The 121,896-nt window shown below is 52.7% G+C and overlaps 5 protein-coding genes across 12 annotated transcripts; 1 reads left to right on the top strand and 4 right to left on the bottom strand.

The window, feature by feature from the left end:
• Positions 1 to 20,498: 20,498 nt before the first annotated feature.
• On the top strand, positions 20,499 to 25,854 carry DMBX1 (diencephalon/mesencephalon homeobox 1; the record flags this gene model as incomplete). Of its 2 annotated transcripts, none has more annotated exons than XM_079926457.1 (4): positions 20,499 to 20,652; positions 23,610 to 23,803; positions 24,085 to 24,433; positions 25,400 to 25,854. In XM_079926457.1, 4 exons carry the CDS (start codon positions 20,499 to 20,501, stop codon positions 25,852 to 25,854), a joined length of 1,152 nt encoding a protein of 383 aa, XP_079782583.1. The 2 variants fall into 2 exon arrangements, with proteins under 2 accessions (XP_079782583.1, XP_079782584.1); XM_079926458.1 differs by having other exon boundaries at positions 23,625 to 23,803.
• An 18,027-nt stretch (positions 25,855 to 43,881) lies between these two features.
• On the bottom strand, positions 43,882 to 44,415 carry TMEM275 (transmembrane protein 275; the record flags this gene model as incomplete). The annotated part of the gene is made up of 1 exon (XM_079900935.1): positions 43,882 to 44,415. One exon carries the CDS (start codon positions 44,413 to 44,415, stop codon positions 43,882 to 43,884), a length of 534 nt encoding a protein of 177 aa, XP_079757061.1.
• A 12,903-nt stretch (positions 44,416 to 57,318) lies between these two features.
• KNCN (kinocilin) lies at positions 57,319 to 60,224 on the bottom strand (the record flags this gene model as incomplete). Of its 2 annotated transcripts, none has more annotated exons than XM_079940436.1 (4): positions 57,319 to 57,398; positions 58,154 to 58,228; positions 58,920 to 58,988; positions 60,074 to 60,224. In XM_079940436.1, the coding sequence occupies 4 exons, from the start codon at positions 60,222 to 60,224 to the stop codon at positions 57,319 to 57,321; spliced, it is 375 nt and encodes a 124-aa protein (XP_079796562.1). The 2 variants fall into 2 exon arrangements, with proteins under 2 accessions (XP_079796562.1, XP_079796561.1); XM_079940435.1 differs by having other exon boundaries at positions 58,154 to 58,255.
• Positions 60,225 to 65,975: 5,751 nt separating this feature from the next.
• Positions 65,976 to 108,648, bottom strand: MKNK1 (MAPK interacting serine/threonine kinase 1). 5 transcript variants are annotated; one of them, XM_079921187.1, is made up of 15 exons: positions 108,514 to 108,601; positions 103,507 to 103,640; positions 98,976 to 99,157; positions 88,985 to 89,086; positions 86,346 to 86,443; positions 83,511 to 83,590; positions 81,878 to 81,951; positions 79,717 to 79,821; positions 76,563 to 76,618; positions 73,241 to 73,336; positions 70,920 to 71,114; positions 70,077 to 70,241; positions 68,593 to 68,636; positions 68,242 to 68,277; positions 65,976 to 67,263 (listed from the first exon to the last, which is right to left on the bottom strand). In XM_079921187.1, exons 4-15 carry the CDS (start codon positions 89,082 to 89,084, stop codon positions 66,987 to 66,989), a joined length of 1,326 nt encoding a protein of 441 aa, XP_079777313.1. In that variant the 5' UTR covers positions 89,085 to 89,086; positions 98,976 to 99,157; positions 103,507 to 103,640; positions 108,514 to 108,601; the 3' UTR covers positions 65,976 to 66,986. The 5 variants fall into 5 exon arrangements, with proteins under 5 accessions (XP_079777313.1, XP_079777314.1, XP_079777316.1 ...); XM_079921188.1 differs by lacking the exon at positions 103,507 to 103,640 and having other exon boundaries at positions 108,514 to 108,648; XM_079921190.1 differs by lacking the exon at positions 68,242 to 68,277.
• Positions 108,649 to 111,106: 2,458 nt separating this feature from the next.
• MOB3C (MOB kinase activator 3C) lies at positions 111,107 to 120,306 on the bottom strand. Of its 2 annotated transcripts, none has more exons than XM_079927531.1 (4): positions 120,028 to 120,306; positions 115,951 to 116,419; positions 113,719 to 113,880; positions 111,107 to 113,353 (listed from the first exon to the last, which is right to left on the bottom strand). In XM_079927531.1, the coding sequence occupies exons 2-4, from the start codon at positions 116,366 to 116,368 to the stop codon at positions 113,241 to 113,243; spliced, it is 693 nt and encodes a 230-aa protein (XP_079783657.1). In that variant the 5' UTR covers positions 116,369 to 116,419; positions 120,028 to 120,306; the 3' UTR covers positions 111,107 to 113,240. The 2 variants fall into 2 exon arrangements, with proteins under 2 accessions (XP_079783657.1, XP_079783658.1); XM_079927532.1 differs by having other exon boundaries at positions 113,678 to 113,880.
• Positions 120,307 to 121,896: the final 1,590 nt, after the last annotated feature.

Below are 121,896 nucleotides of genomic sequence, written 5' to 3' on the forward strand. Positions count from 1 at the left end.
AGCATCTTCCAACCCGTTTCAGAATCCCCACCCTTGGCTGGCCACTGGTCAGAAGTTAGCAGTGTGACTGTGCACATCTTAGTGTCATGGTATGTAGGTGTGAGTGTGTAAGGGCATGAGGTGGGAGACATTTGTGTGCAGAAGCATGTGCTGGTGGGAAGCATTCATCTGTGCACGTGTGCATTTGATTTGTGGGTATCTGGGTGGGAAGGAGTGTATATGCTGCCGTATTTTTGTGTGTACCTGCGAGAGTTTTTGTATACATCTATGAGAATCAGTGTATCTGCATGATGGCTTTATTGGAGTGGGGGCCTGTGCACCTCAGTCTGTGTGCCTGTCTTTGCTGCAGTTGGGATGCGTGTCTATGTGTCTGGCTTTCCACAGGCAGGTACCAGCGCTAGGAGAGCCTGGGCTGTGGTCCTTCAAGGGTTAAGAGAAACAGGCACCGCCATAACTCTTAATCATAGCTTTGCAAGCTTAGCCAGTGCCCCTGTTGAAAAATGTTTCAAAAAGCAAAATAAATGATCTTTTAGTTACAGAAGTATTGATTTTGCCCACATCTAGTAATAAAGAGCAAGTCACCTGTAGCTAAAACTCTTGTAAAATATATTTTATACTCTAATAGTCTGCAGATAGAGTCACCCGCTGAGCACAGATGACAAATCTCCCCAGCGCGGCCTGCGCCCCCCATATTTCACGTCAGGTACGCAGTGGTGGTGCAGGCAGTGACGGAGCTGGGCCTCCCTGCGGGTGAAGACACAGCGGCCTGGCTGGCCAGAGGAAAAGAAAAAGCCGGGTTCCCGGCACCAGGTCCATTCCCCAGGCCCCAACCTCCACGCTCAGCACCAACCTGGCTCACAGTGGAGGTTCCAGACCACCTGCGCTGCAGAAAGAGCTCCCCTCCTAGATCTGGATCCTGCAGAAGCAGCTCCCCCAGGCTCTCAGAGCAGGGCTCTGGCTCTCCTCACTGCCTAGCTGCAGAAGCTGACAGTTTGGGAGTGTTGAGGCTGGATCTAAGAGAAGAGTGAACAAGGGGGTGGGGACTCCTTCCTGGTTTGAAGCCTAGTTACCCTAGGTGTGCACACACACCTTCACACAGGTGCCACACGCTGCCCCTCCCAGGCCCCCATGTACACACAAAGGCACACACTTAGCCCCCAGTGTACACATACACAGAGAAACCCTCCATACGTTCAGAGGGACCCCACCCTGTGCAAGTACACACTTGCACACTTGGCTTTATCCATGTACCCAGACACACACCCAGGAGCTCATCCAGGGCATGTCCAGTTCCCCACACAGTCCTGCCGTGCATCTAAAGAACCAGCTGCGTCCACTCTACCCAGAGAATTCTTTCGAGAAATAGACTTGTCTGAAATGACCAAATAGTTACTTTGCTTTTGGGGATCGCTCCTTTCCTTCATTACCTATGTTATATCCAGATAAATCTGGTCCCGTACACACCCACATACAACTCTCCCCACCCCTCTCTGCAGGTGGGAGGGCAGTTGCTTAGTGAGGGCACCCTGGTCTCTTGGCCTCTTTTACTTCCCAGAGTGGTGCAGCCAGGGATGAAGCCCAGGCCTCAGAGGTCACACACCTGGTTCCAGTCCCTCTTGTGCCCTGATCTGCTGTGTGGCCCTCAGCAAGTTTCTGCATCTCTCCGAGCCTCTGTTTGGATGGTGCCCAACATTTCCCCCCAGCCCTCATGGCCTCCCTCAGAGAAAGTCCACCGGACTCACCATGTCCCTGGTCAGGGTACTCTGGGAGAAGTCACAGTGTCCTCTCACCTCCATAGCCATCCAGCCGGCCTTGGGCCACCTCACCCCCGACAGTAAGATCACCTGGAGCGAGAGCGGTCAGAGGAAACTCAAAGACACGGCAGGGTAACCCCTCCCCACAAAGCTGGGAACAAACAGCCTTTTCCAATCCCTGATGGCAATGGGGTGGGGAGAGGAAGTGAGGAGGGTGGAGAGTAGAGGGAACCTCTGGGAGTGAGAAGGTGAGGGGCTAAGTCAGCACTGAGGCAAGGCTGAGAGATGGTGGGAAGGGGCCAGGAGCTTGTGGGGGATTTGGGGAGAAGGTAGTGCTAGCACAGGTAGTGCTACCCCAGCGAGGGGAGAAGGAACTCGCGCGGGGCAACTAAGAGGGTGTGTGTGGGGGTGGACGCTTTGGGGTGGTCGGAGAGGGCCAGGAATCCCCAGGGGTATCTTTGAGCGGTGAGGGCCAGCAGCCGGGTGGAGGGAGGGGACAGAGCAGGTAGCTGCCCCGCGCTGGGCTGGGGGCGGGGGGAGGGCTCTTTAAGCGGCGGCCGCGCTAATAACCTGTCCAGGAGATGGCTCGTGGCAAATTGCTTTGTTAGTCTTGTCAGCGCGGCCGGGGCCGCCGTCAGCGCGCGCCATGGATCACGATGATGAATCGCCGCGGATCGCGCAGATGCGGGCGGCCCGCGGCCCTGCCCGGGGCTGGGGGTGGGGGTGGGGGTGGGGTGGGGTGGGGTGGGGTGGGGTGTGGGGGCGGGGCCGCGGGGGGCCGGGCCGCCGCCGCCATTAGCTCTCGAATTAGCTCTAAGCCGCCCACCCGCCAGCCACTGCCCGGGGGAGCGCCAGCCGTGGGGGCGGGAGCGGGCCAGGATGGGGAGTGGCACCGGGGCCCTCACCCCGCCAACCCCCGAGCCCGGATGAGGCCTCCGAATCCCGGCAGATCCGGACGCAGAGAGTGGGCCTCCGGGAAGGAGCGCAGGGCGGCACAGTCTCCAGGCTCCCCGGCGAGCCTCCGACATCGCAGCCGGGTGTTCCCGCAATTCGAGGGTATCCCCTGCCCGTCTGGGGCGCCTAGAGAGTGGCCGCATCCTGGCATCCGCCCCTCCCCTCTGGTGCTGAGTGGGCCTCTCTTTCAGAGTGTGTCTACGTGCGGGGGATTGGGGGGGGGGGTTGGCATTGCTGCTCTAAACCGAGTCCAGAAATGGCAGGGCTGGGGTCTGCCCTGGGACTTTCGGAGAACCTCGGATTCTCACTCAGTTCCCAGATCTTTTTGCACAGACGTCTGGCATGTGGGAGTCTCAGTTTCCAGGCTGCCCGAAGCCCTGTGAGCGCCCGCTTTTCCAAAGTTCCTAAGTTAACCCCTCCCTTGCCTACCCACCACCTTGGTCCAATTTAGAAACATCTCCCCACACACACACCCATGCGCGCAGCCCACAGAGGCACAGTCTGCATCCATATGTTACATATTTAAACCTGTACACACATATGTTACATACAAATATAGGAATATATACCTGCAGCTACAACGTACGCATAACTCAGGGATAATGAATACACACAACACCTCCCAAAATGCACAGCCGCCTCCACTCCCAGCTCCAGTAGCCCCCAGAAAGTCTATTGGAGGCGGGTCCCCAACCAGTCTGGGATGCCTTCCTTTTAAGCCCTTTGAAGGTGTCAGCCACAGCCCTGGGGCGGTGGGTGGGGAGGCTCCAGGAACAGGCTAGGGAGGGAGGCCCTGAATCATTTCCATTTCTTAGCTCCTGTCTAGACGGTGGCACCTGCGGAATCATTTTGGTAAATCAGTAAAACCCACCCACATTGTGGCATGCCAAGCTCTCCACCGCCCCAGACCTCCCCAAAGACACCTTCCCCTTAGCCCTCCTACCCTGTTTTCCTCTCTGACTTTCTGTCCCAGCACATGCCAGGGATTTTGTGTACCCTCCCCATAAGAATCCACAATCAACTCAGAGCCCAGCACTTTGCCACCATGTCTCTGGAAGTGCACGGGGTGGGAGTGTGAATGAGCAGTCCATGGTGTCCCCTTGTGTGGAGGACCAGTGTGTACCATGAGGCTCTAGGCATACTGGCCCCCCAGCCACTACCTCCAGACCTCTAGGACTGGGACAGCTGGCACTGGCCAGGGCCTGGGTAGGAGGCAAGCAAGGGTTTCCCCAGCTGGGCCCAGAGTCTGTGTGGCAGACACGTCCCTTCAAAGAGCAGGTGCCTAGCTGAGCCCCATGACCCACCGCCTGGAGCCCTCAGTAGCCCTCAGCTCACCAGCAGAACCTGTGCTCTCCCTAACAGTCTGCTTCCCAGGTCAGACCTAGGCGGGGTTGGAGTCCTCACCCCCCAAGTCTGCCCAGCAGCCCCTGTCCTGTCTGAGGAGGGTACTAGGGAGGGATAGGTTGGAGTTGGGTCCCTGGGCAAAGAAAGATGATGTTCCCTCCTGCTGGAAGGGGAGACCCATCTGCAGCCAGGATTCCTCTTGTGGGGAGTGCACTCAGCACCCCCCCCCCCACTACCAAGTAGGGATGGCTAGGGGCAGGGAGGGACTCCACATCTGTGCTACCATGGGAGGGATTTTGGTGACCACCCCCCGTTCATCTGTGTGTGTCTAAATGTGACCCTCTGCACATGCACCTGTATCCAGGTCTGTGTGTGTGACTGAGTGACTAGTGTGCATAGGGGGTGATAATTTTCTCGAGGATGATCTGTGTGCGTGTGTTAGTGTGTGGAGGGCAGCCAGCTGGGGGCGCAGCGTCCCACCATTTCTCCAGCGTGTGGAGTGAGCACCTGGCCTCTGTCCCGATTACCTAGGCCAAAAAGCCTGGGCTCCCCTTCCTTTCCCTTCCCTTCCCTATTCTCCTCTCCCCTCCCTCGCAGGGCCAGATCCCTGAAGGGAAATTAAAAGGTTATTTAAAGCCCCCGCCTCCACCTTTCTTGTCCCTTTAAATGGAGCCTAAACGGTTTTGCTTTGGCAGAAGAAATCTTTTCTGGAGCTTGGGGGTGGGGGATCCTGGTGGGAGGGAAGGGTCTAAACGGCCTAATCCTCTTACCGCCCCCTCCTCTCCCCTCCCTTCTGAGGTCCACCGCTCCCCGCCCCCCTCTGAGGCACTCAGTCCCTAACTCTGCCTGGGGATCGACCCTCAAATCTGTCTGTGGCCCCTTCTGGCCTGCCCAGGCCAAAATTCCTGACCTTCTCCACCCAGGCCAGGACTCTAAAATTCACTGGCAGCATGGGCCAGTCAGTACCTCCTGCCTCTCCATGCCTTTGCCCCTAAGGAAACAGCCAGCTTCCAGGAGCTAGACACAGAAGCATCACAGACCAGAGGGAATGCCAGAGCCAGGGTCCAGCTGCCCAACCCCGAGCGTAAAACCACGTGCCTGCCCTGTGTTCGTCCTGCACTCAGCCACCTGGATTCACAACCACGCTGAACTCACAGTTGCACAAGGATTGGTTATACACACTAAAAGGACTTATGGCCATACGAGGCTCTGCAGTTACATGTGGACTTGTGGTCACGGGAGCATGGGTCACAAGGACACCCTCCACATGTGACTCACAGTCGCTACCACTGTGCCTAAAGGCAGGCCACACAGAATCCCACTAAACAGGGACACACACCATATGCACCCCACACCCTACCCACCCTTGGCCAAGCACCTCTACATAGAGCAGCCACACACGGAGCTTCAGTACAGCCCTTTGCCACTCCAGCCCCACCAGCAGTGTGGGCGTTAACCTGCCCCTCTGGCACACAAACACCTTTCAGGAGGCCAGCCTTCATCATTGCCAGGGCCCAGAGCCAGCTGGAGAACACATCTTCCTGTGAACAGGTCCTCCTTGGAGGGAGTGGGGCACTGGTAGGACAGGAGAGGATCCCAGGCCCGAGGTTTTCCCCACGTAGGCCAGGCAGCAGGTGTCTGTCCCCCTTGAGACAGGTGCGTGCGCTTCGTGTGAAGCTGAGTCCCAGGCCAGCAGCCTCTCCAAGAGGCCTCCAACTGCCAGACAGGTGACCGGCTGCTAGGAGCACCCTCCTGTGTATGGGCTGAGTGTGTGTGGGGTGAGCTCTGACGGCTGGTGATGGGACGGTGTGGTGGCACTGGGCTGACAGGGCTGCGGGTGGTGTGGGACTGATAGGGAGTGTGTGTGTGTGTGTGTGTGTGTGTGTGTGTGTGTGTCTGTAGCCCTGGACCGATCTCAAAGAGGGACGGTGGGCGTGGGAGTCAGTCAGGGCGCTCCCACGCCATCGCTTGCTGACCCTGGTGCTAAGCGCCCAGCTGCGGTTGAGGCTTTGGGAGGGGACGGTTTCTCAATACCCCCTCGCCCTAGGGATTGGCCTATGGCTTCTGCAGACCCGAGAGAGGCAGAGATCCGGGGACCGGGAGGCCGAGACACGGAGATTCGGAGGAAGTGACGGGCGCTTATCGGGCCCACAGACCCACGGACTGTCGAACCCGGGCAGCCTAGGCCGAGAGCCGCTCTGCCTCACCGGCAGGGCGGGGCGGGGGCGGGAGAGGCGCGTGATTGGCAGCCACCCGGGCCATTAGGGAGCGCGTGGGCCCGCGCGGGGCGCCCGGGAAACGCCGTTTAAAACTCCAGCCCCCGCCAAGGCGCGCGTAGATGGCAGCGGCGGCGGCGGCGGCGGCGGTGGCGCGGGCCGGGGAGACCAGGTGCGAGCGGGCGGGGCCGGCAGGACCGAGACGGGACGGGGAGGACGCAGGCCGAGAGCTCTGGGGACCGCCACCCCTCTAGTGGTCCTGCAATCCCGGACCCGCTAGGAGGACCGGAAAGTTTGCTTGGGGCCAGGGACTTGGAGACAGACAGACTGCGTAGGGACAGAGGAAGGAGGAAAAGGCCAGGGAGACAAGAGTCTGGGAGAGACCGGTAGACAAGCAGGGTGAGACGGAGGGAGGGATACCCAGGGCTGACAACGGAGTTAGAGAGAGGGAGCAGCCCAAGGAGCCAGAAAGAGCGCAGAACTCGAAATTCCGAGGCAGAAAGAGAGGAGAGCCTTGGGCAGAAACGCGCCGAGGCAGAGACGGAAGCCTCGGCCCGCGGAGACGCAGGCACCCGCAGAGAAAGCTTCGGATCCGTCACGGTTTTGCCTCATTTGGAAGATATTACTTCGCCCCTGAAAAAAAAAATACAAAAAAGGTTTGGATATTAAGCGGAGACAAATCTTTCTCAGTTTGGAGGGGGCGGGGAGGAGGTGGCCGGGGGTAATGCGGAACAGATGCGGCCCCGGGCTCCGCGGAGCCCGGGGCCGGGGCTGGGGAGGGGGTGCGGCCCGCAGCCCAGGACCCCGCCCTGGGAGGGCAGGGGCCGCCCGCGCCTCCTCAGCGTCCGCATTCACGCCGCCCGGCGAACCCCACGGTGACCCGGGCATTACCCGGGGTCTCGCATTGGTCCGGCCCGCGCAGCTCCGGCTCAAACTCCACCGGCTGCGAGTGAGCCTTTTCTATCGGGATTGCGATTCTGCACGAATTCTCCGGTCGGGGGTGGTTCAGCGCTCAGCCAGCTTCTGTCCTCGTAAATGCAGCCTCGGGCTGGAGTTCCCCAGGTGGGTGTTTGCGGCGCAACGGGCCTAGACCCCTGGAATTCGTTTTGCCTCCCGCGGCCTCGGCTGGCGTGGGTCGGGTGAGCTGCGTGTGGAACCGCAGGCTGGGGCCAGCCCCTGGAGCCTCTTCATGGTGCTTCGGGTGGAGCGGTCAAGGGGCTGGGGGCACTGCCAGGGACTCTCCTCTCTGGGCTCCTAAACCGGGTAGCTGTGACCCAGTTCTGGACGGGGACAAGCGGTGTCCCGGACTCTGCCGGCTGAACTTTCTCGTCCATCACAAGTTTCCGGGCTCTGAGCCGCGGCAGCCCTGGTGGTGCGCGTAGGGGGCCCGAGCGGAACCTCTCCTCTTCCAAATTCGCCCCGGATCTGGGGCCCGAACTTTCCCTGATTCCGGTGTGGGGTGTGTGTGTGTGTGTGTGTGTGTGTGTGTGTGTGTGTGTGTGTTCCTCATGCTCGTGATTTGTCCGATGAGGGAGTCCGGGATTGGGGGGTGGGAGGAGGCCGGGATCCGCGCCCTTTCCGCCCTTTTTCCGTGTTTCGAATCCCCCAAGCAGGGAGCCCGCGAAGCCTCTTGCGCAGCCTCAGGGCCAGTCCGCCCAGGGCGCGGGACGATCTTTTTCCTTTTAGAAAAGTATGCAGAGGCAAGGGGTCGATCGGGCTAGTGCTGGTTTTCTAAGGCGGCTCTGGGTTAAGGACGTCGGGGAGAGAGGAGGGCTTTACTGCCTCGATCGGCCTTGCGTGTTGGGGGGTGGGGGGGTACTGCTGGCCTCGCGGCGGCTGTTTGCGCCGCAGCCGCGAAATTGTGCTGTTCCCAGTTGGCAGCCGCGACGGCCGGGTGGCCGGGTCTTTCTCACTCGAGCTCGGGATCCTGTGCGCTGCAGGCGGGTTGGCCGGGCCCGGCCTCTTACTCGGAGGTCCTGTCGCCTATTAGTTTTAGGTGGGGTGGAGTGAGAGTTGTTTTCAATTTTGCAGGGATTCGTATTTCACTTCTCTTCATCCTCAGTCTTTCCCCAAAAGAGAAGGCAGCCTGACCAAAGGGTCGGTGAATTTAGTCCCTACCTCCCCTCTCTGCAAACCAGCTGTGCTAATGTTTGTGTAGGCGGTCAGAAAAAAATCGAATTTGCTGCCCAGTGAGAGCAAATTATCCGGACAACTGGCTCAAATCTCTCTCCTCCGTGGCCCGGGGAGTTACAGTCTTTGGACAAGAGACAGAATCGCTACTCAGGATGGGGGTAAACACCTTCCCCCACCCCCTCGGACCTTACGGGCGCCGACTCCTGCTGCGACGCGGGAACCTGTGTCGCCAGCAGCACAGACCCCACGTAGAAAGTGGAACAGAAGGGCAAAGGTGCAGAGGAGCGGAAACCCGCCCTGAGCGAAGGCAACCTCGAAGGTGAGCACGCAGGCCTCCGATGGGCTCCACCCGCCCTCGGGCTGGCGAGTCAACTTCAAGGGTGATGGGTGAGTTTTTGGAGGACCCCTGCACTGGTCCCCACCACTTTCACACGCAGAGTCCTGTGTATCTCGAAATTGGAGCCGTTTCTCTGCTCCGATGCAAACATAACTTGCTCTGGAGACCCAGCCCCGCAAAGCCCCTCACACACAGCTTAGTGGATCTTTAGGAAACAGAAGTTTTCAGAGTATCCCGAGCTGACAGCACTCTGGCCCTCTCAGGCCTGGAATGGGGGATCAGCCCACTGCCCTCCTCTCCGAGCCCGCTGCCCTGAAACCTGGGTTCTGAGGGAACGCCCGATTGAGTTTGGCGATTAGAGCACTTGGACTTGCCCGTAGGTTGCAGAACCTGACCTCGGGGCAGAGACCCCTCCCTCCCCAATCTCTGAGCTAGTCCTGTACACGCACACATTTTGGGGCCATCCAGATGGACAGACACATAGGGATACACACACATACACACGCTGACTGCCACAGAGAGGCAGAGGCATGGGTTAGAGTTACCTGGGCTATGGGTGGCTCACTCAGACACATACAGGTGAGAAGTCACACAGGTAGAGGAACACACACATAGGGACACACAGGCAGATCTGCTGGACACATAGAACTCCTTAGACAGACACCAAATACACAGGTTAAACGCACACGGACACTCACGCATATCACACAAGATGCCCCCAGGGCACCCATCAGAGTCCCAACAGCGCCACTTCTCCCCCTCACCCGGTTCAGCCCAAGGGTCCCCCGGCCCACAGCTCCCGCCCCGCCTCTGCTCGCCTGATTCCCCACTAGCCCGGGGCCTCAATGCTCACTCCGCTGCTTACTCCCCCTGTCAGGTCTCTGGTCCTTGAGGAGCTAACCCCCACTTCCCCCTCGTTCCCAGTCCCCCACCCCCACCCCCCAGTCCCGCTCGGCCGCCCCGCGGTGCCCATGTAAATGACAGCAATAAATATCTAATCAAGGCCCCGGGCGACGATGCCCGTCGCCCGCCAAAGCCCATTACCGAGCAGGCGGGCGGGTTAGGGAGGGGTGCTGGCGGGACGGTGAGTGGCAAGCCGAGCATGTGGTCCGTTCTGGACCTTCGTTCTGCACTGAGTACCCATCGTCTCTGACCTTGGGCGAGTCATTGCTCCTCTCTGCACCTCAGTTTCCCCTTGGGTAAGACGGGTGCTGAGCTGGGCTCTCCATTATCCTGGCCTGCCCTCCCACCATCCAGCGATCTTTCTTTCCACTTAGTCGCCTCTCTGTTCTTCGGACAACTTATTTGACTCGGCCCAGTGCTGCCAGATGGGCGGACATCCCAGCTCGCAAAGACCGAGGATCTCAGCTCTGGCCCCGCCTGTTCTTCCAACTTTAGCTGGGTTTCCGGCAGCGGCAGGGAAGAGTCCCCTGGATCTGCGGTCACCAGGCCGGAGTGCATTTCCCAGACGGGGTTACTTCTTGAGACCAGTCTACTGCCACTGCAGGCGCTGCTTCAGTGTGTCCCCAGGTCACTGGAGCCCACTGGGTCTCGCGGCCCCTTCCAGCCCCCACGGCTCTGTGCACCAGGGTTGTTTGCTTCCCCATGGCCGCGTGTCCCTGTATCCGTACTTCTGTCCGAGCACGGGGGCATCCGGGGTCTCCGAGTCGGCACGACACACCCCTCCAGCAGCCCAAGGCCCACACCTGGGCCAGGAGCAGGGACTTGCTGTCCCTGTTTACGACCTGGCCAGGCCTGGGTCTGGATGATCCTGGGGCGGCCCACCTGGTCCCTGCGGGACTCCGGGCCACCTCCTCCGTGTGGGTGTGAGGCAGGAATGCTGGTGGCCTACCCTGCCCTGCTCCACTCCAGCTCGGTCCAGGTCCAGGTCTCCTCTGGCTCTCTAGCTGCATCTCTGCTGGAAAGGAAGAGGAGAATCAAGCAATTATCCTGACAGTTCGATTCCCAGGGCCTGCGGTCAGACCTCCCCCGAGCCAGCCTGTCCTCCAGAGCAAACGCTGGATGGGATTTGAGAAAAAAAACAACAAAAATTGGCCTGTTTCATTTTCTCATCCTTCCCCCGCCGCATTTCCCTGCCTTAAAAAAAAAAAAAAATTAACTCCAGCCGCCTGATTTCTTTGCACCCCCCCAACACTGAGCACCTCAGAAAAACTGAGAACAGTAGGGGGAAGGGCCTCCCTCAGTCTCGGCCCATTAGCCTGCGGGGGGGCTAATTACCCCAATTAGCGGCTGATTTATAATTAATGGCTCGGACTGAGGGATAATTGGATGTTAATGGATAACAGTTTGTGTAGGGAACTAAGCGCCTGGGCTCCTCCAGAGGGCCTCGGGGGCGGGGTGTGTCCTGAGACCCACCCGGAACTCTGGAGATCTCTGCACTGGCGCTCCTCTTCCACCCTCCTCTGTTCCCATCCCTAAGCCAAGAGGCTAGGTGAGAATCTCCTCTGAGAAGCTGATGAGTTCTAGGTGCCCGGAGACCAGCACCCCATCTGACCTGACCCTTGCAGAGCCACACACCCTGAAGCCCACCATCTGAGGTCCTTGGCTTCAACCCTAGGACCACTTTGGGGGCCCTCAGCTGAGCTGGAAGGGGGATGCTGGAGATTCTGGACCTCGACAGCCCATTACCTCACCACATGGATCAAGCAGTGTGGGGTTAATGGTAGCAATGTGCGAGTCACGGTGCCTGTATCAAGTGCCACTGGGGGGTGGGGCATGGCCAAGACGAGAGCGGTGGCCAGGGCTTGGTGTGGGACAGGGTCAGGGCTCAGTCTGTGGCAAAGTCAGGGCCGAAGGAAGCTATGGCCAGGAGGTGGCTTGGCTTCTGGTGGGGACATGGGGTCTTCCCTGCTGGGTAGGGCAGGGCAGGCAGGTGAGGAGACTCTGGGCCTTGGCTCCCTCAGTTCTGGGTTTTGCTTCCCTTCTCACATCTCCCAGAGCTTCACCCAGGGCATTTGACCATCTGACCATTCTGCTAGAATTTGAGCCCCTGGAGCTGGAACTCATTGCATTACCCCAGAGTTCATTGCCTGACAAACAGTGGCTCTATTTTTACCTATGGGATGAATGTCTCACGTCTCCTGTGCTGGGTAGTGAGTACTTGCTCTGGAGCCAGACCCTGCCTGGCAGGAGCCCCGGATTGGTGAGGTTAAGGGCTCTTGGTGAGCACTGAGTTCACGCTTTGGAGTTAGACTCCATGGATACCATCGTGGCTAAGTTGAGTAGCTGTGTGGCTTTGGGCAAGTGAGTTTCTGTCTCTGGGTTGCAGCTTGCTTACCAGTCAAATGGGATGAGATTGTTGTGAGGATTAAATGAGATGCTGCCTGTCTCGGGATGGCTGGTAAAAAATAGTTACTATGATATCTTGGGTGAAGGGCAGGCAAATGGGCAACTGCAGTTTGGTGAGGTAATGCTGTGATGGAGAGTTCAAGAAGTCACCTGAGCCAGCCTGGCCTATCAGGGGAGGCTTCCTGGAGAAGGGGGTGCGTAAGCCTAGTGTGAGGGATCAGGGGTTCTCCACGTAATGCTGGTGGAGGGACTGTATTCCCAGAGGAGGAGGCATGGCGACTGTGGGGAGCTGTGTCTCAGTGGGTGGGAGGGTGCTGGTGCAGAGAGTGAGGAGGGAGCAGGGTGGGGAAGTGGAAATGACAAATATGTGTGTCTCTAGAACGTGTCCTTGGCTGTTCTCTGTGGTTTTGCTGGCCATATCGAGTCACTGAATTGTTGGCGCCCTGGCTCACCCTCCTGGGAAGTGAGGCATGGCTGAGGGGAATCTGGTGCCTGGCAAGGGGAGAAAGAGGCTGGTTCCTGGGCTTTCTGCACACTTGCGTGCCTGACACTGACAGTGGAGATTCGGGGAGCTTGGAGGGTTCAGCAGTGACCTGAGAATTGATCTGGAAAATAAACAGCATCTGAGAGGGAGCGGCTGGGTGTATCCTCATCTTAGGTCTGCCCTTAGCCCTGGTGCCTGCAGGGTCCTTGGTCAGGGTACGGCCGTGGTTTCGGTGTCCTCTTATATCATATGCTCCCAGTGCTGATTTCTGGCGACTCAGAACAGATGTGGGAATAGGGGTGCTTATTGGGATGGCGGCTCAGGCTTTCCAGTTCCCAAACAGGTCAGCCAAGGGTGACTCACCTTCTTTGAGCCTCAATTCCTCATCTGTAAAGTGGGAATAATAATAGTACCTCCCTCAGAGAGTTGGGCTAAGAAATTAATGAGGTTACCATGGTTGAGTATCTGGCATGTTCCTGGCACAGGGCTTCTCTTAAAGTCCTGTAAACTAACACAACATTGTAAATCACCTATACTTTAATTAATTAATTAATTACTCTGGCTGGGGCGTAGCTTGCAGGATCATCTTAGTTGCCTGACCAGGGATTGAAACCAGGCCCCGGCAGTGAAAGCGCTGAGTCCTAACCACTGGATGGCCAGGGAATTCCCAACTATACTTTAATTTAAAAAAATGTTTTGAATAAAAAAAAAAAATCCTGTACCCACTGACTCAGAGCTGGAAGGCGTCTGGGTCACTTGGTCAGCTACCCCCTCCCCACTCACACACATTCACGTGCACACACGCACACACATGGACTCTCTCCTCCTCAGCTTCCTCAGGTGGCTGGCCGACGCTGGGTTACACACTTCCCCCGACCACCCAAGATTTCTCTCCCCTCTGGGGCAGCCGTGGGATCAGTGTTGTAACAGAAGAGGTTAGGGATGGTAGGGCCCTAGCCAGGGTCAATAGCAGCCTGGGGTTGGGGCAGGAGGCTTGGTCTGGAGCTCCCGGGTTCATGTGTTCATGTTCTTCTATCTGCCTAGCTAAAGTCTTTTGGTCTCCAAACTACTCGATAGGAGGAAAGGCAGCAGGGGCCTCTTCCCCCCAGAGGGTCACTGGGGAGCCTCCAGGGCTGAAGGGGTGGCAGCATTTCTCAGGGCAGGAAGTCCAGGGCAGCAGGCCCCCTACAGTCCCTCCCACTCCTGTTGGCACCCAGGGCTAGTCCTCACCAGGGCCTAGCTCTCGGTCACACTCTGGAAATAAATACCAGGTAGGTCCTCGGCAACCAGGGTTCTTGTTCTGCCTCTACCCCTTGGTAACTGTGGGGCCTCGGGCAGGTGACTTTACCTCTCTCAGCCTCAGTTTTCTCACTCCTATAGTGGGGGTAATAAGTCCTACCTGGTAGGGTTGTGTTGAAGCTTGTTAAGGTGAGCAGAAGAGGGTTTGGCTCATGGTAAATGTTCAGTAAAAGGTAACTGTCATTGGTAGTGAGATAATGTGTCTGACCATGCTTGGAACAGAGGAGGCAAATTGCTCAGAGAATTTTGGTTCCTCCCCTCCTGCATTTTTTGTTTTCCTTTAAACAAAGTTGTTCTGCATGGTTCTCCACCGTGCGTGGGAATGAGAAGAAATGGAGGGGGAATTAAAAGTTCAGAAAAGGAGAGGAAGAGGTGAAGAGAGATGGGGTAGGCCTGTGGGCGGCTGAGCTGGGTGTGGCCAAAGGAAGGGTCCACTTTCCTTTTAATCAAAGATGCCTTACATGTGGTTTCCTAGCTGTGCTGCCGTTAATTTATAAAAAATGCCGCCTAATAAAATTCTGCTTGATTCTTCGATTGGCTGGGCATTAGGCCGCAGCCAGCAGCGACGCGGGGACATAACGGATGCATTTGCAGATTTGGAAAATTAAAGCCATCTATATGGTGCCTGTGGTGGGACATCCGCCGATCTGCTTGCTTAATGAAATATAAAGATTCTTTTAACCAATGTAAGCACAATTCGACAGCTTGTGAAACACGGCCGCTCCATGATGGATGGCTCTCCTGGCTCGCCAGGAATTGCGGGGCGGCACCTTTTAAATATATAATTGATTCTGTTTGGAGTGTGCAGTGGGCTGAGCCCATGCACGGCCCGGCCTGGGGCCAGGCCTGCAGGGCCCTGTTTAGAGGCTCCGACTAGCCCTGCAGGACTCCAGCCTGGGCGGCTCTTGGCCTCCCCGTAGGACCCACAGCACTCAGAACTGGATGTGGATGGGGCTCTAGCTGCTGGGCCTGGCTGAGGACCCCGGGGGGCAGGTCTGGGCTGCCCCTTGGCTGGAAAAGTGCCTACTGGGCAGGGTTCCCCCCAGTCCCAGACTTACAGTCCTGCGGAGAGAGGAGCTGGTGGTACCAGGGCCCGAGGACCATACTGGGCTGTGCTGGCCCTGCCTCCCCTACCATCTCTTAGCTGGTGAGTCTTTCTGATGCATGCAAGATTTATTCTTTACTAAGCACTGGCTGTGTACCAGGCTCTGTGCTAGGTGGTACAGAAGCCCAAAATGGGTAAAACAAATCTATTTATTTTCTCTGTGTTGATCTGTCTTGCTCTCGGCATCAACTCCATCTCTTTGCTTTTTTTTTTTTTTCTTTCTTTCCTTGTGTTTCTCTCTCAGACCCTGTTCAGGGCCACATGACTTCTGAGGGTACCATTTAGCGTACGTTCCTCTGGTCATACACACACACACGTTCACACACAGCAGCCCACAGACGTATAGATAACCACAGACACCCACTTAAACACAGATGCATACACAGTCATGTTCCTGGTCACAGTCGGGCTGCGTACACACATGGCCCCACGTGATCACTGAAATGAGCTGCAGGCCTGTGGCTGTGTGGTTCCACATCTGTGCAGCTTGGACGGTAAGCAGCATCGTCAGTCAGGGGCCCCTCTGTGGCCTCAGAGGAGACCTGGGGCCCTGATGTCCGTCTGGAGAAGGAAGAGAGTGTGAGGCTGGGGAGAGAGGCGCTCAGCTGGGAGGATTCAGGCTTGCACAGCCTCAGCTCACAACATACACATGCTCACGTGTGCACACACGTGCATGTATGAGCACACGCACTGGGGGAAGGTGCTTTTTCTCTGCTGTTGCCCTATTGCCTTGGATCAAACCAGAGATGCTAGAAGTCAGGGAACAGAACATGCCGGAGTAAGAACCTGTGAGTGGGGTTAGGAAACACCAGCTGGTGGGAGGAATATCACCTCACCTGTGGAAACTTGTTCTACCACTTCCTAGCTGCGTGGCCTTTTACAAATTATCCAATCATTCTCACCTTCCGTTTCCGCATCTGTGAGATGGGGGTAATAACAGTCCCTACCTCCTAGGGCGTTGGGAGGATGGATGGGGATGTCTGATGTATCTGGGGCACTTAACAAATAGTTGTTATTATTAATTCATTCATCCGATCCTCATCTCCTGAGCGCTGCCTCTGTGCCAGACCCTGCGACTGGGCTGAGGTAGGGAATCCAGAAATGCATGAGACACACTTTCTGCCCCCAAGGAGCTCAGTCTGGTGGGGGAGATAGAAGTGTCATCACACTCCTCTGGTCCGGGGCTAGGATTGAGAGAAGCCACGTAAAGCGCTTTGTGTGGTGCCTCGCTCAGTGTGTTCAGTAAATGGTAGCTGTTGTTGTTACCATCATTTCTATGACCTGAGCTTAGTTACGTGCAGCCTGAAGAGGGGAGCGATGCCTTCTCAGGGGCGGGTGGGGAGAGCCCCACTTCTGAGGAGTAGGTGTCAGCTGAGTAGCCTTGTCAGGTCATGGGGAGGAAGGGCAATGATGTTTCAGGTGGAGGCCCAGCAGGAGCAAAGGCGTGGAAGTGACACGTGGGAGTGGCAGGTAATCTGGTATTGCTGGGTACCAGGGAAGGGGAGGGCATCAGGCTGGAGGGGAGGGGTGGACAGATGCCAGACTGTGAAGGTTCTGGAGGCCGTCAGAGGGCCAGTGGGCTGGGCCGGTTTTGGGGCCGAGAGAGGCACACCGCTCCTGGCGTCCGTTAATAAAGACTTGTCGTGCATCAAAAACTGTGAGGTCAGCAATAATTAAGTCAATTAAAATGTCCCTTACCACATTAACAACAGTGGAGTTTTAAGGCCACAAAGCCCCTGAGTTTGGTGGGGAGGGGCATTCCAGCCCAACCGGGGTGGGGGATGAATAAAATTACTTCTAAGCTCTGTTCCGTCTTCCCCACATGGCCCCTGTGACACGTTTTGGAGCCTGGCTCCATCCCCACATCCCTTGGAACACAAAGATAACCCTCCCCCCACCCCCACCCTCAAAAAGGAAAGAAAGAAGGAATATAAACGTGAAGATCACCTGTAATCCCATCTGCTATCTCCCAGAGATAACCTCTGTTAACATTTCAGGGTATAACCTTCCGGACTTTTTTCCTATGCATATTTATACATACATTACAGAAATGGGATCACATCATGCATACTGTTACCTATTTCTTCCACTCAACAGTATATTGTGAGCATCAGCACATACAGATACACATCATTGTTCTAAACTGTGGCACCGTCTTGCATTGCAGGCACGACTCTTCCCTCATTTACTGGACTAATCCTCTCTTGATGGGCAGTGAGGGTTCCAATTGTTTGCCATCATAAGCAAAGCTGTCATAAATATTCCTATATCCATATCTCTGCATACTTGAAGGATAAATTTCTAGAAATGGAATTGTTGAGTCCAATGATGCTCTCTCTAAAGGCTTTTGATGCAGGGAGTAAAGAGCTCTTTTGTCAGTGAGGTAGGAGAAGGACCATTTCCTATGCCCCTCAATAACCCTGGGTAATAATTTTTCTTCATATTTGCTGACCTGATTGGTGAAATTATTTTATTGTTTCTATTTTTATTTCTTTGGTGACAAGGAAGGCTGAGCATTTTTTGGTCATATGTCAGATGGCTATTTGTTTTTCTTCCTTAATAAGTTGTCTCCGGAATTCCCTAGTGGCCAGTGGTTAACACTCTACGCTCTCACCACCAAGGGCCCGGGTTCAGTCACTGGTCGGGGAATGAAGATCCCACCAGTGCCGTGCGGCCAAAACCAACCAAACAAACAAACAAAGTTGCCTCTTCATTTACTTAGCCCATCTTTTATTAAGGTGACCATCTTTCTGTTTCTATATAAGAGCTCTTTATATGTTATGGGTATTCTCTTTGTTTTTTATTTGTGCTACTTTTTAAGTCAATTTTGCTATGTTACGTATGGTAAATACTTTCCCAGGTTTTGTGTTTGCCTTTTAGGTTTGTTTATGGTACATTCTGTTATACAAATGCTTAAACACTTTATGTCGCCGTGTCCATCACTCTCTTCTCTTAGATCTCTGCCTTTGGGGTCACGCTTATGGTACACAGAGTGGGATTCTGTAAGTAAGTGTTGTTGGTAGGTGTCATGTGTGAGTGTCGACTCAGAAATCTGTAAATCCAGCCCTCAGTTTCCAACTTATATATCCAGCTACCAATTTAACATTCTTTTTTCTTTTTTTTTTTTTGGCCAGGCCATATGGCTTTCAGGATCTTAGTTCCCCGACCAGGGATCGAACCCGTGCCCCCTGCAATGGAAGCACGGAGTTTTAACCACTGGACTGCCAGGGAAGTCCCCCCAACTTAACATTCTTACTTGGAAGTCAGACCCATATTTCACACTTACCATGTCCCCAAAAAGCTGTGATTTCCATTCCCCACCTCCTACTTCCCAGAGCCGCTTCTCCCCTAGAGCTCTCGATTCAGGAAAAGACCCATCTTCACTCAGTGGCTCAGACCAAAAACTAGAGTATTCTTTTTTTTGCCCTCTTTTCCTCACATTTTATAACTGACCTATCAGCAGTCATGTCATTTCTACCTTCAAACTATGTCCTGATTCTGACCACTTCTCCCCCCTCCACCCGTACCACCCTAGTGGAAGGCACCTCGGTCGCTGGCCTGGGCTTATGCATTGGCCTGGTCTCTTCGCTTCTCTTCTTGACCCTCTGCAGTCTGTTCTCCACACAGCAGCTGAAGTGAGCTTTTAACAGCAAATCATCATGGTCCTCACCTATTCAAGACCATCCAGGAGCTTCCCATCACACTCAGGATAGAATTCAAACCCCTTACAATGGGCCATGAAGCCCCCTGGGATCGGGACCCCTCCTCTCCCTCCCACCTCCCCTCCCCCACAGGCCCCCTCCCACTCTGTGCTCAAGCTACTCTGGTTTCCTTGCGGTTTCACACACACACCAAACTTATTCATGCCTCAGGGCCTTTGTCCTTGCTGTTCCTCTGCCTGGAAAATCTACTCCCGCCCCGCCCGACCCCTGAGATTCACATGGCTTACTTCAAATATCACAGTGCCCTTTCCTGACCACACGTTCTAAAACAGCCTCACCTTTCCTCCCATCATGCTCTGCCTCTGCCTTGTTTTTCTTCAGAGCACTTATTCCTGTCTGACTTTACTACATAGGTTTATTTGTTGTTTTATAGCCTTCCTCCCTTGGAAGGTAAATTCCATGAAGGCAAGGACTTTGGTACTTAGTATGTGGGTGCTTAATGAATATTTGTTGAATGAATATGTGTAATACATGAATGTGTATGAGTGTCCCGTTTGTGTGTAGATACATCTGCTGCGTGGATGGCTATCTGTAAGAACATCTATGTGTGGAACTGTGGAGGTAATGACATTGTGTTTGTGAATGTTCACGAATTTGTGTGCAAATCTGACTGCTTATGTGAATGCTTTGCTGAGAATGTCTGCGTATGTGTATTTGTGCATGAACCGTGTGTATGCCCGTGTGTGCACGTATGTGCTGTGGATGTTTGGTGATGTGTCCACTTCAGTGAGGGTGGGGAGCTGAGACATCTGGACACGTCCTTCCTCTTATCAAATGGACCACTTTCCAAAAGTGACGTTTCAGGCCGATACATGGTGGGCACTCAGATGAGGACTGCAAGGGTCTGGAGGAGCCCTGGGGCTGGTGGGGCCCCGGCAGCCTCATGCTGATGCGAGCCACCTCAGCAGAAGGGATGTGCTCTCGGATGCGTTGGCCACCAAAGAATGAGGCTGAAGCAATGTGGGGCAGAGCAGGCACTGGACAGGCTGTGTGGCCTCAACACGTCACTGCTCTTGCTCCAAGCCTCAGTTGACTCGTCGGTAAATGGGATTCATTGCTCTTGGCCTGCTTGCTTCTTGGCAATACGGTGAGAATAGAGGGAGGCAATGGCAGTGTGTGTATGACAGTCACAGCAACAGTGTTCTTAAAGCTGTGCAGCATATGAGGGTTGTAATCCACGATATCATCAGAGCAAATGCCTCAGTGTTCCCAGGCCAGCTCTGGACCTGGCCCTGTGTGAGCCTCAGTGGCTGTTTGTTGAATAAATAATAGGTGTGTGAGCAAAACAATGATGTGCAAGTGAGTAAGTGCCTGGGTGATTAAATGAAGAGATGACTGCATGAAGCAGCAAACGGATTGATGAATCCCAATGACTAACATGTTTGAGCACACGCTACGTGCCAGACCCTATTGTAAAGGCTTCTCTTAATCCATGCAGCAACCACATGAGATAAGTACTATTACTAACCCCATTTTGCAGGTGGAGAAACTGAGGGTCAGAGAAGTTAAGTGACTTACTCAAAGCCACAAAGCTCCCAGGTGGCAGAGTGGAGATTCCAGCCCAGGCAGGCTGACTCCAGAGCCCAGAGCACTAAACCCTACACAAGTCCTGCTGCGTGAATCAATGAATGAGTGGGTGAATGAATAAATACATGCAGGAGCCCTCTTGCTCTTAGCTGTGGGCAAGGCAGGCCACTTTCCGATGGGGAAGCAGAATCTCTCAGGGGTGAGGTGGGCATCCAAGGTGCGGACCTTGGGTGGTGTCTCCGCCAGGGTAGAGTGTGACCGCATGGCCTCACTCACATCCCCTCCCTCTCCCTGGTCTGCAGGCACATGCCGCGATGCAGCACTACGGGGTGAACGGGTACTCGTTGCACGCCATGAACTCGCTCAGCGCCATGTACAACCTGCACCAGCAGGCGGCCCAGCAGGCCCAGCATGCCCCCGACTACCGGCCCTCGGTGCACGCGCTCACCCTGGCCGAGCGCCTGGCTGGTAAGGGCCGTTTGTGGGGACGGGGGCTGGGGGGCCTGGAGGAGAGACCTGGGGGAAGAGACTCTGGAAGGTGAAGACAGGAGGGAGTACTGGGAACGTTTACTCTGGGAGACTCAGGAAGACCCAGGTCACTTAGTAACACAGGGAGATGTCAATTCAAAATCTGTGTGCGAGTGTCCAGAGCACCCTTGTTTGCCAGCACTGTGCTGGGCCCTGGAGCTGCCTTATGCCTTCAGATTCCCTTAACCACCCTGTGAGGGAGGGATTCATTAGCCTCTCTCACAGGTGGAGAGACTGAGGTAGGAGGTAAGGGACTAGCCGAGAGCATTCCAGCTAGGAAGTGGCTGGAGTGCCCAGGGAGTCCCATCTGTAACAGCTCCCATGTTTTGATCACTGATTGTATGCCAGGCACTGTGTGAGGCGCGCTCTCTCTCTCTGTGCGTCTAACCATTCAACTCCAGTAAAGGGAGGCTATTATCTCCATTGTATGGACAAGGAAATGGAGGCTCAGAGAGGTTAACTCTAGGCAGGGCTGGGGTAGGAGATTAGAATGTGACATTATGGCTAAAAATCTGAGCTTTGAAGTTACAGACTTGCAGTCATTGTAGGGTCTGCCCACTCACCTCTCTTCTCTGAGCCTCAGCTTCCCCCTTTATAAAAGGGAACATGGTGGTGCCCATCCCATAGGATGGTTGGGATGTTATTTGAGATAACATAATCAAGGTATTCAGTAGGGACTGGTAGGTGCTCAGAGGAAATTATTACCCGGGTCCCAGGGGAAGTGCCCATGAGGGAGCTGCAGCCTGGTCCCTCCTCTCCCAGTTCAACTGATTGTTGCCCTGCCCTGGCAGCCCCTCAGTGAGCATGGGAAGGGTTTGATGGCATAGGTGGGGAACGTGATTTCCTGGGAGGTGAAGCCACCCGCCCCATCCTGTCCCAGGCCAAACCTCAAGCAGCTGGTGAATTGCTCTGGCCCTGGGCCAGGTGGTCCTCAGAGAGCTTTAGGACACTCCCAGGGAGGCCAGGTGCCCAGAGACTCATGAGAGGGCACGGCAGGAAGAATGTGGCCAGGATCAAATGGTGGGGCAGACCAGAGAAGCATGATCAGCTGATGCAGTCAGGGAGGGCTTCCTGGAGGCCACGGAGCAGGAGTCAGGCCTTAATAGGACAAGGAAGGGGGACTAGCGTGAGTAAAGGCACAGAAATGGGTTGGGATACGAGGCCTGGGTAGGGGTTCCGGCCTGGCAGGGAGGGTGAGGCGGCCGCTTCTACTCCTTTAGACGCTGCCAGGCTCTGGGAAGGGCTCAGTGGGCAAAATGGAGCCCCTGGTCTCCTTCTGTAGATCAGCATTGGGGTCATCAGTGTCCAGCATGGGGATGTGGGTGCAGTCCTGCCCGGGCTGTGGCTGCTTCTCTGGTTTGGAGTGAATTCCCTGTGCCCAAGCTGGTGGTGACATTTGATCCTTACCATGTTCCAGGGCTCAGAGAGGAAGAGTCAGGGACAGAGGCTCACCTCTGCTGGTGGGGACAGAGGAAGTGGAGTATTCAGTGCTCCCACCAATTCTCTAATCTTGAGAAGGAGGGATATGAGCTCCAGGCGGGCCTTTGTATGGAGGCCTTGCCTTCCAGCAGGAGGTTTTGCTGACGGTACAGAGAGCCTGGCGTCCCAGGCTGTGACTACCTCCCACCTTTGTAGTCCCTGAAGCCAGCAGCAGAAGGCTGAGCTGCTGCTCCCACACCCAGTGTTCTACTGAGAGGGGTCCTCACTCCTTCCCCTCCCGCAGCGTGACCAGCATGAGCTCAGGGCTCGGTCCAGGCTGGGATCAGTACCAGTTTGTAAGAGGTTCAGGGCTCCCTCTTCACACTGAAAAAGGAGCAGCCCAAAGTCTGAGGCTTCCTGGATACCCAGTTGCCTCCTACTTCCTCGTTTAGAGTGTGGCGTTGACTCCCCAGTCCCTGGAGTGCAGGGGAAGGACCTTGGCAGCCCTGTGCAGAGGCTGACACAGCTCGGGTTCCCTTCAGCATAGATAGTCCAGGGTCCACTTATGGGTGTTGGTAGGCGGGGAGAGAGAGGTTAACTGTCCATCCTCCAGGGACTGGTCAAGCAGAAGGGTTGGAGGCTAGACAGCAACCCCAGACAGACATCTATGCTGGGAGGTTCATGTTCCCAGCACGTGGGCAGGACTGTGGAATCTGTGGTCCACCAGGCCTGTCTCCCCTCCAAGCCTGTGGTGGTTAGTACCTGCTCTCTTTGTCCTTCCCTCCTGGAGGAAGCAGCTAGAAGGGTCAAGACCACACGCAACAAGGCTTTCCTGTGTTTTGAGGGCCCTGCCAGAGCCAGGCTTTCTGTTGAGGAGACATAAGAGCAGGAGCCTCAGGTCCTGCCATCAGAGATTCACAGGCCAACTGGGACGATGAGATTCATACCCAGAGGACATAGGATCAAGTGCCAGTGAATTCCATCTCCTCAGTCAGACCTCTCCTGAGTGTACCTTGCAGATAAGTCATGGCCTGGCTTCTCATGGTCGGGACAGTATTTTGTTGGTATCTAGAATCTAAGGGTCATAGGCTATTAGAAGCTTTGTGACATGGACTTCCAAATTATTAGCATCATGTACTCTCAGAATATTATACCCTTATTATTCTGGGACTTTAAGGATTTTAGGGCAATGCCCACCCACCTACCTACCCACCCATCCCAAACCAAATAAGGAAGATCCCCCTCAGTCATATTCCTGACAGCCATTCATAGAGATGAGTTAGACCTCAGTGGTCCTGATAGTGAATGATGGGGTGGAGCGATCTTGAAAATCCAGCCACGTGGAGAGGAGATGGGTGATTTCCAAGGGGGAAAGGACCAGGGTCTAGCTCTGGCAGGACCACAGTGGGTCAGAGCAGGGTAAGATTCAAAATCTATTTCCCATAATTAAATGGGCCCCCTCTCCTTGCCCTCCAACGGCTGTACATTTCAAGACATCATCTTGGAGGCCCGCTATGGCTCCCAGCACCGTAAACAGCGTCGCAGCCGCACGGCGTTCACGGCTCAGCAGCTCGAGGCCCTGGAAAAGACCTTCCAGAAGACTCACTACCCGGATGTGGTGATGCGTGAGAGGCTGGCCATGTGCACCAACCTACCTGAGGCCCGGGTACAGGTAGGACCCAGCTCCTCTAGCTAGACCTTGCAGGCAAGCACCAGCCCATCGATCTGGCTTCCTGCTGTCCAGGAGCCAGCACTTTAGCCCTCGGTGCCACACTGCAACTGGTGTCTCCACGAATGCCTTCAGCGACAGGGAGGGCGGGTTGGAAAGGATTGTGGGTGTGTGTTTGCTACAGGGCGGGGGCAACCTTGCCACTCACACTCCCTCCGGGAGCACCCTGCCCCTCAGCTCTGCTGCTTCCCCCCCCACTCCTGCTCTCCTCGCCCTGTTCCCAGGTGTGGTTCAAGAACCGCAGGGCCAAGTTCCGGAAGAAGCAGCGCAGCCTGCAGAAAGAGCAGCTCCAGAAGCAGAAGGAGGCTGAGGGCTCCCACGGGGAAGGAAAGACTGAGGCCCTGACTCCAGACACCCCGCTGGAGGCCGACCAGCCCCCCAGCCTGCCCAGCGGCGACCCCCCTGCTGAGCTTCACCTGAGCCTATCCGAGCAGTCGGCCAGCGAGTCAGCCCCCGAAGACCAGCCAGACCGGGAGGAAGACCCCCGGGCAGGGGCTGCGGATTCCAAAACTGAGAAGAGCCCTGGGGCTGAGAGCAAGGGGCTGGGCTGCAAGAGGGGCAGCCCCAAGGCAGGTGAGGCCCAGCAGCAGCTGTGGTGGGCCGGGGCCCAGCCGAGGGAGAACAAGCAGGTCTAGTCGCACGCGGGCCTGGCTGGCGAGGGGGGTCAGAGCAGTGATAGAGTTAGCCTTGGTGGCACTGGACCTGACCCAGAGAAAGGACTTGGCCATAGCAGGCCTGTTCCAGGTGGTCACCCTTTAGTTGCTGAATCCTGGAAGGGTCCAGGGAATTCAGGGGGTCGGGGGAGAGGCTGTGTGGCAGGGGAGGGGTACTTGGGGAGCTCAGGGCAAAAGCTATTTATCAACCATTATGGAAATTTTCCAGTATTTTAACAACCAGTACAGATGTACCAGTGCATACTGGGTGAGTACCATATGGGTACCAGAGAGTCCCACATGCAGCAGAGACTCAGAGCTGTGTTTTTGATGGAACAGAGCTCTGGCAGGAGGCATAGCTCAGACACAAACCCTGGGCTCAGGCAGGGAGTGGATGGGGCTGTGAGCTGAGAGCTGGAGGGGAAGGGGAGCCACAGACAGGAGAGGGGAAGGGGAGGTGACCGCCCTTGAGAAGAAAAGGAGTCTTTGGGTGGGACATTTCTGTACTGCCTGACTTGCTTATGGCTCAGCCATTCCCCGTGTCAATCTGTGATTCTGTTGTGACGATTTCAAGAGTAAATAAAACTCTTTTGTCCCACCAAAACCAAACAACAACCAAAAAAAAAAAAAAAAGGAAAAAAGAAAAGGAGTCTCCCTAAGAAGTCAGACTTGGGGGCCTTCCAGAGTCTGGTGCTCCTCCAGGAAGCTTGGGTCCCTCCCTCCCAGGATCCTGGGGGATGCTCAGCCCTGGCTGACGTGGGTGGATATGGTTTCAGCCAAAGCCTTGTCTTGTCTGCAGCTCCAAGGGGGTGGCAAGGCCGAGGGAGCCCTCCTGGCAGACTAGTGCCCTGTCCTGAGTCCTCGATTCTTGGTTCTCTGCTTGCAGATTCCCCGGGCAGCCTGGCCCTGGCCCCTGCAGCCCCCGGGGGCGGCCTCCTGGGCCCCTCCCACTCTTACTCCTCATCCCCGCTGAGCCTCTTCCGTCTGCAGGAGCAATTCCGCCAGCACATGGCCGCCACCAACAACCTGGTGCACTACTCTTCCTTCGAAGTGGGGGGCCCGGCCCCTGCTGCTGCTGCGGCTGCCGCCGCCGCCGTGCCCTACCTGGGCGTCAACATGGCCCCTCTGGGCTCACTGCACTGCCAGTCCTACTACCAGTCGCTGTCAGCGGCCGCTGCTGCCCACCAGGGCGTATGGGGGTCTCCACTGCTGCCCGCACCCCCCGCAGGCCTGGCACCTGCCTCGGCTGCCCTGAACAGTAAAACCACGAGCATCGAGAACCTGCGGCTTCGGGCCAAGCAGCACGCGGCCTCCCTGGGACTCGATACGCTGCCCAACTGACTGCTGGCCTCCCACCCGCCAGGGCTCTTGGGTGCCCCCAGCCCAGCCCCATGGTTAACCCAGTACGGCTCTCAGGGAGTTAACTCCAGGAGCCCAGGGATCCCGGAGCCTTGGAGTCCTGCTTCCTGCCCCTCTCCCCCTCCCCCCACCAAAGCTCCAGCCCACGGTGAAGCCCACACCTACGCCCTGCCCTCTGCATGGCCCTGCTTGGATCCCACGGAGGCTGAATGAGGAGGAGGTGAGAGGCTGGTGCCCCCAGCTTTCCTCGGGAAGTGAGAGGCTCTCGCTGGCTAGATCCCTGCCTCAGCGTCACCTCCTCCCATCCCTCCCTTCCTCCCCTTCTGTCCCTAGTAAGTTTGTGTGTGGAATGTGAGATATATAAAGCTATATTTTCAGGCACCTGCCTGCCCCAGGCCCCCTGCCCTGCTCCATCTCTTCTCCTCTGCTGCTCCCGCCTCCACCTGCAGCTTCCACATCTCCCTCTGGCCTTCCCTTCTCTCTGTCTCTCTGTCTCCCCTTTCCTTCTTCCCTGCCCGCTCTCTCCCTGTCTCTGTCCAGTTCCCCACCCCGTCTCTCCCCAGCCTCTGTTTTCCCCACTCTGGATCTTCCCCCATGTCTCTCCTCCCTGCCCCCGCTTTCTTTCTTTGGCGCTGGCTGTGTTGGTGTTGTCAATTCCCAAGCTATGCTTTGTTTGGGGTTGTGGCTTTTTAGTTTCAGTAATTTTGCTTCTTCCTGTTCCTCTCCTTTTGCTTCTTCCCTGCCTGTCTCCTCCCCGCCGGCACCCTCTTGAGGCAGCTGTTTTTTTGCATCCCCAGTAGAGGTGATACGGTCCTCGCTGGAGACCCTGGAACCACTGGAGCTTCAGGCAGTAGGGGGCACTAAATTACCCCCCCCCACCAGCCCAGATTCTAGAAGGGCATGTTCTCTTCTCTCTCTTTTCTAGCTTTGAGCCCCCCCCCATACCCCTGATTGAGGAGGAAGGGAGTGGAGGCAGGAGTCAGACTGGGGCAGGCAGCAAAACGGCAAGGCAGCATCTCCGGCTGCCACGGGCGTTCATCCAGGCCTGACCACAGGGCTCCAGACCTCTCTTCGGTGAGACTTCCCTGGGTGGAGGGAGGCAGCAGGGAATGGGTGCTCTCAGAGAAGTGTCTTCAGAGGAATGCGGTCCCACGCCCTGGGCCTCCAGGTTCTGCAGTTAGTGTGCAGGGCAGGGGTGTGGCTAAGCCAGGAGGGAAGGTCGGACTCCAGCTCCTGATCACGGTAAGCGCAAACCATGCAGCAGTGCGGAGTCTCAGGCTTCTGCTGGCATCCTGTCCCAGAGCCAACTGTCGAAGTAAGGGCTCTGTCCAGGTAGTCACTGGCTCAGAAAGGTATGCTCCTGCTTATGGCCAGGAACCCAGCCCAGCAGACTCCCTCTCCGGGTGGAGTGACCTTGAGTCAGCCCGTAGCCTCTCTGGGCCCGTTTCTCCACCTGGATTAGATGGCCTGTAATGTCCTGTCCGGCTCTAACATTCTGCACGTCTGTGCTTACAACCTTGCGGGGCAGAAGTTTTTAGTTAAATTAATAACAACCACGAAAAGGCTCTCAAAAACACAATGTATGAATTAGAAAATGACTGTTGCCTTGCTGTGGAGCAGTGGGTGTCACACGCACAACCTCTCCTCTCCAGTCTCTGCATCTCAGTTGCCCCAGTAAGTATAATGGGTCCTTTCAAGTTGAGACAATCTGGATTGGATCCTGTTGTTCTTGAGTTTTAGTCCAGCTTCTGTGGTCCCCCCATCTCTAAGCCTTCACATGGTCTCAGGGGCTCAGGGTAAGGGGAGGGAAATGGCTTGCACAGATTCTGGGTCATGATGCCCAACCCTGTGCAGCTCGCCACTGAAGCCTCCACACCCTGCTTAGGGAAGTTGGATCTGAAAACCAGGGTAAAGATTCCTAAGGCTTACCTCCTCTCCCAGTGGTAAGAGAGGGGGGTCTACTGGCAGGATTGCTTTGCAGAGTAGGTGATGCCCATGACCCTTGGGGAGTTCGTCTGGCCTAGGGCAGATGGAGAAGGCTTTGGATGGGAGCAAAGTGAGGGGGATGGTAGCTTGGGCCAAGAAAGCTGTTTGAACAAAGCAGTGGAGTGAGACTTTGTGGGTGATGGGGAAATGGTGGCTGGCTTCATGAGAGGTGGGGCTGAGGGTCCTGAATCCAGTATCTCACCTGGATGTGGCAGGGACCAAGGCAGGCAGGTGAGGGTTTCTGAACAGGGGGATCAGTTGAGCCAGGATCAGGTATCTGAGAGTTGGAAGGTGAATCCAACAGCCACAGGAGATCAGAGGAGAGACTTGGGCAGGGAGACAGGAGGGTAGCAGAGACTCTAGGAGACAATAGGGATTTCTGGTTTATCCTCTGGGATCAGCTCCAGGAAGTTCTGTTTCCGAAATGAAAGCAATCTCATCTAGCCCAGGCATGGGGACTGAAGCTTTTTGCCTGTCCCTGGAGGCAAATGACTGTCACTGGACCTTGGAATCCAATAGCTCTAGACATTACCACCTCCTCCAGGAAGCCTCCCCTGACTTCCCAAGGAGCAAGTCCATCCCGGAGTCATGTTCTATTATGGCAGAACCAGGCCCACCTCTGGCTCAGCCCAGCTTCCCTCAGAGCTTTGTCAATACTTCCTCATTCAATTGACCCAATTCCACCAGCCCAGAGAAGGCAAGGAAAGTATATGTGGTCCCCTTCCCCGGGCAAGTCTCAGCGTAGCTTAGGGGACCAGCCTCAGTGACTGAAAGCAGCTAGAGAGCAAGAGGGGAGAGTACTTGTAAGCCGTACCCTGCATCTCCTGTCAGCTTGGGGTGGGCCCAGCACACCTGAGACTGAGGCTGAAGTCTCGCCCAGGTTGGCCTGGTCATCTCAAGGCTGAGAGCCAGAGGCTCTGACTGTTCCTTCCAGGAAGGCCTCATTCCTCTCCTCTCCCTCCTGTTGGAGGTCTCCATTTCCCTGCTTCCTCACTTCCCCAGAGCATGATCCAGGGGCCTGGGCCCCCACCCCGACTCCGCAGCAGCGGGCTGTACAGACTGCTTTCCAAACCAGCTGTTTTGTGACCTTTTGTGCTTAGAGGTCGTGCCAGCCCGTGGCAAAACCACTGTGTACCGTATTTATTTATTCTGTTAGTTGAAAAAACAAGACTCAAATGCCCCTCCCCAGCTCCACCCCCTGCGTAGTACAGCATGACACTCTGTCCCGTGTATCCCTCCGTCTGTCTGTCTGACTTCCTGTGACGTTGTGACCTGTTCTTTGTCCTACTTGGCTAATAAAAGAGAATCTGGCAGCACAGCCCTCGGTCCAGGTTCATTCCCAGAGATGCCCATGGTGGGCTGAGCAGATGCCGTCTGCCTCAAGGTCTGCTCACGGTGATCCAGCGCTGTGGCCAGTGGTCACGGTGGTCTAGCTCCCTCCAGGGCCCTCACCAGTCTGTGGCTGGTGTGCCACTCTGGGGAGGTCATGGGGAGCAGAGGGACCAGGGCGGGGAAGGGTTCCACCGTCTTCTCTGGGCGGCTTGGTCCTCGCCCAGGCCCGTGTGGCAGGGCAGCTGGGAGCTAGGGCCAGCTGAGGGTATTGGGGTAGTCTGGGGGATGGGTATGTCGGACAGAGAGGGGCGGGGGTTCTGTGGGAATGACAGGAGGGCACACTGGATCTAAAGCCAGAGCTGTTCTCCAATGGGATTCTCCAGTGGGATAGGCAGCTTTGGGAGGGAGGGAGCCCTTTGTCCTCAGAGGTGAGGAAGCAGAGGAGGAGGAGGGACTCTGCTGCGGTGCCGGATGGATTGGAGATGTATGAAGCTCCTCCTTTTAAGAAAAAGACGACTGGCAATTTCCCCTACTCAGCCGTCACGGCCCTTCCCTGGGGTTCTGCACAGAGGGTCTGCACAGGGCCCCTGAGCCAGAAGGGGTGGTGCAGGCTCGGGGTTGGGGTTTGGGGGTGAGAGTCCCCTCCGGGGGTTTCCTGGAAGGAGAACACCAGCAGACCTGACTGGTGTGCAGGGAGCTGCTTCCTGGGCTTCCCAGGGAAGGCGCCTCAGGCCAGAGGGACCCATGGGGCCCTGACCCCCCCATTTCCCAGGTCGAAGCTGGACCCTAGGAGGCACATTCCTCTCTCCCCAGTGGGGCTGAGGATCAGGGCGGGGAGCACCCCCTTCACCTTGCCTTCCCACCTCCCTGGGAGGGGCTGGCTGATCAAATGTCTGCCCCAAATCTCCTACTGCCCCTCCTGGACCAGAGCCCTGCCTGCCCCTACATACCTCTGCCCCAGGTATACACCTTCCCTGGTGGAGAGGGCACCCTGGGAACTCTGCAGTTCAAATCACTCATGCACTCAGCACTTACTGAGCACCTGCTGTATGCCTGGCCCTGTGCTGGGCACATAGAAACGAGTAAGGAAAACATGGCCCCTTTTCTTAAGACAGTACAAAACAGGGTTATTTGGGGTTCAAAAAATAGAGAACCATGGGAGTTCAGAGGAGGGGTCCCTAGCTCAGCCCAGGGAGGTCAGGAAGGCCCCTTGGGAGGGAGACTTTTGAGCTGAGTCCCATAGGTCCAGTGTTCACCAGGAGGGCAAGAGAGAAGAGTATCCTGGGAGGCACAGCACACACAGAGCTGCAGGACCGCCAGCTGGTGAGCCCCGAGCCCTGGGGGAGCCAGGGCCTGTCCAGGTGGGGCTTGAGAACGGTGCGGGGTAGTGTCAGGGGCTGAGGAGGGAAAGGAAAGCTGGGAGCTCGGACTCAAGCCCAAGGGGCGTTGGGAGCTATTCCCACCCAGTGGGGGAGTGGGGTGATCAGATTTGCATCTTAGAAAATCCCAACCCCCCATACCTTTGCTGCATGGTGGCTCAGGAGGAGGTAAGGAAACCAGAGAGGAGGCCACTGTCACATCCTGGTGGGAGGAGGGTGACATCAATGTGGACTAGGGGAGGAGGGGTGGGAGGAAGGAAGTCGAATTACTATGGTTACTGCAGGTTTAGGAGGGGTCAAGGGTGCTCCTGAGTCTCTGGCTTGGTGGATGGGGACCCTTGGGCTGGGGTGAGGGGAATGAGCCCGAGTTAGACTGGTCTTTGGGGCACCTTTAATTTATTCAAGGGAAGATGTTGGGATGTACTAGATCAGGGCACAAAAGAGGGGTCTGTCTGCGCTGCTTAGACTTTATTTAATAAGTACTTACGTAACACTTTCTCCGTGACTGGCACCTCACAGATATTGTCATTTAATACTCACATAACTCTATGTGGTATTATTATCCCCATTTAACAGATAAAGAAACTGAGGCGCAGAGAGGTTAAATAACTTGCCCATGACCACACAGCTAAGTATTGGGCAAACCAAGGTATGAACCTGGCTAACCTCAGAATCCATGCACTTCACCTTGGTGGTTGTCAACAGAGATGGAGAATGAAACCACGTCACTAAGTAAGATCACACAGGGGACTCTGAGGATGGGACCTCAGGGAAACACTGACTACAAAGCAAAGAAAATTCTGTTATGGAGTTGGGACAAGCTGCTCCTGGCTTGCTGGTGACTTTGGGCAAATAACTGCCCCTTTCTAGTCCTCAGTTTCCTTTTCTGTTGGCTGGGAATCATTAACTATGTCCAGCCTGCTTCCTGGGAGGCTTAGGTGAGACCAAGAGGAGAAGGGTCTGGAGGAGGCCGAGGGGCTGAGTGGCCTGTGCCCGGCACGCAGTAGGTGCTCAGACAGCCCACGGTGGGTGCGATGAGAAAGGCATGGGGCTCCCTGGAGCTTCTCCCTGAATCCTCATTTCCTTAGACCTTGGCCCATGTTTTCCTTCGGTCCAGGGTTCTTTGGGGGCCCTGTGGAAGGGGCACCATCTGAGAGGGTCCTGGGGGATGGACCCCTTTAGGGCGGGGCGGGGTGGGGTCCGCCCCTCCCCCGTTTCCCACAGAGCTGCCGGGCCTGGAGCTCCCCCACCCCCACCCCACCCCATCTCTCATTCTCTGCTCCCTTCTGGGAAAGCCGATTAGGAGGCAGCCTCCTGCCCACCCCCCTGACAAGTTTGTCTGAACTTCCAACAAAGGCCCTCAGAGGGCTGCAGAGGGAGGGCCCGGCACCAGGAACCTGACACCACTGGCCCAGGATCACCGGGGCAGCCTAGGAGGCGGCTGTGCAGCTCTGCTCACCCTATGCAGGCAGGAAGGTCTCCCAGAGGGGACCTGGCCCCTCCAAGGCCTGGGGGCTGGCAGGCTGGGAGACATCTCCCCCTGGGATCCCCTCCTAACGGGGACAGGGCCAGCCCCAGGAGGTCAGGTGGGGATCTGCATACATTCTCACCCACAGTCACACACACACTCCCAACTCCCAGGGACACTCGTACCCTCCCCCGCTCACAACCACACACACACTCACACACGTATCCTCTGTGTGATACACACGGGATGTGCTGACTTCTGCATTGCACCACACAGTCTCAGGGTGTCTGTGTGTCTGTCTCTGCTACGCTTGCACACACCACCCATACAAGCCCTCAGCCTCGCCTGGAGGTTGCACACTTGCCCCACTCCCAGATGTGCACTCTTCCTGGCTTACACTCCAGACAGCATCCCCCCAACGCTGGGATAGTGGCTCCAACTCCCCCCTACACACAGGCCTCCAAGCCACACTGCCAGCTTGGTGCTTGGAGATACTCCACGATTGCTGCCCTGGGCCTGCTGAAGACACTGCCCAGATACCCACACGAGAGTCAGACCCGGGCCCAAGCTGCCGTTTAACACCCTTGTTCCCTGACTCCATGCATCCATCCTCACACACCATCTGCTCTCTTGAGGACACCTTGGGGAGACATAGGCCCCTGGGCTCAAGCCCTGTATTGTTCTGATGTCTCCATTTCAAAATCCTTAACTTTTTTTTTTTTTTTTTTGCGGTACGCGGGCCTCTCACTGCTGTGGCCTCTCCCGTTGCGGAGCACAGGCTCCAGACGCGCAGGCCCAGCGGCCGTGGCTCACGGGCCCAGCCGCTCCGCGGCATGTGGGATCCTCCCGGACCGGGGCACGAACCCGTGTTCCCTGCATCGGCAGGCGGACTCTCAACCACTGCGCCACCAGGGAAGCCCCCAAATCCTTAACTTTTAAACAAAGGACCCTGCATTTTCATATTGCCCCGGACTCCACCAATTGTGGAGCGGCTCTCACGCCCTCATCACAATCTCCCTCAGTCTGACTCACTCGGCCCTGCTGAGGCTTTAGAAACTCCGAGTCTCCAGAAAGCTCTCAACTTCTCCCACCTGCCTGAATGCCTCCGCTTCGTCTTACAGCTGAGCCTTCCCTGTCCACCCCCATCCCTCACCAGGCAGCTGAGTGTGATGGGTGGAGGGAACTACTAAGCATATACGACACTTCTATATACCTCCTCCTAGTGCGATCTTGGGGTTCAGCGTCCTCATCTGTAAAACAGCCTAATGATAACACTGACTTCGGGGTTCTTTGTGAGGTTTAAATAACATCTGTAAAACATTTAGCACAAAGCCTGGCATTTAGTAAATACTCAATAAATACTTGTTATTATTGCTATGATTACATTCTTATAAGTGCTGGCGAACAAAACTAGACTGGCCCTATGATTGTCTAGTGGGTAAAACAGAGATTACTCGAATAATCACACATACATGAATGTGAAGTAGCAGCAGTGAATGGGGAGCACAGGTCTCTAACCTCGTGAGGTTTACAGTTAACAGGAGAGGCAATCTGAGGCAAGGATCAGGGATTGGTCTGGAACAGGGCCAGGAATAAGTCTGAGGCTAGAATCAGGGATCAGCCCGGGGCACGTCGGTTAGGGGACAGAGGTGGGGCTCAGAATGGGGCCAGGGTCAAAGCTTTGTGTGTGGCTGGAATCAGGGATCATTTGGGGCCAGGGGTACGGCTCAGTCTAGGGCAAATCACAGCTCAATTAGAGGTCAGAGTTGGGGCTCAGAATGGGGCCAGGGCAGAGCTCAATTTGGGGCAGGGCTGAGCTAAGTCTGTCACTGGTACCAAGTCAATTTCATTTCTAGCAGTGACTCACTGTGGGGCTGTTTTAATAAGCTGCTAGGCTTCTGTGAACCTCTGTTTTATCATCTGTAAAATGGGGAGATCTCTGTCTACCCCCTAGCCCGTGGGAATCCAGTGAGCTAATAATGGAAGCGGAGGATTAAACCGCTGCCACAGCTGCTGCTGATTCTAAGCCTGGCCCCCTGGGGTGCTCCTCCCCCTGCCAGGCTGGGGAGGCCGTGCCATCCTCACCTAAGTCCCCAGCTGTGGGGAACTCGCCACCCCAGCCTGGGATCCTTTCCCAGAGGATTCTGGAGATTTTGCAAAGCCCTTTGAACAACAAAGGCCACGGGAGCGATACTTCCTCCTGGGGACTGACTGCCCAGTGGTTCCTTTATCTCGGCAACCAGGTTTGAAGAGCCATTCTTGGAAAGAGCTCGTGTGGGGCGTGTGCGGGTGCGTGTGAGTGTGAGCATGTGCTTACAAAGCTGCTCTTTGTTGCCGTCCCCACCTGAGAAGCTGCAGACCTGGAAGCCTGGGTCCTTCAGAGTTCAGCCCATCCATCCCTCGCCTCCACACAGATGTGCTGGGCAGCCAGGAGGGCGGGAACACTTTCTTACCTTAAGATTTTCCCGGAGGAGAGAGCTCCAAGAAACAGGAGCCCTAGTGCCTCAGGAACAAGGTAGGCTAGGCTGAGGGGGATGCTCGATAACATGGGGAGATGAAAGGGAGTTTTGGTTCTTTTAGCAGGTGCAGGGCATCCTCGGCCCTGGGGTCCCTCCCCAGCACACACGGACCCTCTGGAGGCAGGGCCGACAAGATGCCCGAGAGGCTTGCCTCATTCAGACTTACCTTCAGTCTGCTCTTGGTAAGCCACCTAGAGAGAGACTGTGCAGCCAGCAAGCCCCGACCTGCCTCTCGGACTGTGGGACATGGGAGAAGTCCGTCTCTGGGCCTCAGTCCCTGTGTTTAAGTTGGGCTTGGACTGAAGCCCCTGACTGCACTGGGTGGAAGCTCCAGGTATACAGGCAGGACCTGGAGTAGCCAGACCTGCAAAAGGAGTCTTTCTGCCTGTCTTTTCCTCTCCCTTTCTCCTGTTCTAGCTGCCAGGATCCCACTAAGCCCAAGCGAATGGACAAGTGTGGGCTGGCGGTGGCCTACTGGAGGGCCTGGTGTGTGGATGGCCTGGGGATTCCTGCTACGGGTTCTCAGAACAGACATCCTCAGGGGCCCTCCAGTTCAGTCCCCATTTGGGCAGGACTGACACCCAGCCCCTGCCACAAACCCGCAGGGACGGGAAGCTCATTACCTTGCTGGGCAGCCTGCTCCAGGTCTGACCGGGAAGTTCTTCCTCATTTGAGCTGAAACCTGCCTCCTCCTCATCAGGCCTGGCCTGGGGGGTGGGGGTGGTGTGCACACAGAAGACATCTATTCACACTGTTCTGGGACGTCCAGCCAAACTGGACCACGTGGCACCCCCCGCACTCACTGTGCCCCTTCCCACCTGTCCGCTCTTGCTGATCAGGCCTTCTGGGGAAAGCCTGTTCACTCTTCAGAACCCATCCATACGCACTCTCGCCTGATCACTCAGCCCCTCCCTCTCTTGACCCCTCTTGGCCACCCAGGGACACCCAGATAGAGCTCCCTGAGCAGGACTTGGCACGGGCAGAGCCAGGCTCAGAGTTGTTGTGGAACCAATACTGCACCTGTCTAACTGAACTGGAGGTGCAGCGTGAGCGGCGGGCTCTGCCTGGGACCCTGGGAGCCCGGTTCCTGTCTGGCCTTGCTCTGTGGCCCCGGGCAAGCTCTGGCCTTTTCTGGGCCTCTGTTTCCTGTGTAGAGGTTGGAGGGTAGTCTATTCAGGTCACCCGCCTGCCTTGGACGGCCTTGCTTTCTGAATGTCCTGCTGAGTTTTCTCTTCTGTGTGATATTCACCCCCCCCCCCCGTTTCCTCAGTTGTTCCACCCAGGGCCTCTCCCCATGCTGGACCACATGACCCGCTGTGGGTGCAGACGGGGCTTGGAGGCACTCGTGGCAAAGGCCCAGCAGCTGCCCAAGGAAGTGGGATGAAGGGGTGTCCAGGGATGGTGCCCAAGGACCAGTGAGCACCCTTTGGCCATGCAGGACCTCGCCCTTCTCCTTTAGAGATGAGGCTGGGCCTGAGGCTGAGGCTGTAGCCCAGTCCCTGTCTCTTCCTGTCTCTTCTCTTCCTGAGGATGTGGCCCTGTCTTGGCACAGGCTTTAGCTCCCTCCTCTCAGTCTTGAGTCCCAGTGCCCACACTTTAGGGACCACCCGCCACCAGTCTTTGTGAGGTGGTTGGGAGGGGCCTCAGTCAACTAATGTTTACTGAGCACCATCTATGTGCCAGACACAGCCTGGGAACTGGAGATGCAGTGCTGAACGAGACTGTCCCTGCTCCCAAGGCACTCATTGCTGGTGGGGAGACAGACAACAGGTAGATAGGTGCTGAAACAAATATGTTTGGGGTGCTGATTAAAGGTTATGAAGAAACTCAAATAGAGAGTGGGGTCAGGGTGCAGCTGAGGAGACGGATGGAAGGAGCAGACCAAGAGTGAGGCCAGAGAGGATCAGACAGATCAGATCGACAGACAGGCTGGTGCAGGCCTGGAGGCTCCACTGAAGGCTCCAGTGAAGGCTCTGGGGGAGAAGGGGTGGGGGGGGTGGGATCTATTAAGCTGATGACTCCAGGCCCTAATCCTGTGCCAGGCCTAGGCGGGTAGTGTGTGTGTGGGGGAGGGGAGCACCCCCGCTGGGGTGTAATTTCACGCTGAAGGGCCTGATGGGGCGTCCCAGGGACTGATCCTTTCTGGATCAGAAAACTCACTTCCCTTTGTCGCATGCAAGGGCGATTAATGCCTTAACCCTTTGTGGGCTGGCCTAGGGCAAGCCCCGCCCCCCCTCCAGTCCCTTGGGACCTAGCCCAGAGCCCTTCGCCTCCAGCCCCATCAGCTCCTGGACCTGGTTCTGTCTGCAGAGAGGGAGAAGCTGTGACTGAGGACAGCCAGGGGACAGCTTTCCAAGCAGCTTTTCCATGTCCCTGTTCCCTGGAATGCAGCTGCCCAGGCCCTGTGCCCCCAGAGACGTGAACTCGCCACCCCTATCTGCAGGTTCTCTTATAGCTCAGTTCAAGTCCAGTCTCCTTCAGGAAGCCTGGGGTCTAGTCCACCGGCCACCACAGCCTTCCCACATGTCCTGCGAAGGGGCTCCCACTCTTTCCCGGGGGGCCCCTCCCAGCGGCCATAAGCAATACAGCCATAACCGCCTAGTCCCGCTGCCCTCGCAGCGAGGAACGAACACTACTCCGCCCCACACCCCCAGAAGGCCAGGTCCCCTGACCCTCACAGTCCACGCCTCCAGTAGCACCCCAGGGATAGCCCTGGCCATTCTGTCCAATGGTGGCATTGCAGGCCTGGGCAGCTCACCACCGGCAGCCCCTGCCTCTCCGCCCGCTCGAGATCGCGGCCCCCCTCTCTCCCCGTCTCTATTCAAAGCCCCACCAGGAAGTTGTCGCACCTTCTTTGGCCCCTCCCCTCGCTCCTCGCAGCGTAACTTCGCCGCATCCCGGGGCAGCCCCGGCGGGTCGCCCCTCCCAAACTCCCCTGGGGTCGGGGCAGAGGGGCAGGGACCTGGGCTGGGCCTCCCCTAAGCTCCCCGGGTCTCTGAAACCCCAGCCCCGTTAAAAGAAAGCCCCTAAATGTTATTTACACTTCGGAGTCTTAAAAACCATTAACAAAAGCCACTTAATTCAATTATCTTCCCGGCTGGCTCGGTTCTCAGAGCTGAGCGCGGGCCTCCCCTTGCCGCCACCCCCCGCCACCCCCCCCCCACTGTCATTGTGTCGGGCTAATGAGGTAAACTGAAGCGAGCCCTGTCCCCCCTGACAGGTTTATGAGAATTTAATAAAGCGTGGCCGGGACCAAATGAGTTGCCTCAGCCTGGGAGAGCTCATTGTCTTCGGCGTCAGCGTTTTTGACTCGAGCCGCCCCTCCCCCGCCCCGGCTCCCGCCTGGCTCGGCCCCCACGCCCGCGCCAGTGCCGCCCAAGGTGAGCCTGGGGAGGGCCTGGCAGAGGCCCGCTCGGGCCCCGCAGGGCCGAGGCTCCCCGGGCCGGCCCTGACCTGGGCAGTGTGCCCTGCGGAGGGGCTGCGTGGTGCCTCGCGGACCTGCCTGTCCTCACACACACACCAGACCCCGGGAGGGTACGGGGACCTCCGGGACTCCTCCTTCCCGCCTCCCTGCTCCTGTCTCACCCACCACTGCCAACCTGAGGCTGAGGCCTGGCTGGAGCCGCCTTGAGCGTGATTCACTTTCTCTTGCTTGTCTGCAGTGACCGGCCAGAGCGAGGGGCCTTCTCTTCCTGCCAGGGTACACGGTGGGGACACGGGGCCCTCAGTCATGACCTGGTCACCTTCTCCCTTTTGCCCTGAAAAGTAACGAGGGGTGGGGCACAGCCCAGTGAGTGGAAGGGACTTGCCCAGGTTTTAGCGGGAGTCAGAAGTGCAGCTGGAAAAGGCGCCCAGTGTGGAGGCCCCCAGACGCACAGGCAGGCGGGCAGGCCTCACCGGAGCTCCAGAGGTATCTGGAGAAGGCCCAGCTGTCCTTCGTCCCTCATGTCCCGGACAGCCTAGAACCGGCCTTTCTCTGTCTGGCCTCTGCATCCTCAGGGATGCAATGTCTAGGAGTTTCCAGACCATTCAGAGACCCAGAATTCCTTCTTTCCCCTTCCAAAGTGTTTCCAGAAGTTACTTCCTTCTGGGGCTGAAGCCTGGCCTGGGAACCTCATCTGGAAGGTCCTGTAGTCAGTGGGGTGTGTGGGAGCCAGTCTTCAGGATCAAGGCTCAGTCCGTGACCATGATGAAAGCTCAGTCTTAGTTCAGGGTCAGCATTCAGTGTATTGATTAGGGTCAGAGTTCAGGTTGGGACCAGATTCAGGGCTCTGTGACCAGCGTCAGGCTCAACCTGTTACTAGAATCAGGCCTTAGTGCATGCATCAGGGTCAGGGCTCAGTCTGTGCCCAGAATAAGGGCTTAATGTTTGTCCATGACCAAGACTCAGTCTGTGCCCAGATCAGGGTTCAATTTTTGGTAAAGGTCAGGGTTCAAGTCAGAACTCAGTCTAAGATCAGGGTCAGGGTTCACTGTGTGGCCCAGGCAGGGTCAAGGCTCCGAATGTGGTCAGGACCAAGCTCAGGTCGGGACTTAGTCTAAAATCAGAGTGAGGGCTCAGTCCAGGACCAGACCCAGGACTCACCTGTGTCCTTGATAAAGGATGTCTGTGTCCAGCACCAGGCCTCCCTCTGTCGTAAGGTCAGGTTCCAGGGTTGGAGGTGTCACTCAGTGAATCTGGGTGACTTTAACACCCACCCCCTTCATGCACACCCAACTCCCTACTCCCCACCTCCTCAGAAGAGGAAAAGGCAAAGTTGTGCAGTCTGGCTGGGCTGTCACCTCTATCCCCTGTCATGTGCCCAGGGTGCCCTCTGGTGGCACTCCCTAGCAGTGCCGGTTTCCTCAGTCTTAGCCCATCCATCTGGCCGTCTCCTATGCAGGGGAGCCTGGCCCTCAGGTGCATCCATTAATGCTCATCTAGCCAGCTCTATATTCCTGTGTCACCCCCCCCCCCCACCACAAAGCAGAAAACAGGAATTGGCCAGGAGAACTCCCACACGCATAAGGAGCTTTTCTCCCTTCCGGTCCAGAATCAGGCATCTTGATAAATCCCTGTTTCCGGAGGCCCAGAACCTTAGCTGTGTGATAACATTCACACTCTTTACTCATTCAGTCGTTTGACAAATATTTATGGGCCACCTACCTTGTGCCAGGTAGGCACTAAGTGCACAGCTGTGAATAAGCCAGAAGTCCCAACCTCTTCGAGCTCACATTCTACTCACTTCTCCCTGATCCCCGACTCCTAGTGCACAGACCTCATCAGAAAGGCACTGGCATCAGCAGCAGGTTAGGTGAGATTCAGAACTGGGCAACTTCAAGTCCCTTCTTTCCTCTAAGAGTCAGAGGTTGGACTACTCTAGGTTCTGGTTCCTGGTCTTCATCTCTCCTCATACGCCTCATCTGGACTCGTGGCTTCACCACCACCCACAGGTCAATGGCTTCTGCATCTGCCTCCCCAGGGCTCTCCATCTGGAACTCGGGCCTGCGGCTCCAGCTCCTACAGGACAGCTCCACTGGGTTTACAGACCTTTCATATGACAACAGCCCTTGCTTTTCCTCCACCATATGCCCAGCTGCTCAAACCAAAATTCTAGAACTTCCTTCCAGATTCCTCTCTTTCACTCCCTTAAACTCCCCTGACAGGGAGACCTCAAAAATGGGTGTCGAATCGGCCCAGCTCACAGCCACCGCTCCGGTCCTGACTCCCAGCGTTTCCCACTGCAACGACCTCCCAACCTGGCCCCTCTTTTCCCTTGTGTCCCTCAACATCTATTTTCCACATAGCAGGCAGAGTGAGCTGTGCAATCATAAATCAGATCATGTCACTTCCCTGCTTAAAACCCGCCAGTGGCTCCCATCTCACGGAGAATAAAACCCCAGCTCCTCACCCTGCTTACTAAGCTTTACAGGAGCTGAGCACGACGCCCGCTCCCCCCTTCTCCAACTTCATCTCCCACCCTTGTCTCTACAGCCCTTCTTTCTTGGTCTGACACATGGAAGCCAAGTTCATTCTCACCTTAGGGTTGCACTGGCCATTTTCCCGAGCATGAAATGCTCTTGCTCTAGACCCAGGCGTGGCTAACTCTTGTCAGTCAGAGCTCAACTTAAATGTCACCTCTCAGAGAAGACCTCTCCAGCCATTGAAGTCCCTCTGTCACACCTTCCTATTGTGATTTTCTGCACAGCACTATCAACCAGCTAGGATTTTTTGTCTTGTTTGCTTACTTATTTAATGCTTTAATTCTCCCCCAAGTAGAACGTAAGCTCCTCCAGAGCTTGTTCACCAAGCTATGGGTTCATAGTAGGGCTCAGGAATTATTTGTTGAATTAATCAGTAAAAAATGGTCCTAAGTGGCCGCCCTCATTTCTTCTAGTGGGAAGAGAGGGAGAGGATCTGAGTTCCCAGCCCTTAGTGGGCTCCCTTGTCTTGGCCCTCTGGGAGGTGGCCTCACTGTGCCACCCCTGAGCTCCCCCAGACCCCAGGCGGCACCCCTCCTTTCAGAAGGACCAGCTATGTGTCCTCCACATAGGACTGTGTGCAGCCCCTGGACCTCTGAGGACATACCCTGGTGCCTCAGTTCTGAATCTCAGGGCCAGGAGTGGGAGTGGGAGCGTTCAGCCTTCATCCCAGGACCCCTCGGCAGTGTCCCAGCGGGAGGTGGCAGTCCCTGCTCAGATTCCTCAAGGTCAGGGAGCTTCCTGCCTCTGTGCCTTCAGAATCACCTCCTCTCCTTCCACAGAAACCTGCTCCCCACGCGGTGGCACCCTGGAGCCCCTCTCTGCCCTCAGGGCCTGGAGCCTGCCGGGGAGGGGACTGCAGATGTGCGGAGACAGGGCAATCCTCCAGCCTCCTTGTGCGTGGAGACTGTGGCTGCCCTTGGGCCTCGCTGGCTCCACGGGGGATGCATTGCCCTAGGGGGGCCTGAAGGGATATGAGGGGAGGAGTCCCCGGGTGTGGCAGGCCTGCAGGGACACTGGGGGCCTTTGCTAGGGCTGACGGATTGGAAAGTGGGTCCTGGGGTATAGAGCATATCTCCTGGTGTGCCTGGGGAGGGAGAGGAGGCACAGATGGGACAAAAGATGACCTTCAGCTGGCGGTGACAATGCAAGGGAGACTCCAAGGAGCCATGCCCCACAACCCGCCCTCTGCTGCCACCTTGATCCCATTCTATTCACTCACACCATCGATCTGTGGCCCACTACCTTGAACCCTATCACATGCTCACTCTCCTCCCCAGCAGCCAGGCTCCAAGACAGGATCTGGAAGTCTTCCTGTAGAAGAGGAAGAAACCCTGATGGTGCAGCTCCAGGCCTCTGCCAGCAGGAGCGGGACGGGTTTGGGCTGGGCCTGGCATTCCCGGGCTAGAATCTGGGGTGCCTCTTCTTAAGAAGGTGGTGGGAGAAGGGTGGTCCACACCCCAAGGCGGCATCAGCAGCGGCCCCTCTCACCTCCTACTCTTCCAAGGCAGCAGGTGGCGTCCGAGGCTGCCAGTGGACCAGAAGAGACAGGCCTGGAGCCTGGGGAGGTGGCCTTCCTTACACACACACACACACACACACACACACACACACACACACACACACACACACACACACACACACGAATGCAGATGGGGGTGGGGAAGTGCTCTGAGAAGAGGTCATCAGCTCCAGGGGCTAGATGCTTCAAAGGTTAGGACCATCGACCCGTGCTAATTAATAGAGATGACCTGCTCAGCGCCCACTGAGAGGGAGTCACTCTTCTTCAGGTCAGTGGGAGGGAGACAGCAGGAGAGGAAGAGGCAGAGAGAGGGTCAGAGGAAGGGAGGAAGAGCCCCAGGGCTGGTGGAAAGTGCCTGTGCCAGGGCAGAAGAGCAGCAGAACCCAGCCTGGAAAGAGAAAGGGAGGCTGATGAAGCCAAGGGCAGCTGGACAGGGAGTCATGGCCAGCCAGGGGTGGTGGGCCAGCGCGTGCCACCATCCCTGGGCACTGCTTGCCTGGGTCCCTGAAGTGAGACGAGGGGCTGGCCCAGGGTTGCAGTGTCTTTCCTCCAGCCCCCAGCCCCCTTGTTTCTCCTTGCAGGGCAGCCTGCATTTCTCTACCTGGATTCTCTACCTGCATTTCTCTCACCCACCTGGACAGAGGACAGGCTGAGCCCAGACTGCAAGCGCAGCCAGGCCAGGAGAAAGGTGTAGGCTTTGCAAGACCTGGGGAGCCCTTCTTGCCTCACCATCCCTGCTGGGTGACTGAGCCCTCAACCACCAACACACACACACACACACACACACACACACACACATGCTCCCACACAGGTGTGATGTCAGACAGTGTCACCCAAAATACTCCCACACTCCCCATCTCATAATGTAGCCGGGCTGTCTCACCCACAGTCACACTCATATACTCATCCAGCCCCCTATCCGACACCCTGTTTCCACAGATGTTCACAGGCACCCACAGTCTCAGTCTTTTGTTCACAGTCACACACTCCTCTCCCTGGGGCTCCCTTCCAGGTCTCCAAGGTGGGCAGGTGCTGGGATGATGAAGCACTCCGCCGCAGGGTGGGGGGACCGAAGACTCCAGGGTGCTGGGTCAGAGGCCCCGCAGTCAGCTCCTCCCTCCTGCGCTGCACAAGGGCAGAGGACGACTCCAAAGGTGATTTATTAAGGAGCGAGGGAGGTACAGTGGGAATACACAGTGCGGTTCACACCGAGACCTTCAGGGTGGGAGGAGCCCCCTCACCACTCCTCCCTGTCGGCCCCCAGCTCAGCTCCCCCTGCTCTAGTCGGGCAGAAGGGGTGGAGTGTGCTCAACACAGCTCTACCTTAGGGATGATCTGGCTCAAATCAGATCCTGCCCCCATTAATCCCAAAAGGTCATGTTGGGGTAGAGACAAGGAGGGCGGGGAGGGACAGAAGGGGGTCGGGCAGACTTTCTCAGCAGGCGGGGACAGGAGACAGCCCAGGCTGAACCCATCCTTTCTCCCCCTCTTCCTCCCACCCCTTGGGGGCGCGGGCCTTGCTGAGAGCCCCTCAGAGTGGCTCTGCTCACAGTGCCCAGGGAGGGAAGGACCAGCAGCCCAGTTTCCGGACGTCTGGGGAGTGAGGTAAACTAGGGCCCAGCAGACCCCACCCTTTGAGGGCCGTGCCTGGACACCATCCTCACACTCCCCCCTCCCTCCCCCGGAAGTTCCAGAGATGGGACAGAGGAGGCCACCTGTGCCCAGCACCGGACCCGTATGAAAGTTTTCTTTTTCTTGTCTCTCCTCCTCCCTTTCTTTTTTCCTAATGGCACTGATGGGAGGGAACCGGGACAGGGGAGTCAGGGCCGGGGACCCGGGAGGCTAGGGGGCGACGCCCTCCCGGGGCAGGTCGAGCCGGACCCCATCGGCGCGCGGCGCGTAGAGGGCTGCGGGCGCGGGGGCATCCAGGGTGAAGGGGCCGGGGCTGGGGCTTGAGCGGCCGGACGACGCGGCCGAGGCGGCGGGGCTGAGCTGCACGGCCGTGGTGTCCTGCGCCGTGCGCTCGCTGCTCTCCATCTCCAGCGCCACCCGCCCGCCGCCCCCGCCCTGGCAGGGACCCGCGGCCGCCGTCGAGCGCGAACGGGGCGCGGGCCCGCGGCGGCGGCTACACACGCAGCAGGCCGCGAAGAAGCCGAGCGCCAGCACGAGCAGCGCCGGCCCCAAGATGAGCGGCGCGTTGTGCCCCGGGACGAAGGAAGCGAAGGCGCCCACCAGCGTCACGTTCACGCCCGCCAGCAGCACGCACAGGCCGCAGGCGCAGAACAGCGCCGGGGACGGCGGGCCGGGCAGCCGGCCTTGAGCGCGGCCCGCGGGCGCCCGGGCCGGGGGGCCCTGGCTCTTCTCCGGGGGCGGCATCGGCCTGGGGACTCCGGGCACTCATCCAGCTCCCTCCTGCCGCCGGCCCCGGCCAGCCCACATGTCAGGGGCTCAGCTCACAGTAGTCCTGTGGGCACAGATCAAGGGAGAGGTCAGCTGGGCATCTGGGCTTCCAACCCCCCTCTCCGTTCTATGGCTATGTTCAGTGCCTGGGAGTGCAGAGGCCATGCCATCTTGGCCAGCCCCTGTCTCTGCCTCTGCCTTTGGGAAGCAACAGCTCACCCCCCATGGGAGGACTCCCTTATCCCACCAGGTCCCTGGAGTTCCTCGTGGCTAATCTTGCCATCTTCCCTCCCTCCCCACTTCCTTATGTCCTCCAGACAGCCACCAGTCCTCCACCTCCTCTCCTCCAGAAAGCCTTCTTGGGCTAATTAAGTGAGTAAATAGGTGGAAAGTCCTCGGCACCGTGATAATCATGATCAGTAGTTCTAATCAGGGGCCAGGTGGCAGCTCTTGGGACTTAGCTTCCTCCCTTGAGTGGTAGAGGCCCTAGAAATCATCTGGTCTAGCCCCAGCTCGTCCAGAAGAGGAAACTGAAGTGCTGAGAGATCTAGCGATTTACCCAGTATCCGGGACCGGGACCTCATGACCTGCTGCCTGGCCTGGGGGCCACCACCCCAGGTTCTGATAGGCATAGCAATGACATTAACTTTCCCGAATATTAGATGAGGCCCTGGAGTGAATGACCACGTAAGAGTGAGGAGCTCTTGAAGTTTTAGATGGTCAGTGAGAAGAGACAGTCCCTACATGGGTTGGGCTGGAGCAGACCCAAGGCCCCGGGTCCTTCCCAGACTGGGCATTCTATTAGATTCCACTCCTATCCCCATCGCATCCCCCAGGAGTCTAGTGTTGAACCTGGACTCAAAAGCCCAATCACAGGGTACTAGGATCCCTTTCTAGGATTTTCTCATTGTATCTGGTTGTGGGATCTATCACTGGATTCTATAATTCTGGGAATGCGTACAGAAGCAAGGGTAATGTCATCAGAGTCTGGGGAGTTTAAGACTTCTATTTGAGAATTCTGCTCTATAACATGAAATCACAGGTATTAAGGCCCTCGAAGGATGAGATCATAGCCACGGAGCTGTGTTAGAATTGTGAAAAAGTGTCGGAAAAGGGCTCTGAGTTGGGGTGGGAGGGGAGTAATTAGACGGGACTACTGGTTGGCACGGAGCATGCTGGATGAGCAATGGAGCATGACCTGGACCAGTGGCCTAACTCTCTACGCTTCAGTGTTAACACGTGTAATGTGGGGCTACTAAGAGAACCTACCTGATAGGGTGTGGTGATAACTAAATGCTGTAGGCTAAATCAAGTGCTTAGAACAGTGCAGGACATAGTGAGATTTCCATGTTACTCATGTCGTAGTGGTGGCTGATAAAGAAGGGGCTCTAAGGTCTCAGATCTGGGGGGGTCAGTCATGTCAAGTTTGGAAACAGAACAGTTAGTCTGTCCCTCAGATGGAAGTGCCTCAGGGACGGGCCCTGAATTATCCTTCCCGAGTCCAAAGCCTGTACACAGAGGAGTTGGAGAGAATTTGATGATGGGGTGTGTGAAAACGAGGACTAGTGCTGGGGAGGGGCAGCTCAGGTTGTCACTCTGGACACAGGTAGGAATCAGCTTGGCCCAAGCAGGTCAGAGGGTCTGGAGGCCACCTCCGGGCCTGCCCAATGTGATGACTCCAGGGCTTCCTCCCCTGGCATCACAGTGGGAGGTGGCACCAGGGGAGGTGACAGCTGTCCTGCAACTCCAGCGAGAAGCTCCTGGCTGACACAGTAAGCTGGCAGGAATTCAGAAATCCCCAAATCCTGGTGAAGAAAGCATGTGTTGACCCTTGAGGGCATCTACCGACCACAGATTCCTCAGGAAGCGCCATATTTGCATGAACCATCTTTTTTTGTTGTTGTTGTTTTTTTGCGGTACGCGGGCCTCTCACTGTTGTGGCCTCTCCCGTTAAGGAGCACAGGCTCCAGACGCGCAGGCTCAGCGGCCATGGCTCACGGGCCCAGCCGCTCCACGGCACGTGGGATCTTCCCAGACCGGGGCACGAACCCGTGTCCCCTGCGTCGGCAGGCGGCCTCTCAACCACTGCGCCACCAGGGAAGCCCTGCGAACCATCTTTGATCTGCAGCTGTTGGTTCTGCCAGGCAGCAATAGCAACCGCTGAAGGGGTACAATTTTTAAAGCAGCTTCACACGCATGACATCACTGAACGATACACCTGCTTGATACTTACTAACAGCCACATCTTACAACTGAGGAAATGGAGGCTCAGAGAGGGAAGTTGATCTGGGTCTAGTGGCTGGACTAAAAGGAAGACCAGAATCAGAGAACACATGGTCTAGCTCACAACGTATGCAATCGTGCTTCATTTTAAAGAGAAGGGTTTGATCCCCTTGGTGTTGATGTGGAGATAAATCCCAACACTTTCTTCCTGCTGCCCTCAGGAGGTGCTGTGAGATTCCCAAATTTCACCCCTTCTGTACCTCATCATTATCTGACATTGTCCTTCCTATGGGGAAGGCTCTGTCTGAGGCTGATGGAGGGAGCCCCTGATGGAGGGGATAGTGTCTGGCCTTTCACCTTATCTCACAGCAGACTCCTGAAAGTTGACACTGGACAAGGGTCGGGGGGGGGGTGGCGGGGGGAGGCCTAGGTGGCTGGAGGATCCAAGGCTCTCCTTTCTTTTCCCTTATAGAGAAGACTCTTTATCTTTGGGTTTTGGCAGTTTTACTATGATGTGCCAAGGTGAGATTTTCTTTGTATTTATCCTTTGTGGGCTTCCTGATGCTTCTACAATCTGTGGCTTGATTTTTGCCTCTTTTGGAAAATTTTCAGCCATTATCTTTCCCTCTATTCTCTCTCTTCTCTTCTTCTGGCAACCTAATTGCATACATGTTCAACCATTTGACATTGTCCCACACATCTCTTATACTCTATTCTGTATTTTCTAGCCCTCCCCCCCCCCCGCCCCGGTTCTCTCTGGCTATTTTTCTACCGATCTGTCATCCAGTTCACTAATCCTCTCTTAACCTGTGTCTTCTCTGCTGTAACATCCATCTATTCAGTTCTTAATTTCAGTTGTTATAACTTTTCAGTTCTAGTATTGCCACTTGATTCTTTTTTGTAGATTTCAGTTTTCTTCTGAAAAACTCCCTCTTACGTATTTTCTTGAACATATTAAACTCTTTGAAGTCCATGTCTGAAAACTCCAACATCTGGATCTCTTGTTTTTATTGTCTGTTTTATTGCTTTTGGTTTGGGGTCATTAAGTCTTATCTCCTGTAATGCCAGATCACTTTTTTATTAAACGCCCAACATTGTAGAGATAGCTTGAGGTCCTGGATGATGTTATCTTCCTTTAGAGAAGATTTACTTTTGCTTCTGACATGCAGCTGAAGAAGGGACAGGCCCAATCTGTGACTGCACTGACTGGGAGCTGTGTTTCAGTCTTCCTGAGTCTGGTCTATATCTGGTTAACCAGTACTCAAAGAGGATAGCCTTTTGGGGCCCCCAACTAAAAGCTGGAGGTGTTTAACAGGGCCTTTCCACTTTTTAAGCCCTAAATTCCAATTTTGACTTCCCAAATCCATGGCCACTGCCCCCTACAAACTGGAAAATGCCTTAAGGGAAAGAGTGAAATAAAATATTATTTCTCTTCTCTCCAAGGTCTTGGCCCCTCAGGTCCTTACTGCCTTGGTAGCTCTCCCATGCCTTTAAACAGATTTCTTAAATGTTTCATCCAGCCTTTTTAGTTACCCTCAGTGAGTGAGTTGGTCTGATACAAGCTAGTCTTTCTTAGCCATAAACAAGTCTAGATGAGAATCTGAAATTAGCACTTTCAGATTGCTAACCAAGTTAGTTGTGTTATGTTGAGCACTTTGCAATAACATCTAATTTAATTTTCACAGCATGAGATTAAGTATTATTGTCATATCCCCATTTTGTATATGAGGATATTGAGGCACAGAAAGATTCAAGTTTCCCAAGACCACTGAGTGGCAGTGGTGGTGCCAGGATCTGAAAACTGGTGTCTTGACACCAAAGCCTGAGTTCTCAACCCAGTATAGCGCTAGGTTTGCTAAGTGCTTGTTGAATGACAGAAGCACGGGGCAGAGGCTTCTGTGGATAAGCTCCTGTAATCAGTACTTATGCTGCTCAAATATCAACAGCAGAGGAGGACAGGGTGTGTTCTGTGTGTCTCTTAAGGAAGGTAAACTCACTTTGCTCCTTCCTTGGCTTACCACACTCAGTTCAACTAAAGCAAATACCTGCCCAAGGGCTGAGCTTCCAGGGGCTAACTGCCAACAAATGATTCTTACCTGCTCCTGGGAGGCAGAACTGACTCTGGAAGACAGACTGCTCCCAGAGTCTCCATCCCAGGCAGAGAACAGGCTAAGGGCTGATTCCTGAAGTTGCCTCCATCCTGGTTGATTGGGACCTGGAGCACGCAGGGGTGAGGTGTTGAGGTCGTTCAGCTATTGCAATTAATTCAGTCTGCAGCACCATTTCCATCTGGTGGACTGTGGCCCTCCAGCTGGGGCTGGTGGATACTGTTTTGTAGCGAGTGCTCTGGGTGTCATTGGTGCTATTCACTAGATCTTTCTGGTACTCCCGCCTTCTGAACACATGTTATGATTGCACTTTCTGGCCAATTTGTGATTAGGTGGGGCTGTGTGACTAGTTCTGGCCAATGGATTATGACATTCGTCACTTCTAGGATGGAGTATTTAATTTCAGAAGCAGGACCCTCTGAGTTGGTGCTATTGCTATCCCTTCAAATATCCCTTCAAACCCTTTCTACCTCATCCCAAGGCCAGTCTTCAACTCCATTGCCTGAGCAGGAGGGAAGGTCATTGCTCTGAATCTTGAGTTTTAGAATTGGAACCTTCTCTTTAGTGAGCACCCCAAGCTGCTGAACCTGTAAAGATCATCTCGTTCAATTCCTTCATCTGCAGAGGGGGGACACTGAGGCTAGGAGTGAGGAAGTTCATGGAGGGAGTCTGTGGCCAAGCCAGACCAGAACCTGGCCTTTTCCCAAAAAGCCAGGGCTCTGACCATTGCCATTCAGCTGCGCATGACCCTGGTCAGGCAGCCAGAGTCCCCCCTGCCCTGCCTTGGCCTGGGAGGCCTTGTGGACTCTATTTGGGAGTCCAGGCCATAAGCAGTTAGGGGCAGAGGCAGACACTAAGGGGCTGGGCCTCAGATAACCAGGGTTCTTGACTCTGGTCTGGTTGGGCAACTTGGGAGGGCCAGGGCCCCTCTCTGGGCCTCAGCTGCTGAATGTAAAGGGAAAGGTTTAACCAGATTATTGTCTCTGAATCTGTCCTCCTGCTGCTGGTGGTTTGTGAAGGTGGACATGGAAACCAATCAGAAATTACTGCCAATATAGCAAAAGATCTCAAAAAACTGTGCACTTACCTGTAATATGGCTGTTCTTTGCTTTGGGCTGGGATTAAATCATTCCCTTCACCCTGGCCTGCAGAAGTAACCTGATGCTCTGCTGTTCAGGGTGGGGGTGGGGTGGGGGGTAGCTCTGATTTTGGGGAGATGGGCACTCACGTTGAACAGCAACTCTGTGCTAAGCACTTTCCCTGCACTCACACATTTAATCTTTACTATGACCCCGTGGGCTGTTGCCATCCTGAACCCAGTTCACAGTGAGAACCTGAGGCTGGGAGAGGTGAAGAACATTCCCTGGTTTACTCAGTTGTGATAGGTAAAGCTGGGATTTGAACCCAGTTCTGTCAGATTGAAAAGCCATGTTGTTTCTGCGACACCAGAATTTCTGCTTACGGAAGGTATAGAGATATTTATTTTAAAAATTATTAATTGATTATTACTATCCAGCCAATCATCAACAAGCTTGGGGCCCAGGGAGGATGGTCCTCCATAGGTGATGCAGAGCTCCTAGAGAGGGGGGTCTCCATCTGAAGCCCCTCAGGTCAGCCTGACCCACCCAGTCTCTGAATCTTGGATGTCTGTGTTGTTCTAGAGCAGTTACTTGACCAGGGGCAGTTTCCAGGCCTTCTGGTCCCAGGTTCCTGCTGCAAGGACCCAGGAGCCTCTGGGCAAGGGGGCTGGGGCTTCGGTCCAAGCATCAGGCACTGGTCCCAGCCCCCTGTCTTCCATGTGAGATTGAGTCCCTCATTTGCTCAGTCTGAGCTCTTTCCCCTCACTGTGAACCCCTCTGTTTTCCTTAGCTTTGGCCCCTCTGTTCCCCTTCAGTCCCAGAAATTCTGGGCCAGCCCTCTCCCCTGGCCTCCCCATCCACCACCCTCCATTCCACCCCCATCCTCAGGGAACCTCCTACATCACCATTACTCAGTGCCAGCTTGTTCACTACCCTGGAAGCTCTCAGCTTCTGCCAACTGAATTCTGCCTTCTGGGAGCCCCCAAAGCTGCCACCACCCCCACCCTAGCCAATCCCACGGCTCCCCTACTTCTGCCCAGGCAATAGACATGTGAGAGAGCGCATGCACGCACACACACGCACACACACACACACACACACACACACACTCTCACACGAGGCTCACCCAGATTCTCCAGGCTGGAAACAAGAGAATGAAGAGAGTGAAATCTGGAGGTGTGGCTTCCCAGCTGCTGCGTCTGACACCTGGGCCCCACGATCCTCATCCCTGAGTGCATGTGCACACACACACATCACACGTGTACACTCAGTGGCCAGACATATCCAGAAACACACACACAGATGCATTACACACTGAGAGTTGCAAACACATAGCCAGACACAAAGACCCTCTCAGTTGCCTGCCTATGTGGTAGAAAGAAGCTGTTGCCCAGCAGAGGGACCTCTGGAGACTTCTCTGCCTGGGAGCGTGGAGGTGGACTGCAGATTGGCAGCAGTGGAACTGCCCTTCCTGCCCACCTCCTTCCAAGGCTTTGGGAGGCGCTCTTTCTCCTCCAGCCCAAGTGCCCTGAGGGACTTCAGCATCCTTTGCACGACCGCCCCACCCTGCACCCTCTTAGTTCCTTGGCTCCTCATTTCCAACACCCAGTTCCTCCGTTCCACCCCAACTATGCTCCCCCTCGTCACCCCAAGGACCTCACCACCCCTGTCATCACCCTGAATCCTTCCACCTCTGAGAAACCCAGCCATCCTACTCTTGACTAAACCCCATGGCGACCACTATAGAAACACCTGCACAGCACCTACTATGTGCCAAACACTGTTTTAAGCCCTTTATATTATTAACTCACTTAAGCCCTATGACAACCATATAGATAGATGCTATTGCCATCTCCAGTTTGGGATGGGGACAAAGAGGCTCAAAGAGGTTGAATCACCTGCCCAGGGTCACAGACATGGTGATAATATGTGGCAGAGCTGGGATTCTGACCTAGGCTGTGTGTCTTCTAAATCTGTGCTCTTCACCACGACTCCGCAGCCTCTTGCTGTAACAGTGCTCTGACCTAATGCAATCCTGGAACTCTCTCTACATTTTCTCCGTGAGCCTCTCACCTCTGCTTCTTTCTGCTTCCACCCGAGAACCCCCACTGCCTTCACTTACCCTCTTGCAGTTTACCTTGTCTTGCAACTTGTTCCTTTGTCCTTCTGCCAAAGCTGCCCAGTGATGCCTCGACCCTGCATCAGTCCAGCTTTCTGTCTCCTCCACGTTTGTGCCCAAACTGCTAAGCTTTGTAGGTGAAAAGAAAATCACCAGCTGGGCAGCAGGGCCCTCGTGCATCCCTGTCTCTGGCGTGACTCAGGCCCTCAAGGATCCCGGGGAACGTCCCCCTTCCTAGTCAGTGCTCAGCCCTTCTCACCATGCCTGCACCTCCTGGAGGCACTCGAGCCTCTCCTGCTTGAAACCAAACAAAGCCCCCACCTCCCCCACACCTGCCTGCATCCTGAGAGCACTGTCTGCGCTCCCTACTGTACCTCCTTCTCAAAGGTCAGTCCATTCCCGTTGCGCTTCTGTGCCACCGCGCTCCGAAGGCGCTTGCTCCAAGGCCGCCAGTCACCTCCTCGGTGCTGAATTCAGTGAGGATGGTTCAGTCCTTAGCTAACTTGACCTCTCCACAGCTTTGGACCCCTGAACCCTCCCTCCTGGGAACATTCTCTTCCTCTTAGAAACAAGCCCATTAAGCTTCATCTTCTCCCACAAAGCCCAGACTCCCAGCCGGAAACCTGGCTTCATCCTTGCACCTCCTCCTCCCTCAGGCTCTCCCCGCCACATTTGCAATCTAGTCTGTCACCAGCCCTGCAGATTCTTCCCTCCAGGGGTCTAGAACCCATCCCTTCCTCTCTAGACTCACTGCTACCCCATTCCACTCTCCTCCCCCTTCGCTCCCTGCTGAAACCCCTCCTGGGCTCTCCCAGCCCCAGCTCCCTCCAGGCAGCCCTCTAGATTTTGCTGGAGCGGAGCCGAACTCGCCAGGTGTGGTCGGGTGGCCACGCTGCTCCTGTTGCCTCTACGTTCACCTGGCTAACTCCAGCTCAACCGTCAGAGCGCAGCTGGGACGTCGCTTCCTTCAGGAAGCCTTCCTTTGCCTCGGTGATGGGGAACTGCTGTGTCCAGGTCTGTATCCCCCACTGGTCTACCTTGAGGACCAGGATTATATCCACCTTGTTAGCTGCCACATCCCCACTGGAGTGTCTGGGTCTCCCCAGGTGCCCAGGAAATATTGGTTAGACAAATGGTTAAGGTCAGAGGGGCCACTGCGGTCTGCCTTTATCTGTCTCTTGGTTTTGAAGTCGCTCTGTGCCCACTTCTCCCTATTCCCTCCTCACTTTGTGTCTTGGGAGGGTGCGGTGGACAGCTGGATGGGGACTGGAGGTGGATTCTAGGGCAGATCCTTACTGAGTTAAAGACGGGGGAGGGCTCAGGGTAAAGCAGAGGGGCCCAGGGCAGCCTCTCCATGCTGTGTGTCCCCTTCTCCTGTTTCCGTCTCTGTCGTTCTCATCTCTTTTCAGAGAACTGTGCTCAAGGCTACAGGTGCTTGACCTCTTGTCTGGGCACTACTCAGTTCCCCTGGGGTTTAGGGCTGGCTATAGAGTATCATCTCCTCCAATCCTAAAGCTACCCTCCCCATCGTCTCCCTTCTCCTTTCATCCCCTTGCCCTCCCTCCAGCCTCCCCCAACGCCTGTAGCTTGCACTTGCCTGAGCTGGTCCAGTGGACACTTCTCTGCTGGTCCTGCCCCCGGGAACCCCCAGGGGAGAAAGGATCCCTAGAGAGGAGGGCAGCCAGGGGGGTGCCAACTTGGAGGGGGGTGCTGGGGGGAGCGGCGGCCGGCCCCCCTCACTCACCCGGCTGGCGGCTTGCAGATCCCCGGCTTAGCGGGTGGGCGGGGGCGTGAGGGCAGAGGGGCTCCAGGGAGCAGCTCCCGGGGACCCGGAGGTGCCGGGAGGGCCCTGGCTGTGGGCTGTGCCGTTCGGAGCGCCCATCTCAGCTTCCTTGCGGCCCTCGGCTCCCTTTGACCCCCCACGGATCAGCGTTCCCACCAAGTCTCCTCTTCTCTTTGGCTCCGGCTCCGCACCGCCCTTCTCCCCTCCCCGCCTCTAGGTTTTAACGCTTTTCAAGCGCCTGGCAATGAACTCCCAGCCGCCCACACACTCTCCAGTCTGGACTTCCTGAGTCCGGGATGGACACATTGCCGGTCACTCTAGAGCGAGGGGTGTAGGTCTCACTGGCTCTGTCTTCAGTTTCTGGCGGATTCCCAACCCTGGGCGGGGGTGGGGCTTGGGGGGCAGATGGGAGGGGGATGGAGCGGTGAAAGCAGGAAGATTTTTCCGGGGATGGGGCTTGTTTTCAGCAACCCTTCTCCAATCATCCTCCACAAATCCTGCATCCTAGAAAGAGGTGTGGCCACGAGCCCCTTATACAGCTCCTGGTGAGATTTGGTGGGATTTGTAAGGGTTTCTTCAGGGGTGGGAGCGGGGAGGGAGCGCTTGGCCTGCCTCCAGGCTGGACTGTGTTGGCGAGGACTGGGTGGGAGTCTGAGGTGCTGATTTTCCAGGACCTGGGGGAGTTCAGCTGGAGGAGCATCTCCAACCCCCTCTTCATTCATTCACTCATCCATTCATAAATCCGCCCTGATGTGAACCACGCGCCAGGCAACCTTCATCCTGACAGTGGCCTGGGAGGGACCACTCATCTTCCACCTGCAGATGAAGAAACTGAGGCTCGAGGCCTCACAGTCTCTTGCCCAGGCCCTGGAGGTGGGAGGGGGGTTCCTGAACCAGTACTGAGTCTTATCCCTAGACTCCAGCGCCAGCCTGGTCAGTCCTCCAGGTTGGCCCAGTGGGAATGTGACTTCCAGGGGGCTGCCTGGACTCCCCACCTTTGGTATAGTGTCAGCACCCAGCCCAAGGCTGGCTAGTCACATCCACAGTTGAGGTCAGAACAGGGCTATTGGATAGAACTGATTTCATTTATTGAACAGACCGCTGTCGTATAACCTGTCCCTGTCCCCGCCCCCCTCCCCCCACCACCACTGAATGGAGGGTTCCAGACCTGCTCGGAGGGGAGAGGGCGCTTTCCCCTAACACTACCCACCGCACCACCCCTACCTGCTTGGCCCAACCTCAGCTTCTTCCAAAGCATGGATGGGGAGAAGTCACGTGTCTCCACAGGGCCACTACTGGGACCAGGTGAAGGGGGTGGGGGTCAGGGGTAGAGATGCAGTTGGGGAGGAGGTATCTGGACACTCACCTGGACTGGGGGAAGGGAGCTCTCAGGAAGCCCATGGCAGGGGAAAGAGAGGAAACAGGCCCAGGCCTTGAGAACTCCCAGAGTTTCAAGGGTCCTTGGAGCCCCACCCAGTTCTTCCCCAAAGGACATAGCTCTTGCCTTTTCACGTGTTCATTTCCTAATTTAATCCGCTCTGATGCCCAACGCTGCTCTGTGCCTGGCCCTGCCAGGCATCTGGGATACCATAGCCCTGCCTGGGGGAGATCATGGCTGGGAAGGGTTGATGGTGGGTAAGGGGAGGACCACAATCCCTACAGCTCAGGCACCACCTTCCCCACTTCCACCCCATCCACCTCTAGGCATCTCTTTGGGGTGCTGCTGGTGAGGATGAAGACGGACCAGAGGAAGCATTTCCTTACTGATCAAGGAAACCAGGCCCGAGTTATTGTTGATGACGATGATGTTGAGGAAAAGGAGAAGGGAGAGGGAGCAGGCGGGAGGGAAATGCAAGGAGGGGGACACTGACTTCCCTCGGGCTGGAGGAACAAAAGTCTCCCCAGCCCAGCAGCATTTGTGAAATTTGTTCTATCCATGGAGGTCTGTCCCACTGTGGTCAGGGAGTTGGTCCCTGGGGCCTGTGCAGAGGGCAGCAGAGGGTAGAGCCGTGGGTGGGGAGAGAGAAGAGGCCTGGATGCGAGGTTTGGGACAATCTCTCACCATGGGACTTGATGAGTCCTTTTCCTGCAGGGCCTCAGCTTTCCCATCTGTACGATAGGGTGCTTGCTCTCTCCTGCTTTTGGTGTGGTTTTCCAACATCCACTGGGTACCTTCCATGTGCCTGGCCCTCAGCGCCCCCACTCTCGTGAGGGGGAAATAGACAGAGGCCACTCAGAGTGCTGGGGGCTGTGATGGAGGGGAGCCCTGGGGCTGTGGGGGCACAGAGAAGTCAGGGGAGGCTTCCAAGAAGAGGTGTCATCTGCACTGATTCTTGAAGAATGAGACTTTTCCTAGCTTGTCTTTTGCTCACCAACGAGGACAGAGGCCACATGGAGAAGATGTCTCCACAGAGGTCATACAACTCTGCTTCCCCCTGAGGTCGCAGGTGTATGAGGAGTGGCGTGGAGGGAGGAGCAATGTTTCCTGTACAGTCCGGCTCCAAACCCTGTACACATGTGGAGCCTTGAAGTGGCTCTCCCGGGAAAGCCTAGGGAATTGTTTTTCCACTAAATTTAAGCCATTTAACATTTATTGAGCACTTACTGTGCACCGTGATGGTAACTGGAAAAGGGCAATAGACAGTAGGTTTAAACAGGATTAGTAACTGTTTTGTGAAAAAGAAGACTTCAACCTGCCTGGAGGGTGTCGAAAGAGGGAGACAGAGGCTGGTGGAAGAGGATGAGGAGGGCATTGTGGTTAAGGGGACACTTGGAAGGAGGCCTTTAAGGATGGGGGATCTGATAGGCAGAGAGGAGCAGAGTGGGGGGCATCCAGGAGAACACAGGTCAAGGCTTGGGAGCTGGAACGTGTTTCGATGGTTCAGGAGCAGTGAGAGGGTGGGGAGAAAAGGAAGGCTGGAGGTCTTGTTTGCAGTCAGATCATGAAAAGCCTTAAATAGTGGAGTCAAACCCCAAGAGTCTCAGCACAGGGCTCAGCTCAGGAGACACCTCCTCCTGGAAGCCTCCAGGCCCGTGCGTCACCTGGGCTCCTGTCAAGGCAGCGACCATTTTGTTTTTCTAGGCTATGCCGCTGTCTGGTTCACTGCTGCTCAGGGCCCATTCCTGAGGAGCTGCCTGGAGCTTTTGATATTCAGGGGAGTCTGGTCCAGGCCCTCTATGCAGCCAGTGAGCTCCTGAGGCCCAGGGCCAGGCCCAGACCCGGTGTGGTTCCTGTGAGCCTGCGGTTCACTTCCCTGGCCAGGCTGGAGCAAGAGACTGGGGTATCACTGGGCCCCAAATTCCAGAGGATCCAGACAGTAGATCAAAAAGGGAAGAAAGCCAAGCAGCAGTTCAGAGAGAAAATCCAGGTCAAGAGCCTGAAACCAGAGACACCGTGGTCCAGGCCCCACCCCACTACAGGGAATCCATTTCCAATGGTCTTGGTGAAAGCAGGTCTGGCATCTCCAGGACCTGATTCATCTCTGGTTTGGACCCGGGCAGGCTCTGAGATTGGGGTAGCGGGTGGGAAGAGAGGGCAGGGCAGGGGGCAGCCCGTCAGCCCCTGCCTCAGCCCTCCCCAGCCCCCCTTCCCCCTGGCTTCAGCTTCTCCAGGGTTCTGCTCACGGTGGACAGGCTGCTGCGGACTCCTGCGGGAGAGACCAGGACAGGCCTTGCTGAGTAGACAGGTCCCGGGTCAGGGCCACCCAGAGGGACCCGGGGTCAGAGCGGGCTAGAATGGGGAGGGAGGGAGGCATGGATGGTCAGAGTGGCCCTTCTGGAGGACAGCAGCATGGTGTGGGTGTTAGAGGCAGGACTCGGGGCTGAAGGCCTGGTTTCTGGCCGCACCACTTCCTGGCTGCCTCACGTAATCTCCCTGTGCCTCAGTTGGCCCATATATAAAGTGGGGCTAATTATAGCACCTGCCTGTTCTGAGAATGAAACAAATTAACACATGGAAAGTGCTGGGCAGGGTGTCTGGAATAGGCACTTCCACTGGCAGCAGACACAGGATGGAGGCATCTTTGAGAAACTCTTGCTCTGGCATCCTCCAGTGTGTGGGGAGGAGGGAGGAGGGAGATGCCCAGTTTCAGGTACCCGCTCTGAGAGCTGGATTCCACAGTGGAAGAGGAGAGTGAGAAAATAAGTGGGCATGGGGCCTAGGGCAGGGAAGGGGGCAGTGCGGTGTCATGCTGGGCCTGACAGAGAAACCCTGGGGACCAGAGCAGCTGAGCTCAGCTGGGAGCAAGAAGGGTTCTGACTAAGCTCATGGAAGAAATACCCAACGCTGCTGCCTCCCTGTGATCGGAGAAGTCCCCTCTGCACTTCCCTCAAGGTTTCCCCACAGAGCTGTGCACCCAGAGGGGGAAGATGGCAGATGGACTCCGGGATTTCTGGAACTTACCTTCTTTATTACCATTGGCGCTGGATCTTCCTTCCCCGTGGTCTGGCCCTGGCTGGGGGTGGATTCTTAGACTCCCTATAGGATGAGACCACCCCAAGCCCCCTGGTTACCAAGCCATTCTCAAATCAAGTCCAGCTTTGGGAAGGGAAGGCCCTCCTGTTATCTACTCTCCATCCCTGCTGCTGTCTTTGCTCCACTACATCCCTTTACGTCTCCCACGTGATCTGAGCTGATCTGGGGAGAGGAGTGAAGGTGGAAGAAATGGGCCCTGGAAGGAGAAGGTGGCAGATTTTTATTTTATTTTATTATTATTATTTTTTTGCGGTACGCAGGCCTCTCACTGTTGTGGCCTCTCCTGTTGCGGAGCACAGGCTCCGGAAGCGCAGGCTCAGTGGCCATGGCTCACGGGCCCAGCCGCTCCACGGCATGTGGAATCTTCCTGGACTGGGGCACGAACCCGTGTCCCCTGAATCGGCAGGCGGACTCTCAACCACTGCGCCACCAGGGAAGCCCAAGGTGGCAGATTTTTAAGGAAGTGGAGGTCCCGGGGAGACCCAGAGATACATAGCCCCACAGGATTGATGGAGATGGGAGCGCATATGTGGGGAGCTGAGAAGAGGAGGGGAGCTGTACAAGGGTCCTAAGGTCTCACACACAGCCAGTACCAGCGACACACGTGGGCTCGGCTCCACTGCAGAGTGGGCCACAGACTTACAAACAAATCGTCTCACCCAGTCCTCTGCTGGGGGCCGGGGAGAGGACTCACCTATCGTAGGCAGGATGCGGTCCAGGTTGAACCGAGCCTTCAGGAAGGGGTAGGCCAAGATGAGGAGCCCTGAGAAGAGAGACACAGAGGGGTTCCCTGATGGGGAGGGAGCCTGTTTAGTCTGAGCTGCATGAAGCTGTGGGCTGTGAGCCTGGGGGTGGATTATGGGCGAGCATGGGAGGAACCCCAGTGGCAGGGTTGGGACTGTGGGTGTATAAATGCAGGCTGTGAGTGTGTGCGTGGGGGGTTCCCCAATACCCGGCCCCAGGAGGGGTTGGGGAGCAGTGCCTTCTGCGGAAGGGGCTACAGGCTGTGAAGGCCCAGGCTCCTGGCTCCACACCGCCCAGGTGATGAGCAGGTTGGCTTTCTTCCTTCCCAGCTGGCTGGAAATGGGCCCATTGACACTCCCCAACTCTCTGATGTCCCACCCTCCCCTAGGGCCCCCAGGGCAGGACTGGGGGTGCTCCTCAGTGTGCTCCTTTTCACCCAGACCTGGGGAGGGGGTAGCAGAAGAGCGGGTCCTGCTCTGCCCACTCCCAAGGGTCTGTGGCCCTTGGCCTGAGTTCACAGGTACAGATGCCCAGAGCCCACCAGCCTCGTGCTTCTGCTTCTGCTTGTGGCCCAGGGTGGCGGAGTGGGGCGAGGGATGGTACCCAACACCACTGTGGGGAGGTGAGTGGGACTGGCCCAGATAGACGGATAGATGCCTGGACAGACAGATCTGCTGCTGCGACATTTGGGAAAAGAAAAAGAAGCCTTCTCTCTGAGCTAGATCCTGTCCTGGCTCAAGGAGGGTCCCACAGAGAACTCTGTTCTCTTCCACCTGCCCCCCATCAACTCAGCCCCAGCAGGCTTATGAGTCCCAACACTAACCCAAGAGCCCAGGGCTTGGGACTGGGAGCCGGAGCTGGAGTAGCCCAAGAGGAGTGGTCGCCAGCGCCTCCTCCACACCTGCTGACCCCTGCAGTGCGCTGCGGGAATCTCACCCCAATCTCCCTCTCCCTCCCCGTACCCGCCCCCCACCATGGCTGCCTTGCTCACACCTCTTGCTTCCGTCCTCCCCAACCAAATTCCTGATGACCGAGCTCTTCCCTCCATTTCTCGTTCACCTGACCATGGCCCCGGCTCCCTCTCCGAGCCCAGCACCTGCTCACCCACAGCAGCGGCACCAATAAAGATTCCACCCACGGCAGCTGCAGCTTTGGACACGGAGACACCAATGATGATGCTGCCGGCCACCAGGCCGAGGGCCACGCAGGCCAGCTGCAGGCAGCGGAAGTCTCTGCTGCTGATGGGGATGTCCATGCAGGCCCACCCGGGGCACAGTCTCCAGCCAGCGGAGCCTTTTCCCCTGAAGAGCCCTGGAGGTCTCAGTCCTCTTGGATGTCTCCTTGCTGGAGCTCCACCTTTAGGGAGGGAGTTTCTGGGCAGTAAGATTCTGGGCTGGTAACCCTTGGCTTTATCTGCAACCCTATCCGACAATAGTCTTAGCTAGGATCTCTCCCAGGTCGCCCCAGCTTACTCTTCCTCCCCTAAAGACCCCTGAAGCTGGAAGCCACTCTCGGAACTTCTGCCTGCTCACATCCTGCCTTGGTTGCCAGAGTTCTGGAGAGCTGGGACTGCCCCACGGGCTCCTCCCCCGTCAGCCTCCTCTCGGGAGAGCTCAGCCCGAGCTCCCCTGCCCAGGACTTCCCCTGCCCAGGACCTCCTGCCCCAGCTCCCTGGAGCCTGCTCAGCTGCCACTGAGCCTCAGCCTATTAAAGTTTAAAGCAATGGAGGTGGGAGGCGGGGCTGGTCCAGAGGACGTGGCTTCCTCAGAGATGCAGGCGGCAGGAGGTGCTGAGTTATTTATGAGGTTGCAATGTGAGCTGCTGCCCACAGGCCCACTAGGGCAGTCAGCCCAGGTTCCACTGTTGGTCCTGGACGGGGCAGGATGAGCGGGCGGCTTCACGTGCGGCTCGGCAGCCAGAGACGTGAGGAGACTCCTTGGCCACATGCTCAGGACCCACTCTGCTGTCCCTTTGGTTGGAGGTACACCTGGGGGCCTCTGCTTGGGGACTCAGAGACAGAAGCATGGAAGGAGACCTGGACGAGGCTCAGGAGACAGGAACAGCGACGGGGACAGGAGGAGGAGGGGGAGAGGGTCCTGCCAAGTCCCCTCGCTAACCCCACCTCTCCCCCTCCCCCCTCCCATCAACCTCTGGGCCCCCAGGCAGAGCTGAGAGGTCCTAGTATGAGGACGAACTCAGGCGACCCTCTCCTCCTCAGGTAGGCTTCCTTTCAGTTGCCAGTGGGCTGAGAAGGTGAGCCCTTCCATCTGCCCTGGGATCCCGGGTGGGGGGCTGACAGGGAAGAACAGTGGTGGGTGCAGGGGTGGGAGGAAACACATGCAAGCTAGGGGGCTAGAGTTGGGAAGAGGAACTGGCAGGGGCTGGGTGTCAGCAGTCGGGGTCAGGAGACGGGGACAAGGCTGGCGCCTCCTGACCTGTGGGCTGAGCTCTGCCCAGCCTGTCTGACCTACTTGCAGAAGCCACCAAGTCAAGGCCGGGCAGCGGTAACCCAGCCCAGCCCGGCCCCGCACCCCAGTGCCAGCCCTCATCGCTAATTGCATTCTCTGGCTGTTAATGTATCAGCACAGTTCCCAGGGTCCCATCACCAGCCCCACTGGCCTCTCTTTGGATCTCCTGTCTCTCCGCTCCATGTCTGCTGTCCGATGCAGCCAGGCCCAAGGCCTCTGGCCTCCACCTGCCTCCACAGCTCCTCCTGCCCCCGGCCCCCCCCCTCCTCTGCGGCCCTTCTGCTAGTGTGTACCTGGCCTCTGCCATCTGGAGAACCCTCATCCTGCAGGACCCTGCAGAGCCATTCCTGAGGGCTCCTGAGTGGCTGCATCCCCACGCTGAAGTGCCTGCCACCTGTCTCCTCTGTAGACGGTGAGCCCCCTGAGGGCAGGTTCAGGGCGTGAGCACCACTGAGTGGCCAGTGGGCACCCGGGCTGGGCTTCTGGACACAAGGACAGAGCTTGGGGAGGGCTTGGACCTGTACGACCACCTCAGGTCGGCAGAGAGGAGGGCCGCGGGCACCATGGGACCTCTGTCTCTAACAGGAGGCTTTCCTGGGTGGGGGTAGGGGCCTGGGAATGCCAGGGTCATCTGACTGAGCTTCAACTGAGGGAAGGCCCTGTCAGGAAGCTGGAGTGAGGCCTGGGCGGGGACACGTGTGAACTCAAAGGTTTGAAGAGAGGAGGGGTGACCGCAGAGCAACGATGGACCCCAGGGCCATGTTCCCGGCCCCCATACGAGGAAGGCCCTGGAGGTGGGCATCCCAGCCACAGCTGCTGCTGCCAACATCCCCTGTACCTCTCGCCAGGATGAGGTCTGATTATTCCTCTAATTAGGCATCAAATGACAACGCATGTCTCTGTCACACAATTTATCCCCCACTGACTAGTTTTAGAAGGAGCCATCAAAATAGTTGTCCATGAAAACGTGTTCCTGAGACATGAAGCTTTGGGAACCTGAACACCCTCCACAATGCCCCCCCCACCCCACCCCTCCGCCCCTATTAAGTGTTTGCATAACTCTGGCCAGGCAGGGCCTGTGCCGGCTCCTCTCCTGGTGTCAGGCTGAGGGCGACGCTCCCATACCATCAGCAAGACAGAGGCTCCCCGGCCACATCTCCGAGGTGGGCACCTTGCACTGTGGGACTCACTTTGCTCATCTGGTGAATGGGGATGGGGATGGCAGGGGCCAGAGTCAGGGATGCCTGTGCATTGTGGGTTTCAGATTCCAGAACACCCTGACCTCTAAAAACCGGAGACAAATTCTAAATTAGAGTTTTCCTTTGACACTGTAAATCCCTCAGGGCACAGAGGCAGAGCAGAGCATATGGAGGAGAGACACATTAAGCCACCATCAGTTACAAGATCACAGAACCTCCCAGCTCCTTCCCAGAACAGATGGGGAGACCGAGACATGGGGAGGTGGAAGGACGGCTTCAGAGTCCATGATGGAACCCAACGTCCAGATTCCCCGCTCAGCTGGGAAGTATGCTAGCACATCTCTAAATTATCTTATTGGAGGTGGGAGGAATTGGCAACCCCATCATTAGAGGGAGACATGGTGTTCAGAAGAATCAGTCGAGGCCTGCGTCGTTCCCGCATGACAGGAGTGTCGCTAAAGGCTACTGGAAACTTGTGACACCTGCTCCTCTGTTGATTACAAATGTAGAGAGGGAGACTTGCCAATTCTTTCCTCAATACTGGCCGTACCAGCTCTGAGAAAGAAAGTGCATGCTTGCCCTTGGGTGATGAGCTTACTGGCACAGGTGGATGAGATGGGAGCCCCAGGCTCTAGAGCCTGACCACCCTACACTTCCCCATCCCCAAGCTCAGAGCCCTCCTAGCTGAAGCCTCGGTCCTCCAGGCCCCCGGATCCAGTGTGGCTAGGCCGTGAGTCACTGCTGAACTCTGTCACAAAATCTCTTTGTCTGACAGGGAGGCCAGGGCTGGAGGGTGCCTGCCTATGCTCTTTCCTTCCTGGAAGCACCAAGTCCAAGGGTGGCATGGGGGTGGGGAGAAAGAGTGGGTGAAAAGGCCTCAGCTTGGTTTAGTTCTGTTTATTTTCCTTGAGGGGTGAGGACCCTGGAAAAGAGCTTGATTAATTCACCGATCCCTTGGGGGACAGGCAGCTTTCCTGGACTGTTTGGAAGCTGAAGTCGGGGAAGTGGCTTCCAAGGCAACTGCTACCATGGCAACAAGAGTGCCAGCCGTGGGGGGACCTTGCTTCTCGCTGCTCCCCTCAGACCTCAGCAGCTGGAGCAGTTGGCATGGGACTAGGGCACTGCTGTTCACCAAGCTGGATCTGGAGAGGGGCAGTCAGCCAGAAGGGAGGAGGGGACCTCAGAGCTCAGGCAGGTGGACACTTGGAGGGAGAAAGACTCCATCCCTGTACCTGAGCCCCCAGACGGAGCTCAGACAGGAGTCCTCAGGGTCCATTTGAATCAGGATGGGCTGGGGTCGAGGCCTGCCGAGACTGGATTTGAGGCAAGAAGCCTGAGGTCCAGGACACTCCAGCCCTCTCCTAAGGGCAGCCCGCACGTGAGCCCTAGAGCTGGGGCTCTGGCTGCCACAGTTCCAGGCCCCAGGGCCTCCCTCAGCATGTCTGCCTCTGCCCAGCAGAGCCAGGCACATGGCCTGGTCCCCAGAAAGGGCAAGGGACTTCCCAAGGTCACCTAGTGAACAGTGGTAAAGGAAGGACTAGGACCCAGGGCTCCAGCCCCCAACCTGGCTCTTCCCGTGGCATAACAGCTGCCCCATGGGGACAGGGACCCCCACCAAGAGGGACAGAGCAGCCTGCCAGCAGGAGGATCCCACAAAGGGCCAGAGGCCAGCCCCGTGTGGAAAGGCCAGACACATCTCCACCCACACAAGCCAAGAAGGTTTCCTCATCTCCATCACTGGGGCCCAGTTGAGCAATTATGCCCCAGGAGACAACAATAAAAGTAACTACAACCATCACGGCTACTGTAATATTTATTGAGCACTTACTATGTGTGCTTGGAACTGCTCTAAACACTTTACATTTATTAATTTGTAACTTTCACAGTAGCATCACGAGGTAAGCACTAGCCTCCCCAATTTTTGGTTTAAGAAACTGAGACCCTCAGAGATTGTGTAACTTGCCCAGGGCCCAAGGCCAGTAAGTGGAAGAGCTGGGATTTGAACCCAGGTAGCACAGCTCTGGGTATCAGGTCTCTGGGAAGAATTCCAGTTCTACCTTCCTAGCTCTACAGCTGTGGGCAAGCTATTTTTTTCCTTTTTCCGCTTGGTTCTTCATGTTAAGTGGGGTAAATAGCACCTTACCTCATATAACTGCTCTGAGAATTAAATTAGAGAATGCCTGTGAGCTTCTCAGAAAGCACTTGTTACTTAGTAAGTGCACAACAACGCCAGCAAAACCAAAGTAGGCACAGCAGCATTTAAGCAGAGCTGTGGATGAGAGAGGCCTGGCCAGGTGGACCTGGGGAGTGGGATGGGTGGAATACTCGGTCCAGGAAGCTCCTGTAAGTCACATCCCTGCTGGACCAACCTGGAGGATTGACCAGGGTGGGGCTGGAGTCCAGAGACAAAAGTCACACCCTGCTTCCCAGTCTCCAGGGACAAGGAGACTGGGTCAAAAGGCTCAGATTCTGCAGGCCAATTTATCCAGCCCATCCCACACCGGGTAGATGAAGAGGGGATGTGAGGATGGTACGGGTTCCTGCAAAGGAAGGACCATCAACAAAAAGTATGTCCTCGTTGACATGGAGGATTCACGGTGCAGAACACCTGGCAGCCTGGCCCATGACCTGTCCCCACAGGGAAGAGCCCCGCACCCCCTCTCGGCTCTCTGCTCCCCCAGGGAGCAAAGCTGGCAGCAGTGCCCAGTCTTCTGCCCTGACACTCAGACCTCCCTCTGCCACCTCCTTGGGAATTTCTAAAGGCCCTCCCCATACAGTCCTCTGAGTCTGGTTCTGAGGATTACTAAGGCAATGCGCACAGAAGCCTTCTGCTTGAAGAACATGAGGACTGTGGATCGAGGCGCCATTTTTCTTTGTTACTAACTCTGGCAGGACAAGCACAGTCCCAGGCACACGATGGAACCTCAAGAAAGGCTCAGTGCTGCTTCAGACAGACGGGACTCTGCTCCGCTTCGGTGGGTGGGCTGGGCTGGGTACAGGGCATGCCTGTTAAAGTGCTTTTTGAAGCCAGCTTGTGTGGTGGTTGCTGACACGGCCTCTTCCACTGGATAGGGAGATCCTAAAAGGCAGAGGCTGTTTCCCACTTATCTCTGGGTCCTGGCACAGAAAAGGAGATTGACAAATGTTTGACGAATTTCATTTCCTCACTGAAAAAAGAGAAGCAATGATCTCGCCTTCACCTTGTGCTATATTCAGAGGTCTTGACAAGGGGCACCCCCCCTTGGCAGGACCCAGCCCCTCTCTAGAAGGCCTGTCTCCTCCTCAGGGTTGCAGGTGAAGAAAGGACCACCAGGAAGGCACTAGAATTTAAAACAGTTTTATTAAAATAAGCACAATGCATAATAGCATCCTTGTGTTGCAAAAACATCTGACATATGCAAATCGATTTTCTTAGATAACCAAGCAGCTCCGCTGATGCTCAGCTATCAGCTCCCCAGCAGAAGGCACCACACAGCTCAGACCAGGGTGGCCGGGCAGCCTCCGGACTGGCTCCACCTCAGGCACAGAGCTCCTCAGTGCCCCAGACCTGCGCTGCCCTCCACACCAGGCTCGAGGAAGGTAGCAGCAGACACACTGGTCTCTAAGTCACTCATCATCTGAACAGCTTAAAACCAGTTAGAGTAATAGGAAATAGCTCATTAAAACCTTCCAAATACATGGAAATTCAGGAGAGAAGAATGAACCCTAAGAGCTCTGGAAAGTCCACGGGCTCACAGTGGGAGTTTAAAGTCTCATCTTTGTCGGAAGAGCACGGTTAGAAAAAATGCCAAATATTGTAAAACACGAAATAATACTGACTTCAGCAGCAATCCTAAACAAGGCAGAGGATGATAAATGACGGACACATTTTGGTCATGGCAAAGAAAGATTATGTGCTTCTCTGAGCTATCGACTGGAAGACGGATCTGGCTTCCTGAATGCAGAAGGCTCCCTGCCCTTCCCTGAATCGAGGGAATGGCTTCCCTCAGCCCACGGGGGAGGACGTCCAGAGGACAGAGGAAGGTGGAAGGACCGCCAGAGGGGGGTGACAGTGCAGAGAGAGGGAAGAGCCTCTGTCAACTGACGCTTCTCAAGGCTGGCTCCCTGAAGGCCACAGCCCCAGCCGGTGAGAGCGGGCTGGATCCTCGATCCGCAGGCGGGTGAGCAGGTGGGCAGGAGCCCAGTAAAGAGATGTCCCTGCTGCAGGCAATTATGCAAAGTGACAAGTGATAGTTTTCCCTTTCAAAGACAACCCCTTAGGAAAAAGCTTTTTCCTTGAGGACTCTGGGGAAAGGAGGACGAGAGCCTTTGTGGATGAAAAGGCCTGGATGGAGCCGCAGAGCAGGCCCCTCACAGGTTTCCAGTGGGGCCAGGCCTGGGGCCCGGAGTGGGACAGAGCTCTGTGGGTGTCGGGCTCGGTTGCGTGTCTCCACTGCGGCCTGCCTGGGTCAGCGCCCTCCGGCGGGCCAGGCGTGACTTGGAGGGAGGGGAAAGCTTCACGGAGCAGAGGCCCTCGGCCAGCGCCTCCGACTCCTTCGCCAGTTCATTCTCCTCGTGCTGAGACAGCTGGCGGTTAAGGGCGATGGCCTCAGCCGCAAAGAGCGTCAGGTCCATTGTGCTGCTATTTCTGCAGGGATGGGGGGAGCAGAGAAGAGAGGGAGGCAGGGCTCAGTGGGGTCCGCCAGCCAGCTCCTCGACACCCGCACCAGTTGCTGCGGTTCTAGGCTCCCACTGGATTTTTCTGAGCTGGCACAGGTTTTCTGAAGTTCTTGCATGGGTTTGGAATCTGACTTCACTGGGGCTGGAAAGGCTTTGAGCCTCAAGGACAGTCTCTGGACTTAAGAGTTGGGACAAATGCCGCCTTCCATCCAGAGCCCCCTCTTCTGAGCCCTGCACACGCTCTACCAGAGGAAGGGTCACGCACTTGAAACTCACCCACGTACATCCCTCTCCCCCATCAGGACAGGGGGCTCCAAGAGCAGGGGCTGTGCCTTTACGTCTGTGTCCCCAGAACCCAGCTCGGGGCTAGCATGTAACGGGCACTCTGGGTTTGCTGAATCAGTTTCTAAGGTGGATCTAAGGTTTGGAGGCTCAAGGCATCTGGATGCAGCTCTAAAGAATCAGGAAGAAACCCAAGCTGGGCTCAAATGAACTGTGACTATAAAGGTGTAATACCTCCCTGTTTAACTCCCGGAAACTGGCCAGGAGGTTGGTTCCCAGAGGGATTCCCATGAGGCTTTATTTAGCCCTGGTCCTTGGGGAATAGGGAGTGCTCACTGGGAACATGATCTAGTGGTAAAGGCACTAGAGTCAAACACATCTGCGTTCAAAGTTCCACTCCCTAGGCTACTGTGTAGCCTTAAGTTAACTTGATTTATCTATTCCTCAGTTTTCTCATCTATAAAATGGGGCAATAGGAGCGCCCCTTTTTTAAATGTATCGTAAAGCTCATGAGATTCAATATATGTAAAGCCCTTAGTACGATCCCTGGCAGGTGGTTAAGTATTTCCTATACAGTGGCCATTATTATTGTTTGTCTAGTAGTGTATATGACACTTGGTCCCTCTGCCTTACAAGGCCCCAGGTTCCTGCTACTTTCACCAACCCGCAGCAGTAGAAGGAAATCCTGGTATGCTTCGGGCTGTAAACAGTGATTTCCAGTTAGGATTCACGTGGATCCACAAAACAGGTTTTTCTCCTGCAAACAGCCTAAGGCGGGATCTTAAAGATGCTGGGGCAGGGGAAGCCATCCAGGCGGAAGAAGAGAAAGTGTAGAGGGAGACAAGGAAGAGGAGCAAGGAGAGGGAGGCCAGGAGCCCATTCACGAAGAGGATACCTGAGCCTAGAGATGGACTCCCCGTCCCCCACGGGGGCATGGGCCCCAGTGTGGCTGAGAGCTCGAGGGGAAAGTCAAAGCCAAATGAGCAAGGGCGTGGAGTGCAGCAGGAGCATTTACCTCTGGAGGACTTGCGGCGTGGGGAGTCCCCTTTCTGGAGCTTGCTAGAACGGGAAGGACAGATGTGTGGGTAAGCGCTGCTCCCGCTTTCAAGAGCTGCCCCCACCCAAGCCAGCGGAGTGGGCAGGTTACTAGAGGCTCGGGCCCAGCACAGGGACTTGCCCATGCATGCCTGCAGGGTCAGACCTTCCAAGGAGACAGAAAGCAAGGTACAGACCCCAACCCAGCTGCCTCTGCATGGAGAGCCCTCTCTTTACCTGGCAAAGTCCTAATCACCCTCCGAGACCCAGCTCCAGGGTCACTTCTCCCATGAGAGGGTCCCCCTTCCTTGCTGCCCCCCAACCCCTGTCCCAAGCAGAGGTGGGTCCTTGTCCTTTGGTGCCCTGAACACTTTTTTTTTTTTGCAGTACGCGGGCCTCTCACTGTTGTGGCCTCTCCCGTTGCGGAGCACAGGCTCCGGATGCGCAGGCTCAGTGGCCATGGCTCACGGGCCCAGCCGCTCCGCGGCATGTGGGATCTTCCCGGACCGGGGCACGAACCTGTGTCCCCTGCATCGGCAGGCGGACTCTCAACCACTGCGCCACCAGGGAAGCCCCTGAACACTTTTGATAACACTTCGGTCGTACTATCCTATCATTTATTCCCTTGGTTCCCTCTCCCCATCAGAACATGAAGATAGAGCTTGGGTCTCGCTCCTCCCACTACTGCCAGTGTCTGGCATGTGGTAAGTGCTCAGTGGTGCAACACTTGGGTGGCTGCAGCAGCTCTTGGGTGGTTGGGTATCAGCCACTTGGAGACCCATGGATGGGGTTCCCACCTGTAACTGGGGCTGGCAACGCTTGCTTCCTTCCCCTGGCTAGGGACTGGCAGACCAAGAAGACACAGTAAATCACAGGAGGTTTGGCAGACCCTTTGGAGGGACAGAGGTCTGGTATCATGATTAACTGAGGAGGATGGTTAAAAATGTTTTCTAGTGAAGACTTGGAGCTTTCCTTTGGGGAAAACACCAGCCTTTGCCTTTCAGGAAAGCTGCAGCCAGACCCCAGCAGCACAAGAGGAACCTATGAGCCCCCAATGCAGCCGCACAGCAAGCAGGGTGGAAAGGCCTTGTTTCTGCGCGCTCTCAGCTAAGGAAACTTCTGTATAAGGGGATGGTGCTACCATCCAGGCTGCTCCCTCTGCTGGGTGCCTCTGCCAATAGTGGGACGCACATGGAGAATCTCCCAGAGGCCTTTTCCATTCCAGAGGGGCATGCGCCGCCTGGGGCTTAGTCTGTGGCCAAGGTTAGAGCCCAGTCAGTGATATCTGTAAGGCACTCGGTGTGGGGTTAGGCCAGGGGTCAGTTCAGTTCTACGTGCACAGGGGTTGAAGCTGCCATCCGGCTCCCTCCAGCTGAGATCAGCCACGGGGGTGTGAGAGCTTCCTCATGCCTTGCTGCAGCCCTGAAGAGGTGGACGCCCCCACCCCCCCAACCAGTCACTCACCCCCTGCACCCATGGGTGCTGCAGAACTTGGGCGGCACTCAGTCTCTGTTTCACGTCTCTAACCAGGAGCTTGGAGATGAGGTCTTTGGCCTCGTTGGAGATATGAGCCCAGTCCTTGTCAGGAAACTCATACTTGCCTTCCTGGATGCTCTCAAACAGCTTGTTCTAGGTAAGGAAAATTTCTACTGAGGCCACACTGGCCAGGGGATGGGCAGAGTGTGCCTGTCATGGTCTGATCATGTGGGTCCAGTCGACCTCAGCTGCACCTGCGGCTAGTGGCCTGGGTATTTCCCAGACTAGGGCCCCTTCCCCAACCCCCACCCTCCCCTAAATCATCCAACCACACAGAACGCCCTGGGTGGGTGGGATGGCAATGCTACTTGGAGGGCCAGGTGGGTGATGAGTGAGGAATGTCAACTAGAGAACAATGCCCAATTCCTCGGCCTTTCATCCAGGGCCCTCCATCCAGATGACCGGGCTCATCTCCCGCCACCAGAATCCTTATCCTTCCTCTTCCTCCCTCAACATACACCACTGTTTCAAACCTCCTATCTTTGCTCGTGCTGTTCCTTCTACTTGCATTTCTTGCCTCTCTTCCCCTCCTGGAGGGGGCCAGACTCCTCCTTTGAGACTCACTCAGCTCAGGAATGATATTCTCTAACAATCCTACCCTGAGCTCCTCTCTGGACTGAGGGCCTGATGATCTCCATCTCACCTGGTGGCTGCTCTTGGACTGAGAGGGAAGGGCACGATACACCCCATTCCAGATCAGGCACAATCACCAAGCCCAGTCCCGCTTGGCCTCCCCCAGCCACCTGACCTCCCAGCAGGCCCTGTGCTCACCTGGCACACTGTGCAGACCTCTCCCCGGTCCCAGCCACAGTCGGCTCCGCAGTGACCCACAAAGGGCGGGTAGCCACTCAGCATGATGTAGAGGACCACACCCAGGCTCCACAGGTCACAGCGCTTGTCGTAAAAAGTGGCCTTATCCGTGAAGACTTCTACCACCTCAGGGGCCATATATTCTGCAGAGCCACACTGGGCAGGGCCAGAGGTGGAGATGGGGAAATGGCAGAGAAGAGAGAGGCTTAGTCACAGGGAGGGGACCGTAATGGGACTTGAGCAAGAGGATGGAGTTGCAGAGTAAGAAACTGTCGAGAAAGTCGGCCAGAGAGCTTGACTGGTGCCACCCAGGCACTTAGAAAAGCTGGGCCACTGGACATTTGTAAACTGAGTCCTATCATTCCCCACAATCCACAGGACCAGTTAGTTCCAGGTCACCTTCTTATCTTCTCAGGTCCTTCTCCAGTAGGCAGAGACCCTTGGTCAAGAAGCTCCAGGAATCTCTCCCTGCCCTGGCTCTCTGTAAACAGTCACTCAATGAGCAGATACTTCAACGTACCAGGAGCACAGCTCTCGGGAGGAGATCCAATTCCATAAAGCAAGGATTTCTTTCTTTCTTTTTCTTTTTATAAATTTATTTATTTATTTTTGGCTGAGTTGGGTCTTTGTTGTTGCGCGCGGGCTTTTCTCTAGTTGCAGCGAGCGGGGGCTACTCTTGGTTGCGGTGCGTGGGCTTCTCATTGCGGTGGCTTCTCTTCTTGCGGAGCAGGGCTCTAGGCATGCGGGCTTCAGTAGTTGTGGCTCATGGGCTCTAGAGCACAGGTTCAGTAGTTGTGGCACACGGGCTTAGTTGCTCTGTGGCAAGTGGGATCTTCCCAGAACAGGGATCAAACCTGTGTCCCCTGCACTGGCAGGTGGATTCTTAACCACTGCGCCACCAGGGAAGCCCAGCAAGGATTTCTTAAAGTGAAGTCCTGCCAAGCTTCCCTGCTAGCTTTGAGCATGGAAGAATAAGAATTTAGAATTAAGAGACCATCAAAGCTAGGAGAGCTCTTAGAACAAAGCTGATCTCCTCACTTCTCCCATTTATGGATGGGAAAACCAAGGACTAGAATGGGATAGGGATTTGTTCAAGCACATCAGTGGCAAACCCAGGTCAAGAATCCAGGAGTCCTTCCTCCTATACTTGCATAGAAGACTGCTGATAAAAACAAAACAAACTCTTTTTGCTTCCCTCTTCATTATTTCAGGCTCACCAGGAGGCAACCCTCCCCCCAGCCTCGCAACATACACAACTAATTTGACGGGAAGATGGCGAGTGGAGAAAGGACATTTTCTTTGTTATTGGCAATCAGAGTTAATGCCTTTGAGAATAAGGCAGTTCAGTGTAGTAGAAGCTAATACAGAGACATCTCTAATAATGTTGCTTAGAATGAGACATGGGCATATTTTAAAACGTCTTAAAAAAAGATTATTAGGGACTTCCGTGGTGGAGCAGTGGTTAAGAATCCGCCTGCCAATGCAGGGGACACGGGTTTGAGCCCTGGTCTGGGAAGATCCCACATGCCGCAGAGCGACTAAGCTCGTGTGCCGCCACTGCTGCGCCTGCGTGCTGCAACTACGAAGCCCGCGTGCTGCAACGAAGAGTAGCCCCCTGCTTGTCGCAACTTGAGAAAGCCCGTGCACAGCAACAAAGGCCCAATGCAGCCAAAAAAAAAAAAATTAGGAAAACTCACTTTTGAAGTGTGCAAATCTCAAAAGAATTGTAACAATTATAGTATATCCAGTATGTACAAGAGATGTCTTAGTAAGAAATAGCTCCCAGCAGCACCATCTGGGCAGGAAATGGGAAGTAAGAGAAGCAACAGGATAACTCAGCCAGGCCCTTACGTGCAAAGACCTCTCAGTTCTTGCCACAGAGGCCATGCTCCCTAACCTTCACCATAAGGTGGATGTGCCCCGACTCCACCATGGGAATGGGAGCTGTCCACATGCTCATATGCAAGAGTGGGCCTGAGAGTAGTGTCTGTCTTCACCTGGGTCAGGAGTCAGGGCTCAGCCTGTTCTTATGGATATAATTAGTCTCCTCATTAGCAGTGGACCCACCCCAAACTGAAAGCTCTAATGTCAGTTCCACTAGCACCTAAACAGGGGAGGGGTGGGGGATGGGGGTGGTTGTTAAGATAGGAAGTGAGGCCAAACAACAACTCAGGCAGCAGCAGATACACTTGGTTTCCCTTCCTTAGCCCTCTGTTCTGGTCTCCAGAGCATTAGGGACAGGAGCTCAGAAGGAGAGGGCACAGGTGCCCAGCCATACATACTGGAGTGGTCAGCTCTGGTGTGGTTATGGGGGTGCAGGAGTTGTTCAGTTTCACCCCACTGCCCAAGTCAAAGTCACAGATTTTCACCGGAGACACCTGAAACGGAAAGCAGGAAGCAACGTTACAAATAGGAGCAGCCAAGGGGCGTGAGGAGACCGCGTGTCTATGTGGGTATATACTGCCACAGTGTGGCTGCCACGCTGAAGCCCAGCTTTACCTGGCAGTCATGTTTCCTCTTCTTGAGTGAACTAGAAATCACCTGAGGATTTGTCCTAAGGTGTCCTCTTCTCCATGCTCTTTCCTTATTTCCCGGCTAGGAGAAAATGTGTGCACTACACGGGGTCAGACTGTGGTTGTGAACTTCGTATAAGACAGGGAGCAAACCTATGGAACTCTCACCAACAATGTAGGTTGCAACTCAGAAGTTAGCGAAGTTAGCACGTATTCCGGAAAGACTCCTTGTAGCTCACTCACTGCAGGGCAAAGGAGTTTTGCATAAAACCCTTGACCACCTCAGGTGGCTTAGGGTGACCAACCTGTCTTTGCTTACTTGGGGTTTTGTTGGGTTTAAGCACCGGGAGTCCTGCATTCCAGGAAATCCCTTAGGCCCGAGCAAACTGGGATGGTTGGTCACTCTAGGCAGCATCAACATAGCAGCCCAGTCCACTGGGACTAGATGCTGCACCTGAGACTGCAGAGAGCATGAGTCATCTCTGGAGCCAAGTGGGAGGCGCTGTGTGAGTGCATGAGAATGGCCTGCGTGGTGGAATAGCACAGCAGCCAGTCAAAAGTGCTAGGCCCCATTTGCCATTTACCTACTGCAGCTCCCACCTCTCTTTCTTTCCTCCCTCCCTTTTCTCTGCCTTACATTCTAGCTTTCTTCTTTTCTTTTTCACTTAGCTTCTCTTTTTCACTGTGGTTAAAATATATATAACAGAAACATGCCCTTTTAACCATTTTCAAGTGTACAATTCAGTAGCATTATTACATTCATGCTGTTGGGCAACCACTACCAGTATGTTTCCAAAACTGTCACATCACATCAAACAGAAACTCTACCCATTAAGCAATAACTCCCCATTTCCCCTCTCTCCAGCCCCAGTAACATTTAATCTACTTTTCGTCTCTATGAATTTGCCTATTCCAGATATTTCACATAAGTGGAATCACACAAAGTTTGTCCTTTTATTTCATTTAGCATACTGGCTTCAAGGTTCATCCATGGGGCAGCACGCGTCAGAACTTCATTCTGTTTTACGGCTGAACAATATTCCATTATATAGATATACCACATTTTGTTCAGCCATTCATCTGCTGAGGACACTTGGGCTGTTTCCGGCTTTGGCTATTATGACTAGTGCTGCTGTGAACATTGATGTTCAAGTCTCTGTCTTCAACTCTTTTGGGTATATACACAGGTGTGGAATTGCTGAGTGCTATGGTAATGCTATGCTTAGCTTTTTGAGGAGCTGCCAAACTGTCTTCCACAGTGGCTGAACTGTTTTATAGTCCCACCAGCGATGGGGAAGAGACCCCATTTCCCCACGTCCTCATCAACTCCTTTTATTTTCTATTTTCTGTATTGTAACTATCCCAGTAGGTGTGACATGGTATCTCACTGTGGTTTTGATTTGCATTTCCCTGATGACTAAGGATGTTGAGCATCTTTTCATGTTCTTTTTTTTTTTTTTTTTTGGGGTACGCGGGCCTCTCACTGTTGTGGCCTCTCTCACTGTGGAGCACAGGCTCTGGACGCGCAGGCTCAGCGGCCATGGCTCATGGGCCCAGCCGTTCCGCAGCATGTGGGATCCTCCCGGACCGGGGCACGAACCCACGTCCCCTGCATCAGCAGGCGGACTCTCAACCACTGCGCCACCAGGGAAGCCCCTTTTCATGTTCTTGCTGGCCATTTGTATACCTTCTTTGGAGAAATGTCTTTTGAAGCCCTTTTCCCATTTTTAAATTGTCTTTTTGATATTGAGTTTTAGAAGTTCTTTATATATTTTGGATATTAAACCCTTATCAGACATATGATTTGCAAATATTTTCTCCCATTCTATGGGTTGTTTTTTCACTTTCTTGATAATGTCTTTTTACACTCAGTCTCTCTTAATTTTAACGTCAGCCATAAAAAGGGGCAACAAACCTGTGTCATGAACATCAAATGAAACAAAAGACATGAAAGTACACTATAAACCAGAGGCACTATGACAGAGTAGTTCAGAGCACCAGTGGAGTCTGGGGTCAGCCTACCTTAGTTTTAATCTCTACTACTTAACAGCTGAGTGACTTTGGGCAAGTTTCTAAATCTACCTAAGCTTCAGTTTCCTTATCCCCATAAAATGAATATAATAATAGTGTCTACCTCATGAGATTTTATAAATACTAGATAAAACAAGTGTAAGTGCCTGGTACAATGTTAAGTGCTCAAGAAATGTTAAACATAATTATTAATAATAACCATAATGATAATCATGATAAATTATAAAGTTTTATGCCAGAGCCACTGACAGGAAGTCACAAGATTTATTTGAGCGAATACATTTCTATTCCCCACAAAAGCATTGTAAGTAGCAGGCTGACTCACATGTTCCCTCACAGCCACTCCTTATTTATGAGTTCTCCCCTAATCCAGACCAAGATACGTGTGTCATGCATATGCACATGTATACACACACAGCTAGGAATGTGGGCCATCAAAACCACCTGGGCCTAAGTCCCTCCTAACAAACAAAGACTTTGTCAAATTCATACATGCTATGAAGATGCAAACACTTCCATTTACTAATAGATTAAGATAAAGATTAAAATAGGCTGCATTTGTTCAACACCAAGTATAAATGTCTTCTTTTTAATGGGCATCTTTGGAAATAAAAATGGAAGCAGAAACCCTTTTCAAGAACTTGCTTCCTAATTATCACTTCTAGTGGTGGACACCGGCAGGCATATATACCATAACATAAACATCATTTACAGGCAGAGATTTGCTTGATGTAAGATGGAGGTGCTGTCTGACTCACATCTACTGCTCTAAAGGTAGGTGCATTGGATTAGAAAACATTCATTTTGTGCAGGTCTCATATATTTTACAAACACTCAGGCTTAAGCCAATCTGCTGATAAAGAGCACCGAAGGGCCAAGGATTAGCCCTACTTGGGATGTAGAAACACTACACGTTAGGTATAATATTCTCATGTGCCTCTAATAATCAGTTCAACTTGGTACCTGAGGCCGAGAGAGCTGCTAATGATTTACACTGAAAGTAAGGGTGGCTTCCCTGAGTCAGTATGAACTGTGACATCCCAAATCAGGCCCTAAGTACCTTTTCTGGAGATTCACACAATATATTTTCTGGCTTCAGATCGCGGTGAGCAATGCCTGAAATGACAAAGAGCAAAGAAATGGTTAACATATGCCCTTGAGTATCAAACATTCCACACACAATTAATTTTTTCCAAATGCTGTTGTTCGCAAATTAATTCCCAATTATGGTACATTAAAAAATCAACTAGCTGCAGGAGGCAGAAGTAGCCAGAGACGCAAACCAAAAGCACAGCTGATTCTGCAAGTTCTTTTGAAGCAAAAGCTTTAGAAGTCAGTCAGGGATAAGAAGGGCTAAATGAATCCCAGCCAGCCTACCTCTCAGCACCGCACTGACAACCCAGAATAAGCAGCCTAATATGAAGCAGAGCAAAGAGCCCTGCAAACAGCGATGCTTGGAACAGCAATGAAGAAATAATTAGTGCCTTGTTTAAGAGCATCTCAGGGGGCTGGGACTGCTCTATCTCATTCCTTCTTGTGTGGCCGATTCAAAAAAAAAATGATTCCTTCAGTGGGACTCCCTGAATGTTCAGAGGATCAAGCATTAGTTAACAAGTCTCCCAAAGCTTGTCTGGTTCCCTTCTCACCTGCTCTGCATGTCCAAGACAGTCCTGCCAGAAGCTCAGCAAGGACAGCTTTGGCCCGAGGGTGCTGTTCTTAAGAGAAACCTCTCCTGTATTTTGGTCAGACCTCCTTGAAGAAGACTGCGGATTTACAGCCTACCCTGTGAGGCATTAAAAGTTGCTGAACTGGCCAAGAAGGCACCTGGGGGCAAACCCCTTTAACCAAAGACAGAGACAAAGAACCAACTCATGGCCATGGTGTTCTAGTGGTGGACACAGAAACCTCCCATTCCTTTTTCCTCCTGCAGAGTGTACGGCACAGAGATAGAGGGCTGTAAAGTCAAGCAAAAGCCAAATAGCTACTGCTTGGAAGTACTGGGAAGTAGCAGAGGATTCGTGGAATAATGGGGAAAAGCAGACTCTGCTTCACTACAACTCCCTTGCTGATCAACTTCTCAGCAGCCCTCTAGATCCCCAGCAGGAGACACTTCACTACGGAAGAAGAACCTGAGCTCCAGCAGCCTAAGTAACTTCATCAGTCACCTAACTGAATGAGAACCCAGAGCGACTACGTCCAGGCTGCACAAATTGAGCTGGGCTGCAGCTCGCCGCGTTAAAAGTGAAAGATATTTTCCATTACAGCAAATGCTCCCACAAAAGGATCATGAACCACACGTGGAGCCTTACTCTCCAAATAGGTGTCGATGGCCCCGTTGTCCCCTGGCCTGCGAACTGAGAGCCAGGCCGTAATAGTGGGCCTCCTCGGTGAGCACACCGGCCATCGAACTGCTCCGGTTCATTTCCCAGAGGTTGAGCTGCAGTATGTCCAGTATTTAAAATATGGAACTTGTTTCAGGCTGACCCATTCTAGCCCAATTCATCTTTCCAGCATAAAGTTATTTAGAAAACAGCCAAGTTCAGCTGCAAATCGTTTTTCATCCCCTCCAACTTCTAGTCACATGGGCAGCTGGCCAGCTAGATGTTAACTAGCACTTCAGAACTCCTAAGACACCACCAGCCTCTGTTCCCTGTAGTGCGTTCTGGTAAAAAAAAAAAAAAAAACAAACACACAAAAACACACAAAAAAACCTGCCTTTACCCCCCTCCAAGGTATGGATCTTATAAAAAGTGTGACCCAGTTTTGCAATCTACAGAGGCAGCTTGGGGAGCAGTTGTAAATCTCTGTCAGGCAGGTGTTACGTACAAGCATCCCAGCTTTCAGAAACAGAACTACTGCTATTCATCATGCTGTGCAAAGTACAGACACCCCCTTCTAGGAATTTTCATCCCATGTGCAAGTCAGGCCCCCAACATGGGCAGCGTCAGCACGGAGCACTCTCCTCAGCCACAGGAGGAAGCGAGGTGGACTGGTGAACCTCCCCTCCGGCACAGGTCTCACCAGCCTGCACGGTATCACTGGCACATAGTGGTATACGGGAGCAGCATGCCTGCAAGCGGACCTGAGCGCTCACAACCAATGAGGCTGGCCAACGTCCATGGAAGTGAAGGGAGCAGAACTAAGTCTCAGAGCATGTGCTCCACCCCCACGCCCACCAGGCAGAGTGTGTAATTTTAAGGGAATCAGTATGCGGAGTAAAAATGCCTTCTGCCTGGTGGGGGAGGAGGGTGGAAGAAATGTTACTGAAGAACTACTATGTGCCGGGCACTATGCTCCACCTATATATGTATATGTTATAAGTATACAACACATACACAAGAGACACACAATTATGTAAGTGAATCAATATATATAAAAGGCCCAGGCTAGTGCCTGGCACATAACAAGGGCTACGTAAGTGTTAGCTACTGTTGATGATGTCATTATTATCTCTCTTAATTCTCACCATAGCTCTAGGAGGTAGGCATTGTTACTGAGAGAGCACACAGCTGGTAAAAAGGTGAAGCCAGAATTCATTTTTGCCATGGCACTGCTGTTAGGCAAATTTTAAAAACATATGTAATAGTCAAACATATTTCAAGAAATGCAAAAACATATAATTTGCAAAAATATTTAATTTACTACAAAAGTTCTAGCTAAGGAACTGTAAACTGAAGTGTAATTCAAACAATAGTAGCTTGCTATTTACACAATGTTCAACAGATACCTCAAACTCACCATGTTAATAGAAAAATGCATTTCCCATTTATTGTGAACAAGATATAAAACTACAGGTATACTACCATGCCAATTTTGAAAAGAGAGACACAGGTGATATATTTTAAAACACTAGACTGAATAATACCCAAATATTTATATTAGAGTCTAGGTCATATTATGCATGAGTTTTGCCTTCTTCATTAGTAAAGGATCATGCACATACACACACTCAGACATACCTTGTTCAGCATGAAATTCATTGTTTTTTACTCCTTGCTCTTTCTCCTGTATCCCTATCCTGCTTAATAGCTCCACGTCTACCCACCATTCACATCAGAGATCTAGAAGCCACCCTGGCCTGCCCCCTCACCCTCCTGGGTGGGCCTGCCAGCTGTACCAGCTCCTGGCCCAGCCCTCTACCTGGCCTGCCCCTCTCCCTTGGTCCTCAGAGGCAACCAGCCCAATCCACCCACCACGGCCAAGGCCTGGCTAACCTTTGGTGTGCAGGAAGTCAAGGGCTGCGGCGACATCCTGCACCACTCGGCTGGCTTCTCGCTCGTTGAATTGCTTCTGCTTCTGGATGTGGGTCAGGATGGAGCCTGGAGAGCAGAGGGACACAGAGGAATGCCTTTTCAGGCTCTAGTAAGTGTAACTTCTCAGAGGCCAAGTTTTCAAAAGTTTGGGGTGGGGACATAGGCTTATTCATCGCTAAATATCCAGCAGCAGTGTGGTACCTGGCACAGAGCAGGTACCAGCACAAAACTGGACCAAACAGAACTGGAAGCCTATCTTCTGTATCTGTCTATGATAAGCACAGAAGGGAGAGAGAATACCATTTAAGTGACCAAAAATATTAATGCCACTGGGGTAGATTCGGCTTCTGAAATTGAAAAGAACTAAAAGTGAATCCACACGAGGTTGGGGCCTCTCTAGAGGAACTTTTCCTCCCTTGCATCTGATCTCAGTCCAAACAAAAGCACATGCCTTCAAATGGAAAAGCCACACCTTTACGCGTTATGTAAAGGTCTAGTAAAGGGAAAAAAATGGCTTTCCCCCCGAACTTTCCCATTTATTATTATTATTTTGTTGTCAATGGCTAACATTTACTGGGTAGTTAACTATATACAAAGCACTATGTGATACTCTTTAAATAGATTATTTTATCCTCATTGCAATTGTACAAGATGTACAAAATAGAGTCATCCCCACTACATAGCTATAGATGGGGAACCTGAAGCCAAGAAAGGTTAAGCAACTTGCTCAAGATCATACACCAGGAAGTGGTGGCATCATCAGGACCCAAGCCCAGTAAGTCGGGTCTCGGAGCCTGTGCAGACTTCTCCTCAGCAGGACCTATGGTCTGACTCCTGGGGAGATGGGTTTTCCTGAGGCAACCACATACTCTCTTTACCCGCTGAGTCTGCCCTCAGTAGAGCTGCGCTCTAAGTGATATAGTTACTGATGACCCCGGCTGCATCAAGCATCTCAGACAGGTAATTCATGGTGCTGGTGTGGTTGGGAGGGGCGGGGTAGACACAGGCACGAACATATGGCTTGGCTCCATGTGGTCTGTGCTCACCACTGGAAGCCAGCATTTTGGGGCAGAAGGTGTCATCTCTGTATCCTAAAAATGGCACATGTTTACTTATTATCTCTGGTTTTTGTCATGGGGAGGGGATGAAAGATCTTCCACTTGCCAGATTAAAGAATCAAAGGATCCCAACACGCTGTGGAACATTCTGAGAAAACTGGCTCTTGGCTAGGTCTCAGGCTTGCTCTACTGTAGTGAGTCTCTCGTTTTCAAATTTGTTAAAAGGGAGAGTGGCGAGTAATACTCTACACAATTCTAAGATAGCCCCCAGCATACCCAATTGTTACAGCTGACATTTATTGAACCCTTAGTGCCTATGGGGCACTGAGCTAAGCATTTCACATGAATTATCTCATTTAATCTGCACAGTGTCCCAAGGAGGTAGGTGCTGTCATTACCCTTATTTACAGATATAGAGAATACTGTTGGGAAAGATTACGTGACTTGCTCAAGGTCACACAGCTAGTAAGCGATGGAGCTCCCTTAACCACCAAACCACTCCGTGTAGCCCTCCACTAGACTAGGCTCCAGACATCCTCCCTAACCTTCACCTTGCAAATGCTTCCTAGGGCTGGGTGAGTGATGGGGAGAGAAAGGGCTTCTCTATGTCAGAAAAGCAACTTAAATATATATTCCGGTGATCATGTGTGTGGGTGACAGTGGTGATGGTCGAGAATGGCATCTGTCCATCTGAAGGATGGTATCTTCTGGTGAGCCTTTTTAGACTTCACAATGAATGCAAGAGCTCCCACCCCATAATTAACTTCATTAAATAGTGAATGTATCAAAACAATGGATTGATAAATTGATGACTAAATGTATCTATATATGAGTCCTATTATAATGAGACGGCAATAGAAGTCCACACAGGTGACATTCTGAGTTCTGCAAAATGCTAATTACATCCTTCCCTCCGGCCTTCCTTCTCCCAAATCAAGGGCAGTTTTAAGTCCTTCATCCTTTTTATTAGCTTGACTCATTTTAGAAGTCTCTGGGATTCATGATGGATGATCACCGCCCTGGGTCTTAATCAGAAGTCCAAACACATACTCAACAGTAAGTACCTCCTTGCAATTTCTCAAAGACCAAGTAAAACCTTGTGTCGTCTTCAAAGAACTCAATCAGCTCCAAAATGTTCCTTAAATAGGGAAAACAGTATTATATATTGAAGCCCACTTACAAATACACGATGAAAAAACAAAACAAAACAAAAACCAATGCCCTGTAACAGGGCAGAAATCAACTTGAAATCAGAATGCTTATTAAAGCCCCATGTTTGAGAAGTAGCCAATGGTGTTAGCAAGATTCAGGTCACCTTATCTTTCCATAATGTTTAGTCTCTGGTGTTTTCACCAAGTCTGTGCTGTCAAACCCCAACCCTAAAACCCACTAGGTAGAGTTATAAAAAAGTCCCAGTCACATTAAACTGAATAAAATCTGCAGCCGACTGGAAGCAATTGCGGCTAATAACACTGAATAGTAGGTGTGTGTCCTGGAGGCAAGCAGCAAATAATTACCTGCCCTCCCTCTTGCCCATAAATCACGGGGCAGTATTTACATTGCCTGGAGAAAATGGAAACATCTGTCAAATAGACTTGGGGCCTAACGTGGGCACCGCTAGGCCCTAACTGCTAAGCGCTACTTAATGAAACGGCTGCGTTCCCGGCCACTGTAGCACTTGTGGCCTTCCCCGGTGAGCACTCTCTGCCTGCCTGAGCGTTACTGCGCTCTGCCAACAAGGTCGTCTTGTAACTCAGTAGGGAAGCCACCAGCCTGGATATTGGAGGTGTTGGGGGCTTTTTTTCTTTTAAAGAACGAAATAAACCAAGTAGAGTCTGTAATGCTGAACTCAGAAGCTGTAGGGCTGAAAATAAAAATCTGTTCCTCATAAAAAATGCTGACCATTTTGGGAGACACCGGACATTTACTAGCAAAAGGGCGTCCGAATAAGATGGCCAAATGGCCTAATTTGAAAGAAGATTGTAGAGGCAGTGCCTGGAGTTAAATCAACAGCAGCCCCCTTCCTCCAAGCTTAATGACAAAACCATCAATACTGGCCACTGGCTCCCTGCTGACCCTGCCATGGAGAGAGAGGCGGGAGCGGCGTCTTAGAGGTCACCCTGATTTAAAGCCACAGTGGGAGAGCCATTCATTTGGAGAGGGTGGTGAGTAGACTAAGACGGGGCTAGACACCACCTTGGCCCAGTTATCAAGCAACGAGTGTTAAACAAGGTTTCAGGACCCTTAGTAGTAGCTGCACGTATATAAATATGCTAGGAACAGAAAGCGCAAATAGTCTTAATAGTTCTCATCATCCTCAACTATTAACTAAAGCAGGTCCCTACAGATTTCTACTAGGCAACACTCAGTCAGCCTGCTTTCCACAGGCACTTGAAAGAAATAAAACCCCGTTTTTTCCCAAGCAGCCACTGATTCAGATTGCTTGCTCTTCTAACTTGCATAAATTCCTGATATGTACAGTATTTCAGCCTAAATAGAAGACAGCTTCTTTGCTGCTGCTGCTTTTCCTCTCTCTCTCTCTCTCTCTCAACACTGAAAGATGGAAGGAGTTATACACAGTTCTGGGGGAAAGAGTGAGAGCTAACTGCTGGGGTCAGGAGATGGTAAGAATAACTTCCTTTTCTGCAGCCAAGCATCCCCCCAGAGAAGCAGCAGGTAACCCAACACTATACTCACTTGTTTCCTTGACACTGATACAGCGTCTCCACCTCCCGAAATACCCTACTCCGACTGTGTCCTGCATGTTTTTCAATGATCTGTGTGAAAAATAAAATCTGTCATATACACCCACCTGGTCAAAACACCCCTCAGCGGGTGCCCTCTGGGACAGTGCAAGGCCAAATTCAGGCCAAATCCAGTTTCAAGCGCAAGTCTGGAGTAGGCCTTGTGGCTCTGTCAGCAAAGCAACCGACTGGCCCCAGGGCTTTCTAGCCCACCTGGGCTTGTTTGACTCTGGCCAAGTACATCACCATCGAAGCCTGTGAGATTGCTACCCCCAGCCGCCCAGGGGAGACCGAGGCAGCCAGCAAGACAAAGAACCAGCTCTACCAAACTCCTACCCTGAAAACATCTCAGTCTGCTTTAAGGATAAGAATTTACAAGCTCTACTAAAGGATCTTCTAGTGCTGGAGGAAGAGCAAGGGGAATAAGGGATACAGTGAAGAGGAACTAAAGCCCCAAGGCCCAGCTCAGATGCCACCTATGCAATTCTTCTGAGAATCTACCTTTGGCAGGCACCGTATTAAGTCATTTAGGTACATAATCTCAGTTAATCCTTAATCCTTAATCCTTACAATCCCGAAAGATAGGCAGAGGTAAAACATTTTGCCCACAGCTCTGGTAAGTGGCAGGGCTGCAATTCAAGCCCAGAGCTGCCTCCAAGGCCCTTGCTATCCTATACCTGCTTATATCCTACACAGCTTTTTCTCACAGAACCTAGAGGCTCTGTCCCTCCTATGATACTGTGGGCTGCTCCCCCTCCCCACCTGTACATGGAGATGCCTGGCAAGTACTGACTGAAGGAATGGGGGAGCCAACAGCTGAGCAGGTGGCTTACACAGGGACTGGCTGACCGTGCACATCTCTACAGACCCATCCAGAGCCCCAAACCGTTGCTAGTAGAGCCTGTGGGCAAGTCTTCTGCAGAGCTGGCTCTGCCTTATAGTTCGATGTGCGGAGTGGACAGACATCTGGTTCCTTCATTCCAAGACTGCTGTCAAGGACACTTCACACTTCTCCAATATGCAGCAGCACAAACATCCACAATCAAGTAATTTTCTAAACAAGTACATGTCTGTTAGTAGACCACTGAACCCATTTTCTGAGCTGTCAGAGAGGTGAGGTGCTGGGGCACAGAAGCTATTCAGCTCATTTGTTCACCAAGCAGATCAAAGTCAGGAAGAACTTTCTAGCAGGCAACTATTCAGCAATGGCATACTTTTCTGAGGAGGTAATGAGCTCCTGCTACCAGAGATGGGGGTGGCGGGTGCCAAACATGGAAAACTATGTGAAGAGTTACAGGGGAGGCTGAGGACCAGATTACCTTGAAATTCCATTCCAACCGTGAGACTCTAGGATTCATCAGTTGGATGCCTGTAGGGAAAGTCCTAATAAAACCAAGTACTGTGGAGCCAGGCTGGAGAAGTAGCCCACGTCTGGGGAGCTTTCAAAGAACAGAAGAGACATGAGACATGGGCAGAACTGCTGAAACCAAAGAATTGCCAAGCCCAGGTCTGGTGTTTGCCCAAAGATGCCATGGAGCATGAAGGAAGGGCAGCCTTGAAGAAATAGTTCTGTCATCCATAAATGTATTCACATCTTTGAAAATCAATTTACATTTGTGTTTTTTACCACACTTAGGCATATTTTTTTAAAAAAATTACTTGTAATTTATACTGACCTGTTTCCAACAAGGAATCGAGATAATGCTTTTGTTACCATATGAAGCAACACTCCAGCAAAAAGGGACATGGCTTAGCAGAAGTGTTCTCCTTTATAAATCCAGCTGCGACTAGGACTATGACCAGTTGGTTAAAAGAAGAAACATTTCTTTCAGGAGCCAATTTGGCTGGGTTTGCCCATATGAGGTGGCACTTAGACCTGGTGGCTCTGGCAGATGATTTGAACACTTTGCTGGATACCAGAATCACCCGGACAGCTTGTTAAAATTAATGTTGCTGGGGCCTACCTCTGGTTTCTGATTCAGGAGGTCTGGGATAGGGCCAGATAATTTGTATCTCTAACAAGTTCCTAGGCCATGCTGGTACTGCTGGTGCAGGGACCACACTTTGAGAACCACTGCTCTAGATCCATCCCTTCTTCCATGTAGAGTCGGCAAATGGAAGCACAGAGGGATACGGTGAGCCACTCCACGGTCATGCAGCTGGAAGTCACCTCTCCTGCCACACAGCTGAGTGCTCGGTCCTCATCACCACATTGCTGTACATCACTTGTATAGCATCTTGTAATTTATAAAATGTTTCTACTTCTACCAGTTCATTTTTGTTTTCATCTTCATAACTATTCCATGAGACAGGAAGGGCAGGTATTATTATCTTCATTCTAGAGATGCGGGAACTGAGGCTGAAAGAGGTTCAGTGACTTGCCCCAAGTCAAACAGTAGTAGTTTGTCAAAACAGAGATTCAGATAGGCCCTCTAATTCCAAATCTGACTGTCTGCTCCCTGAAGCTAACTTCATTCATTAGAGGCATTGTTCTAAGCACTTCACACATATCAACTTATTTAATCCTCATGACAATACTATATACTATATCGGTTCTGTTATTACACTCATTATACAGATGAGGAAACTGAAGGACAAAGAGGTTAAGTAACTTGCCCAATGTTACACGGCAAGTAAGTAGAGAAACCAGTGAATCCAATGAATCCAGCTTCAGAGCTCCCGTTCTTATTAAGCCACTATATCGCAGAATATAAAATTTATCTGGTTTAGGACAAGCTAAGACTGACCACCTGCAAAGTAAAGCCTGGCATCCGGATGAGACACTCACTTTGACAGCATACTCCTTGCCACTCTGCAGGCTCACGGCACCTTGAACTTTGGCATAGGCTCCCTCTCCAAGCAGCTCAGAGGTCAGTTTGTACGTATCTAGAGGTGAAATGGGTGAGAAGAATAACAAGATGAGTCACCCCTTTGCATAGAAGGAAAGAAGAGCTGTGTCACTTGGCTTCCCCAGTCTGACAGCGCAGGCGCACGAGGACTCTGCAGTGCTCAATGACGAGAGTCTAGTGCTCCCAGCCGCCTTGGGACTCGGCTTCATAACGACCAGGCCACATCACTGAAGGATCTTGTTCCTCATTTTAGAGATGAGGTCAGTGAAAGAGGTTCAATTCGGCACATGCTTCCCGAGTACCTACTATGTGCCAGACGACATCGATGGGGACACAGCGAGGAATAAAGTATAGTCCCTGCCCTTTGAGAGTCACGATCCAGTGGGGAAGACAGACACATACCCAAGTGACCCCAGAATAAACCGGGCAGTGGTCAGCACTCTACTATCACAGAGGGACAAGACATAGTAAAAAAAAGCAGGGGAAGGGAAAGGTTAAATCTGTTGAGGGAGTCTGGGGGATCCTCACAGAAGGGATGTGATTTGAATGGACATCATTCATTCATTTACTCATTTGTTGAGCACCTCCTATGTGCCCAGCTCTGTGCTAGGAACTGGTGATACAAAGGGGGATAAAGCACTGTTTTATTTTATACCACACACAATGGAAGTCGGAGGTTTTTTTTTTTTGCGGTACGCGGGCCTCTCACCGCCACGGCCCCTCCCATTGCGGAGCACAGGCTCCGGATGCACAGGCCCAGCGGCCATGGCCCACGGGCCCAGCCGCTCCGAGGCATGTGGGATCCTCCCGGACCAGGGCACGAACCCGTGTCCCCTGCATCGGCAGGCGGACTCTCAACCACTGCGCCACCAGGGAAGCCCTAAGTCGGAGGTTTTTGAGACATTTTCAGAAGTCACCGGCAGGAAACAGGAGACAGAAGATGCAAACAGATGCCTTGAGGTTTTTAGGGTGCTGAGTCAGAGAGGCTCTAACACAGCAATAGGCCTGGGTGAAAGTATATTTAGGTGGCCTGCCCAAGGCCCGCTCCTCACAAAGAGCACAAGCTCTCTGACCCCCTTCCAAAGGAAGCCATAGCTCTATCATGGTCTCTGCCGAGGCCTCTCCTCCCTTGGTCTCCATTCTTCAGCTTTTTCCTCTTGAGGCAGCCTAGCATTTAAACCCACAGACTACTGAGCAGAATACTTTTAACCATGAAATTAGATTTTATCACTCTTAGTCATGAGAAACCCCATAACTGCACAAGCCATCCCTGAATAACAGGAAATACTCTCGTGTTCATTGAAAGAGGAAGACTTGTTGATTTGGAAACTATTCTAAAAAACCTTGGGACTTTTGTTCATTCCCCAACCCCCTCTGCCATACACACACAGCTACTGTTAAAGACAAACAGACAAAACCTACACTAAGCACCCTGTTGGTTCCATCAAGGTTTGGTCTCACAGCTGTAAGTATTTTAAATGACGTGCTTCTCTTACAATGGACACTTGGGTATCAGCCTTTGCGTGTGTCAGGATAGGTTGGTGGCTGGAGGTCCAATATTCCTGACTCATAAAGGGCTTGTTTTTAGGACCACTCTACAAAACAGTCAGTTCACTAGTATGTCTGCAGTGTTGGAAAGAGGGACCGTAAGGAGAAGCTATTTCAAGTTTCACAATGAAAGAAACAAAATAGATGATGGGGGCTCGGTCACTCCTAGGAGGAGCTACTTATCCTTTCAGTCCTTCGCAGGAGTGTCCAATGAGTCACTTCATCCCATCTGGTGCCCAGTGATAACAGGACCAGCACTGAGCCTGGTGCCTCACACACACTGTTCAAAATGTTTGACAACTCAACATCGTGTCCCCTGAACACAACATGCACTATTAAACAGAGTCAAACTCACCCAGCACAAGTAGTTGCAATCTCTATAAGTTGAATTCTCTGCTTATAGAATACTGAAGTTTCTTTCCTTCTTTCTTTCTTTCCTCCTTCCTTCTTCCCTCCCTGCCTCCCTCCCTCCCTCTTTCTTTCTTTCTGCCGCGCCATGTGGTTTGCGGGATCTTAGTTTGCCAACTAGGGACTGAACCCTGGCGACGGCAGTGAAAGCACAGAGTCCTAACCACTGGACCGTAAGGGAATTCCCTAGAAGATTTCAGTTTCATTTGCAGCCATGGCCCTTGACGTTCCCTCTTCCTCTGACATGGCTGTTCTACCTCTCGGCAGCTCCTCCAGGACCAGCTGAGGGAAAGATCATATCTGAAAAGCAGCTGAAGCATACCAGGCGATCTCACTCCACGTGCAACTGTGACACACTGGCCTTTCTGCTCCCTGATGAAATGCTCAGACCATTCAGAGGAGGCTTGTGCACCATCCAAGAGCTCTTCCCATCCCTGCACTCTCTATCACCCCTTTCCGTAAACTCTCTCACCCCTATCTTTCACGCCTATCACACGGAGAACCATGAAGCTGGCTCTAAGATGATGCATCCTATGACCTTTACCCCTGGGCTACCAGGACACTCCTCCCATGCCTGGGAAGCCACCAACCCAGCTCTAAGAGATCAAAGAGGGTGACCAACCTTCAAACTTTCCTGGCAAGGAGTCAGTGGCCCGGGCCTTCCGCTTCTTCTTCTTCCTCTTGTCACTTTCTGCAATGGGAACAGGTTCACTGCTGCCCATCTCTGGGAGAAAAGAGGAGATAGAAGGGAAATATCACTGGACTGATCAGGCTATAAGTTCACTCAAAAGGAAAAAAAGGAGGGGGGGACCCAGGAGCTTTCTACTCACATTTTAAAAATATCTATGAGGGCTATTTATCTGTTTTGACCCAAGAGGCAAAACTAAAAGCAAAACCATTATAGATCATTAACTGTGGAAAGGAACTCAGACAGATACGCTAGATTAAAAGAGGATAGCAGAAGCCTGCCGTAACCAAGCTCATTAGCACATGGATTTAGATCTGCCCCCAAACTGAACAACGAATCCTTAAGCAGAATCCCACATGTGACATCCTCCTTCAGCCTCAGCACCAGAAAGGCAGGACCCAGGGAGCTTAAGCAGGAAGGGAGGCGGGTTTGCGGGGGCGGGGGGGGGGGTCCATGCAAATGAAATCGCATGCTGCTCAGTAACATCCCTGTGGATGTGCACAGGGACTCAAAAGGCCCTCAGTGGAGGCTGCCTCTGTGACGGTACAACAGGGCAGGGGGTGGGTTTGAGGATGGCCCTAAATTCCTTCATGTCCAAGAGCACAGACTTGAGTGCTTGGGAGGCCAGCGCATACCCTCCCTCCTCAGCTCCTTATTTGAGAGGAGGCAGGTAGGGTCCATTCAGAAGCCTGCAGTTGACGGGTCTACACCGGGTTGCTGGATGCAGTCATTTATTGCAAAAACATTATTATCTCTCTGGCAAGCACCTGGCTCCCCACCTTAAAGGGAGGATTTGTGAGGCAGACATTCAGACATTGGACAGATTGGGCAGGAAAGGGTGGGGACAGAAAGAATAAGCATGAAGACTGAGAGGGGGAAAGAGAAAAGGAGGAATAATGAACCAGCAGCCAATCATAGTCCTGTTTCTAAGACACTGGAGAAGGGCCTTCCCATGTTAAAGATAAATTACTTATAGAACATGCCATGCCCTTGATCCAGAGTGGAGCCTTAATACTCTTCGCCTGCAGTTAGAAATAATAAGATTTCTCTGAAGTCTCTGGGTCTAAATCCCCACCAGGGTGATTAAACCTTTACATCCTTCTAAAATAGAGGCGGTCGAGCACTGATGGGGCATACAATGTGAGTGACTTTTAGACCAACCTTCAATAAACACAGGCTCTGGGTTGCTGGATTTTTTTTTCTGAGATTTTGAAATGGAAGCTGGCTCTTTGCCCATTGAGGGGAAAGGCCCACTCTCTTCTCAGAGGACCCCAGCTGAACATGATCAGAAAAATGGCAAGTCTGCTCAGGAAGATTGATTAGAGCCTACGCACGACTACTGCACACTGTTCTCAGAAGCAAGTACACACAACCATTAGGAGAAAGCACACAGAACAATGGCGCGTTTCAATACCACAATCCAGAACCTGGTTAAGCAGCCAAGTGTCTGACAGCTCAATTGAGCTGCATTCTTCCTCCCATTTTTAGGATCTGACGACAGTAGACTTTCATTTACACTTTAGAGAAGATAAACATGTGGAGAAAAGGAATCCACAGAGGATCTCCAAGTATTACTCTAGCCAACAGCTTCAAGCACAAGATATACCTGGGGACTGCGACATGCTATGAATTCAAAGAACCAAACTCAAACAGCAGCAGCCAAAGATCCACCCTCACCAAGGGAAATCAAAAGGAAAAGAGCCGCCCAACACAGTGAGAAATTCTACAGAAATAAAACAAGGCTCACTCGTCTCCAGGACCCCAGGAGAGGGGTGCTGGCCATTGGGACAGCAGGCTGAGAAGGAGGGACCACTGCCCCTCTTGCCCTGCACTTGAGTGCAGTCCAGTGGCACCCCTCCCCACCCCATCTATTTTCTCACCAGCACTGCGAGCTGAGTGCAGAGGGGACAGATTTGGGATTCACTTCTCTTCCTCCTTCCCCTGCCCACACTCTGAAGGAGGGCCAAAGTACAAGCAAAACAGCCCAAAGGCAGCAATGGAGAGAAGCAGCAAGACAGCTGGCGGTGTTATAGTTCATGGGGGACGCGCAGACATACTTATGACTAGCTAGAAAACCCCGTTAGCTGCAATTTATACTTGGTTTTCACCACAGCAGGGCTGAGGGAGCCTCTCGTGGAAGAAGCATACCTCTGAGCACTGCTGCATACATGGTATTAGATTTTATGGCTTCACACACAAAAAGATCGAGTACCTGGTCTATTCTGCATGGATTTCAATGGAAGAGGGTGCGCCAGAAGGGACAAATGGTTAAGACTTTCCTTGGAAACAGAACTTGTTGAAGGAGAGTTGTTTTTGAAACTAGGAAGAAAAAAATGTAGGAAGACAGTGAAGTGGAAAAAACATGCTTAACTTCCCTGTTTACAGCGGGGGGAGCGGGATGGAGATGTGTCATAATCTTACCAAAGGTCTGAAAGCTCTTCACCTGGAGCCTGTCCATACACTCTGTTGGGACCTTAGTTTATTATGCATGCAATCATTTGAGAAAGGCTTCCTCAGGGTGTGAGGCTCCACAATCAAGCTGGCTTACCTCCTTCCTTTGGCCTAAGAACTCCTCTCAGCCATCAAAACCCAGCTCAAAAGTCTCCCCACCTTAGAGTAAGTTAAGGTTTGCACAAACACTTTTGAAATCTATGCAAATAGATGGTGTTACTGCACAGAGCTCGAATCCGGTGCTCCATCCTCTGTTCCCAAACACCCTGCTAGCAGCTATACTAGAGCACTGGTTTTATTTGGCCTTGAGCTCTCTCTACTGTTCCTAAAGGCCAGGGCTATCCTTGCCTGTGCATCTCTGCGTCTCCTATAAGTCGTGGTGTGGTGTCAGACATGTATCAGGCATCAGAAAACGTGTACTGAAATGAGAATGATATGAGAGGACGCACATCCTCGGGGTTAGGTGCAGGCCTGTCACCCAGGCCCTCTAGGTAACGAGTGCACACACTGAAAGAAACGTAGGTACACCTTTGCCCTGCAGGCAGCACAGAGTAAGGCTTTACTCAGTCTATGAATTCCCTGATAAACTCCCTCTCAACAAAGCCCTATGACTCAAAACGTCCTTAACTTTCTAGCAAGAAGCCTGGTCTTTGCTATAGGATTGGGCGATGTGTCTGCTACTTCAGAGGAGGGAGTGAGCACTTCCTTCATGTCTGTAGACAGACCTCAGCTGGCATGGAGGCTCCCAGCACTTCACTGCCTCCAGCCCTTGCTTTCCTCTTGGGCCAGGCTTGGCGGTCGGTCCACTACTTGTGTATCCGTGGAGGTAGAGTGGAGAGGAAGCACACTGCTGACAGGGAAGGCTCGTGGGCTTGGCATCGGGAGACCTAAGTGAAAGTCTGGTTCAGATATTACTAGACGTAGCACCAAGACCAAGTTACTTCGCCTCTTAGCGTCTCCGTTTCCTCATCTACAGGTTAGGTTTAAAAATAATACCTGCCCTTTCCAGCAATGCTGTGAGGACCCAGTGAGCTACTTAATATAAATGCACTTCAAAAAAACATATATGGGGCTTCCCTGGTGGCGCAGTGGTTGAGAGTCCGCCTGCCGATGCAGGGGACACGGGTTCGTGCCCCGGTCCGGGAAGATCCCACATGCCGCGGAGCGGCTGGGCCCGTGAGCCATGGCCGCTGAGCCTGCGCGTCTGGAGCCTGTGCTCCACAACGGGAGAGGCCACAACAGTGAGAGGCACGAGTACCGCAAAAAAAAAAACCCCAAACAAAAAAACATATATGTATGCATAAGTCTGTATGCACATACAACAGAGTAGAAAGATTAGACAGAAATACACAAAATTGTTAAACTACTACAATCTGAAAGAGTGCCTATTATGTGCCAAGCACAGGTATTTTACATACATTATCTCTAATTCTTACACTAATCTCCAAAGTAAATATTTCACCATATTTCAAGTGAGGAAACTGAGGCTCAGAGGTTAAATTATCTACCAAACACCAAACATCTAGTTAGTGGTTTAACTTGGATTCAAACACAATGCTGCCCTTTCAAGTCCAGGTCACATCTTATCTATAGTAGTTTTCTCTGTGTGATAGGGTGATTTTTATTTTCTTCTTTATATTCTTCAGTATTCTCCAAATTGTATACAATGATGTTTATTACTTTTTTTAAGTGCTATTGTTTCAGTCAAGTTTCATCTTTAACAAAATACACAGTAACATTTCTCCAATGCACACTGGAATTTAGAGTCCAATTGTACAGTTTTACAAATTATACCTAGATTTCTTTATATTGAAATTCAACAGCAGGCAAAGAAAAAACATTTCAGGAATATTGGGGCCCTGAATTTTTATAATCTTGGAAAAACAACAAATGGCATTTTAACTTTTATCTTTATAAATGCTATGTTTTAAAAGGAAAAACTCTGTGAAAAAGCCCCCAAATAATGCACTGAACATCTGCACCTGAGATACACCCTTTTAAATCCTGGTCTTCACACTGTGTGAGCTTTGGCAAGTTGCTTAGTTTCTCTGAGTATCAGTTTCTTCATATACAAAATAAGGTCAGAGTAAGGCCTGGCCTCCCTGGATCACAAGGCTTTTGTGAGGATCAAACAAGAAAGGAGAAGTGAAAGCACTGCTGACTTACTCATTCAACAAATACTGTTTTTTATTTGGCACCTACTGATTGTCCAGTGCTAGACAGTGAGAATATAAGAGAAGACACAGTCTCTGCCCTTATCGAATTTAAATCCACTGACATGTAAAACGATTTCAATTCAGTGGGACAAGTGCTATGACAGGGGTACCAGGTGCTGTGGAGCAAAAGACAGGCGGCTAACTCACTATAGGTCACTAGTGACCAGTTTGGTCACTAGAAGAAGGGACAGCTAAGCTGGAGCCAGCCAGGAACCAGCCAGGGTGGGGGCTGGGAAGAGAGACAGAGGAGGTGCATGAGCTAAGGCCTGAAGGAGAGGCAGTATGGCCAGCTAGTGCCACTGCAAATTGTTCAGGCTGGCTGGAGCATAGAGTATGTGGGGAGTGATGACAAGTCAGCTGAAGGGGTGAGCAGGGGCAGATCATTTGCAGCTTCACCACCATAGTATCATCACCATCATCACTATTATGTGTTTCTATTCCTAGGCATAAGTTTATCTTGTTTTCTCCATTAAAGTAAGTGTAGGGATGCATATTCTCCTTTCTTTGTAAAACAGGTATTCATTGGAGGCGTAGTAGGTGCTAAAGATACAGATCCAACCACCAACCTGGCTCCTTCACGGGGAGAGGGCCCAGAGGACCCACAGAGCAGATGAGGAGCGGCTGAGGGGTCTCACCTGGGGGGACTACCAGAGCCACAGATATTCCTAACATGCCAGTACCGAGCCACTGTACAGCCCACAAGTCGACCTCAAGGCCCCCCTTCTGAAAGAACTGTGTCATTTCTCCATGAGGTCTTATGAGCCACATGGCCCCCAAAAGGCACCAGATCTGTTCTCCACCTTTTGGTAGAGCTTAGAGAGAACTAACCAGCTCTAACATCTGGTATGTCACACCAAAGACGATCATTCTTCCCCAAGAACATGACTCTTCTGGCTAACTCAGCTTGACAAACTTAGCTCATGCTCCTCTCCCAACCACCCTAGAGTTCTTTTCAAGATCTATGATTCACTTCCCAACATGTGACAGCTAGTTCCCTCAGTCGCTAGAGCTTTCTAGAGAAGGAATAGTGGTGACAGTAAGCTGATGAGGGTAATTATCAATTCATCTGCCTTCTCAGTCATCAGCTGGCTGAGGGCCCCCAAACAAATGGAGAACTGAGAAAACGAAAGGGAACTGAGGAAATGAAAGGAAGGGGGATGGACACTCCTAAGGAAGAGGCCAAGATTAAGAAATCTGAGCAGAGGAGGAGGCAGTGAGGAGGAATGGGGAGACTAGCCCGGGACACTTACTTCTCTGAAGCAGTAGTAATAGTAGTGGTAGTACACACACTTACATGGTGCTTACTCCATGCCAGGCAATGTTCTAGGCATTTTACAAATACCACAGTTTACATATACTGACTTACTTAACCCTCACAACTCTATGAGGTAAGTACAATTATTATCCACATTTTACAGATGAAGAAACTGGGTGCAAAAAGATTAAGTAAGTTGCCACGATCACATCGCTAGTAAGTGGCAGAGCTCAGATTTAAATCTAAACAGTCTGGCTCAGAATTCAAGCTTTTAACTATTACAGCATACTTAAACATTAATGCTGAAAGGCAGAAGGGGACAGCCAGTCAGAGTTAGCTGGGCACCAACAAGAATGCTTTTATTTAGAAACCTTAGCACAGAGCCTCCCCACTGATGTGCTGTGAGTGAGATATTGATCCTCTCACCAGGCTGAACAACATCATTTTCTGTGTGCTACGATGTCCAAAAGGTTGGGTGGCACTGCTCCAGCTTAAACACAAGGGCATTACGACCATATTATCACGATTATATTAATCTAAAATCTAATTTATCAGAAGTTTCCTCTCCTTGCTCTGAGATAGCTTTGTGTTTTGGCCTGTTTTGTAGGATGAGCTACAAGCCAGTCCAACCACATTATTCCATGGCAGTTCTGGTATCAGGACAAGGCTACTGTATTCTTCTTTTGTCTGGCCTATTAGTTGGTTGATTTGGTTTCTGATGGTATCACTACCACGTAGGGGACAAGGTCAAGGGTACACTCAAATGGAAGCTAGTCAAATTTAACACACGGTGGATGAAAGGAGTCCCCCTGTGAAATCAGCTTGTCCTGATCAAAGGACGGTCTGTTAATGTGATTCCAAGGGGCTAAGGTATTTCACAGGTTTGCTGCAGAGTCCAGTGTGTAGTGGGGCTGGGCAGCATTACGCAGATTGCAGTCTCTCACTCAACTACAGTGAAAGCAGCTTGAGGACCACTAAGGTGCCAGAGGGGTGGTGATTCACAACAGGCCTCAAACAGGCTGGGATGGTAAGATTCCCAGGGGCAAAAGGTCTAGCTTCAGGCCCACCTTCTTCCTCGGTTCTGATTCTGGGATCATATGCAGCCTTCAGAGCTCTCACTGCATCACCTGGTGGAAGGAATGAGAACAGGAATGGTGCAGGGGGTAAAGGGAGTGTGTACTTAAGAAATAGCAAGGAGGAAAACAGAACTACCATATGACGTAGCAATTCCACGTCCGGGTATTTTTCTGAAGAAAATGAAAGCACTAACCTGAAAAGATATCTGCTCCCCATAAGTAAACAACCTAAGTGTCCACTGATGAACGAGCAGATAAAGAGTGGGAGATACACACACACATACACATATACATACAATGGAATAGTATTCAGCCATAAAAAAGAATGACATCTTGCAGTCTGCAACAATATGGATGGTCCTTGAGGGTATCAGGCTAAGTGAAGTAAGTCAGACAGAGAAAGACAAATACTATATGATCCGCAGGACTTCACTTGTATGTGAAATCTTAAAAACAAAACCAAAAAACAAGCTTATAGACACAGAGAACAGATTGGTGATTCCTGGAGGTGGCAGGTGGAGGGTAGGTGAGATTGGGGGTAAAAGGGGTCGAAAGGTACAAAATTCCAGTCATAAAATAAATAAGTCATGGGATGAATGTACAGCATGGCAACTACAGTTAATAATACTGTACTGCATATGTGAAAGTTGCTAGGAGAGTAGATCTTAAAAGTTCTCATCACACACAAAAATTCTGTAACTATGTATGGTGATAGATGCTAATGAGACATTGTGGTGATTATTTCACAAACATCAAATCATTATGTTGTACACTTGAAACTAATATAATGTTGTTATGTCAATTATACCTTAATTTTTTTAAAAAAGAAAGAAAGAAATAGCAAGTAGGAGTAAAGGACTGGATTTGTGTAAGCAGGACTGTATAAAAAGCTGAAAAAGGCTGAAGTCAGCTCATCCAAGCTTATTAATATGGCCTACAAGGCCCTCCAACATCCAGTGCCTGTCTACTTTCTAGCCTCACTAACCATCAGTCAGTCATTCTTTCCAGGAAAAATGAAAATAGGTAGTTCAGCTTGCAGTTCACAACCTCACAAGTGCTTTTCCTTGAGACAAGCGCTGTGCTTTGGTATGCAGCAGGAGTGCTTTCGAGCATTTCCACTGTGTCATGCAGAACATTAAAAAGATGTGTACTCAAGGGCTGAGATTCAATAAAATTAATAACTTTTACTGCTTCATCAAGGACATACTTAAGTGAAAACGGCATTTTTTTAAAACTGTGAGTGCATAGCAATAAGAATACAATGACTGCTAGTGCAGTTCAGTGCCACTGCCTTGATTCGCGCTAAGGCATCAGCAGTTTTGCCCACTGTTGCTTTGCAACAACAAATAGCATCTTGGCACTATTATGAAAGTAGTCTTGACCTTGCAGATATCTGAAAGGTTTTCAAGGATCCCCAGGGTCTGTAGAGCACACTTGTGAACCACTATTCTAGGCAATGGGGAGGGACTGGGCCCCACTGGAGCTATGCTTTAGGGCCATCAAACCAGCTGTGATGGCAGAATAAACTGGAGGCTGGAGGGGGATGAGAGGGCAGAGCGAGGCTGTGGCAACAACCCGGAGGAAGGCAGGGAAGGTGTGTGGCTGAGGTGGGGATAGAAAGGAAGAGGAAGAGGTGAGGCGTGTGATGGGGAGTGGTAATGAAGCCAGAGAGGCAAAGCTGGTCCTGGTCCTGCCCAATGACTGGAGATGGTGGAGGAGTCCAAGACCACTATCCTCCTTGAAGGGAAGGCACGGAGTCTAATTTCTCTCTATCCCCACTGCCCTGTATGGAACCAGGCACACAGGGGGACCTCGATATATGCTTATTAACCAAAATCAGGTAACTGTAAGAGCAGTAGTACCATCAAAGAAGGGGAGAATTCAGGAAGGGAAGCTGGCTGGGGATGGGGAGCAGGGGAAGACTGTGCCCCGGGAAAGCTTCAGTTGAAGGAGGGTGACATAGCAGCAAAGTCTGAAAACTCTCAGAACAGGCTAAAGCCATTCTCACCTAGCCCTCATCTGAAACAATCTACAAATGAGGCATTGTTTATAAACCACCAGGCATGACGAGACCTCAGGATACTGTGTCATACAGAACACTTCAAAATGTCCTCAGATATGTCACAAATTTTTAAAACCTGGAAAGATACATCTCAAGCCATTATTAACAATAGTTAACTTTGGAAGAATGAAATTGGGTGGGTACAGAATTTTACTTTTGATACTTCTGTTGTATTTGATTTTGTTTTGTTATGATACAGTCATTTTACCTTTATAATTAAAAGGGAATAAATATGTTTTCCTTACTGCATAGTTTTCCTTATGACCCTCTCTGCCAGTTTATTCTGGTAGAAATGTGCTCCACCCTACTGAGTAACTGTCTTAGGCATGCCAGAAAGCCCAGCTAATCCTAGCTGCCCAACTGAACACTGGAGTCTCTGACTCACCCCTTCCTCTGGAAATATCAGATATAGGTCTCCCAACTTTTGGAAAGTTCGCTTCACACCACTTTGCTTTTATGAAAGACCTACATTAGTATGTACCTGTTTTCAAGACATACTAAGAGGATTTTCATATTTACAAGAAAGGGTGAAAAGTGAAAATAGGGTTCAGCATTTGTCTTCCAGTGAACATTATAGAGGAACCACGCACCACGAGCAGTGAGAATGGCACTGCCAAGCTCCTTCCCCAGGAACTACACTCAGTATCAAGCTGACAGAGCTTGGAACTGTGTCTGTGAGCATCTATGCTTGACCTCCGTTTATTTTGTGCATCCGTTAGCAAGATGTGTCCTAAGATAATTGCTTTACACCATTTCTGCTTAAGAAAGGTTTCATGGGAACACTCTACTTTCAGATAGTGGGGGAATCTGCAATTTCAACCTGATGCAATCTAAAAGGTTAAATAAAATGTGCATCCAATCTTACCTATAGGTCTGCCCAACTTTGCGAAGCAGACCCTCTGTAAACTTGAAATTCCAAATGCAATAATGCTCCTGTCAGGGGGCTGCTGTCTTCCAGCTGCAGGAAGTGTTTCAATGGCCTCTGTACATAGCAGACATTCTTCAGTTTTCCATTGGCCTCTGCTTCATTATACCTGGCATGAAAATCTTCAGAAAGCAGAAACAGAAAGGATGTAAAAATGCTGACTTAAAAAAAATGAACAGAGAAGATAAAGATCAACTTGTGGTTCCCCAAAGCTATGTGTTACACCAGTAAGTAAGTAATCACAAGGCAATCACAGATTTCCCCAGTCTTTAAAATTGGAGCATGTAAAATGCTGACACAAAGCATGTGAAGATTTAACAAGGGTCTGGGTAAAAGTTTTCGGATTATGCTTCCATTGTGAGATTCCAGAACCAAAAAGATGTAACTGGACCTGAATGACAGATATGGGCACCTCTGTACGCTGAGGAGGCTCACATGGAAGGTAAAAGCTACCACTTTTCTATTGTCCACTTTTTTAGAGATGAATGAGCTCTGGTTTCACCTCCTAGTGGTTAGGTCCAAGACTCACAGGCAGGAGGCACCAGAGTCAGAAAGGTAAAGTAGATGCTGAGAGCAGCAGGTGGCATGAACAAGAATAAGGTTTTATGCCAAATGCATAACTATTGCTAGTTTTCCATCTGATGACTTCATTTTCTGTATGTCCACTGCTATTTTTAATCTCATGGCTCTAGTTACCATGTGTCAAAGTTGATTTGTCAATTTCTCTACTCAATGAATATGTACTTCCCCTTTTCCCAGTGGAAAAGCTCTAAAAATGTAGTTTAAATCCGAATTCTAGGCCCTGGAAGCCAGATGTGTTTCACCATTACCTCAAATCACATGTCCCAAACTGTACTTATCCCCAACCCCCATCTACCACCTCCTTCCTCCTTCTTCTTCTTCTCTATCAGATTATATCATTCTGCCAGTCACCCAGCCACAGAACCTTTAAATCATTTCTAATGTTGCTTTCTCCTCCAACCTCATAAACTCTATATATTCCCATTGGCAGGCTCTCCCTCAGCCTGGTATATAGTTCCTTGCAAACAACACCTATTCATCCTTCCAGGCCTAACATAAATTACTGAAAGTAGTCCCACAAATTACAGGAATAGTCCCTCTTTTTTCTACTTCATTCTGCATTTAATTGAAACCACATCTAAATACTATTGTAATGCTTAGAGTAGGCTATACTCATGCACATGTGGCTCTCCCATGAGGCCATAACCTCCTCAAAGGCAAGGACATGTCTTTTTCATCTTTGTATTTCCAGCACCTAATGTAGTATCTGGCACAAAAAAGGGCTCCAGTAAATATCTGAATGAATTACTTCATCCACAAAATATTTCTTTATTGTTCAAAAGAGAATGTCAGCACGTAGAATTATCCTTCATATTGTGCCTTTTATTCCCAAACAAATCTCTGTGGCCCAACGAAACTATTTCCAGGGCCCAAAGAAGCTCAGGTTGCGTTCCCTCTCCCTATGGCCACAATGCTTCCAGGGGCAAACTTGAATACCTTGACTTTAACCCTTTGCCTTCAGTTTTGCCACAGGTTTAAACCCCTTGGTCCCTTCTTGTTGCCTATAGTAAAGGTCGGCAATTTGTTTTCTGTTTAGGGCCAGACGGTCAATATCTTATACTTTGTGTGTCATATGGTCTCTGTCACAATTACTCAATTTTGCCTTTGCAGAGCGAAAGCAGCCAGAGATGATACGAAAATGAGTGATTGTGGCTATATTTCAATAAAACTTTATTTATGGATGCTGAAATTTTAATTTCATATGATTTTTGTGTCACAAAATATTAATTTCTCTTGAATTTTTCCCAGCCATTTAAAAATGCAAATGGCTTGCAGTCCAGACAAAAACAGGTGGTGAGCCAGATATGGCCTGTAGGCCATAGTGCGCCAACCCAGCTTATTCCCTTTCCTCACCAACTCCACTCCGCTACACACACACACACACCTCTAGTAGGCCTACAGTAAAAACAACCTTCACAATTCCTCTGTGGACTTTGTTATTTTGCTGTTTGCAGCCACTCTAGGGCAGGGGAGGTAGAAAATGCATGGGCTTTTGAGGCCTAGATTCAGAGTCTGGCCTTACCATATACTAATGTGGTAGCCTTGGACATAATATTTAACCTCTCCGTACTTCACTGTCATCATCTATAAAATGGGGGCAGTAACACCCACATGACAGGGATTTTGTGAGAATTAAACGAGCTAATGTGTATCAAGTTCATGGCATAGTGCCTGGTTTATAATAGGCACTCGATAAATAGTAATTATTACTCTAGCTTGGGATATGGCTTCCCCAGATCAGCTGTGACCCTGGAAAGCAATCCAGACACTCTGTAAACCACAACTGGGCAGCAGGAGAGAATGAACTGAGAGCAAAGTACAAAGGCAGGGATAGAATTTGGAGGTTTTCAGACACATGACCCAGGATTCTAAGTGCCTGGTTTGCCCCGATTCCTTCTGACACCATTCCAAATTCCACTGGGCCTCCTTTCCTCCTCAGAAAGAACTTCTGACTCTCACACTACCTGAATCTCCTTAGCATTCCTTACCAAATATCCATATGAGCCCTGGAACCCTCTCCTCATTCCTGCACCTCTTTCTCGTATAGGGCTGGGAAAGGGTGAATGCGGCCAGACCAAACCTCACAGACTGGTCTGCCACTGGGTCTTACATAGACCAGGCACCCAACTCTCTCTCAATTATTCATGAATTTCCTGCTATACAGAGAATGAACTTTTTTCAGAGGTCAAGAACTAGTCTCTCTATAGAAGTTTTAGAGCAAAAAAACCCACCAAGTATACAAACAAGGGTTCCCCCATAAACCATCAGCGGTGGGCAGATAGGACAGATAAGCTTGTGGTATCTGTCCTTGGTACAAAAAGCCAGATTTGAGCCTGGTACTTCCTTGCTCCAACATGTCTAATGGGGGTCTACTGCCTCTGGAATCACCAAGCTCCTGTGCTGTCACTCAGGGCCTCCACAGTCTTGCCCTAAGCCACCCCTCCTGCATTATATCTTACTACTCCTCTATAGAAGTCCTCACCTATAGGCCAGGCAAAACAGACAGTATCTACCTAACTACCCTAAACAATTTCCAGCTTCCCACACTTGTGCATAACTCAATCATAGCACCTGTAACATTTTACTGTACATCTCCCCCTAGACTGTGAGCTAGCAACAGGGCAGAGACTGTGTCTGATTCATCTCTGGGTCCCCTACACCTAGCACAGTGCCTGACATGGGGAAAACATCCAATAAATGTTAATGAATGAATGAAAACACCTGAAATTATTCCTCCCTTAAACTGTTTTAGTTGGACTCTTATTAGCAGCTAAGTACAGTCTGGGTCACTGCCAAGAAGTAGAAAGATCTAAGAAAAAGAAAAGAAGCATGACCAATGTGATCCAAGCAACGGAAAATAGGTTTTAAGAGTGAAGTAAAAGAAAGCAAGGCTGTTTAGCCTGCCGAAGAGAAGATAAGGCCCAACTCGATTCTGGCTTTAAGTCTACAAAAGGTCCTCATGAGAAAATCTTGATTTCATCCTCCCTTTATAATCAGAGGGAACTTTTCCATATTCATGGAAAATGGAACAAGAAGAAATAGCTTAAGTTAAGGCCAGAGGGGCTGAAGCTAAAGAGAAAGAAGAACCAAATTAGGCACCACTTTTCCAAAGATACCGTTATTGTACTTTTTGACGAGTGAATTGGAGGGGTTTTTTTTGGCCGCACTGTGTGGCTTGTGGGATCTTAGTTCCCAGACCAGGGATTGAACCTGGGCTCTCGGCAGTGAGAACACAGAGTCCTAACCACTGGACCGCCAGGGAATTCCCGCTGAGCACTTCTGTTGAAGGCTGTGCAAAAGGAAATGAATATGCTGCTCTGTTCCTGTTTGCTGTGGAGACCAGGTGGGTGAAAACACAAGTTGGGTAAGATTTTCTAATAAGCCACTGACTTTTTCCCTTTTTATTTATTTATTATTATTATTATTTTTTTGCGGTATGTGGGCCTCTCACCGCTGTGGCCTCTCCTGTTGCGGAGCACAGGCTCCGGACGCGCAGGCTCAGCGGCCATGGCTCACGGGCCCAGCTGCTCCACGGCATGCGGGATCCTCCCAGACCGGGGCACGAACTCACGTCCCCTGCATCGGCAGGCGGACTCTCAACCACCGTGCCACCAGGGAAGCCCCGCCACTGACTTTTAATTGACCCTTTTTTCTATAGGCACTTTCTGTCATGTCATGTTTTGCAGTCCTGTGATGGAACAACCTAGTATAGGCATACCTCAGAGATACTGCAGGTTCAGTTCCAGACCACCGTAATAAAACAATTATAGCAAAAAAGCAAGTCACACAAATTTTTCGGTTTCTTGGCACATATAAGAGTTATATCTACCCTATACAGTAGTCGATTAAGTACGCAATAGCATTATGTCTAAAAAAACAATGTACATACCTTAATTTAAAAATATTGCTAAAAAATGTTAACCATCATCTGACAATGCAGGGTTGCCACAAACCTTCAATTTGTAAAAGACGCGATAATTGCGAAGTGCAATAAAATGGGGTATGGCTGTATTTCAAATTTTCCTGAAGAGACAATGGAAAGAAAGAGAAGGCAACAATGTCAAAGTAAGATAGTAGGGAAGATGGCCCTAAAAAATATATTTTCTATAAAAACAATACCTAACTGGATATTAATAATAATTTTTAACAGTATTACTATTAAAGCTAACATCCACTGAGCACCTACTATGTGCCAGGCACTGTGCTAAGTGTTTAACATAAGCTATCTCAATCCTCATAACAACCCCATAAGGTAGGTTATATATGTAGCCCCATTTTACAGGTGAAGAAACTGAGACCCAGGAAGGTTATATAACTTGCCCAAGTCACACAGCTAGCAAGTGTCAGAGCCAGGACTCAAACCCAGGCAGTTCAACGTAGAGTCTACTAACTACTGTCTCCCTGTATAAGAAGGGTAACAGGCTGGAATTTAAACCTTAGCCCCTCTGAATCCAAGTTCATATTCTCAGCTACTTCCTTATACTGCCCCAAGCCAGGAAGAACAAAGTAACATATGACATCAGCAAGAGAAGAGATCTCAGATGTAAACCAAAATTACCCGCCATATTCCAGAGAAAGAAGCTAAGATGTAAGGATTCACAGATTCTAATGAGCACAACCAGGACTTGAATGCCAGCCTCTTGACTGCAAGTGGAGTCCTCTTTCCTCCATTATAGATTCTTGTTGAATTTGAGGGTGAGAAAATGAAGGAACAGTATGTGCCAAATGGGCTCCCTCCCCAGGCACTGTTGTAATGAACTGTTAAACGCACATTAGAACCTGTGCCTGAAATACCAAGGCGCCAGCAGCCTCTGTAGACTGATTCTAAGATTCTAGTAGTAGAGATGGCAATGAACTGATTAATGGTACTACAGGAGCTGCCAAAATGCTCACATAGTAAACCAATCAAGCAGACCTAGACCAGGCAGCTACCATACTAAGTCAGTGGCTCACAGTTTAAGCCTGGACTGAACTATTTCAACAGCTTCCTTGTTGATGTCCCCATTCTCAGACTTCCTTTGCCCCAGACTAGCCTCCATTCTGCAGCCAGAATAAACAGAGCCCCAGTCATGGCATTTAAGCCTTGCAGCATAATGAAAAGAACATGGATCTTTGAACCCAACACTCATAGGTTTGGACCAAACTCTGTCACTTACTAGCTACATGACCTTGGGCAAATCACTTTAATCTTTCTGAGGTCCAGTTTCTTCATCTTTAAATTGGGGCTAAATATCTCCTTGTTACAGGATTCTGAGGATTAAATAAAATTATAGTGCATCTAATATACTCTTGGCCACAAAGCAGAGTAGAGACTGGATAAATGTTAGTGTTCTTCTTCCCACACCCTTTTCTACATTTTGGCCACAATCAATCATTTCAGCTATTTCCCTTCCTCACCAACTCCATTCCTCTTCCCCAACACACACACACACACACACACACACACACACACACACACACACACACACACACACACACACACACACACACACACACACACACACACACACACGCCACCTCTAGACCCCTGCTCAAGCTGTTCTTTCTCACAGGAATGAACCTCCTCTAAGGCCCAACATAAATTTTCCACCTTCAGGAATCCTTTCTAGACCCTCTTCGGTCGTGTTGGGATTGATTTCTCCTTTTCCCAAACTCCCACTTTGTTTACATTCTTTACTACATTTACTATAGTCAGTCTGATTTCAGTTATTTATGTACTTACCTATCTTGCCAACAACACTGGAGGGAGAAGGCTCTAAGAAGAGAATTACTGTGGGTGGTGGTGGTGGGATGAATTGGGAGATTGGGATTGACATATATACACTAATAAGTATAAAATAGATAACTAATAAAAAAAAATGAACATGCACTGGAAAAAAAAGAGAACTACTTATAGGAGGGCGGGAAATGCGTTGTTCTCCTCTGTGTATATTTCTCAATACCTGGGTCTTGTACACAGCAAGAGCTCAATATGCGTTTATTAAACTGAATCTTGCCACCACTGACTGGGCATCTTTACAGAAAGATCCTGGACTGAGTTTACTAAAATTCTGCTCTCACTACCTGACTTGATCAACATGCAATTTTTAAAGTGTACTAATATTCCTAAACTGTTCCACCCCACTGGTTAGGAGACGACAGTCATTAAAACCATATTAAAAAGCAGAGTCGGGGAACCCGAAAATAGATCTGAATGATTTCTGTCTCAGTTTCTAAGTCTGTAAAATATAGAGTTTTGAGATGTTACATAAAAAGCGCTTAAAACAGGATCTGCCACATAGTAAGTACTCAATAAATGTTACAATTTTATTATAATGTAGTAGACTGGAAAAAACAGAGTCAGGACTTTTCACTTCTAGTACTATCTCCACCACTGACTGATGTCTTGTCCAATCTTGATCAAGTCCTTTCCCCTCTCTGGGCCTCTCCCCATCTGTAAAACTGAAGTAGAACCAGACGGTTTCCAAGTTCCTTCTATCTTCAACGAGGTATATTTTTCTATGATCAACAAAGAGCCTTCTGTTCCAGATGCTGAAGCTGTTGGCAAGGAAAAATTGTAGCTGCTGGTTCCCAGAGGAGAGGGGCCAAGACCAAGGCAAGGCCAGGACAACTGATTAGTAAACCACCTGTGCACCTTCCCCTGTGTGAACTATAACACATTCAGTGCAGGTTCCTGAACAGAGCACCACCTCTCTGCCAAGAAAACTCACAGCAAAGGCAAGACAAGAGCCTGAAAACAATAGCAGCAATGAAGAATCCTGCCTTGTGCAGAATTCCTGCACTTTCTTACCTTTGATGCCTGTAATTAGGGCACCATCAATCTAAACTAGGGCCCTCCTTAGGCACAAAGAGAAGGAAGAACACAAAGGCCCACTCTGAGCATGAAAGCTCATAAAGCAAAGACCAAAGCGAGTAAATAAAAAATGTCACTGAATCATTCGACTGAACACACTGCAGAGGCCTACTATGTGCTAGGCAGAGGAGGTATGAAACAGACATGATCCCTTTCCACCAATGTAGTCAGAGTACATATGGGGTGACACATCCCAAAGCAGACTGTAATAAGAGCTATATTTGAGGTGTAGCCTCTGCTACGGAAGACGGGAAGGGGGCAACAAATCCAGTAGGGGGGACCAGAGAAGCTTCAATGACAAGCTACATGAGACACAGGCCTTGAAAGATGGGGAGGTGGGAACCTCAGGAAGATGGAATATAGGCAAAGGAACATGCAGGGAGTACTAGAGAAAAAAAAAAAAACAAACTAGTTTATTTTGCCTGGGCCACAGAGTGCAGGTTTGGGAGAACAAAGGGAAACAGGGCAGGAGAGAGATTTGGGAACAGATTATGGAGGGACTCATCCACGAGGCTGAAGAGTCCAAAGTCTATATGGCAGGCAATGAGGCCCACCAAGGTTTCTGAGCAGAGATATAACATGATGAGAACACTGTCTCAGGAAGATCACATGGGCACCCATGAAAAGGATGCAAAAGGAACCAAATTACTAGATTACTATGGGAAGCTTCATAAGTATGTGTTGGAATCCAACAGCTCCTGTTCACAGAGCTTCTCACTGCCCAGGTTCAGCTTCATGTAATCTGAGTTTAAGAGGTGTTCCCTTGCCAGGCCCGTTAACCGTCAAAATCTGCTAGCATAACAGGACTTCCAGACAAAGTAAAAAACCCAATTAACCCTATGGATCACAGAACAGGAAGAGCTGATGCGGGAGAAGTTGGGGAGGGAGCACCAAAGTCTCCACCTGGCCCAGCTCCGCATAAAAAACCAACCCTGGATCTCCTCTTTATATCACTTCCAGCCAAGCCTTCTTTACAGGGGCTGAAGCTAAGTACAGTGGGGCCGAAAGCACTTGGTCAGAGGCTGCAGATCTAGTGAAACAATATATATGAAATGCCCAGCACAGTGCTGGGCACATGGGCACTGGTCAGTAAGCACTGACCCAACCTGCAAGGTCAGTTCCACCGATAAATCCCACTGAGGCTTCAAGACCTAAGTCACCTTAACTCTTCCCTCAAAGGCCTCTCTAAAGTACTCCAGTCCAAAATGACCTAATTCCTAGATATCACACCCATTTCATGTGCCAAATATTCAGCACTCAATTCATGACAGGTGCCATACAAGGTGACTCATGTAACCCCATTCAACCTTCACAATGACCCTCCTAAGCTCTTTTAATACAGGAGAAACTAAAGCTCTGAGAGGGGAAATGACTTTCTTGAGAACACACAGCTAGGAAGTGGCAGAGGTGAGATCTGAACCCACGACTGCCTGACCCAAACTCAAGCACTTCCAACACTTCAATCCTGTCACCAGCGATGGCCTCTTATCTGCTACTGACCATGTGACAGGTAGCCTGGAAACTCCCTATGGAGAGAGACGGTACCTGACACTATTCTCTCTCCTCACTGTACAGCGACCCACCCATGTCAGGGGCTTTTAAATGAAAACATCTAACTTTAAAATAATGGAGTACACAGATATGATAAATTCCTCACATGAAAAACTATTCATGACGTTGGACTGTCTGAGCCCTGAGCCCAGCCATATAGCCTGATAGGGACTGAGTCTCAAGCTGGCCCCAGGATGAGCTCCGACCTCAGACACCTGTCACAACCCAAGCCCCGACCCTAGGCACAGGCTGAGCCCGGACCGGAAACACACGCTGCACCCAGAGCTCGTCCCAGACGGAGCCCTGCCAAAGGAGAGCCCTAAAGAAGCGTCCCCTTCGGCTGTCCCCGCCCCCCGCAGCAGACTCTGGTCGTGACCTCGGGCCGTTCTGAAAGCCCCGACTGCTCCGTCCCAGGCACACGACTCATTCACAAACCCACCCCGCTCCCCGCACCATTTCACTGGCAGGGAAACCTCGCTGTCTGGGCTTTACCTCAGCTGACTCCCGGCAAGGCCTGTCGCGCACACCAACCACCTGCTCGCTCAGCCAAGAACACGGAAGAAGATATACTAGCCCCGAGGGGTGGGCCCGACGGCGTGTAGGAGCTGCGCCTGCGCCCTGATGGCCACGCCCAGCGAGTGGGGGCCAAGCAAACTGCGCAGGCGTGACGGGTGAAGGGCGGGGAGGTTGCTGGGATAGGGGGCAGGGCTTAGCTCCTTCTGGCCGTCCCTTTCCCGAGTGGAGGTCGGGAAACCCGGGAAGCGCAAGGAGGGAGGAGGCACGGCAGCAGCAGGTATAATTATATTTACCGAGCGCTTCTGCATGCCGGGAAGGAATTTTTAAAATCCCTTTTACATATGGGGAAATGCTGCCAATCTTTTTAAAGACGAGAACGAATTCTGTAAAATTTCTTAAAAGGTTTGCGTGCCTGTAATTTCACCATGAGAGTTTCTCCTTGAGTAAAGTATTACCCCCAGTAGGTGATGGTGGTTTAAAATAAAAAACGTAAGAAGTTCATTTCTTGCAGAAAACTACCTGCAAATAAATTAATATTTCAACCAACCCCCGACCCTCCCCCAGGCTGCAAGTGTGATGAGGGAGTGAGAGTGCTGACTTGCGGTTAAGGCAGGCCCTAACTGAGTGTGTTTCCTCCGTTGTGAAATGGAAGTAAACATCCCTCCCTGCCTGTGTCAGGATTGCTGTGAGGGTCTGGTGAGCAATGCTCGTGAAAGAGCCTCTTGGACTTCCTTCCCATCATCCACCCGACAAATGTTCGTTCCCTTTCCCCTTCTGGGCTCAGTCTTCTCATCTGTATGATGGAAGGAGGTCTGGAACAATAGGGAACATTCAGGGCTTTGCTAGATTTCCCAGTCTGGGTGACAGCTGGAGGCAGGGCGGGTTCTCCCAAGCTTCTGTATTAAGTAAGTCACTTCCAGAATCTCTCAGTTCAACCTGAAAGCCCCTGTGTAAGTTGACCTCTCCCACCATCGCCTTCCAGGCCCATCCAAGCCTCAAATACTCAGAGGCTGTGCTAGCCTGTTCCCATCTCTGTTCCCTGAATGTCTCAAGAGCTAGATGATCCTCAGTCACTCAGGTCTGTGTTCCAGCTCAGGTTCCCAAAATTGCTGTGTTCCCTGCATGGCAACCAAGTTCAGTTAACAGCAGAGATGAGGGCTCTGGGGGGCTCAGAGGAGGAATGGCTTAAAGAAGGGCTTCCCAAATCAGTTGAGCTCCAGCCATGCCTGTGGCTCCCTTCACCACACACTCCACACAGCTCCTGATGGTGGGGCAGTGGGAGTGGCAGCAGGAAACTTCCAAGAGGCTGCAGTGTTCCTGGGGGCCAAGGGTGGTGGGCTATCTTTTACTCAGCAGGTGAATGCTCTGCTCCAAGGTGGGGAGAATGGCTGGGCAGCTAGGCTGCAGACGGCTTTGTTTTCCTGTTGGCTCAAGAGCCATAAAAATATTTGGAGCAGGGAATGAGGAAGCAAGCCAAACTATCCCTCTACCTTCAATACATTGCCTCTCCAAGGATCCTCTCCTGCCAAGTTTTGCCCTATGGGGGGCTCTTTTCTCTGTGTAGCTGAGGCCTCAGCTCTCTCTTTTATCTTCTCCTTTCTCTGTCTAGTCTTCTGCAAGCATCCCTCTCTGAATTTCTCAGAGTAGTTTTGTGAGGGCTTCCTGATGTATTCAGACATTCTCATGTAAGGTGCAGGCCTTGGCCACACAGTTCTGAGATAAGTCTACGCTCATGGTGTATTCCAGAACAACTATGATCCCAGAGCCTGAAGTTTCTAAGAGTCTAAGCTGTCCAGTAATTGAGGAAGTAGTGCGTGACCTGCCATAGGAGGTATGCAAGCAGAGCCACCTTTTAGAATGCTGGACTGGGGCCTCCTCTGGTAAGCCAGAAGAAGGGGCTGCAGAGTGCAGGGCCTTACAGTTCCTACAGCAATGAAAGGAGGGATACCGGGCACCAGGAAGGGAGCTAGGCAACTAGCCAAAGACAAACGATTCAACAAGCTATTATATGTCAAGCATCTAGAGCTGTACCTAACACACAGTGTTATTATTGTGAACGATCCACAGACTGTAATGAAGGCGCTTAGAGATCTAAGTCCCTCACTCCCACACCTGATCATGCAGTACATGCCAGAGTACCTTGGGGGCTGGGCTGGGACTGGAACCCAGGTCTCTGTCTCCCAGGAGAGGCACTGCACAAAGCCAGGCTGTCTCCTCGGGTAGAAGGAAGAGCTCTAGGTGGGCCTCTGCTGACTCTTAAGAACCAAGCTGGTTTTCAACTCTTGGCTGGGCAGTTGAGGGTAAGGGGCAGTGGACTGATGGCAAGACCTGAGCTAAGAGTGTCAGGTGTCTCCTGGGGAAGAAGCTCAGGAGTCAGCCCCATGTCTTGCCACCACTTGGAGCTCTAGCCAGCACCCGACAGACAGCCTTCTTTTGAGAAGTGTTTCCTCTGCTGTGATTACAGTTAGGGCTGTATTTCTGCCCTGTACCTTAACCCATTAGCTCCAATAAACCACCCAGATTAAGGGGGTGGAGTGAGAGTAGCCAGTGCCAGGTGACCTGAGCTAAAACAAGGAAAGACTTTCCCAAGAGACTGAGTTCCCCGAAGCCCTCCCCACTCTGAGGTTCCTAGCCTAGCCCAGGAATTCTGGGCCTAGGATTCTCAGAGCCCTGGGAAAACCTTGGTGACCCCACCCTGGAGAGCTGGGCCAGACATGACCACATCAGCCAGCCCTCCACATGGCCCAGGATCTCAGGACAAAAAGCCCTCCCTGCCCCATTCTGGCCCAGTTCCTTCCACAGCCTTCCCAGGAGCCATGTGGCACCCAGACCACAGCTTCCCACCAGGGCCTTTAGTTTGCCTCCTTTATTTTACCAAAAATAACAACAATAAAATTTCCCTCTGTTTCACAAAAAAATACATCCCCCGCCCCCTGCCGCATAATCAGTACTGGCCATAGCCTAGACTCCATCTTCCAATCCACAGTCCTCCTTGGCAGAACCTTTGACACCACCCCCCACCACCCCCCTCACACCAGAGCTTCTGGCAAAGCTGCTGGGCCAGTGCTTCCCTCGGGAACTTCTCTGGAGGCAGCTGTCCCAGGTCCAGCTGGCTGGACCCAGGAGCCCCATCTGCTTCCCCAGAGATCTGGCAGCTGCGGGGCCATGGAGAGGGGCATGATTTTGGAGTTTTGGCTCAGCAGACAACCCCAGCAGACCACAGGGGTGGTGGGGTACTCTGGCATCAGACTAGAAATCCTTGCTCAAAGCAGGAACAGTTGTATCCTGGAGAGACGCTCCCTCCTTTGGAGTGCATCTCATCTCCCTGTGTAGCAATCCACAGGCGAGGGGTGGGAGTCAGAACCCCTGGTTTCCACTCCAGCTCCACAAAAGCTTTGCTGGGAGGCCTTGGACAGCTTCTCCCGCCTCTCCTCTGGCTTCAGTTTCCTCCCATGTACGTGGATGATTCTGAGTGAGACTGGATGATCCTCAGATTCCTTCTGGCTCTCCATCCTGGCCCCCCAGCCTGGAGTCTCCAGGAGAGGAGGGCCTTGTCCCTGCCTCAGTTTCCCCACCTGTGGGTCTGGGCGCAGGGCTGGGCATGGCCAGTGTCTCTGTGGACAGCTATGCTCTGAGATCCAACCAGCTGGAATATTTCAGGGATGGTTGGGAAGGAGGCAGGCACTTGCAGGATGGGGGCTCTCCAAGCCTGGAAGAGTCCATTCACAGCTATGTGGTCCTCAATGTCCCAGGTGGGAGATAAGGCTCCGGAGCTTCCCAATTCAAGCTCACTAGCTTTGTGGGTTGGAGGATGATCTTGTGCTGGGCTTCAGATCCTCACAACCACATCTGGAGATTCAGGAAGCTAGACTGGAGTGTATGATTCCTGATTTAAGGACTGGGGATCTTTGTGGACATGAAGAATCACCCCTGACGCCCATGAGGCTATCTATAATCAGGCCTTCTGGAGGCAGAGGGATGGGGGAAATGACAGCTCCTGGGCATCTCTAGCTGAGCAAATCAGAACCTATGGTGGGCCAGGATTTTAGTCCGGGCAGGGCCCCCCTTCCTACCTCCCCCCATCAGTGGCTCCCCAGAGCTCATGCTGATGGAAGATGGTAGCCTGGAAGATTCAAACATGGAGCCACATCTACCACCACAGTTCGTGCACTTACACACACAGTCAGACACACCAAATGGGGAGACTGACTCGTCATCATTCCTAAGTGGTCATGGTCCGATGGCCCTAATCCCTACTTCCTTCCTTCCTTCCCTTCCATCCATCCATCAATTTACCTAACATTTATGGAGGGCCTACTATGTGCCAGGAACAGTCTAAGGCACGTAGCTCTCACAGACACACCCCACAGTCAAAATCATACACGTACACACCGATACACACGTGTCATCCGTGTCCACTCACTCACAGGCTGCTCATGCTCTTGCATCTTTCTTGCCGTCACTTCAGCCACATCCACGTTCCCCAAACAGGCTTGGCAACCACCGTGGAAGGGTCAAGTGTCAGAGCAGACTAGACTGCATGCTAAGGGTTTAGCTGCTCCTTTTTACCTGTCTGCCCACCTTTAAGCTCTTCCCTACTCCACTCACAAACAGTCAGGGGGACATGTGGGCAGACTCCTGAGAACCAGAAGTCCAGGGGCTTTGGGTGTGTGGAGGGGCCCCAGGGCCTTCAGGTCCCTCTGCTACCAGACTTCTGAGGGTCCCCTCCCTCGCCACTCTGTGTTCAGATGGTCCATCTGATGGGCAACAAGGTCCAGGTCTGGGCTCAGTGACAGATCCGCTCTGTCATCTCCCTCTGCAGAGACACAAGGTGGGGAGGGGTCAGTCAGAGCTCAACCTGCCAGGCAGCCCGTTTCCAAACCACAGGGCCTGGCTACTCTTCTGCCTGAGCCTGGCCCCTTCCCGCCACCACCGCCTCCCAACTCCAGGCTGCAGATCTGTGTTTGTAAACTGATACTTGAATGAAGTCGCTATTAAAGTACAAAATCCATTGTTAAATGAATTGCGGTCCCCTAACATATCCACTTGGATATTGGATTTTCTTAAAGCAGGTAGCCTTCGGATCTGAAAACTCAGAGGCTAGCCCTGGTGGGGGAGGGCAGTAGGGGCTTGGCCTCACCAGTGGCTCCAGCTCCCGCTGGTCCACCAGGCTGAACTCACGGATGAAGTAATAGAAGTGCTTGTAACAGGTGTTGACGTGCGCCTCGGCCCCCATGCTGAGAATGCTGTCGAAGTGGTGGATGTAGACATGCACAAAGACGCGGAAGAGGCGGGTCAGGATCTTGGTGCAGACCTGCTGGAAGTTCTTGGGGAAGGGAACTCCTAGGGGGCGGGATGGGCAGATATGGGGCATCAGCAATCTGATGATGAAACTCTGCCCAACCCTGCCCTCCCCGACACAGGCAGCCTCTGCCCAAGATGGCCTCTTCCCTAACACACTTCCCTGTGGGAAACAGAGATCAAGGTTTGCTTTCTCCCATACTTCCCTTTTTAATGAAGCACTGTGCCTCTCCTCTGCTGAAATACAAATCATCTTCTGATTTTCCCATCACCCTGAACAGGACTCTGCTACTTTGTTGGGTCACTGACCAACCCTTCTTAGACTATAATAGAAGTTATGCCAAAACTCTCCCCAGAAACATGCGCATCTGTAGGTGCTCGCACACAACACCCTTGGATGCAATTCCAAGGAGAGTTCATCAATATCTGGGGTCCATTTTTAAGAATATGGGCCTTCAGGATTGAGTCCTAACTTCCCAGCATGGCGCCTGCTCAAGGCCTTTCATGATCTGATCCTGACTTGCCTCTCCAGCCCTACTGACTCCTTCCCCTTCGCAACATTCACACAGGCAGGCCCCAGACGCCAATCCTGAGAATTACTAAATCTTCATGAACAAGTTCGTATATCTCTCAGTCCTTCAAATAGTCAATAAGACTCACAAGAACCTTCCATCTGTGAGCCAGGCCCTGTGCTGGGTCCTTTGCACCTTTAGCCTGGTATGATAATGGGTATGGCAGCCATTCTAGATCTGATAAAACAGAGGTGCATAAATGTGGAACCACTTGCCCAAGGCCACACAACTATTAATTAATACAGACTGGAGGCAGGATTCAAGCCCTCTTTGCACTGCACTGCAGCACCCCTCGGATAAATGCCACAGACCCTGCCAGAGACAAGGTCCAGGACCTGTGAAAAAGGCACAATTTCTGTACAGTCCCCCATGCTCACGGTGGAGATCTTGGGGGCTACTCTCTCTTCTCTGCGGTGGCAGAGCCATCCCAGAATTAAGGCACAGGCACCTGGGATCGCACAGGCCTGGGGGTGAAGGCTAGAAGGGAACAAGCGGTCAGACGCAGGCCCACACTGACTCTCCCCACTCCATGAGGCCCTTCCCCTTCCTCACTGCTCTCGGGTGGGGCTGAGCCCTGTCTCCCTGTGAGCCCTTCCAGGCCCAGCCCAGGTCCCTCAGACTTGTCCTGTCCATCTAGATGTGGGGCCCTGGGCCTCAAGAGACCTGAGCTGGTTCTGAGTCCCTCCTGATTCGGTGCACTCTCCCTCTCTCGGCCTGTTTCCTCTCATGTGAAATGAAGATACCCATGTTGGACATGATAGTGCAGGAAATGGAAGGCCACTGACTGGGGAGGGGCGTGGGCACTGATTTGTGACTCAAGGCCCTCAGCATTCAGACTTCTCCCCTCCAGGCCTGACCACCCTGCCCCGCCCATCTCTGATTCCCATAGCCTTAACACAGATGAACAGGAGGCCCTGGTGGGGCGCGGCTGCTGTGATGAACACAGGGTCATGCCTGCTCAGCTCCTGAGCCAATACCGTGTCTTGCTGCCCTTGGGTGGGGAAGCCGGACCAGGATGACATCATTCATCTCCTCTCCCCACCCTCACCTGCCCAGGCTGCCCAGCTGAGAAAAGAAAAGGCTCCATGGATTGGGCTTGACAGGGAAAATTCTGCCTTCAGAGCCCACTGAGGAGGACATACCATCTGGCCCCCATGGGGCCCCACCCCTTTCCCTTTCCTGGGGCCAGGAGTCAGAGGGGACTCCCAGGAGGCTGCAAGTCAGATCAGCCCAAGCAGGGCGGGCGATCTGCTAGGAGCACCTTGAGGCACTTGTTCTGGAAGGTTTTGAGAATCACAGTGGTCTTGCCAGGGTGTTCCCTGGAGGGACACTCAAGCTTCAGACAAAAAGAGGCCCCAAACTGGGAGCCAGGCAGCCCTAGCTCAAGATGCTCAATCTTGAGCAGACACGATCTCCCTGAGCCTCCGTTTCCTCTTCTACAACATGGCTGTATCAAGCTAAATGCCTCATCTGCGCGATGGGCCCCGCTGGCTCCCTTCCTCCCTAGCCAGGCCTGACCTGCCTGCCAGGCGGCACTCACCCACGCGCGTGGGAAAGACATCCTCGTCGTTGATGAGGCCCTCAATCCAGTCCATGAGCAATGCCATGTAGCGAGGCGCCGAGAGCTTGGCCGGCCGCCGGTACTGGCGCTCATCCTGCCAGCGGTACTCGTAGCGGGGCCCGCCGGCCATGACCGGGCAGCTGCTCTCGCTGCAGCGCTCGGCCATGGTACCGTAGATGAGGTTGATGCGGTTGAAGAAGTCCACCACGTGCACGGCGATCCAGTCGTCGATGTTCTCGCCCGGTGGCAGCCTCACCACACTGCGCAGGTCCAGACCCGACTTGAGCGAAGCCTGCGCCTTCTTATACAGCTCAAAGCGCTGTGTGCCCGGCTCGAAGCGCTTCCGCGGCCTGAACGTCTTGTCTTTGGCGAACACCTGCTTCAGGCACAGCGCCATGGCCAGGATAGGCCGAGGGCCAGGGGTCCAGGGGCAGGCCCTGCGGATGCCCTGCCAGGGCCAAGGGCATGGGGGAGCATGGTGGTCAGGTCCTTACCAAATGGGCTTGACTTCCCAACACATCATTTCCCTCCCACCTCTCGGCTTTTGGCCTGGAATTCTCTGCCTGGAATCTAAATCCTCCTCATCCCCACAGTCCAGCATCCTGCCCTATTTCCAGATACCCTAGCTCCCCCTGCCAAGCGTCCACAGCCCTCTCATCTTGTTTAGTTTCCTCTCCACTTTCATTGTGTCTCAGAGAGGGCTGGGCCTGGGCTCCAGACAGGTGCTCCTCAGACTTGCTGTGAACCATTAGAGAGCTGGCAGAGGCTTCCTGCAGGCAGAGGCCCCTGCAGGAGGCAGAGGCCTGGACAAGATGACCTCTGGGGATCCCATGGGCTAGTTGGTAAAGCGTGGGAGAGCCGGCCTGCATTGTCCTGGGGCTAGGGGGGAGCCCCCACCCTCGGCTTCCTCTGAGATATCCCGCAGTCCATCCGGCCACCGGGGATTCCCAGGGAGCACAAGGGACTTTTCTACCAAAAATGTACTTTCCTTTTATTACCCTGAAAGGAAAGAGCTCTCGTATGGCCAGCTGGGTGGCCTCTGAGTGTGGCTGCAGGCACTGGAGGGAGGGGGAGGTGGCAGGTCCAGAAGGGCACCACTTCCTCCAGCAGTGGCTGGAGATCCTTCCTCCCAAGCTAGCCTCCTCCAGCCTGAAACACAAACCAGAACAGCCGGCGGCCCCTCCCACTGCACCTGACATTCAGTAGACATTCCTACAGCACATACTATGTGCCCGGCACTGGAAGGTAGGAAAATGCAGTCAAATCACCCAGCTGGGCCCATCCAGAATTCAGAAGGATTTGCTTTGCCTCTTAGAATTGAAGGATCTCAGTCTCCGAACAGACTTTGGGGACGGTGATAAGAGCCCCAGGCTTTGAGGCTGGAGACCTGGGTTCTAGTCTCATCCACCACTGCTGGGTGACCCCTACAGCAGGCATGGATTGGGCCATGCAACTTCCTCCGTCAGTCACAGGCCAAGTTCCTGGGACTTCCAGGGTAGTCACCTCATCTCCCCTGTGAGTGTGTGAGCTCTTGGGAAATGCAGAGCCAAGTACCCACTGGAATTTAGCCACATGAGCACTGATCCTGACCCCAGACTGAGCACTAAGGCTAAGTGTAGGCTAAACACTGAGCTTTTGGGCTGCAGGCTGAACTATGACCTGGCCCTGACCCTGGTCAATTTGAGTCCTGGACTCTAACCCTAGACTGAGGCTTGAATACAGCCACAAAGCCTGGCCTTGACCTCAGAGCTGACACTGGAGTATTTTCCTTTCTCACATCTCTAGAAATACTGGGACAGGTTTGGGGAAGGGAGGGTGGGAACAAGGTGACAATTGGATGTAACCAAAGGTACATGTGGGTCATCATGTCAGACAAGTCAAGCTAGTGGAGAAGTCTAAAACACGCAACACACAGGCCATGAAGGGGAAGTCAAGTAAAATGAGAGGAGTTTGGAGAGTAGGGGCAGGTCTCCCAGCAAGATCTTGTCCTCTTGAAAAAACCTCAAAGATGTGGCAGGTCATCCATCCCCCACCCCTCAACTTCTCACCCAAAGAAGTTCCCAGTGTGGGACTTCCTGATCCAAGAGGAGATTTCCATGCTTGAATTGCAGCCTGCATTCTAAACTCTGCTTGGGGCAGGACCTTCCAAAATCATTCACACTGCAATTAGGTTGGGTCCCTGGGCTCTCTACCTTTGCACAGCCCCCCTCAGTGACAGCTACCAACAGTCCCTCACCCTGGCATTCAACACCTCACCCTAGCTTTCCTGCCTCACTTCCCTACAGAAACTACCCTGGGCTTCTTCCTGATCCCTGAACATGCCCCCAACTCCTGCTTCTGTGTGTTTTCTTACACTGGTCCCTTGGCTTGACTCACACTGTCAGGTTGAATGCTACCTCCTCCCACAGCCCCTCTACTGAAGCCAGATCTCTTTGTCCTTAGGTGGAGATTACTCTTTGGCCATTTGGTCCCCCACCAGCCCCACCCCCCAGCCTCGGTCAGGGCCTGGCACATAGCGGATGCTCAGGCTTTAAGGAAAGCTCAAAATCAAGAATCATAGGATTGAAATAGCCCTGAGAAATCAACTGGCCCAACCCACTTCTTGTATGGATGGGGAAACTGAGGCCCAGTAAGGGGACTTGAGGAGACTGCATTCACACAGCAAGTTATAGGCAGGGGATCTCCAATGGCAAAACTGGACACTGGGATAAGGTGGGGCATGACAACTAGTAAAGGGCCATTTTCCTGCACTGCCTGGTCGCTGGTCTGGTGGAGATAAGGGGAAAGGAGGGGAGTGAAGGGAAAGGGGAAGCATCTTCCCATCAACTAGACCAACCTAATTCCTGTTCCCCCAGCACACCGAGCCTTCCCCACACCCCACAGCAACTTTGGTGTCCTAACCAGTGAGCTAGAGTCCCACCTTCCTGCTGCACAATTTCAAGGCCCGGGTCTTTCCCCAGGAAAATGAAAGCTTGGGGGTGGGGGGATGGATAGATGCCCTTGTATCCGTGCCACTTGTCTGTCTTCACTTCCCACTCCCATCCCTTTACTGAGTTTCTAACTCTCACAGAATCTCTGTCCCCTCCCTGAACTTCCGAACCATGGCCATTCCCCCTCTTGGCCCCCGTTTCCTAACTCTGGATGTCCCTTCACTCCTAAAGTGGCTAGTGATGGCTTGCTCCCTGGGTGAGCATCTTGGTTTCCCAAATGAAGACCACAGAGGGGCCCTGCCTGCTTCTGATGCTCAGCCACACCTGCCACTCCCCCAGGCCTGACCCAGGATCTTGGCCCCAGTCTGAAGCCAGAATCCAGCCTAGAGTAGTGCAGGTGTGTGTGTGTGTGTGTGTGTGTGTTGTGTGTGTTGTGTGTGTTGGTGTGTGTGTTGTGTGCGTGGTGTGTGTTGTGTGTGTGTGTTGGTGTGTGTGTGTTAATGTGTGTGTGGTGTGTGTGCATGTGGTGTATGTGTGTTGTGTGTGTGTGTTGGTGTGTGTGTGTTAATGTGTGTGTGGTGTGTGTGCATGTGGTGTATGTGTGGTGTGTGTGTGTGTTGGTGTGTGTGTTGTGTGCGTGTGTTGGGGTGTGTGTGTGTGTGGTGTATGTGTGGTGTGTGTGTGTGTGTGTGTGTGTGTGTGGTGTGTGTTGGTGTGTTGGGGGTGGGGGCAGGCGGGAGGGCTGAGGGCTGAGATCCAAGAGAAAAGTAGAGGCGAGGACTCCCAGCTCTTCCCCGCGGCGCTTGGCCACCTACGACCACTCCTCGGCCTCTCCCAGGACCCCTGACGCCCCTGCCTCCCCAGCCCAGACGCCAGGACAGACGGGTCGTAGGACCCAGAGGAGCAGGCCTGAAATTTCCGCCTCCGAAGACACGCCCTCCTCTACCGACTCGCCTCAACCCCAGCCCCGACTTTCCAGCTCAGAGCTTCGGACACGGACCGAGGGCTGTGGCCAGCCTGCTCGGGCACAGGTCGCCTCGGGACGGTGCCACGCCGGGACGGCCGGAGAAATGAAAGTGGAAACGAGGCTGGGCCGTGTGCGCGGCGGGGCGCGAGGGGCACTCACGGGGTCCGCCGCGTGGGCTAGCGCGAGTCCACTCTGGCCGCGAGGTCACATCCCCAGCAGGCGGTCCCCTCCTTTTGCTCGTCGCCGGCCGCGCCGGTCCTCTCGCCCGTCTGCCTGCCGAGCCCGCGTCGCCCTCCCGCCCCAAGGCGACGCCAACTCCGCCCCGGCCCTCCCTGCCCGGCCACGCTGCGGCCAGGGGGCGGGGAAGGGGCGGGGAGAGGGGACCCCCCCCAACCCCAATACCCCCGCCTTTCCGGAAAGTCTGTATCGCTCCCCCAGCTTCCCAGGGGCAAAGGACTAAGAGCTGGCCCTCTCAGGAGGGCCAAGGAGGCAGCCTCAACTTCTTCGACTGTAAAATGGGGACAAGCCCAGCTTCTGTCTGGAGCTGGATAATGGTGGTTTCCTTGCCCTCCTAGAATCTTCTGTGTCTCGTGTGTCCCTGAGCTGGAGATCACTATGCACTCCCATACCCTCAGCTCCTGGTATAGTGCCTGGCACATAGCAGGCACTTAATGAATGAATGCCTTGGGTACAATGAGCTGAGTCCCCTACCCCAGCACTGAAAGGACTGGCCCTCAAGAGTGCTCAAATCACAGACTTTCACCTCCCCCACCAGGGCTGGGGTCTTGACTTAGGCTGGGCAGATGGTCCTCACTCCTGGGCGGAAGTCACCCCATTTCCCCCACCACATTTTTGTTCCAGCTGTTCCCACTTTGGGATAGCTTCTTTCCTTACTTTCTTCCAGCCAAATCCAAAGACTTCAAGACCTGATTTGCTTTTGCTACTTTCTACTTGGGTTCTTCCCCTGAGGGCAGACAAATATTCTGCAGCAGCACAAAATGCACACGGTGCGCCCCAGGCCCAGGGACCAGTTGGCTGGCTCTGCCCTAGGGTGGTAGGGAAGGTTCGAGGCCTTCTAGGGTGGGAGAGCCAAGGCAGACAGATGGGCTACAGAAGTCACCTTGGAGGGGTATGAGAGGTGAGCAGGCAGGGATAAGGGAGAGCTCGAGGCAGGAGATGGGCATTTACATGGCACAGAAGCCCCTCTGGGCTCCCCTTGTGTCTGGATCTTCTGCTTGCTGGATGGCATGAGAACACACTGGATCCTTAAACATCTTAGCTCATAGAACTGAAGATTCTTTCTTTTGTTGAATACCTATTTTTATCCCAGTCTAAAGCTCTCTTTTTTTTTTGGTGTCTGAGTCTTAACTCAGCCCCAGATCCTCTATAGGCCAACATTTGCATGCTCTAGTGTATGCAGAAGGAATTCAAACCTAGTCCTTCATTTACTTGATATCGTAATTAATACCCTTTATTGAGCATGGCTGTGCACTGAGAGCAGGGGATCAGGTGACGGAGCTGACCCGGTTGCTGGCCTCAGGTGCTGACAGGTCAGCTGGGGGGTCAACACCCAGAGATAACACAAGGTCCGAGCTTAGTCATCCAGTTGTGAGAACACGGTTATGGACTGACAGCGAGCACTTGGTAAGTGTGGAGTTATCGGCGTGAAACACATGGAATACCCAAAGTGGGTGCTTTGAGGAGAGTTTAAAGAAAGCAGTGTTTAGAAGTATAGTCAGGGTGTAAGGAAACCACAGGGATAGCATATCACCAAAGGACTAGTAGCCCTTTGCTGTCTATCCTGAGCTGGAGGGAGGGATAAAAGTGGGAGCCATGAGGATGGCATTACTGACCAGAGCTGTGGCCCGAGCTTGAGGGACATACCCAGCCCACAGCAATCATACTGCAAAAGACTGGGGGTAAAAGGGGCCCCACTTCCCTCCCTCTGATTTCTGGCAAGATTTCCCCATTGGCCAAATCCTACCAGAAGCCAAGGGCAAGGGAACCAGTTGATGCAGCCCATAGAGG

Source organism: Stenella coeruleoalba (genome assembly GCF_951394435.1).
Source record: "Stenella coeruleoalba genome assembly, chromosome: 1".
In the NCBI taxonomy this organism is placed as follows: Eukaryota; Metazoa; Chordata; class Mammalia; order Artiodactyla; family Delphinidae; genus Stenella; species Stenella coeruleoalba.

Excerpts from the sequence above, each read along its gene's own strand:
- MKNK1 (XM_079921188.1), bottom strand. The coding sequence starts at position 89,084 with ATGGGCAGCAGTGAACCTGTTCCCATTGCAGAAAGTGACAAGAGGAAG. Across the intron at positions 68,637-70,076 it reads AGCACCCATGGGTGCAGGGG|CAAGCTCCAGAAAGGGGACT; the intron begins GTGAGTGACTGG and ends TTCCCGTTCTAG. Across the intron at positions 67,264-68,241 it reads ATTTCCTTCTACTGCTGCGG|AAATAGCAGCACAATGGACC; the intron begins GTTGGTGAAAGT and ends CCATCCCTGCAG.
- MOB3C (XM_079927531.1), bottom strand. The coding sequence starts at position 116,368 with ATGGCGCTGTGCCTGAAGCAGGTGTTCGCCAAAGACAAGACGTTCAGG. Across the intron at positions 113,881-115,950 it reads TGTCTTTCCCACGCGCGTGG|GAGTTCCCTTCCCCAAGAAC; the intron begins GTGAGTGCCGCC and ends CCCGCCCCCTAG. Across the intron at positions 113,354-113,718 it reads GCACTTCTATTACTTCATCC|AGGGAGATGACAGAGCGGAT; the intron begins GTGAGTTCAGCC and ends GTGTCTCTGCAG.